Genomic DNA, 132,609 nt, shown 5'->3' on the forward strand with positions numbered 1-132,609 from the left:
ATTAATGGGCACTCGGGCAAGGTGTGGGATGGAGCCAAGTGTGCTGCACAGAAAGCTGCAAGGGCTTTCATGGCTGCACTGACAGGCTCAGCCAAAAGCTGCACTTGCCATTAATTCCAGCTCATAAACCCCAGGGCTGCTGCAGACTGTGCTGGAGATGCAGCCATGGAACAAAGCTGCTCTGGGGGCTTCAAGGAAAGCAGAAAACAGTTGTAAGTGCCAGGAAATGATAAAGCATCAACATCGAGATGCATCACACACAAAGCCAGTTGCTCAATAACTTCTTTGGCAGATGCAGTGAGTGGTTAAATAGCTGGAGAGGTGCCACCCCAGTGCTGTCCCTGTCAGAATTCCCTGTTCCCGGGTTCCAGCAGCTCGGGGAGCATCGCTCTGCTCATGGGCACACCCGGGCCACGGCAGCTCTTGGGTGCTGTGCTTTTGGGCTGGGGACAGGCTGGGACACCCTGGGGCCGTGGTTGGGAATTGGGATTGGGGGTTGGGATTGGGGCAGGTGCCTGGGCTGTGGGGAGCACCCAGTGGCCGAGTCTGAGCCCATTCGGGTTGTGCAGTATCCCTTGGGTCTGTGCCTGCACACAGCCCGGGGACATTTCCCCCTGCCTGTCACACAGCTCACCTGTGCTGGTCCCCCTGCTGCAGGGGCAGTACCTGTGGGATTGCCCCGGTGCCTGAAGGGTGTGGGGACACCTCCATGACCTGGCTCTTGGATTCCAGACCTGGAGGTGGGAGCTCTGCACTTCGGGGGTGATGCTGACAGAATTCTGCAGTACAGGAGCTTGAGCTTCCAAACAGAACTGTGCCATAATGGACAGCGAGGGCTACCCCAAAATGTCAATTCCTTCTTCCTGCCTCTGAGGGTGAGGTCTCTGGGAGTTGGCTTTAGCAGACACCCCTTTGTGTGGCTGTGGCAGAATATTGTCACCATCACCCCTTTGTGTGGCTGTGGCAGAATATTGTCACCCTCACCGAGGGCAGGGAGCAGCATCCTTTCCTGCTGCCCTTCAGCACCTCAGTGCAAGGTTTTTGTTGTTAACAAAAGGAGGAAACGTTTCCTTCTGGAAGCTCAGGGAAAGAATCCCTGGGATTTGGGTGGGGGCAAGCAAAGCAAATATTTCCTTCATGGCAGATGTTCATATAACTGCTCTGAAATGTGCTTATTTTCATCTTATGGGATTTCTAGTTTCAGAATTAATTCCCCAGTGTGCAGTCTCGGTTGTCAAAAGATGAGGTAGAATAAAAACACAAGTAGGATTTCTGATGGGGGAAAAAAACCCTACTGACTACTGAAAATCTGCCTGCCAGTCCTGCCAGTGCTGTCCAGTCTGCTCAGAGTTAATATTTTTTCACCTTATTTCCACAGAAATACGACTGTTATTTTTCCCCCTGGTTTCATGAAGCCAATTTGCATCTGAGATGCATTTTCTGGGACCTCGGCAGTGCTGGGGCTGGCATTGCCTCTCTAAACAGAGCACCATATGCTTCCTTCTGTGTGTGTTTGCTGCCTGCAGAACCCTCCCGGATCATCCTGCCTCAGTACATGACAAAGTACCAGAAAGGCGTTAGCACACAACTGCTGACACTCCTACAAAAGGGGAGAAGTGATAAATGCTTTCCTGTGTAGAGAAAAAGATAAGGATGTATTTTTGGGAACCAGGCTGACAGTTGCAATACCTGCGAGTATTTTTAAATTGAGATCAGGAATGTAAGGAAAGGTAGATAGAGGCTATCATTAAATCTGCATTGGTTTATTTGAAAAACAAACACTGTATGTTACTTTCAAAGTGTCTCTTATCAGAGATGCAAAGGAATTGCACTGGGGTTTTCAAATGCACCTGAAGATGAAGGGCCTTATTTCCTTCCACAGCAACTTAGCAAGAGTTACTCCTGGATCAAACCTGGGTCTTTTAGAAACTGCAATTCTTGTTTTTCAGTCAAGCAAATAACAACGCAAATTTCAGAGAGTACACATTATTCAGCCACGCAGGGAAAACACCACATGTGAGGAATGGCTTAGTAAGGAAAGGGTTGTCTTCCAGAAAACCTTCCTGGCTGAGCTGGTCCCGGTCCTTCTGAGGTTTGAGGACTGTGTGTCCTTTGGGGAGTGCTGTGTGGATTTGGGGATGTTTGTCTGGATCTCCTGCCTGCCAACAGCGGCTGCAAACGCGATGTAAGTCAACATTTTGATCAGCTTGGGTTTGAAGGGAGCAGCTGCTGCAGGGACACTCCCTGCACTCAGTCCCTGGCCAGGACAGGACAGCTCCTGGCCCGCAGGCTGGGCACGCTTCTCCCAGAGCCCCGGGACAGTTCAGGGTGGCTAAAAACGAGCAAGGAGCCCTTGGAGGGGGATCTGGAGCCCTGGGAGAGTTTATTGTGGCCATAAACACGAGCAAGGAGCCCTTGGAGGGGGATCCTGCTTTGGCCATCCCCTCCTGGCTGCCCAGGAAGGAGTGGGGGCTGCTGGACAGTGGGAACATTGCTCAAGGCATCAACCCACAGCAGCAAATGATGATAAATGACTGCCTGTGGCCCCACGGGGAAGGGTGCACAGTGATCATTAACCCTCTGCGAGCCTGGTGCTTCCCGTGGAGGGTTAATGATCACACTCCAGCTCCCACATCAATCAGGGCTGGGCTGGCAGCAGCAGCACAGGGGAGAGGTTCCTCACAGGAGGTGGTGTTACTTTGTCAAACCTGCAGAAGGAAGAAGCATCCCCTGGATTTTGGCAGACACCAGAAGGGCTCGGTGTTAATCTCCATGGGCTGCACGGCTGCTCAGTGCTTTGCTAATTATCAAAGCCCAGAGATTGCCCTCCCTCGCTCATTCTGCTCAGCTTCTCCCCATCAGGATCGTTTATCTCTCACAGAGACACTCCCAGAGCCAGGGCTGCAGTTTCCCATTTGTAATCCGTGCCTCTCTCTCCAATTTGCCTCCTGCCGCTGCTCATTACTGGGGCTGTGTTTGTAGGAGCGATCCAAGGTAAAGCTGCCCTCCAGCCCTTCCCTGGATTCCATCCCTGACTCCCTGTCCCTGGATTCTATCCCTGACACCCTGTCCCTGGGGTGTCCATCCCCTCCAGCCCTTCCCTGGATTCCATCCCTGACACCCTGTCCCTGGATTCTATCCCTGACTCCCTGTCCCTGGGGTGTCCATCCCCTCCAGCCCTTCCCTGGATTCCATCCCTGACACCCTGTCCCTGGATTCTATCCCTGACTCCCTGTCCCTGGGGTGTCCATCCCCTCCCCTCCGAGCTGCCCCTGCTCTGAGGGCTGTGGATTTTCTGTGTCCCCAAGTGCCACATCTCCATGTCTATTAAATCCCTCCGGGGATGGGGACCCCATCACTGCCCTCGCAGCCTTTCCATGGAGGAAATTCTGCGGATGTTGGGGTGGGCTCGTCCCTGTGTGGGGGCACTGCTGGGACCACCCTGGTGACCTGAGCAGCTCTGCCCAGCACGGGCAGCTCCAGCTGCCAGGAAGGCAAAGTCTGTGCTGCACTGCGAGCCCTGGTGGGCAGAGGGAACAGCTGCTGTGTGAGAGCTGAAAACAGAGTGGGAACATCATTTCAGAACGCTCCCGTGGCTCCTGTGCCATCCCTGCCTCCTGCACGGCCCAGCCCTGGCTCTTGCACATCCCCTGGCAGCAGTGGGGTTGGTGACTCTGCAGCAGGAACATCCCACTGTGAGGAGAGAGCAGGCAAGGGCAGTCGTGTTCTTAGAAGTAAACAATTACAGGAGATGCTTCTGTTTCCATGACAGGCAGCAGCAGCTTAGCCAGGAGCTGTAAAACTTCCTGAGTTCAGAAGTTGCTTCATTAGTGAACAGCCCCAAAACCTCCCTGAGAAGGAAATAATTTGGACTTCAGACGAAGCATTCGAGTAATTTGAAATAGTTTCATTTTGAAATTAATTTTCTTGTAATTTTGGAAGGGTCAAGATGCACAGAATTACCCAAGTACAATTTTCTTGAAACCAAACACTCTGGAGAGTTTAAACAGAGATTTTGCAAACAGTCACAACAATTCCATTGTCTGTAAGCACCAGGCATACTAATGAGGCAAAAATCCCCTGAAATGATAGCTTCATCTAAATATATGGAGCTCCTCCATGTCTTGCCTGCTTGGAGCCCCACTTAGTGCATTTGTTTTGTTATGATGTTACATCGAGGGTTGGTTTTTTAGGGAAAAACCCCCTTGGTGTGCTCGATTTCACAGTTTTGGTCTCTGGGTGCCTGTGCTGCTGTTGGAAGCACCAGGAGGCTTCTCTGACTGGGGTGTGTTAAATGTGGCCCTGGCACCTGCCCGGGGCTGCAGCCCTCAGCCCTTGAGCATTTACCCAAGGACAGGCACGAGCCACGGCCACTTGCCCTCGGCACAAGGACGTTTAGGAAGATAATAGGTGGGAAAAATAACAGTTGATCCTGAGGCTGAAACTGGAAGCTGTTTCTGAATATAAATTAGAATGTGACCTCAAACTGTCCTGGTTCCTGTCTGCTTGGCAGCATCTCTCCTTGCCCCGAGTCCAGCCTTTGTTTTTCCTTTGTCCCTCTGTCACCTCCATGTTGGAGCCCTCCCATTTGTCCTGTGCCTGGCACAAACCTGTGCCATGGTGTGGAGAAATGTCATGGTGTGGAGTGAGTGTGGAGGGGCTGGGCTGGCCCTGCCATCCTTTGTGCCATGGATGTCACAGAGGGTCAGGGCTGGCTCTGCCATCCCCTGTGCCATGGATGTCACAGAGGGTCAGGGCTGGCTCTGCCATCCTTTGTGCCATGGATGTCACAGAGGGTCAGGGCTGGCTCTGCCATCCCTGTGCCATGGATGTCACAGAGGGTCAGGGCTGGCTCTGCCATCCCTGTGCCATGGATGTCACAGAGGGTCAGGGCTGGCTCTGCCATCCTTTGTGCCATGGATGTCACAGAGGGTCAGGGCTGGCTCTGCCATCCTTTGTGCCAGGGATGTCACAGAGGGTCAGGGCTGGCTCTGCCATCCCCTGTGCCAGGGATGTCACAGAGGGTCAGGGCTGGCTCTGCCATCCTTTGTGCCATGGATGTCACAGAGGGTCAGGGCTGGCTCTGCCATCCTTTGTGCCAGGGATGTCACAGAGGGTCAGGGCTGGCTCTGCCATCCCCTGTGCCATGGATGTCACAGAGGGTCAGGGCTGGCTCTGCCATCCTTTGTGCCATGGATGTCACAGAGGGTCAGGGCTGGCTCTGCCATCCCTTTGTGCCATGGATGTCACAGAGGGTCAGGGCTGGCCCTGCCATTCCTTTGTGCCATGGATGTCACAGAGGGTCAGGGCTGGCTCTGCCATCCCTTTGTGCCAGGGATGTCACAGAGGGTCAGGGCTGGCCCTGCCATGCCTTTGTGCCAGGGATGTCACAGAGGGTCAGGGCTGGCTCTGCCATCCCTCGTGCCCAGCCCAGCTCCCCCCTCTCCTGTCACTGGCATTCCATCAGCAGGGCTTTCTTGAGCTGCTGCTGCTGCTGAGGTACAAGCAGAGTGTCAGTGCAATCCAACAGTCACCAGGGCCCTGCTTAATCAGACTGTACAGTTTATTTTTCTACATAGTAAATTTGCTATGATCTAGGTCAGTGCTTGCGACACCAACTTCCCCTTCCAGAGCTGTTTGTTAAGCTTTAAAACCCCCACAAAATCCCAATTTACAGAGACTTTCAGACTTCCAGGCTGTGGAGTGGCCACTGCTGGGTTTTGGTACTGAGCTCCCCAGGGGAAAAGTTTGGAATTCTTTTTCTGGCTTACACTGACTGTCCTTTGCTTTGCCAAGCTCAGAGTACCAAACCTGCTTTTCCCTCCACAATTTCATCAATCATGAACTAGCTTTTGTTTCAAATAAGAGAGATGTGAGGAGAGCTGTGGTCAATAAGCACAGGCCAAAGGAGTAACTAGGAATATTGATTGGGAATGAAGGCCTGATGTAATAAACTGCTGTCTGCAAGGAAAGCTAAATGCACATGGAGAGCCTGGCTCACTCTTCCCACAGGCTTTCAGAACAGAGTAAGAAATAATTGTTTGGTTTTTATTTTTTTCTTCCCCTTTTTTTTTTTTTTTTTTTTGGAGTGGAATCACTTTGTAGTAATAAATTACCAAATTTTCTGTCATTGCAGTGCTCACCCTCCAAAAGTAGGACTTGGCATTTTTTTCCTCCCTCAGGCTTGGTTCAGAGCACCAGCCTGGTGTGCTCATGTGCTGCCATTTGTCCTCGCCTCCCTTCATCCTAATTTGATGTGTCACCATAAAAAAGGGGTGACTGAACAGCTTCAGTTCTTGGCAACCCGGATTTAATGGAGCTGGTGAGGAAAGCAAGCAGTGCAATTCTTTTCCCTCAGCAGGGCTTGGCGTGGCCCTGGTGTGCCAGGCTGGACCCCTCCGTGCTCTGTGTCACCCTGGGGACACGCAGGGACCCTGGGGCAGGGCTGAGCTGTGCCTGCAGAGCTGCTGTGCCCCAATTCCTGCCTGCTGGGGGCTGGGGGTGCTCCCCTGGGCTCAGCTCCCTGCAGGATCCCCTCTGCTCGGGACCCTCTGGGAGCTGGGCTGGGAGAGTCTGGAGAGGAGCCAGAGGGGATCCATCAGTCCAGCCCAGCATCTCCAGGGGCTGGCACAGCACGGTGCCAGTGCCAGGACAAGGACAATAAACTCCAGAGCTGTCCCTGTGCTGCAGTGACAGGTCCTGCAGCCAGCAGTGCTCCCTGCACACCCACACCCTGTCCTGGAGCAGCTCATGGCCAGTGCCCATGGCACAGTTTATTATTATTATTATTATTATTATTATTATTATTATTATTATTATTATTATTCAATTTTCTGTCTATTTGAGCAGTGTTTCCAAAGAGGTGTTGTGGCACTGAGGTACCATCTTGAATTCCTGTGACTTTTCTATTTTGCTGCAAATCCATACAGCACCTTTTTTGCTAATGAGTGCTATGAATAATTAAAACTAAATTGCAGCTCTCGGCAGAGGCAGGCAGAGCAGAGGGACTGGGCCTGGCTTCCCTGGCATGGCAGTGCCAGAGCTCCTCTGTCCAGCTCTGCAGGGAAGCTTTAAAGGCTCATGAGCAGCCACTGGAGTTGGGCACTGGGTGCCTCCATTACTGTTGTGTTCTCAGGGCTGATCTATTATCACAGCCTCTTGCACTTTGTGCAAACCAATTAAAATGAATAAGTGTACTCTGATCTAATATCCAAGTCACTTTTTGGCACACAATCATTCATCATAAATGCACATAAAACTAGAATTCAATTAATCAGCTCATACAAAGAGCCTGTCTCTTGCTATTTTTTCCTAATACATTTTTTTTTCTTTGAATAAAAATGTAATTGTCAGTGCAAAATATCAAACCAGAGCCACATAACAAATAACTATGGATTTGTAATTAAGCCCAATAAAGCCTAAGATGGAGTATAAAAGGCAGAGAGCTAAAATCCAATTAAAAGTTATTATGAGAAATACAATGCCAGGTTCTTTTGCAGGCAGAGAGCAGCACACTCTGGTCTGTAAGAGAACACTGTTATTGGATTTGATAATGGAACCTGAGGTCTGGTTCTGTGACTGTGGAGCAAACAACAAATGGCAAGAGGAGATGGGATGGAGGAGGCTGGAAGGGCCCCTGGCATTTCCCTGTGCTGAAATCAGAGCAGCTCTGGCCCTGTCCCCTCCCCCAGGGCTGCCCCTCACCCCAAGGAACGAGGGATTTATTCTGGTTGTCCCTGATCTCACTGGTGTTTGTGATCAGGATTTATTCTGATTGTCCCTGATCTCACTGGTGTTGGGGCTCAGGATTTATTCTGATTGTCCCTGATCTCACTGGTGTTGGGGCTCAGGATTTATTCTGGTTGTCCCTGATCTCACTGGTGTTTGTGATCAGGATTTATTCTGGTTGTCCCTGATCTCACTGGTGTTTGTGATCAGGATTTATTCTGGTTGTCCCTGATCTCACTGGTGTTTGTGCCCTGGATTTATTCTGGTTTCCCCTGATCTCACTGGTGTTTGTGATCAGGATTTATTCTGGTTGTCCCTGATCTCACTGGTGTTGGTGCCCAGGTGAGGAGAGAGGCACATTCCCAGCAGTGGGGCCATCAGTGCAGGGACCCAGAGAGGGACACGAGGGCTGGGCTGGCAGGAGACACGGGCAGGGACAGGGACAAGGTGGCAGCTGCAGTGATGCCCCAGGCCTCAGTGCCAGCATCCTTCATCCTCCTGCTGTGCCTGCTCTGGGCTGGGAGGGGATCAGCTCCATCACTGCTGCCTCTGGGAAAGGAGGAAAAGAAAAAACCTCCAACCTTGGCTGTGACTGACTTCACACACTGGCCTGGCTAATCCTTGAAATGGTTACAAATATAAATTGGTTGGCGAGGTCGTTTTTCTTTCATTTTTTTTCCCAGTCAGAAACTTCTTAGACACGGAAAATAAATGTGTGAAGTTAGTCTAGTCTGAAAAAAAAACGGACTTTGTGCTTAAAATGAAGAAAAAATAGATTAGATTTCTCTTCCCAGAATTCTCATTGTTTCAAAATAACTGTAATTATTCCCTTTTCCTTTTTTATTATTGAGTTCTTCCATTGTGTACCACGTAATTCTGTAAACTAGCAGGATATTCCTGGCCTTGCATTTTATTCTGACCCTACCCTTTTTAAAAAATACGATTATAGGTGCAGCTCCCATGTGCCTATTTTATGTCTTTGTAGCATTAATGGTCTGTTGAATAATACCCCAGTGCATTGTTTATCCATTTATTTCTGCTGAGGGCTGTCACTGCCCTGGTTCCTGCCGTGTGGGTGAGCCTGGGCGAGGCTGAGGATGGAGCAGGAGGCAGAGCTGGGAGCCACCACCTTCCCCTGTCCTGCCTCCGGGAGCTCCTCCCTTTCCACGGCTTCTTATTCCAGCTGCCAGGGCCCAGGAGCCTGGAGTGCAGAAGGTGCCACTCGTGTTGGTGTCAGCAGCTGGGAGCTGGGGCTCGGGGAGGGCACAGGGAGGGCACAGGGATGGCACAGGGATGGGACAGGGGATGGGACAGGGATGGACACAGGGATGGGACAGGGGTGGGCACAGGGATGGCACAGGGATGGACACAGGGATGGGACACAGGGATGGGACACAGGGATGGGACAGGGATTGGCACAGGGGTGGCACAGGGATGGACACAGGGATGGGACACAGGGATGGCACAGGGATGGCACAGGGAGGGCACAGGGATGGGACAGGGATGGCACAGGGGTGGGCACAGGGATGGGACACAGGGATGGGACACAGGGATGGACACAGGGATGGGCACAGGGGTGGGCACAGGGGTGGGCACAGGGATGGACACAGGGATGGGACACAGGGATGGGACAGGGGTGGGCACAGGGATGGGCACAGGGATGGCACAGGGCTGGGCACAGGGCTGGGCACAGAACTGGCAGCCCTGACCCTCGGGCTCCAGGGCGCTGCTCCCAGCCGGGGCTCAGGCATGGATTGAACAGGAGCTGCTGCTGCTGCCCTTGGCCTCACCCCCTCTGCTCCCTGTCCTGAGCATCCACCACCCCCAGCTCAGCTCCACTCACACAAACCCTCCATGGGGAAGCCGTGTGAGGCACAAGGCATTCGTGGGTTAAATCCTGAGACCTTCTGCAGCCAGAATTGGAGGCTTTATTTCCAAGCAGCTCTTGTGTGCCTCGGAGTGCCTGAAGTGGCTCTGAGCTCCTGGGGCAGTGCAGCCACTCCTGGTGTGACCCCAGAGCAAACACTGCAGGATGAGCAGTCACGGACACAGGGACTGCTCCAGCTCTGAGCACTCAGAGGAAATCCTTGACTAGAATTCACTTCTAATCTCTCCTTCTTCTCCAGCTTTTATTCACAACACCTGTAGCAAAGCAATAGGGGAATGAGGTGACTCTTCTCACCAGATGGAGAGTGAGAGACAAAAGGTACTTGAAATCAGAGAGGGAACAAGATCCCAGTTTGTGTGGCTGCATTCGAGATGGGAAGAAGACACCCTCTATGAGTAATTTGGTATTTTTTGTATTGAAACAAAATACTGAGCAGTCAGCCTAGGAACTGCCAAACACAGTTATTTAACAGAAGAGGTAAATAACAAGTATTGAAGTTGTCAGGTGGAGACAGCAGCAAGCAGTAACTGAGGCAGAGACCAAATCCCAGCGTTCAGCTCTTTGTGCCTTACAGCCACATCCACCCCAAAACGTTTCCTGCCATCGATAATTCACTGGCCACACGTGTCCTGTCAGTGAATGCTGACCCTCATTTAGCAGCTCTCACCTCAGCCCGTTGTCCTGGCAGTGAAGAACGTCCCTGTGCAGGTGCTGCTGACGTGTGATCCATCCTGGCTCCGTGGGCTCTTCGTTAGCAATTAACAGCATTAACAACCCTCTCCAAATGGTGTCAGCAGCTCGCTCATCACTGAGGGGCTGGAATTGGAGCCGTCTCTTTGAAGGTTTCTGTTCTCTCAGAACAGAAACTGCTGTCTCCTTCTCTTGCTCGAGCAGAGCTCGTGGAGAGGAATTCCTTCCCAATGCCCCATCCAGCCCTGCCCCTGGCAGTGGGAAGCCATTCCTGTGTCCTGTCCCTCCAGGCCCCTGCCCAAAATCCCTCTCCAGCTCTTTTGGAGACCCTTTGCACCCTGGCAGGGGCTCTGAGGTCTCTCTGGAACCTTCTCTTTCCCCTGGAACACCCCCAGCTCTCCAGCCTGGCTCCATGGGACGAGTGCTTGGTGTTTAGGGCTGAATCCTGGTGACTCCTGTGCTGGAAGTGTGGATTGTCCCCAGCCAGGCCCAGGAGGTGACAGGCAGGTACCTGGCTGGGGTTGTTGTGACCACACAGACTCTTCCTTCAGTTGGTGGCACCACTGGGAACAAAAGGCTGGCTTGGATGGAATCCTTTCCTCATCATTGGATGGAATCCTTTTCTCATCATTGGATGGAATCCTTTTCTCATCCTTCCCTGCATGGAATCCTTTTCTCATCCTTCCCTGCATGGAATCCTTTTCTCATCCCTTCATGGAATCCTTTTCTCATCCCTGCATGGAATCCTTTTCTCATCCCTGCATGGAATCCTTTTCTCGGGTCTCTCTGGGGTGGAGGGAAGTGCTCTCCTCCCTCCCCTCAGGTACCAAAGGCTTTCCCAGAGCTGCTCTCGGGGTGCCCTTGGCTGGGGAGTGGCTGCTGGTGGCCTTGGCACCCTGGCCGTGGCCCTGGGGATGCTCTGCCCTCCCCTGGGAGGATCAGTCACTGTGGCTTCAGCCCCAGGCAGCTCCCAGAGCTGCCACAGCATCCCCTGAACCTGCACAATTATGCATGTGAGTGCTTCTGAAATTAGCTGCACATGTTTATATTAACATGCAAATAAAGCAGCTTCAAAGAAACCAAAATATGAAAATGTCTCTTCATTAGGTTGGGGTTTATGGCATAATTGATTTGGGGGGGTGCAAGGCTCTGATTACCTTCCTGACGCTGAAGGGATCCACAACAATCACACTGATAACAAACCATTAACCATATTCTATTAAATTACTGGTAATTCTGAAAAAGCTCAATATTGCACATGGGTTCATTTAATTTTTATGTAAATTTTATCCCTGATTTTGCAAAGTCTTAATAGTTTAACAGCAGATTAGGCTAAATTATTTTAATTGAATTTTATGTGAATTTTTTTCCTTCTGCCTTTAAGGAACCCATTCATAAAGGTTTTTCTTTCAGACGTTGTGCACAGACAGAACTGGGTGATGGTGCCAGCTCTCCCAGCCTCTCTGTGGGCCACCATGCCCACTTGGATTTGAAATCCAGGTAAATCCAAATGTTGCTCATTTCAAGTGGGATGTTCAAGGAAGGAAATACTGAGCTTGGTAAAGAACTAGAGGAGAGCAAAGGAAGCATCAAATTTGGGAACAGTTTTTCCATTTTTTTATCTTCATCAGGTAGATTTTTCCACTGTTGGGGTTTGGATCAGAATTCCTTACCCTTGTTTAGGTGATGTGCTGGATTTGGGCTGTTTCTCACTGGCCACTTGCTTAGAAACAGAATCCAAAGTGTCCCCAGGGGCTGGCACTGCCAGGGTCCTGTCCATGGGCTCCACCCCAGATGTCTCCAGGACAGCCCTGGCAGTGGCCCTGGCTCAGGGGACATCCAGGGCTGCTGCTGTGAGTTACCCTCTGCTTCTCTGAGCTTTGCTTTCTGTTGGCTTTTGTCTCTCTTTTTCTATTAGTGCAACATTGGGAATGTCTTAACCAGAACAATGTCAAAGGATTTCTCCTTGGCCAAGTGTGCCAGCAGTAATCACAGCTATGTCTGGAACAAGTGGAATAAAGGGAGAGCCTTGCTGCTAACGCTCCCTCAATTGTACCAAAGTCATTTCTGCAGTTATTGCAGCCAAAGCTTGGCTCTGATGTTGGGCTCTGGCATCCAAGCACGAATTCCAGCTGTTCTCTGCTGGCCTTGCACATCTGGGAGCGCTGGGCACTGCTGGGGATCATTCCAGGATCCTGGAGCCCCCTGGGCTGGGAATTACACCTGAGGGCACCTGAACCCCTGCTAGGGACCCTCCCTTTATTGCCTTTGTGAGAGGGAATCTGTGCTCAGCTCCTGTTCCAAAGGCAGCTGGGGGGTTTGGAACGGTGATCTGAAATAATCCCTTTTATCAAGCACGGCATCAGACATTTGTGCAGGGCTGCAGCTCTCACAGGCCTTGGGCCACAACTATGACTTAGCTCTATAAGTGCCTCTGAATTATTCAGCGTAAAAAGGCCCCTAATTATCTTAATTGCCGAATGAGTCAGTCCATTGAAGGCACCTGCACTGGGAGTGACCCGGGGAGAGTCGGGCCCTGCCGGGAAGGGGATGGGAGGGGATGGGAAGGGATTGAAGGGATGGAAGGGATGGAAGTGCTGAGAGGATGCAGCGCTCCAGAGCCTTGGCCCGAGGAAAGCTTTCTGGTCCGAGGTTTGTTTCTTTTCAGCATTTCTATTTTCGAGAATTGTTTGGATACCAGAAGACGGTTATTTTTAGGGCCATTTAGAGCGTGTTTTCGTGCGGCTCCTGTTTCCCTGGTCCATTAAGGAGCTTTCCGGGGCAGCCGCTGTGTGCCAGCGCTCCCGGAGGATGCTCTGAGAGCCGGGGAGGAGCGATGGACGAGCCGGGCACCCGTGAGCTCAGGGGGCGTGCTGGTGGTGATGGGGTAACCCCAGTAACCCCCCGGGATAATCCCAGTAACCCTCTGGGATAATCCCAGTAACCCTCTGGGATAATCCCAGTAACCCCCGGGGTAACCCCAGTAACCCCCCGGGGTAACCCTGATGCCTTGAGGAGCTGGAACAGAGGCTGGATGGCTCCAAGATGGAAGGAAAGGAGGGGTTGGTCACAAAATCTCACACTTTTATAGGTTCTGGTTAATTTGCATGAACCCACCCTCCACCTTTCCACGTAGTTTGTGTTTAGGGCCTGAAGTTTGGAGAAACTGTCCTTGAGTTCTGAACTAGAACAGGACTGGTTTGTCTTCATCACCCCAGCACATCAGAAAAGCACATCCAAGGAGAACAGGAAAACTTAAAACGAAATGCATCAACCCCAGTAACCCCTGGGATAATCCCAGTAACCCCCCGGGATAGCCCCAGTAACCCCTGGGATAATCCCAGTAACCCCCCGGGGTAACCCCAGTAACCCCCCGGGGTAATCCCAGTAACCCCGGGGTCCTCCCAGTGCAGAGCCCTCGGCAGCCAGGGCTCAGGGCTTTGTGCAGTCCCAGTCCCAAAGCTCTGCTGCTTCACTGTGCATCTGGGCTTTGCTTGGCTGGTTACAAGGAATTGGCTGAGGAAAAATCGGTTTGGGGCATACAGGGGTAATATTTTGAATGTGATATACGTCCCAACACAATTTTTGTTTTAAAAAGAAAAAAATATGACTTTTGAATGGAGTGACAATAAGGGCCATGTTTGCAAATGTTCAAGCCAAATCCAGCTAGAATTTGGTTGTTTTTCCTCAGGGAAGTAAGTTCAATTTTAGATGAACTCAAAACATAAATTGCATCCTTTTTAATCACAAAGATTCCTGCAGACAGGGGATGAGCCCCACTGGTCCCCTCCAGCTGGGCAGGTAAAGGAATTTCACACCCTCAGAGGGGAAGGGGCAGACTGGGGACACATGAAAATGTGAGCCAACACAGCTGCTTCAGGAGGAAATTTTGACAGACACATTTTTCAAAATATATGTGGAAATATATAAACTAAATTGGCAAAACACAAAAAGCTGTGGAGACTATCAGATGGACAGGAGAAAATCTGACTTTCTCCAAAAAGAATTCAAAAGTGACATGAGAACACCAAAAGAAGCAGGGATTTTAGGGGTGGGGCCAAGCACGAAGTTGTGTAGGGAGGCACGATGTGGCACTCCCGTGTTCCTTTCTGTACTGCAGAGCATTTGGACCTCTGGCCTTTGTGGGTTCATGAACCTCCCCTAACCCCAGCAGAGCCTTTAAACGTGAATGGGGCAGTGCTGGTTCCCAGTAAATTGTTGTTTAGGAAGTCGTGTTATTGCACTCCTCTGCTCCCCTTGGCAATCCTTTTTTTTTTTTTTTTTGCTGCAGAGTCATTGAATCTCTGGGCTTTGTGCTTTTCTCAGCCCTGCATAACCCCAGGTGTACCCCCAACCCCAGCAGGGAATTTCGAGTCTCCTGCCGTGGGTTTTGGGCTGTGTTTTTGCCTTTTCCTGCCCGAGCAGCAGCATGGGAAGCTGTGATTGTGTGGAAGGCTGTGCTGAATGCTAAGTCTGGCTCTCTGGGGGATTGGCAGGGGACATTTGGATGTCCCCACAACGAGGAGGGGTCACAGAAGTGCCAGGAGCGAGCTCAGCTCCTGCCTGGTTGGAGGGTGACATTTTTCTGGCTCTCATTTGCCGGGCTTTTTGTTGCAAGCTTCTTTTGTTGTTTTTTTTTTTTTTTTTTTTTCCTTTGGCTTTTCAGTAATTTTTTAAAGTGCTAATTAGAGAATTAGGAGCACTCACCTCCCACACATCAATTTGTCATGTTCTGCTTTGCCACAGTAATTCCAATAAAGGATTTTGTAATCTCCCAGCGATGCAGAATCAGGTTAACACAGACATACCTAAAGCAGCAACGTGTTATTTCTTTACAAAGACACGACTGGAAACGTGAAAACACAACACAGTCGTGCACAAGAGCTTGTTTACAAATGGAAACACCTTCCCAGAGCTGGGATGAAATGGGGATTTTTCTGGGGAAGGGTTAATCCTGGAGCTGGCAGTGCGTGGGTGGGATGAGCACAGGGGAGGCTGCGCTGCCTCAGTGCCAGAGCTCTGCTGGTTCCCACATCTGCATCCATTCACTGTGGAAGGAATTGCAGCACCTTCCCTGGCAGGGTCTGTGAAATGCCACTCACACACCACGAGCTGACAGGGAGGGGGGACAGAGGCACAAACGTGCCACAGCATTTGCTCAGTCTTCATGTTCTCTGTCAGACTTTTAATATAATTTAATTTTGCCATTAGTTTCTAAAACCTGTCGTGTCTGAAATCCCACATATTAAGAAGGCCTGTTTAATGATGATATATCCAATCTTTTCTCCCGTTGTGGTATTAATTCTTGAGAATGAAAATTAAAAAGAAGCAATGAATGTTATTTCAGTAAATTTACTGGAAGCAATTAAACTACAAACACGTTTTTTATGACTGCAGAGTGTAGCCAGTATTAGGAAACATAATTTTTTTCCCTCTGCTGACTATATTTTCCCCTTCAAGCAGAAGTTGAATCTATCTATAGAAATGATGGTCTTTTTCAGACTTTTTTCCTCATCTAATTGAGTGTTGCTTTTGTACTTGTATCTTGCACAATGTTAAATCCCATCCTCTGAGCCTGAAAATCTTCTGTAGGTGTGAAGGTCATTAATTTTAATTCAATGGAACTTTTTTACTCTGGCTAGAAAATGAGGATAAGTCTCAATGAGTTTCATTAAATAAACAGAGCGAATTAAAATTTGTAATTCGGCCCAGAACAGATGAGAATCGTGTGGTGGGATGGCAGGCACTGGGCAGGCAGGGATGGAGTGAGGGGTGCCGAGCTCCGGGTGACAGAGCAGCACCTTGGGAGCCGGGCTGGGAGAGCTGGGGGTGCTCACCTGGACAGGAGAGGGATCCGGGAGAGCTCAGAGCCCCTTTAGGCAGGGCTGGATATTGGAATAATATCAATTCTGTTGGAATATTGGGCAGGAATTGTTCCCTGGGAGGGAGGGCAGGCCCTGGCACGGGGTGCCCAGAGCAGCTGAAAAGCTGCAGCACAAATTTATTCATCAGGTTTGAAGAGTTTCCCTTCAGAGCAGCACACGCTGTTTTCTTTCCAACGCTGGGCTGTGTTTTATGGATCAGGGAATCCTTCCCTGGGATGCTGGGGGTGAAACTGAGGGGGGGATGCTGGGGTTGGGGTGAAACTGAGGGGGGATGCTGGGGTTGGGGTGAAACTGAGGGGGGATGCTGGGTGTCGGGGATGCTGGGTTTGGGGGATGCTGGGTTTGGGGGATGCTGGGTTTGGGGGATGCTGGGTGTGGGGGATGCTGGGTTTGGGGGGATGCTGGGTTTGGGGGGATGCTGGGTTTGGGGGGATGCTGGGTGTGGGGGGATGCTGGGTTTGGGGGGATGCTGGGTTTGGGGATGCTGGGTGTGGGGGATGCTGGGTTTGGAGGATGCTGCGTTTGGGGCATGCTGGGTTTGGGGGGATGCTGGGTGTGGGGGATGCTGGGTTTGGAGGATGCTGGGTTTGGGGGATGCTGGGTTTGGGGATGCTGGGTTTGGGGATGCTGGGTGTGGGGGATGCTGGGGTGATGCTCAGCTCTCCACTCGGTCCCTCGGCCCAGCTCTGGTAGCTGCTCTTTTTCTCGCTCTTTCTCGCTCTTTCTCGGGATAAACCCCAGGGTCCTGCCCCCCCGCCGCTGTTCTCGCTCCCTCAGCCGCTCCAAGGCTGATTTCTCTGCCTAATGGATCCTCTTACACCTCCTTTGTCCGCTGAGGGCTTTGATGGCCGCGCAAATCAGAGCGGTGAAATATCCGGGATGGGATTAGCACTGCCGGGGCTGCCTTCCAGTAAAGCCTTTCCTAAAGCAGCTCCTTTGCCAGCCATCCTTTTACTCCAGCCTGGCACGGAGCTGCTCCTCTGAGTAGTTCCGCTGCACTTTGGCATCTCTGGTTGGTTTGATTAATAATAAACCGGACTGCGTGCAACTTCCTGCCCGCTGGGAATTCTTTCGTTTCCCGGCAGTGTTTTGGAAGTGGCCACGCGTGGGGACGGGCACAGAACGCTTTGCCAAAATGGAAACGTGAAATCTGGCGCTCGCTTGGCTTCAGCCTCTTTAGGTTTGAAAAATGGGAGTTCAGTGTTTCCGGGTGAAGTTTGATATTCTTTGCAGAAGAAACAAGCTGGTGCGACTGCAACAGCTCAATGTCATCATGGAATTTTTTAGTAATGACGTTGCTATTCCTGGAAAATAAATGGAGCCCTCAGCACCTTTGCTGTGGGTGACATCGGAGCAACATCTGTAATTCTGCCCCTCCCCTGGCGTTTGGGAACTGCTGAAGCAGCTCCCGGCACAAGCAGCCCTGGATCAGCAGCTCGGCATTTATTTATATCTTGGCTGGGAGCGTGTGTTTGCTGGGATCGTTTGTCTCTGCACAACAATAGCTGTTCTACATGGAATTACATTTTCTGCCCTTCTCCTTCTCCCTGGTGTCACCTGAGCTGCCTGTCTTGCTGTCCTCTCCCTTTCGGGGCACTGCCCGTTTCTGCAGTTTTGTTTTCTTGGTTTTCGTTAAGATGGAAGGAAAGAAAAAGCGATAATTGTGTGGTTTCGGTCCTTGCAGCCGGGGCAGTGGGGCAGGAGCAGGGCTGGAAATGTCCCCTCCTGAACCCCACAAAGCCAGCTCTGCCCCTGAGCCTGAGGGGACCCTGAGGGGACACTGAGGGGACACTGAGGGGACCCCTGGCACCACATCACAGCCCCCCTGAGGCTGCCAAAGGCTCCAGGCTCGGGTCCCCCCCTGACCCTGACCCTTGGCTTTTGGCTGCCCTCAAAGAGTCCCAATTCACCTTTCCAGGACAACGACATTTTAAAATAACTAAACTGCAAGTCTAGTGAATCAAAACTGTCAGCTGAAAATGCCAAAGCAAACTGCTTTGAGTTCGTGAAAGATTTTTAATGTTAATTTAGTAAATATTTTGATCAACTTGAATTTGATTGATTTATTGGTTCTGGGGTTCTTTTTGACACAGAAAGGGATAAAAAGTTTTAGCTCAGTTGTTCACTGAGTTCCAGTTAGGCTTTAACAATTCAATGCTAGAGATCTATACAGGTGAATTTTAGGATTTATTCTCATAGTCACAAAGCAGTTGGTTGACTGGAATTATGTTGTGTTGGTTTATCTTTTGTCTGGCTTTAGCTTGACCCAGCAGTTGATTTGCTGTGTGAAGTCTCTGTTTGCCTGACAGAGCAGCATTTGCTCCACAGCAGAACTCAACTGTCAACAATCAGTAATTACAAAGTTTTAGAAATGCAGGTTTGTTTCCCTACAACTGAAATAATTTTAACCAGAGAGGTTTAAAATACATCAGAAAGGAAAATTTAAAAAGGACCAAACTGGGAGAAATCAATTTTTGCAGGGTGGCTCCTGAGTTTTGGCCAAAGTAGATGGGGCTTGGAGCAACCTGGGTGTGGAAAGTGTCCCTGCCCATGGCAGGGGGGCACAAGATGGACTTTAAAGTGTCTTCCAATCTATTCCCCTTAATTTTGAGATAATGGAGTCATTAATTTCCTTTAAGTATTTAGATATGCAGAATGGAATGCAGAAACCTGGGTGCAGCCTTTCCAATATTGTTTGAAGATGAATTACAGGTTTTTGGCCTCTTGAAAAGGCTTCTGCAGATTTGAGCAGATTCATTCTTGGCATGACTCTATTAACTTACAAGTGTTATTATCAAGAGCACCAAAATGCCAGCAAGCTGTGGGTGACAACGAGCCAGGGACGTACAACAGAAGTGATTAAAGAGCTCGAGGAACTTAGAGGGAAAGATTAAAAGAACAAAATGTTTAAATTGGATAAACAGCAACAGTGGCTGTGATAATCAGCTGCTGGTGTGTGAGGGGGGCAAGTGCCAAGAGCATAATTTTAAAAGGGATTTAGCTTGGAGTGGGATAAACTCCGAGATGTGGATGAGACTTTTTTCTTTTAATATTTCGAGCTGTTAGAGAACAGGGTGAGCTGGGAGCACTGCATGGGGGTGGGAGCACGAGTGGGGGGCACCAGTACTTTATTCCTTGTGCACCAGTATTTTATTTTACCCTTTGTGCACCAGTATTTTATTTTACCCTTTGTGCCCCAGTGTTTTACCAGTATTTGTGCAGTGCCTGTGTGACATGCAGGGTGACATGCAGGGTGGGCTCAGGGTTGCCGTGTCCTGGTGGTCCCGAGCCCTGTCCCATGTCTGACATGCAGGGTGGGCTCAGGGTTGCCGTGTCCTGGTGGTCCCGAGCCCATCCCCGTGTTTGAAATTCCAAGTGCAGCGTTCCTGAGCGGGGCTGCCTGCCTGCAGGGCTCAGAACGTGCCGATTAAATCTCAAAAGCGAATTGTAACGGGGATTCGGAGCAGAGATGAGCATGAGCTGCCTGTCTAGAGCCTCTCTGTTTATCTCCCAGTGCCAGCACCGTGAGTTGGGGTGGGGAGGATTCGGCTGCTCGTGGTGCAGAATTAGAGGCAGAGAATGGAATGGAATGGAATGGAATGGAATGGAATGGAATGGAATGGAATGGAATGGAATGGAATGGAATGGAATGGAATGGAATGGAAGGATTGAGTGTGGCTGCAGCTCTGCCTGGGCTGGGGGCAGGACCCTGGAACAGAGAGGGTCAGGCCAGCAGGGAGGAGTCCAGCCCCACACAGAGTCCAGTGTGCCAAACTGGGGACGGGCTGGACACGGGGATGGACACAGGGATGGACACGGGATGGACACGGGATGGACACCGGGACTTCCACACCTGAACTCGGGGCAGGGAAGGCTCCTGGGGCTCAGGACACAAACTCAGATCCACCCTGAGCTCAAAGCTGCCCCTGGAACATCAGCCACAAGCGGCTGCTGGAGCAGGGGTGGTTCTGCTCCCCACTGATTTTCCTGTGGCCTTTTCTGTGCCTTACACTGGCCATGACAGATTTCCACAGCTCCTGGGGGAGGCTCAGGGGGATGCCAGCAGCCTCACAAGCTTCCCAAAATGTGAAGTCACAATTTCACGAGGTCCCTCAGTTACTCTGGGGGAAGTTTTGGTTCAGTGTGTGTGCTCCCCTGGCAGGTGCTCTGTCACGAGTGGGTGTTGGATCTCTGATTTTTAAGCCAGAGCCAGGAGCTGGTGTTGGGTGATGTGCTGCAGCCCCTGGGTGTGCTGGGAGCTGTGACTGTGCCCCCACGGACCCCCCAGCCCCACGGGGACCCGACCCCTCACAGAGCCCCCAGAGCCCGCAGGGACCCGGTCCTGGCTGTGCTCCAGTCCTGCTTCCCCAGAGCTTTGCAGAGCATTTGGTTGCTGTTGTCACTCACACAAACCTCGTTCCTCTGCCTGTGGTTTTCAATCCCCACTCCCAGTGGGCTGCTTTATTTTTAATGCCTCTACAAGGCTGGAACTTTCTCCCAGGCTCTGTGATCCCTGGTACCACCCCAGTGCTGCTATTTTTACCAGGAGCTGAGAAATGCCAGCACAGCACTGAAAATTTTATCATGCCAACTGTGCATCTGCATCTCCTCAGATCTGTGTTGCATCACTGAGCTGCAGCCCCGACCCCTTTGCTGCCTCTGTATTCCATTATTTACAACGCACACTTTTGGGTTTTCTGACCCAAAATCAGCTGCCTCAGATCCCCGAGCTGCCCTGAGCCCCACGGGAGGGACAGGTGACACTCACACGGGAGATGTGTCCCTGTGCTGTGGCTGTGCTGGTGGAGCCTGCAGGGAGGGGACACCTGAGGGTCACACCTGAGGGTCACACCTGAGGGTCACACCTGAGGGCTCTGTCCCCAGCTCTGGCTGTGTTTTGGTGCCTTTCAGCTCCAGTGCTCCCTGTCCCTGTCCTGTCCCTCTCCCTGTCCCTGTCCTGTCCCTCTCCCTGTCCCTCTCCCTGTCCTGTCCCTGTCCCTCTCCCTGTCCCTCTCCCTGTCCCTCTCCCTGTCCTGTCCCTCTCCCTGTCCCTCTCCCTGTCCCTGTCCCTGTCCCTCTCCCTGTCCTGTCCCTGTCCTGTCCCTGTCCCTCTCCCTGTCCTGTCCCTGTCCCTCTCCCTGTCCCTGTCCCTGTCCTGTCCCCTCCATCTGCTCCACATTTCTCTGTTCTCTCCTGTGTTCCCTCTGCTCATGCTGTGCACTGCTGTGATCAGCACTCCCTGGGGACTGCTCCTGCTCCTTCCACCTTCCTCTCACCTTCTGTAGTCACAATATTTCCATCTTGGCAGCAAAAAATAGAAAGATCAAATAGAAAGCAACTTTTTCCTGTAAAATCTCTTCACCAGGCTCTGGCACGAGCTGCAAATGTAGTTTGTGGGAGTTTGTGTGATGCTGAGCTGTGGGATGGGGGCACAGGGGCTGTGCTGGGGCTGGTGAAAGCTGAGGGTCCCACTGCAAATTCACAGAATAACAGAGTCCTTTGGGTTGGAAAGAGCCTCAGGCAGTCCTTGAAGTTTAAATGGAGAGGAAATATTAGGTTTTCCTCCCACAAATGAGTTTGTGAGATGATTATGGTATCAGAAAGACGTTTTAGAAAGCAGCTGCCTTTAAGGTCAGTCTTAACTTGTTCTCCTGCCGTGTTTCCCTGTGCAGTTCATTGGAACATAGGGAGGGGAACTGTGCCCATCTCATTTTATTCCTCCTGTTTTCCATCTCCTGCTCCCCACACGGCGTCCCGAGGCAGAGCTGCTCCCTGGGCAGCCGAGCTGGGCTCAGGTGGGCTCAGGTGGGCTCAGGTGGGCTGGCAGAGCTCTGCAGGGTGGGGTGGCACACGGGGCTGCTGCAATGGGAGTGAGGAAAGAGCCGGGGAGGAATTGAATTCCGAGTGCAGCCTGCAGAACGTTCCTGACACGGGGCTGATTTATTACAGAGCCCTCACCGGGCAGGGGCCAGTGCTGGGCTCTACTGGGATCTGCTGGGCTCTGCTGGGCTCTACTGGGATCTACTGGGCTCCCACAGAAGCAACAACCAGCTCATGGCAGGGCAAACGGCACCACGGCGCTTCGAGGCTTTCTAGACAAAGAAGACTAACAGCACTCTTTGCCAAAATTTAGGGGAGTAAATGAAAAGGTCAGGATTAAAAGCTGTGTTTTGGAAATGTTTACAGCAGGATTTTCTCACCCCGGGGTAAGAGAATCCCAACAAAACCAACGCTGTGGTGCTCTCATCTCCTGCAGTGCGTGGGAGAGCCCTGGTCCCATCCAGCCTGGGGGAAGAGCAGCTCCAGCTCCTGCTGGAAAACCTCTGGGGCTTTCCTTGGAGGCCTGGGGGATTCCAGAGCTGTCCCTGCCCGTGGACAGGGTTTGGATCATCAGCTGCCCCAGCAGGAGCTCTGCCCGTCCCTGAGGGTCCCAGGTGTGTGACCCCTCCTGCTGAGCTGGGCTTTGACCCCGGGCAATTAAACAATCTCCAACATCCTTAGGGCAATTAAACAAACTCCAACATCCTTAGGGCAATTAAACAAACTCCAACATCCCCAGGGCAATTAAACAAATCCAGCACCCCCAGGGCAATTAAACAAACTCCAGCATCCCCAGGGCAATTAAACAAATCCAGCATCCTCAGGGTGTTTATCCCCCAGTTTGGATGACGGGGCTGGGTGTTGCTCGGTGGGGTCTGAGCTCCTCATGACCGGAACATCTGGGATGAAACACATCTGGGGAGAGAATTAATGGCAGCCCTGTGAGGACTCTGGGCTCTCGGGAGCAGTGGCAGCTCCAGGAGCTCCCAGCTCTTTTTTTTTTTTTCCCATGGCAGCACCGTGAGAGGGAACAGGAAAATCCCGAATTCTGATCTCCTCCCCCTTGCCTTCAGGTGTGTGTTTCAGAAATGATTTGTTTCTGTACAAACCCTGCGTTTTATACCTTTCTGTTAAACAAAACCTGCAAATAAGTTTCAGCTGCTCTCCTGCCTCGCCTAATCCCCGTGTTTTGGGACGATAATCCTGTATAATTAGCTGAGAGCCTGATGGGAAGGGAATGGAAGCTCAGCTCCAGAATGTCAGTGTGGGGCTGGGCTCTGGCCCCACAGCCCTGGGTTAGTCTGGGTTTGTGTGGCAGGACAGGGAGGGCTGTGAAATACAATTTGAACAGATTTTTTTGTAGTTATTCATCTTCTGTGTCTTTGTCTTTTAAATCATTTGTGCTTAAACTGATATTTTATCTGTAAACTGAGTATTTAGCACAGACTTTATGGGTTTTCATTGCAAATCACAGCAGTAAGATGTCAATCATTTGCTAATTAATTCAACTGTGAATCATATGAAACATTTACAGGGCTGCCCATCCCATTATCCCATTATCCCATCCCTCCCTGCAGGGACAGGGACAGGGACACTTCCCCAGCCCTGGCTGCTCCATCCAGCCTGGCCTCACCCTTGGGCACCCTGAGCTCCCCCAGCACCTGCAGTTCTGCGTGGGATGGGCACAGACACCCAAATATTTGTTCCTCTTGCTGGGCTCTGCCATGGCTGAGTCCTTCCACCCTTCTCCAGTGCTGGGAGCCTTGACAGAAGAAAGGGAAAGAAGAGAGAAAAGGGCAGAGCTGGTTGAAGCTGCGGGGCTGCCCTGATCCAAGCACACATCAAAGCTTCCAGGCACCAAACCAGCCTGGTCCAGGGGTCATCAGAGCATTTCCACTTCAAACTAAGCTCAATCGTTTGCAAGGAAATTCTGTCTCGTTGAGATACACACACATATAAAGAGAAAAGAGGGAAGAAGGGCTTGAGATTCAAATGTGTCATTTCTTGTTTGTGGAGCAGGAGGGATCGTGTTGGGGTCATCCTTACCCCAAAGTCTCTGTAAGGAGCATTTCCTGCCACCCCACAGCTCCTGGCTGACCCCCCTGAACATCCCTGGATTCTGCATTGGTGCTGTCTGTGAGTACCACGGATTTTTCTTACTCTCTACCCCAGAAGGGTTAAAACATTCTGTACCTTCCTTTCAGCTCTGATTGAGTTGAAAATGAAAAGTTCCCGAAAAAATTAATTTCTTGGTAAGGAAAGGGACTGTGTGAGTGGAGCCTCTGGGCTCAGGTGCTGTTTAATTCCCCTGTGCAGCCACTCTGGGTGTGAGAGCTCAGGCTTCACAAAGGAAAGAGGAAATTCTATTTTAATAAGAACATGGCAGAGCGGCTGATAACGTTATCAGAGAGATGAAACTTTTGCAAATGCTGTTTAGCCCTTGCCTTCCTTTTCCCAAAATTGAAAATGAATCATGAGAGAGGACAAAGCCTGCACCCTCTGGTAGCCTTTCCTTCGGGTTTGATTTGCTTTCTCTGCCAAGATGTCCATGATTTCTGCCTGGCTGAGAGTTCAGGGAATAAACACAACGGTTTAGTGAGTGGAACCCAGGTTATTTCACCTGTGTAGCCACTCCCCTGCTCTGAGCTGCTCCATCCTTTCCTTTGGGGCAGCTCTTTGTCCCTCCACGTTTCTAGAGGTCTGGGCTGGGCACTTTCAGAAGAGAACTTGAAGAAATGATGTAGAAAATTTGTTTTGTTCAGCTGGAGCAGAGGAGCCTGAGGTCAGAGCTCACCTGGGGCTGCAGCTCCAATCTCTGGGACAGGGACAGGGCAGCACCCAGGGAAGGGCTGGAGCTGGGCTGGGATGGATTTTGGGAAAGGTTTTTCCCCCAGAGGGTGCTGGGCACTGCCCAGGCTCCCCAGGGAATGCCAGAGCTCCAGGAGAGCTTGGACATCACTCCAGGGATGCCCAGGGTGGGATTTTGGGGCTGTGCTGGGCTGGATGACCCCGAGGGTCCCTCCAGCTCGGGATATTCAGTGTAAACTGTGCTGAGCATGCTGCAGGTGCTGCTCTAACAGCTGCACTCTCCATGGTCTGGGAGCTCTTTCCCAGCCTTGGTTCTGTGCTGAGGAACGTGGGATTTTCTGTAGTGACTGCAAGCACATGGCTTGTGTGTCCTCAGGCATTTGTGAGGATTTCTGTGGGCTCCAATGAAAATGGAACCATTTTTCCTTTCCCAACGTGTTCCCATCTGATGATTCTGCCACGGTGTTGTCTCAGCAATCCAGGAACAGCAGTGGGGAGGAGGGGATGCTAAATCTTCAAAAGCAAGCTGAACAAAAAGTGAATGCATTCCAGCAATAATTGCTTTCTGTACGCAGAGATAAGCTGCCAAAATAACGAGGCTGTCATTTGAAATGCTGTCTTCCCTCCTACAGCAGCTCTTGGGCTGATCCCCAGCTGGAGTAAGAAATAATGGAATTCCTTGGGAGCAGCAGGGCTGTGGCACTTCCCATCACCCAAACCCGTCGGGACAGGTTTCTGGGATGCCCAGGACCTGTGGGTTCGAAACAAACCCTGAAAGTCTCCCCCATGAAGACACAGTGCTTCGTGCAGCCTCCACAGGAACAGATGTGCAGAACCCCGGTTGTTAGAGACACCAAAATGCCAGTGTAATTGAAATTATTTTAAAAAATGCTTGGTGTAATGCACAGGATGGGAGCGAGGAGGGTTTTTTCCTAACGCACAAATCCTCTGCATAAAAATGAGCTGGAAATACCCAGCGATGCGTGGAGCAGAAATAAAACAGAACTTGTGTTTTGGTGCCCTGCTTTCATCCATCTCCCTCAGTAATTGAATGTATCATTCCCGGGGGAGACACGAGCAGCTCACCTGCTGCAGCCCCTGCATTAATTGGCACAAACATTGAGGGTACCTCGGGAAAAGCCATTTGGGGTGGGGTTGGTTCCGGTCAGAAATAAATGAGTGAAGAATTGCAAGCAGCCAGTGCTGAAGGCTCTGGAAGGCTGAAGGCTGTGGCAGTCACAGGCAATGCCCGTGGGATTTCCCTGATTTCGGGGTGGGGGTGCCTCCTGCTCCCCCTGCCAGGGAGGCCAAAAGGCACAGAGGGGATCGTGGCTGGAACTTCTCCATCCTCTGCTCTTTGCAGCTGTAAAAGGCAGCTGAGCCTCGTGGCTGTGCCTCTCACATCCTTTGAGTGTTCCCACTTCAAGGAAAGCTGGATTTCCCAGCGTTGTCACAGAGCAAAGCTTTCCCTGCTCTGCTCTTTTGACGTGGCTTCTGCTGCTGGGAATCTGCGCCCTTGGTTCGCAGCCAGGGGAGCCCGATGAACCCCGAGCTGCCAGGGAATCTCTGTGGGGTGGCAGCTCCGTGAATTGAGAGCAGAGCTCACGGCTTTATGGAGAGGAAACGGCCCCAGGTGCACCAGGGCAGGCTCGGGGTGGGCACCAGCAGGAATTTCCCCATGGAAAGGTGCTCAGGGATTGGAACTGCCCGGGGACGTTTGGGTCCCCATCCCTGGAGGTGGCACCGAGTGCTCTGGGCTGGGGACAGGGACGGGATCAGGCACAGCCTGGGCTGGGAGGGATTTTCCAGCCTCGGGGATTCTGTGGTTGTGGCTCTTCCCCAGGAAAAGGAACCGCAGCAGGATGGGGTGCGGGAGGCAGGGGAGAGCCCTGGGGACAGCAGGGACAGGGATTGTCTGAGCTGGGCTGTGATGGAACTGGAATTTCACTTTTTATTGGGACAGGGATTGTCTGAGCTGGGCAGTGAGGAACTGGAATTTCACCTTTTATTGGGACAGGGATTGTCTGGGCTGGGCAGTGACTGAACTGGGATTTCACCTTTTATTTGGGGACAGCAGGGACAGGGATTGTCTGAGCTGGGCAGTGACTGAACTGGAATTTCACTTTTTATTGGGACAGGGATTGTCTGGGCTGGGCAGTGAGGAACTGGGATGTCACCCTTTATTTGGAGCAGCCCTGCTGTCCCCAGGTTTGGCACTGCCAGAGCTGCTCTGCTCTGCTCCAGGGCTGCTCCCTGGACCCTGTTAACGCTCCTTATGAGCGTGGTGTTAATATTAATTTGTGCAGAGATTCTAACTCCAGGAGGGCAATGAAAAGGCAATTATGGAACTCGCAGAGCCAGATTCCCCACCCTGGAATCTCATTTCTGTGGTGGATTGCAGCCATGGAGCTGTGATTGTGGAGAGAGAATAGAAAATAAATCTGATCTGGGATGTGCAACTGCAGCTCCTGGAAGAGCTGTGGAGGAATTTCTGTGGATTGCTCTGCAAAATCCTGCGGTGACTTTTGCCAGCTTTTATTTTGCTGCTTGGTGTGAGGCTGGAGCAGGAGGGGCTCAGGAGAGCTTCAGCCACGTGTGCAGGGGTGATTCCAGGAATATTTGTGATCTTTATATCAGTAAAATACTGAATTGAATGTCACTGAAAATCTGGTGTTTTCTTTGTGCAAACATTGTAATCACTTACTCCTGCAAACCAGGCTTGACTCAAAACTGGTCTAACGTGCAGAATTTTGAATGCTGCTTAATTATTAATTGCTAAAATGTTTTTTAGTTTAATTTCATTAATGTTTATAGACTATCTGCATATAACGTGCTGTAACAGAAAGCAGGTTCTTGCACTGCATAAAAATAATTGCAGAACTCAATATTTTGGTTAATTTTATGACTTTTACCAAACCCCCAGAGTGTGACACCTGGCAGCTGGAGGTCTGAACATGATTTTTAACATAGGGATTTATAATCCCTCAATGTTTGGATCTTCCTTGTAGCTGTGCTTCAGCAATTCTTGGTGGTGTAATCGACTGAAGAGATAAACTAAGTGCAGAAAAATGCAGCTTTGATTTTGTGACAGACTTTGTTTTTCCTGTTCCAGCAGAGGAGCTCTGCTGGTGGGTGGAGCAGGACGAGGATTTTGTGGGAATGTTGATTCCCTGGGATGTGCTGGTTACCAGGAATGGGAAGGGGCTGGGAATGTCCTGCAAAATTTGCTTTTTTCTGGCGTTTCAAACTGAGGAGGCCTCGTGAGGCTGCAGGATTGCCCAGGGGAGCTCAGGGACCCCGACCTGCCCTGACTCACCTGGGGGAGGTGAGGGCTCCTGTTTAACCCTCCAAGGGCTTCTTTCACCCAGGAAATGCCAAATGCTGCTGCCAGCAGCCAGCACCACCCTTCTGTCTCTGCTTGGTGGGAGATAAAAGTGATTTTGTACTGAACTGGCACAGAAGTGAATCTCCAAGTATTAAAAAGTTGCTTAAATCAGGGGCTGAGAGGTATTTTATTGGTTTGTTTATAGTCCAAGCCTATAAAGGAGGCTGAAGGCAAATGGAGCAGAATTCAGGCAAGGAGCTGCTCGGCAGCAGCAGCAGCAGCTGGACAAACCCAATTTTGGAGAGTTTTAAATACCAGGGAGTGCAGTTTATTTCCTTTGAGGGTGAGCTCCACCTCAGCCCTGGGCTGGGGACCTGCCTGCAGGGATTTTGGGGCCGGGGGGCTCTGGATTCCTGTCCCCACGGGGCAGGGGCTGTGCCCAGCACCCTCCTCCCACCCCACACAGCCCCTGGGGACACGGGGCAGCCCCAGCCCGCCCCACCTCTCTCTGTGTGACAACTTCTGCCAGTTAGGGGTGGTCACAGGAAGCTGAGGGTGCTGCCACTCGTTTACTGGTTTAAAGATGCATTTTGGAGACCCTGAGAGAAACCGGAGTGCTCTGAGGAGCTGCAGCCCCACGCTCAGGGTTTGAAATCTCCTCGTGAGCACCGAGTGTGCCAGTGGCTCCTTCCTGTGCTCCAGCTTCCTGCATGTGCCATCAGCATGAATTAATGATGGCCAAGAGATTAAACATCCCTTTGATGAAGCTGCAGCTCTGTGAGAAGCATGTGTCGATCTGAGCACACCCTCGTGCTTCCTGCAGTGAATTAGGTGCTATTTTCTGGTTGTCTTTGATTTTAATAATGCTTAGTCAAATATTAAGTAGACTGTTAACTGGGGAATAGCATAAGGAGTTTAATCTTGTCAGATCACTTCTGGAGAGAGCTGAGTATTTGTGGACTTTATGGTTCTTGCATAATTCATTATAACGTTGTATTTTATGTATCTGCTTCTTACAGGGGTTCATCTCCAGTAGAAGCCACTGTAGGAGAGATGGAGGGAGGGAGAGAGGGATGGATGGATGGAGGAGGGATGGATGGATGGATGGATGGATGGAGGAGGAATGGATGGATGGATGGATGGATGGATGGATGGATGGATGGATGGATGGATGGAAGGATAGAGGGATGGAGGATGGATGGATGGATGATGGATGGAAGGATAGAAGGATGGAGGATGGATGGATGGTGATGGCTGGAGGGGTTTCCATGTGGGACTGATGGAAACACTCCTGGGCTGTACCTGTGGGACCTGCCTGGAGAGAGGCTGCAAAAATCGAGCCTGGTTGGACCACGGTGAGCAAATGGCTTCAGCCCTGAGCATGGACTCGTTCTTGGCTAAACCAGAGGGGTGTTGGGGCACAAGCCCTGCCCTCAGGGCTGGGATGGGAGCAGTGCCTGGGGAAAGCATCCACTGAGCTGCTGTGGCTCCCTTTAAAGTGTTCAGGAGCTTTGTGTGTGATATCTGCACCAGTGACAGCGGATTAGAGAAGTACCTGAGCAGGAATTTGTGCTGCTGATGGGTAATTGCTCTCCAGCTGCAGCAGTTCCTTCCTCATCCTTATTTGTGTCACAGCAGCCAAGATATTTCCCCTCTTTCTAGGGAGCGGATCTGCTTAATTATTCCCTCACTGCACGGATAATAAAGGGATGAAGCCAGGCAGGTACCTTGTACTTCTGGAAATCTGTGCACTAATGAGATTTTTTGCATGGGCAGTTTTGGGCAGGTTGTGTTTGTGAGCTCGCTTTCAGAAGGCAATGGCATCAGGCAAAGCCTTCCCTGATATTCCACCCGAGAGCTGCCTGGACGCTGAAAGGTTTTCAAGGAAAATGGAAATGTGCAGCAGCAATACAGAATATACAGAATATACAGAATATACAGAATATACAGAATATACAGCAATATACAGAATATACAGCAATATACAGAATATACAGCAATATACAGAATATACAGAATATACAGAATATACAGCAATATACAGAATATACAGCAATATACAGAATATACAGAATATACAGCAATATACAGAATATACAGAATATACAGCAATATACAGAATATACAGAATATACAGAATATACAGCAATATACAGAATATACAGAATATACAGCAATATACAGAATATACAGAATATACAGAATATACAGCAATATACAGAATATACAGCAATATACAGAATATACAGAATATACAGAATATACAGCAATATACAGAATATACAGAATATACAGCAATATACAGAATATACAGAATATACAGAATATACAGCAATATACAGAATATACAGAATATACAGCAATATACAGAATATACAGAATATACAGAATATACAGCAATATACAGAATATACAGAATATACAGAATATACAGCAATATACAGAATATACAGAATATACAGCAATATACAGAATATACAGAATATACAGAATATACAGCAATATACAGAATATACAGAATATACAGAATATACAGCAATATACAGAATATACAGCAATATACAGAATATACAGAATATACAGCAATATACAGAATATACAGCAATATACAGAATATACAGAATATACAGAATATACAGCAATATACAGAATATACAGAATATACAGCAATATACAGAATATACAGAATATACAGAATATACAGAATATACAGCAATATACAGCAATATACAGAATATACAGCAATATACAGAATATACAGCAATATACAGAATATACAGAATATACAGAATATACAGCAATATACAGCAATATACAGAATATACAGCAATATACAGAATATACAGAATATACAGAATATACAGCAATATACAGCAATATACAGCAATATACAGCAATATACAGCAATATACAGAATATACAGAATATACAGCAATAATCAGAATATACAGCAATATACAGAATATACAGAATATACAGCAATATACAGAATATACAGAATATACAGAATATACAGAATATACAGCAATATACAGAATATACAGCAATATACAGAATATACAGCAATATACAGAATATACAGAATATACAGAATATACAGCAATATACAGCAATATACAGAATATACAGCAATATACAGCAATATACAGAATATACAGAATATACAGAATATACAGAATATACAGAATATACAGCAATATACAGAATATACAGCTCTGCCAAGGGCATCTGCAGGTCCAGAGTGCAGATCCCAGGGATGGAAATCCTGCCCCTCCATCCCTGGTGACTGGGATGATATTTTATCTCTTTAAAGAGAAATCATGAGATGACTTCCAGCAGTGAGCTGCCCTAGGGAGGAAGGGCCTTGGTCCCGTGGATTTGTGTCCCTCTCTCCAGGCTGAGGGAACTGGGGGAGCTGAGAAGAGCTCGGGGCTGGCCAGGACAGGGCAGCAGTGATGGGGGGTCAGTGGCTCCTGCCATGGGGTACGGTCACATCAGGGCCTGTGTGACATTCCCAGTGTGCCATCCCCTGTGTGCCATCCCCTGTGTGCCATTCCCAGTGTGCCATTCCCTTTGTGCCATCCCCTGTGTGCCATCCCCTGTGTGCCATCCCCTGTGTGCCATTCCCTGTGTGCCATTCCCAGTGTGCCATTCCCTGTGTGCCATCCCCTGTGTGCCATCCCCTGTGTGCCATCCCCTGTGTGCCATTCCCAGTGTGCCATTCCCTGTGTGCCATCCCCTGTGTGCCATTCCCTGTGTGCCATCCCCTGTGTGCCATCCCCTGTGTGCCATTCCCCGTGTGCCATTCCCCGTGTGCCATTCCCTGTGTGCCATTCCCTGTGTGCCATTCCCTGTGTGCCATCCCCTGTGTGCCATTCCCCGTGTGCCATCCCCTGTGTGCCATTTCCTGCTGGGACACCTCTCACCCTGGCTCATCCCCTGTCCCCTGTCCCTCCCAGGCTCTCTCAGCCGTGCTGGCTCTGCAGACACAGAGCAATTCCAGCCCCATCCGTTCAGGGACCTCTCTGGTGGCTTTGGAAGCACAAGGAGCTCTTTTGTGTTTTGTTCTTTTCCCTTCCCCCTGCAGGTTTGGATTTGGCTCCCCTGGGCAGTTTTGTCTCTGCCCTCCCTGTGCCCTGTCCCTGCTCTGGCCATCACCAGTGTGATATCCCCAGTCATCATCAGTGTTTGCTCCTTCCTCTTGCACAAGGACTGGGTTCTGTGTTTTGGATGAATGTTGGTGTTTTTCAGCAATTTCTCTTTTTTTTTTTTTTTTTTTTTTTTGTCTTTCTGTAGGATTTTTCGTGTGCTTTCCAATAGCTCTTCATCAAATGTGATTAATCTGGATTTGATTCTTTGGCTTCTCCCCTCACTCATTTCATTGTGGGATTGACACACATTTATTGCAGTATTGGGGTGGGAGGAACTCTTCTTATTGTTTATGGTTTACCTGTTCTTTGGAGAAAACACTTTCATCTCCAGCACCACCAGACTTTTATAAACATTAACTGTGTTAATGAGAGTGAGAAAAGAAATTGCATTTGTGCCAACAGTGGCAAAAAAAAATGTGTAATTTCTCCATTAGTCGATCAGGTTTGCTCATGTAAACAACATGATTAAATTTGTCTGCGTGCATCGTGCTATGTGAATAATAATGATCATTAAAAAGCCATGCAAGGCCCAAAGATAACAAGATTGTGTTGGGGAAGAGCTGGGAGGGGGTGGCAGTGCTGGAGCAAACAGAGCCAGGCTGGATTTGTCAGTGCCAGAGCCAGCCTGGCCATGGGGCTGGTGGGGCCATCAGGGCTGGCAGAATTCCCAAAGCTGAATTTGCCCCAGGCTCTGTGACAAGGAACCAGGGCTGCAGGAAGGGATAAAAACCTGCTCTGCAGGGACACTTCTCGTGTGGAAAACAATTTCACACAAGTGGAAGGCTCTGAAGTTGAAGCCTGGCAAATTTCGTGTTAAACACACCCCAAAATGCCTTTCAGACCTTCCAGTGCTGTATTTGGGAAAGGAAAATGGTCAGAATTAATTGTTTTAACCCTTAAATGAGATTGTGGAGGGGAGCTCATGGTTCTGGCTGCTCTGCAGGAGCCCCCACAGCTCTGGTACCGTGGGCTGGAGCACTGGGAAATTGAGACATTTTCTGTGCTGAAATGGTGGCAACACAGCACTGAAATGCCACAGAAACTGGATATTTGGGTATCATATACAGAAACTGGATATTTGAGTATTATATACAGAAACTGGTGGATATTTTATACAGAAAGTGGTGGATATTTAGATATTATATACAGAAAGTGGTGGGTATTTTATACAGAAAGTGGTGGATATGTGGATATTTTATACAGAAAGTGGTGGATATTTTATACAAAATCTGGTGGATATTTTATACAGAAAGTGGTGGATATGTGGATATTTTATACAGAAATGGTGGGTATTTGCAATGGCAGTGTTTAGTCAGTGGTGTTTGATGTGATAATGTCTGTGTTTCCTGTGTGGAAAAGGAAAACTGAGACATGACTTGAGGCTGCTTTGTCCTTTTTTATCCCCATGAGTCTCCCTAGACTGTGCAGAGCTGAGATTTGGGGGCAGGGGAGGGGAGCCAGCCCACGAGTGAGCCAGCTCAGGGTCCCCTGTCCTGGCAGGGACGGGCACCCCTGGGCACCCCCAGCCCTGCCAGGACCTGCCCATCTTGTCATTCCTGCAGGAAGGAAATGCCCACACGGCTGTTCCCCGGTGGACTCCCTTTCTTTAGGAGGTTTCTGTAAATATTGTTATTTATTTAGAAACCCATGGGTGCCTGAGGGTTTGCTGTGCTGTTCAGAATTGAGGTTTTTATCAGAATTCGTCTCAAACTCTGTAACAAAAGGCAGGGAAATGCCATGTGGGCTCTGGAACGCTGTAGGTTTGGGGTTTTACAGAAAGCCTGGAGAAGGTTTCAGGAGTCCCTCCTTCCTGCCTGGGGCTGCCCAAACCCAAATCTTCCCAAAAAGCCCAAAGCCCGTGGTGAGTGCTATGGGGTCAGTGTTAAACACACAAAGAGCAGAGCAGGACTCAGCCCCTGATTGTGACTGAGGAGATCCTTGGTGTGACACCAACAGGAATTCGTGTCCCCCGTGTCCCCCTGCCCCTCCTGCCTGGGGCTGGGGTGTGAGGGCAGGGCCAGTCTGGCACTCTCAGCTCCCCCTGCCCAGAGGGCTGGGAAAGTTTTCCTGGCGATTTGTGGTGCCCCAAACCCCACACCTCTGTCACCTTGTCCTGTTAGATGGCATCCTCCATCCCATAATGACAGCAGCCAAACAAACCCAGCTGGGGCTGCCCCTGGAGCCCTGCAGTGCCCGGGGCCAGGCTGGAATTTGGGATGAGAGCAGCTGGGATGGTGGGAGGTGTCCATGGGATAATGGGATGGGATAATGGAATCCATGGGATGGGATAATGGGATGGGATTTGGGATGGGATCCATGGGATGGGATTTGGGATGGGATAATGGGATGGGATCCATGGGATGGGATCCATGGGATGGGATTTGGGATGGGATCCATGGGATGGGATTTGGGATTTAAGGTCTCTCCAGCCCAGCTCATGCTGGGATTTTGGGACTGGAGCTGGAAGCTGACCCTGGGCTGGTGCTGAGGGTCCTGCTGAGTTTTGCACCCCCTGGTGCAGCTGAGCAGATCTCCACAGCAGCCCCATGTGCACCATGAAATGGCGAATTGCCTTGTTTGGAGGGGGTTCATTAGGAAGATTAATGAGGTGTTATTTCTCCCTCATTCACTGTCGTGATACAGAGGGGACACAGTAATTTTCCCAGCTGTGCTCAGCAGCGATTGCTCCTCTCCAGGGTTCCGGCAGCGCTGCCTTGTCATCACTTAAACTGCTCAATCTTTGCAAGTGTTATTTGTCAGCTTAATTAGCCCTAAAGGAAGCACTCCTTTTAAAATGAGACAACAGTTTTGTTTTTCCCGGAGAAAGACATAATGTTCCGAGCAGAGGCAGCTTGTTTAAATAAAAGAGCTTTTAAGCTGAGTTTTGTATCAACCCTGAGAATCGTTCCCAGGCTGTTCCTCAGCTTGCCCGAGCCCTGTCCCCACGAGCCACCGGTGCCACGGCAGGGCTGGGAGTGGCCGGGCACTGTCACACAGCAGGGAAAGGTGAAACGTCTCCCATGGGAGCTGTCAGTGCTCAGTCCCACTGAATCCCAGAATCCCAGGGGCTGGAAAAGCCCCCCCAGCCCATGGAGCCCCACCCTGTCCCCAGCCCAGAGCTCCGAGTGTCACCCCCAGGGACAGTGACCCCAGCTGGGACCTTTCTGTCTTTGAGAAGAACTCAGAATTTATTTTGCTGTTCTTCCAGGGTGAAAAGTTGAGGAGGAAGCTTGGAAAAAGGCACAGGGAGTCCTGACGGGGTGAGTCTGATGTTTGCCCCAGACCTGTGTGACCACAGGAATCACTTCAGCTAAAACCAGTGGTGAGTGAGGTTTTAGATAAAAGTAAACCTGTGGAAGCTGTGGAAGGGGATGAGGGGATATTGATCAGGGAATATCGATAAGGGGATATCGATCAGGGGATATCGATAAGGGGATATTGATAAGGGGATCAATAACCAACCTGAACCCCCACTGCCAGCCCAAGGGAAGGAGCTCCAATAGATTTTCATCTTCAGAATGAAATTGCATCATCCTTTAAAACATCCCAACAACCCCCCAAAAAACCATCCTTACAAAACCCAGTTCTACCTGAGCGTTCCCTGTCCATCAAGAAAATGTCCCCTCGGTTTCGGGAGCTGGGCTGCAATTAGGATCAGCTGGAGTTGGGATCCCAGCTCTGCCTCTTTTCCTTATTTATGATCACTCACCCTGGATGTAACGATTGATTCCCATCTCGGCGTTTTTGTGGTGTTCCCGCAGGTTTCCAGCTGAGGTGGCTGCTCTGCTTCTGTCCCCGGCAGTTCTGTGCCGGGTCACAGCTGGTGGAAGGGATGGCACCTGTGTCCCCTGTGTCCCCTGTGTCCCCTCTGTCCCCGTGTCCCCTCTGCACAGCCAGCTCCTCACACTCAGGATGTGCCACAGGGAATTCAGAGGAACCGTGGGCTCAGGGAGGGAGACTTGAGGAAGATTTTTATCCCAATTCCTGTGACTTTTCTTTCAGGAGTTTTCACTCCCCCCCTTCAGGGAAATACTTGGTGAAAATCCCACTCACAGGTGCTCCAGTCATTCCACTGGATCCCCTTTTCCCCATTCCCATCCCACTGCCCGAGCTCCAGGGGATCCTTTAGGGGTGCAGCCCCTGCCAGGATCAGCTCCCACCCCCAGTCCCCAAAGCTCAGCCACCTTAATGACGATTCTTTATTAATTACCTGCCCCACCAAGGTGCAGAGCTTTTCATTTCCATGGTGCTCCCTGTGCATTAACCAATAAATCCCCACAGAATCCCAGGGAGAGTGGGAAGTGCTGTTATTCTTCTTCTATGGATGGCAAAATGAGATGCAGAGAGGTTAATAGCAAGTCTAATTGGACAATAATTACCCACTTACCACACTGAAAATTAAGAAATAATCCTCCCATTGTCATTACATCAGCAGAACAAGGAGAGAGCAGTGCTCACGTCCTCCCCATCCCACCATTTAGCCAAACAGCTGACATGCAAATGAAAGCAAAGGGAGCACAAGAGCAGATAAATAAATTGTTCTTTCCTTGTTTAACATCTATTTTGCACCACTGAGTCACTCAGGATAGAAGAAAATTATTAAATTTCCTCTGGAATCTATTAGGACATGACAAAACAAAAGCAAGCTCCATTTGTAGAACACATCTGTTGGAAAAGAAATGGAAGAAATAGGATTTAATTACTGCTATGGACTGGTTTCACTTCATTTTTCTGGGGAGGAAAAAAAAAAAAAAGTAGGATAAAAATTTCTGCCTTAAAAAAGACCAGTGCTCTGATAATTCTGTTTCTCCTTATGTTTTGTCTTTCCTCTAATAAGGCCATTATACCAAAGGCACCCTCAGTATTGATTGAATACTCTGGATGTTGGGTCTTCACTCAGTTTACAAAGGGAGTTTTCATCCAAGCCAGCCCTTAGAAGCTGCTTTGATACTCTCTGAGACTCCAATTTCAGTGCTGGCAATGAAACCATCCCAGGGTGCCCCAAACCCAGCCTGGCCTTGGGCACTGCCAGGGATCCCCTCTGGGAATTCCAGCCCAGCCCTGCCAGGGAGGAATTCCTGCCCAATCTCCCACCCCTCCCTGCCCCTGGCAGTGGGAGCCGTTCCCTGGGTGCTGCATGTGAGGGTTTATTATCAGTGACTGTGAAATTTCAGGCACTCCAAGCACTGTAGAGTTTTTAAATTTTATCTGTGAATTAATTGGGACTGTGGGTCAAGCCCCAAGCCCTGCTGTGAAAGGCTGGGTGCTCTGAGGAGCCTTTCCCTGCAGGAATGGCCCAGGCAGCTCCAGAGCATCCCTGGAACAGCCCTGGCAGCACCACGGAGTTCACCTGGGAATGGAACTTGGGAAACTCAAAACAAACAGAAAAGCATTTTGCAGGTTTTTTTCCAAACCATCCCGACCGAAATCACCGTCTCTATCTGGTTGTGAATTGTGCAGCACAGACCCGAGTTCAGATTAAATCCCTGAAGGGGATCGATAAATCTGCAGAAATCCAGTATTTGCAATTAAATTCTCCAGAGCTGCTCTCTAAGTACTCAAATGGGGGGCTCAGAAAGGACCTCTGCCTCTTGATGCATCATTTTTTGCTGTGAATGCTCCTCCAATGAAAAATGATGGCAAACAAAAATAGATTTTCTGTCATGGGGGTAATTGTTCTTTTTCTTAGTGCACTCCAAATATTTCTGTAAAGCATCATCTGCTCTTTAAACACATTTTGTAGGACATCAATGGAAGTCAATACCTTTTGTCAATGAGTAAAATATTAAAAGTAATGAGCTGACCTGTTCCTTATTTAGCTATTGATCCTAACTCTGCCCTGCTTTGTCTCCCTGCCAGTGCAAGGTTTGGGATTTGCTTCCAGAGCCAGGCACAGGAGCCCGAGCTGGGAGGGACTGGGCCTGCTCCCAGGGGTTTGTTCATGGTCATTCCCTGATGGGGAATGACAGTATTAATTATTATTAATTGATTATGAATTATTATTAATTGATTTATTATTATTATTATTATTATTATTATTATTATTATTATTATTATTATTATTATTATTATAGTGTCTTGAGTAAAACAACCAACGAGGTGCTGAAAGGCAGGGCCTTCTGCTGATTTTATTTGCACTGATGTTGCTTTCAGTGGGGAAAGGGGAGTTTGGGTGTATAGATTTTAATTAAGGCTGCAAACAACCTCTAGGAGATACAGCTAAGATTGGAGAGGAAAAATTAATTTTTGTGAGTCTGAACTGCCTGTTTCTGTAATGGTGAGGATTAAAAAAGGAACTGGGGATTGGAGATAGCAGATTAAATAAACAGCAGAGTGTTTTCAGTTGCATTCAGTGCTGCTGCAAGTGGAGTGAGCACAGGGGTGGAAGGAGGGAAGCAATTGCTGCACCTTTGGTCCCAGTCCTGTGCATTCACCACCCGGGGGGTTCGTCTGCTGAGCTCCTGGGAATGTTCCTGGAGCTGCTGTGGGAGCCCCCGTTCCTGGGGAGATGGAATTGCTCCCCCAGGGCTGGGGGGCACTGGGGGTGCAGCCCCTCTCTCATCAATAGGGAAAGAATTCCCAGAATCTGGGGGCTGGCTCTGGTTCAAGGCTGCCTCTCATCGAGTGATTGATTTCTTTATTTCTCTTCTCTGCTGCCAGCCCCCGGGAACGTGATGGAGTTAAAATCTCAGAACCTGAGAAGTGCAGTGAATTATCAGGGGAGTCCTGCAGGACAAAATTCTCCTGAAGGTGTCATTTCTTGTCTTGGCCAGCCTGGAGCTGCTCCAGAAGTGTGGAAACCAATTGAGGCAGACTTTGCTGCCAGGCAGTCCAGAAATATCCCCTGGACAGAAGGGATAAGGACGAGGTTACTATTTGGGGGCTTTGGACTCGCTCCCATCTGCTGTCAAGGTAAAGTCTCTCCTAATGTTGCAGAAATTTCCAATCCCCAGCAGAAGCTGAGCGTGAGGAGGGGGAGTTATTGACAGTTTAGCAGTGATGGAGCAGGAGAGAGAGTAAATGTTAAATGCACTTTACTACACAACAAATTTTCACTTTATGGCATCCCAATACATCAAGAAATGTTGCTCGCTTCTGGCCAGGAAAATGTCATTCATTTTGCTATTCATATTGCTTGGAAAAAATAAGTGTAGTGCTCATGGTTATTTACAGCCTCCCAGCCCCTGGGAAAAGCTTCCCAGCCTTCCCTCAGTGCAGAATTGCTGCTCCCTGCTGTGCTGGGGGCTCAGCCCCTGCTGCCAGGCCAGCAGCTCCAGCAGGCAGCTCGACCCTGAGTGGGGAGAGCCAAACAAACCTCCTCACCTTCCCCAGGACTCCAAAAATTAATTCCAGCAGGTGCCTGAAGGAAATGGGCCAGGACAGCTCTGTCAGCCCTGCAGGAGCTCCTGGTGTCCCTCACCTGGGGCAGGTGAGTGCAGAGCTCTCCCCTCACAGGGATATTTGATTTATACCCTCAGGGATATTTGATTTATAGAGCCCTTTGTGCCTGCTTTGCTCAGCACTCTCAGCAGGGCTGGGCTGGCGTTTGGCTGCTCCTGATCTGGGGGCTCTGGGCGTTTTCAGCCTTGGTCTGAAGTTTCTTGCCCAAGACTGTTCCAGATCAGAAGCCAAATTAATGAAGTGGCTTTGGTGTGCCCTGTGTGCCAGTCCCCTGTTCCAGAGAGGGTGAATCCAGAGAAAATGACAAATTCTCCTGAGTGTTTGCCTCTTGGAGCAGATCATGGCTGAGGGCTGTAAAAGCCATAATAAATAAAGCTCAGTCCCCTCTCTGGAACCCTTGGCAGCCACGTGCCCTGTGCTGAGCGCTGGGGTGGGGACACCTGGGAGTGTCCCTGGCTGGCACAGGATGCTCAGCCCCCGGGTGGGGTCCCTGAGCTGTGCAGGGAACTGCCCGACACGGTTCACTCATGGATTCACTGCTCTGAGTGCTGCTGGCAATTACTGGAGTGAGATAAAAGTGTTCCAGCAAGAGAGGAGCAGGAGGGAGAAAACAACCCCTGCAAGTGTGCAGAGGAGTATCTTGGTTTTACAGCTGCACACAGCATCCATCAAAATGCCACCTGCACACCCTGGCTGCTACCTGGAGTTACACAGATCCCCTGAGCTTACTGCATGCATAAAATGCACGTTTAATGAAGCAGGCTCTGTCTGTGCTTCCAGGAGCCTTTAAAAGTGAAGTACAGAATCTATCTGTCCATATGTGTGACCAATGCCTGCCCAGAGCAGAGGGAAAGGGATTTATTCCATCATAGCCACCAGCTTTCATTGCTACAGTTGAGTGGGTGGCGTTCTAAGGTGTTCAAGGTAAGTCCAGGTGCTCTCAGGAGCGTTTTGGGGACCTGCAGGTCCGTGTCAGGTGTTCAGTAGCGCCGGGCAGGCTGGGCAAAGGCGGATGTTGGAGAATTTCAGCGGTGTCTGCACAGAGCCCACCCCGGACTGCTTCGGGCTGGAAGGGACCCGAAAGCTCCTCCTGTTCCCCCCCTGCCACGGCAGGGACGGCTCCCAGCAGAGCAGCCTGGTGTCCGTCTGTCCTGCCCATCCCGGTGTCCGTCTGTCCTGTCCAGGCTGGTGTCCGTCTGTCCCTGTCCATCCCGGTGTCCGTCTGTCCTGTCCATCCCGGTGTCCGTCTGTCCCTGTCCATCCCGGTGTCCGTCTGTCCTGTCCATCCCGGTGTCCGTCTGTCCCTGTCCATCCCGGTGTCCGTCTGTCCTGTCCATCCCGGTGTCCGTCTGTCCTCTCCATCCCGGTGTCCGTCTGTCCTGTCCATCCCGGTGTCCGTCTGTCCTGTCCATCCCAGTGTCCGTCTGCCCATCCCGGTGTCCGTCTGTCCTGTCCAGCCTGGTGTCCGTCTGTCCTGCCCATCCCGGTGTCCGTCTGTCCTGTCCAGGCTGGTGTCCGTCTGTCCCTGTCCATCCCGGTGTCCGTCTGCCCATCCCGGTGTCCGTCTGTCCTGTCCATCCCGGTGTCCGTCTGTCCCTGTCCATCCCGGTGTCCGTCTGTCCTGTCCATCCCGGTGTCCCTCTGTCCTGTCCATCCTGGTGGCCAGTGTCCCTGTGCAGTGGCCAGCCCCAGCCTCAGTGTGTGCAGCTCTGTCTGTCTGTCTGTCTGTCTGCTCCTCACACCCCCAGGGCTGAGGTGGGGGAAGATGGCAGGAAAGAATAGGCTGGTTTTTATTTCTGTGTGCATCAAATCCTGGTTTTATAACTTATTAATGATAAATGGATCTCAGGAGATATTAACTCTGTATTTACAGGGTGTTTAGACATGCTGGGGGCTGTTTTAAATGTACCAGCTGCTCGGTGCTGATTTAAGTACACAGATGTTCTTATTAGCATAACATTCAAATCCAGTGCCCTCCTCCTCTGCATCCTGCCAAAACACAAAAACAGCTCCCAGAGCCCTGCAACAGCCTCTCCTCCCCTGGGGCCTCCTCAGCTCCCAGCCCATGGATCCCATGGATCCCAGCCCATGGATCCCATCCCACTGATCCCATGGATCCCATGGATCCCAGCCCATGGATCCCATCCCATGGATCACAGTCCATCCCATTCATCCCATGGATCCCATCCCATCCCATCCCATCCCATCCCATCCCATCCCATCCCATCCCATCCCATCCCAGGGATTCTTGGGGTGCTTTGCTGGGGTCACACGGGCTCAGGGTGGCCCTTGGGTCCCTGTGAGCTGAGGGTGGGGGTGACACCGAGCTCGGAGGGATTTGCAGATGTTTGGAGGTGTTTGTTGCAGGTGTTTGCAGCTGTTTGTTGTAGATGTTTGTTTCCAGGTGTTTGTTTCCAGGTGTTTGTTTCCAGGTGTTTCCAGGTGTGCATTTGCAGGTGTTTGCAGATGTTTCCAGGTGTTTGCAGGTGGGTGTTTCACTGCTCTCGTGTGGCTGCCCAGGACAGCAGGAGGTGACAGGCTGTGACAGGCTGCTGGAGCAGAGCTGACAGGAGGGGACAGAGCTGGTGGCAGGGGGTGAATCTCCCTTTTCCAAAGCCACTCTCCTCTCCAGGGGCACGGCCCTCCAAGGCCCTTCCACTTCTCATTCTCACTTTTCCTTTCCAATTCCCACATGGTGTCACAGCGAAACAACCAACCAACCACACCCCTTCATTATTTCACCCTACCCACAAACAGGAGTTGTGTGAAATTTCTCCAGGAAATCTCCATTCATTTCAGCTCAGCCTTCCAGAATGTGGGAACAAACACCTGGACTGACGAATATTTTAGGCCAGTATCCAATTTTAATTTAATTCATTTAAAAACTTTTTTTAAATTTTTTTTTTTAAATTTGCCTTCCAGCTTGCTTTATGACTGTTAAACCCCTTTGGTCCCTAGTTCTTCTCTCACTGGGATGTTTTATATTTATTTAGATAGATGTAGATAGGTAGATAGATGTATATATATATTTATTTATTTAGATGTATATATAGATTTATATAGATGTGTGTATGCCTTTATATTATTTATATATATTATTTATATATATTATCATTTATATTATTTATATATGTATATGCATATATATTTATATTTATATACATACATACACATAGATACGTATGTATGTATATGTATATGTATATATGTATATATGTATATGTATATATGTACATGTATATATGTATATGTATATATGTGTGCATATTCCCACATTTATTTCTTTTTGTTCTGACTCTTTTCTTGCAGAGCTCTGAGCTGCCCCTGGCTCCTGTGGCTGCCCTGCCTCTCCAGGCACGGAACACAAAGGGAACCTTTTGGTGGCCCCTGGCCCCCACGCCAAACACAAAGTGGTGACCACGCCAGGGATGGAAAGGGCTCCAAAGCCAGGCTGGAGTCTTGAAAAAGATGAGGGGAGATTGGGGCAGGAAATCTCCGAGGCTGCAGGAGGAGCTGCCAGAGCTTTGTTCGTGCCCCCCGCCGAGGCAATCAGGACTAATGGGGACATCAGAGCAGCCAGGACCACAAATCAGAGAGTCCCCGGGGCAAATAACCCCCAGGAGCTGGAGCATCCTCAAAGCACCCCCCTCCGCCTCAGCAATGAGTAAAAGGCTCGTAAACAGCAGAGAGAAAATTTTTGCCTGGTGACTGCAAATAAGCACCCAGCAGAGCTGTTAAAAGTTGCTTGCTGAAGAGAAAAATATGATTCTTCCAGTTTTATGGGCCATGTTCAGATAGCTCTTACTCCTGCGCCATAAATCCAATTTTCACATGGATTAAATGGAAAGGCAGCAGAGGCTCTGCTGAATAATGCAGGGGCTGTGGTGAGGGGCAGGGATGGATCCTGCTCCGTGCTCAGAGACTGGGGCTGCTCCCAGGCACCCCCCACACCCTCACACCTTCCCCAGGCTGTGTCCACACCTGTCCAGGTACACGGAATTCATGGAATTCATGGAATGCACGGAATTCATGGAATTCAAACCTCAGAAGTGGCCCTGGAGCTGAAGCTGGGAAGCTGGTTCATTTGGGTTCATTTGGGTTCTTTTGGGATCATTTCAGTTATTTTGGGTTCTTTTGGGTTCTTTTGGGTTCATTTGGGTTCACAGTCCCTGGGCCCCACTGGAATCACCCCGATGGAATCACCAAAGCCAGGCAGTGAGTGAGTGAGTGAGTGAGTGAGTGAGTGAGTGAGTGAGTGAGTGAGTGAGTGAGTGAGTGAGTGCTGCAGCCTTTGGTTTCTGAGAAAGCAGCGCTTTGCCATGGAGAATAATGAAGGTTTGTAGTTCCCTGGAAGAGCTTTCATCTCTTTCCCACTAAATACCCCACAAATGGGAAGCTGATGTTTTTTTTTTTCCCTTTGAGTGGAAGGCTCTGCCTGTCCCCTGGCTCTGACCCAGCCCCTGGCCCAGCTGGGGCTGTGGCTCTGTCCCCTGTGCTCAGTTTGCTGTCAAATGTTTGTTTGTTTGTGTCTGTGCCAGCCCTCCTTCCCCTCCCCATGTGGGACTGACCCTGCTGAGCCCCCAGCCCTCCCTCCCTCTGCCTTTGGCTGCTCTGCTGAAGGGGTTAATTTGTTTAAACACAAATTTGTTCTCTTGAGTTAGGGCTGGCTCCTGCCAGCAGAGTGGAAAAGTGATTTGATTTTCCAGTTTCAGCGTGGCAGATGTGTGTGTGGGAGGGCTGTGAGGGAAAGGGGGGCTGTTGTTGTTTGTAGGGTGACCAAAATCTGCTCCACCAGATTGACTCCAACCCAGTTCAGCCCACTGGGGTGGTGACACTGACACGGCACTGCTGTCACGGGGGGCCAGAACATGGGGGGTCCCAGGGCCATGGCGAGGGGCTGGGGGCACAGGAGCAGGGATGGGGTGGGGGCAGATCCTGGAACTGGGATGGTTTGGGAACTGGGATGGGGTGGGAGCTGCTCCCATCCCTGCCCATCCCTGTTCCTACACCAGCCCTCAAATGTCATCTCCTGTGCTGGCTCAACATGTCTGCTTTGTGATTAATCTGTCTCATGCCTGAGCTCTGAACCCATTTAAACAGCCTCAGCAGCCTGGGACTTCCTACAAGGTTTTCCATTTGCTTTTGCTATTTACTGTAGAAAATTGCTGATGGAAGAAAAAAAAGAAGTTCCCCTTTGGCCCAGTGCCCACAGCTTGAAGGGATGAGGAGCTGAGGTCCATCTGCTGAGATGGGAAGGCAGGAACAAAAAGGGAAAGATGAGAGTGAGAACATCTGGATTTTGGTCCCAAGGTGTCCCTGTAACAGATTGAAGCCCTGAAACACCAAACCCACCACATTAAGTCGTCCTGGTCCTTGTGACCCCTGCTGGAAAAGAGGGATGGAGAGAGGGGAAGGAGGATAAGCAGGGAGTCCATGGAATGTTAACCAGTGCCAGGCTGCACTCAGCAACTGGGCCCAGCAGGTTTGGGTTTTCTCTGGAGTCAGGGAAGGTTCCCACCCTGTCCCGGTGACCCTGGCAGGGCTCTCCCTCTGACCCTGCTCCTGCCATGAGCTCAGTAAGGCTGGAGAAGACCCCTGGGATCCTGGACTCCAACCTTCCCACAGGAGCCCCGGGAGGTGCAGCAGCTCCACAGCCCCGTGCAGTGACCTTGGCAAAAAGTTTTGTGCACTCAAATACTTGGAGGTGACTTAGGAAACAAAGCATGAGGTTTTTATGGCTGGAAGTGTTTATCACCGTGTCTCAGCAGTATCTCATGGCACGAGTCACAGTTATAAAAGCACTTGGAGCTTATTTGACAGTAAATGTTTTGTGGCCATTCTCTATTTCTTCCCCTTGTATTTTTTGAAGCTGCTGAGCTGTGCCAGCAGTGTTTGTGAGCACCCGAGCCCAGCGTGCAGGGCTGTGCTGGGGGAGATGGAGCCTGGCCAGCAGTGGGGTCTGGGGGCTCTGCAGAGGGCAGGGGCTGCTCTGGCCATCCCAAATGATTCCCTGCTCCACGGCAGAGCCCTGCCAGCCTCCCGCGGGGGGGGAAGGAGCAGAGCGGCAGCTCCGTGTCCAGGAGTGCATTTAGGGCAGGGTGCATTGCCTGGGAGAGCAGCAGAACCAAAACTGGGACATCTGTGACCCACAGAGCAGCGTCTGGGGAGGGCTCTGAGCCCGGGCACGCCTGAGCCCACCCCGAGCCGAGCCTGGGAGAGAGAAACACAACCCGAGCACATCCCTGGGAGAGAGAAACACAACCCGAGCACAAGCCTGGGACACCTGCCAGGGTGGGGACCCCGGGCTGCTGGCACATCTGTATGTAACATGGCACATCTGTATTTAACAGGTATTTAACATATTAACATCTGAATTGAATGTTGGCACATCTGTATTTAATGTAGCACATCTGTATTGGCTGTTGGCACATCTGTATTGACTGTGGCACAGGGATGGCCGTGCTGAAACAGCTGGAATGATGAACTATAGAACTGCTGGCCCAGAGCAGCAATAATCCCGAGGTGAGTGGTGGAAGAGCATCAGTGCCCAGCCCTGGAGGTGACACTGAGTGCTCTGGGCTGGGGACAGGGTGGGGATGGGGCACAGCTGGGACTCCATGGTGTTGGGAGTCTTTTCCAACCTCAGGGATTCTGGGATTCTGGGGGAGTCCCGTGTGCATCACACTGCTCCTTGTCAGAGCAGCAATTCAGCCATGGAGTCATTCAATCACCAAGGAAAAGCACGTGGAGAGAGGGAAGAAAGTCTGAGAACAGGGAGTATAATTTTTTCCCTTGTCTTTTTGAGTAAACGTTGTGGAAATCAAGGGCAGGCTTAGATGGCAGGCACTTAACCACTAAAGATTTTTGCAAGAGTCATTTCCACAAATGTCTTACAGCCTTTCTATAGATCTGGAGCCTGTGCTTTTAATGGACTGACAAATGTACACTAACCCCAGCTGACTGTTGCTCCACTGCTTGGCTATCCAGATAAGAGGAATGCTTTCCTTTGATTGAGATCTTAAATCAATTGTTTCTTTACCCAGTGGCTGGTGGTTATTATCCAAGGAGAAGATAAAGTTCAGATGGTAAATTGTTAATATTGTAAGAAAAATGTCTGTTGTGTCCTGCTTAAAGTTTCCTGTCTGGATGAAATACACTCTGCTCTAATATTTCCAATTGTGTGCAATCCATCAGAGCCCTCGTGCAGCAGTGGCAGCACTGCCATGGCCCTGCACTGCCAGGGCAGCTCTGGGGCTGTCCTGGCACAGGGGTGAGCCTCTGGGAATGGGGCAGGATGGGCAAGGGGGCAGCTGGGCACAGCACGGCAGGGCTGGGTGAACCCCATGGCATCGTCACCTCCCTCCTGCCCTGCCCCTGCCCCTGCAGGAGGGGCCCAGGGGGGCACTGGGACAGGTCCTGAGCCCCCCAGGGCCGTGTGAGTGCTGGGCAGCAGCTCCAGGGGGGAGCACAGCCCTGGCAGCTGGGCACTGCCATCCCTCCCTGCAGCTCCTGCCAGCCTGGGGCTGTCCCCATGTCCTGCTGTCCCTGGGCTGTCCCCATGTCCTGCTGTCCCCATGTCTTGCTGTCCCCGGGCTCTGCTGGGCCAGCCCTGGCCCCTGAGCCACCAGCACTGCGAGTGTGGAGTCCTTAAACGCTTCCTGGGATTACTCATTCATTATTCATTGCCTTTTTTGAGTTCCGTGACTACAGTAAGGAATGAAAACTATTTGGAGGCTCTTCCTTTATAGCTGTGTTACCAAAGATACCAAATCTTCTCTCAGGCACTCACAACACATCGTCTCACATTTGCTTCCCAAATGAGCACTGACTGCAATCCCTCATCTACTCATCCCTGATTTAGTTGGGGTCCTAATATTTCATACCCCCTTGCTATTGAATTTTCACCTCTTGTCATTGAGAGAAATAGCTCTGTTATTTTGTAATGGTGACTCATGTTGTACCTTATGAACTTTAACTACTCTCAGGGTCATTCTCCTGACAAATTGCTCCAGGCTGTTGCAGTAATTATTTGTCCTTGGGAAGATGCATATCCTGTATTGAAGGTACCCTAAGAATAAAACCATCTTCAGTATTAAAATGCCTGGTCTAGCACTGGAGGATTAAATGCTCGTCCTTTTGACCAGTTCATGGCAGTCCTTGAGCAGCAGAGATCCAGCAGAAAGCACCAAAATCGACTCCATGAAAGGCTGTAAGAGAAGGGGTGTAATTAACATGAATGTATATAATTAGTTCTGATACATTCCTATTTCCATTTCAGTTTTGTGTTTCAGATCTGACAGTGATCACCAAGGAAACTGAAACCTGCTGGAGACTGCTCACATCTCCAGCAAAGGAGAGCCAGGAGCTCTGGCTGGGGACAGCTCCTCACCTGGGGCAAGGACAGGCAGCTCAGGGGCTGCGAGCTCTGGGCTCTGCTTTGTCTCCGGGCTCTGGATCCCCTCGAGCCCCCTGTGTGATCTCTGCTCTCACTTCCAGCACCTCCACCCTGCTCTGGAGGAGGCAGGGCAGGAATTCCAGCGTCCTTTCCTGGCCAGGTGACCTGCACAGGTCCTGAGAAATGGTCCAGCAATGGGAGCCAGCTCTGCCCACCCTGCCTCTGCCTTGGGGGCTGCCACAGCAGAGGAAAGGAAACCCCACTGCCACCAAAAGAGATGGGAAACAAACCCCACTGCCACCAAAAGAGATGGGAAACAAACCCCACTGCCACCAAAAACAACGGGAAAGCAAACCCCACTGCCACCAAAAACAACGGGAAAGCAAACCCCACAGCCATCAAAAGGTATGGCACAAACTGGGATTGGGCACAAACTGGGATTGGCACAAACTGGGATTGGGCACAAACTGGGATTGGGCACAAACTGGGATTGGCACAAACTGGGATTGGCACAAACTGGGATTGGCACAAGCTGGGATTGGCACAAGCTGGGTAAGGGAGCAGCAGAGAGTGAAGGAGCTCTGGCAGATCCCAGTTCCTGCACAGTTCCAGCCCCAAGGACCCTTCCCCTCCCTCTGGCCCCCTAAAATCCAGCCCAGCTCCCACCCTGGCCCCTCAGCCCCCTTTTCTTTCCCGTCTCTTTAACCCAGATTTGTGGCTCTGCTGCTGCTGTGACAGATGCTGAGGGAGGCTGACAATATTTCTGCAGGACTGCTTTGCTGACAAGCTGTTAAAGGAAAGATTTACTGCCACGAGGCTGGCTCCCCTCTGGGTCATTTCTGAGAGGGAATAACTTTGGCTTCAGGCTGGGGACGTTCAGGGGATGTCCCCTGCCCTGGGCACCGAGGGACAGGGGCAGTGTGGCAGCCAGGGCCACTCCTGGGGGCCGTGGGTCCTGCTCCACAGCCCCATCCCTGCAGGCTGCGGGGTTTTGGGGTGCTCACCCTGCAGGGTTTGTGCTGTGGGAATAAGGGGATGGCAGTTGTCAATCCAGGCCAGCTCCCCGGCGTGGCATGAGAGGATTTTTGTTCTTCAGAGGCGCTTTGGGGACTGAATGATCCTTTTGACAGAATTTACAGAGCTCTGCAGCTCCAGTTGCAAATATTCCCCCCCAGTGTGGCTCCCTCCTGGAGCACATTCCTGATGTTTTCCATTGACAAAGATCAATAGGAGCCCGCATGAGGAGACAGATAAAGAAATGTATATCTGGATAACGAGGGGTAAACAGCTCTTCAGAGCAAGCTGGCCTCATAAATTTCTACTTGTCTCTGCATTTTTTTCATGTTTTGGCTGAATATCCAGCTCTGCCCGTCCTCCCCCCACCCTGGCTGGATCTGGGCTCTCCAAGCTCTCCTCCCTGTGCTTTTCTGCAGCGTCAGATGTTGCTCACAGCTGTAAGAGCAATTACCTTTTATCCTCCTCTAAAGGCGAGGAATTGAGAGCGTTTCCATGAGCAGAGAGAGGCGCTGGTGGAGGGGCCCAGCCCGGGGGAGCCTGGCTCAGGCTCTGCCTCTGCTGGGGGAGAGAATGAGCCCCCTCCCCGCAGCCTTCACTTTGCTCTGGGGCCTTCGTTATTCACACCAATCTGTCTTTCAGATCATCTTCCATAGACACTCCAGATTAAATTCTCGTCATTATCATGATAGAACTGGATGAATAAGTGGCACATCTGTTCATGAAGTGCTTTATTATCTGTTCTGATGAGGTTTTGGATGAATAGTGGGATGAGTGAAATACGGAGCAGAGCAACTCACACAGGTTTATGCACAATCTGAAATTCATGGCCAGTGCTGCCAACTCAAGGCATCTGATTTTATACAGAAGAGGTAATTATTAATTAGAGATTTGGGCCAATCTATCATGAGGGCCAACTTAATGAAGTGACAAGAGGAGACAGAGCAAACCTGACTGTGGAACAGCACTAATGAAGCCCCACGCATTGTTAAACTGGTTCTTGTTCCATCACTGCAAAGGAAAACTCCATAAATATTTTATAAACACTCCATTCTGGCCATGTAAAACCAAATTGCACCAATAAATCTATTTATCCAGAAGTTATTTCCTAATCTCTTCCAGCTGCATCCCTTACAAAGGAGGACTCTGATCATTTGTCTGTCAAAGACACAAAAGGGCTGAGTTTTCCACACCCGCTGATGGGAAGAGTTCCATGGACCTTCCTGAGCTTCAAAGCTTCCCTCAGGACCTTGTTCTGCTCCAGGGATGGCAGGCAGTGCCCCCAGCAGCCAGGGCTCCCTTCTGGAGGGGTGAGTTTTCTTTTCCACACCATAAATTTTGTTGAAAGTCCCGAGGAAACGCCCCAATCCCAGCAAAGGAATCCTGCTGCACTGAGCACAGAGTGGTGCCAAAATAAATCCCAGAATGGTTTGGGTTTGAAGGAGCTCAAATCCCATCCTAAATCCCATCCCATGGACCCCTCCCACTGTCCCAGGGTGCCCAAACCCCAATGTCCAGCCTGGCCCTGGGCACTGCCAGGGATCCAGGGGCAGACACAGCTGTGCCAGCCCTGCCCACCCTGCCAGGGAACAATTCCTGCCCCAAATCCCACCCAGCCCTGCCCATTCCCCGTGTCCTGTCCCTCCATCCCTTGTCCCCAGCCCCTCTCCAGCTCTCTTGTAAGTCCCCATAAAATGATTTGATGAGACACTTCATGGGCCCCTGCAGCTGAGGCCAAGCAAAGCCTCAGACCCCTGTGTGATCTTTAACTCTTCATTTTGGGGATGTAAAATGTGAGCCCGTGTGAGAGGGAGGAGCCCCATCCCCACCCCAGTGCCAGCCCCGGGGGCACAGGCACAGGCAGGGCTGCAGGGACCACCAGAAGGCTGCATTGTGCCCAGCAATGGAAATGCAGAGCCACCAGAAGTGCTGCGAGGGCTGCAGGGTGACAGGGGCCAGCCTGGGCATGTGACAGCAGCGCTCAGTCACGGTGCTCTGACAGCTTCTGTTTGCAGCAATAAAAATCTCCAATGTCTCCTGGTGTTGTTTGGATAACAGGAGGACAATTAAAGGTTTTGTCAGCTTTTATGGAACAGCAAATCTGTGACCCTGGGCAGTGCCACCAGGAATGTGACAAACACCAGGAGGAGGCTCCTTATTTCCTGTTCCTTATTTTTTATTCCTTATTCCTTGTTCCTTTTTCCTTATTTCTTATTCCTTATTAATTTCCTTGATCTGTGGCCTCTTCCAGGCCAAGTGCCCAGCAGGGAAGGGATCCTGCTGGATTTCCCTGGGAATTTCACAGGAGAGAAGAGAAGAGGAGAAGAGAAGAGAAGAGAAGAGAAGAGAAGAGAAGAGAAGAGAAGAGAAGAGAAGAGAAGAGAAGAGAAGAGAAGAGAAGAGAAGAGAAGAGAAGAGAAGAGAAGAGGAGAGGAGAGGAGAGGAGAGGAGAGGAGAGGAGAGGAGAGAAGAGAAGAGAAGAGAAGAGAAGAGAAGAGAAGAGAAGAGAAGAGAAGAGAAGAGAAGAGAAGAGAAGAGAAGAGAAGAGAAGAGAAGAGAAGAGAAGAGAAGAGAAGAGAAGAGAAGAGAAGAGAAGAGAAGAGAAGAGAAGGGAGTGGGTGTGGGGTGGGCTCTGCTGCAGCTGCCACACAGTGCTGGATTTCTCATTTAATAAAGAAAAAAATCTCATCTAATCCCTTTTGATGGTCTTTTGCAGTCTAGAACTGTGTGAAAATATTTAACTTCCGTCTGAAAATACGTAAGGAAAGTTAATTTAATATATCACTTAAAGAACAGGTCATTGTACACTCAACTCTGCCTTATTAAGGCATTAAGAGCTTAATTTTGGGCTTGAGCTGGGATCTGGGAGAGCAGAGCCATTCCCAGCCTCCAGGCTCAGACCTGCAGAATCTCTCCATTACAACATGTTCATATTTTATTAAAAATACCGATTGAATACTGGCAAAAACAGTGCAGAAAATGCAGTTTGCCCATGACTGTACTGGGGCTGTGATGTTGCCTACAGATTTTGAGATGCTTTTCTTTTCTTTTCTTATTATTTTCCCAGATTTAGAAAGGATCTTTACTATGGCTTTCCGAAGGAGGTGGATTCCAAACCCAACTGCTGCTGCAGGAATTTCCAATATTTCAGGAGTGTTCTGTACTGCTCAGTTCAGCCCATTGTTTTTGAGATCTGCCACAGTGGCAGATCCTGCACAGAACATTTTTGTCTCCTTCTGAAGATAGTATCAATCATGTCTGCTCCTGACAAGCCCTGAGGAGAGGAACATTTATCAGTATCTATTAGAAACAGTCTAAAAAAATTCTAGAAATGACATTTCACAGCATAGAGGGGATGATCTGGTTGGAAAATAGCAGGAGTTTGATGCTTTCCCTCAAGAATTCTGTGCTGCCTCCTTTTATAGCTGCTGTCATCACACCCTGCTCACACCTCACTCCTCCTCCTTCCAGAAATCCTTTTTAGACATCCCCACGTCAGTGCAGGGGAAGTTTCCAAATGTGGGGTGAGCAGAGACAGAACCCCCCAAGCCCCAGAGCCCGTGGGTTCTGCTCTGGCCCCAGGTCCTGAGCAGGGATTTGGGGGATTTGGGGGATTTGGGGGATTTTGGGGGGTTCTGGCTGGCTGGGAGGATGGGCAGGGCTGGCACAGGGTGCCCAGAGCAGCTGTGGCTGCCCCTGGATCCCTGGCAGTGCCCAAGGCCAGGCTGGACATTGGGGTTGGGACACCCTGGGACAGTGGGAGGGGTCCCTGCCATGGCTGGGGTGGCACTGGGGGGGGTTTAGGGTCCCTTGTCCCCAGAGCAGCCGGGGTTTGATGGTTTTGGGGCACGGAGAGGGCACAGAGAGGGCACAGCTGTCCCTGTTCCCCTCCTGCTGCCCCAGGACATTTTTCTGTCCCCCAGCCAGGGGACATTGCCCAGCCCTGGGCACTGCTCTGCAGCATCCCCAGACCCCCCAGAACCCCCCAGAACCCCCCAGAACCCCCCAGAACCCCCCAGGCCCTCCGGAGCTCCACTGTGACACCACGTACATTTATCTGTAACAGCAAAATCAGCGGGCCCATTAAAGCAGATTATGCACTAATAATTATGCAAATATTCCTTCAGTGAAACTATAAAAAATCTCATGAAGATTTAGCACATGGCCATTACGGGAGAGGAATCTGTGGCAAATGAAAATGAAGATTGTCATTAACTTTAAGGAGTTCAGGGAATTTTTTTGCTGCCGTTTAAATCCGTGATTTGGGACATCTTTGGGTTTAACCTGGAGGAGATGATTGCTCATAATAGTGCTAAAATCCAGCTGCAGGATGGAAATCTGCTCTTCCTGGAAAAGACAGCTCACCTGCTTTGTCCTTCCAGAAAGGACTTGGATACTGTGTTAGGACATTTCTAAAAAGCAGAATAACATTTGTGTTCCCATCAGGCAGCCCTGAAGGGAATGTCCCTGCTCCTGTCCCAGGGCACAGCTCAGGGATGGCAGGAATTCCCAGATTTGGTTTCTCCATTGCTCTGGGCTGGCAGGAATTCTCAGATTTGGTTTCTCCATGCTCAGGGCTGGCAGGAATTCACAGATTTGGTTTTTCCATTGCTCAGGGCTGGGAGGAATTCTCAGATTTGGTTTCTCCATTGCCCTGGGCTGGCAGGAATTCTCAGATTTGGTTTCTCCATTGCTCAGGGCTGGGAGGAATTCTCAGATTTGGTTTCTCCATTGCCCTGGGCTGGCAGGAATTCTCAGATTTGGTTTTTCCATTGCTCAGGGCTGGCAGGAATTCTCAGATTTGGTTTCTCCATGCTCTGGGCTGGCAGGAATTCTCAGATTTGGTTTTTCCATTGCTCTGGGCTGGGAAGAATTCTCAGATTTGGTTTCTCCATTGCTCAGGGCTGGCAGGAATTCTCAGATTTGGTTTTTCCATTGCTCTGGGCTGGCAGGAATTCTCAGATTTGTTTTTTCCATTGCTCTGGGCTGGGAGGAATTCTCAGATTTGGTTTCTCCATGCTCAGGGATGGCAGGAATTCTCAGATTTGTTTTTTCCATTGCCCTGGGCTGGGAGGAATTCTCAGATTTGGTTTCTCCATGCTCAGGGCTGGCAGGAATTCTCAGATTTGGTTTTTCCATTGCTCTGGGCTGGCAGGCATTCTCAGATTTGGTTTTTCCATTGCTCTGGGCTGGCAGGCATTCTCAGATTTGGTTTCTCCATTGCTCAGGGCTGGCAGGAATTCTCAGATTTGGTTTTTCCATTGCTCTGGGCTGGGAGGAATTCTCAGATTTGGTTTTTCCATTGCCCTGGGCTGGGCTGGGCTGTGGGTGGGGCAGGGACCCCGAGCATTCCTCTGGGGATGGAGGGGTAAAACACTGGGAGAAGGGACCAGCCAAGGGAGAAGATCCTGGCTCATTTATTGAAGCTGGGTTCAACACCCAGACATAATGCTTTGTCCTTTACTCACTTTAAAGCTCCAGGGGCTCTGCAGGTGCAGGTACCACAGGGACAGGAGGGTGTCAGAGCTGATCTATCCCAACAGAAATTGCCAAAAGCAATTTTTCCATTATGCTTGGTGATGTCAGAACCCCAAGGAGGATCTGGCTCTGGAGTGTGCCCAGCCTGGCCTGGACCATTCATGGTGCAGAAGGTGGGGACACAGCTGGTGGCAACAGGAAAAATGGTGTTTGTGTGCCAGCAGGCCCTGCAGCCCGGGCTGAATAATTAGCCATAATTAATATCATTACATTTCATGTTCTTATATTTCGTATTAATAATGAGATATATAGATGATATAGATAGAGATATAGATATATATTATAGATAGAATTATAGATTGTAGATAGAATTATAGATATATAGATATATAGATATATAGATATAGAGATATAGAGATATATAGATATATAATATAGATATAGATATAGATATGGATATAGATTATAGATAATAGATTATAGATATAGATTTTAGATATATAGATGATATAGGTATAGAGATAGAGATATAGAAATATAGATATAGAGATATATAGATTATATAGATGAGATATAGAGAATAGATTATAGATAGAATTATAGATACAGAGAATAGATTATAGATATAGATTTTAGATATATAGATGATATAGGTATAGAGATAGAGATATAGGTATAGATATATAGATTATATAGATGAGATATAGATATAGAGAATAGATTATAGATAGAATTATATAGAGAATAGATTATAGATATAGATTTTAGATATAGATTATAGATATGGATATAAATTATATATATATAGAGAGATTATATAGATGAGATATAGATATAGATATAGATAGATATAGATAGATGATAGATAGATCTATTCAGACTTGTTCTCCTGGCCTAATGATGACAATAAAAGCTCACAGCCCCATGACTACAGCCATTGATTTTAGCACTGGTAATAGCACTAAACTACTATTCCCAACACATTATGTTAAAATTGCACATATTAGATGTCTTTATTGGATTTTAAAAATAATTAGGGTGGCTTAATAACAGCTTCAATAGCAGAGGCAAGAGCACAGAGAAAGCAGAACTCACATTTTGTCTCCCAGGTGTCCAGCTGGGCCAGAGCAGGATGGGGCTCAGGGTGAATGTGTGGCAGTGAATGAAAAGGGGGGAAATTGTGCAGTCTGTCTAAATTAAAGAATTTTAATTTAATTTAATAGCTGCTCTCCAGCTCTATTTCCTGAGACCACTCACAGGGTCACAGACATCTCTTCCATCAGCACCGAGTCCCAAAATCAGGAATGTTTTCCTGTGGTAAAAACCAAATAAAATCGAGTTTTTTATTTGGGTTTAGATGTGGCACGGGCACACCTGCCCAGGAATTTGTGAGAGGAGATTTTGGTACCTCCTGGCTGCTGCTTGCTGGCACCCCAGGGACAAAATAACCCAAAGAGCTGTGCCTCGTTTTCTCCTTCCATAAATTGGACATAATAATAACAATACATCTGGAAAGATGCAAAAATTTATGCCACGGAGAGGATGTTTATAGTATTAATAGTTTTAGTGGTTTTTTTGACGAGTCTCTGATGAACCCATTTTTCTCGAGCTTTTCTTTGGGAGGCAGCTCATTAAGATGCAGTTTAATTGCTGCAAGTTTTGCTTTTCTTGCTGTGCTTTAGAAATCCTGAGCGTTTGGGGGTTATTTCGGAGCCATCAGTGTCATTTGTGCCATCCCGGCCCTGCTGGGGGCTCAGGGTCACACCCAGAGCTGGGGCTGCTCTTTCCCCGGAGCTCGGGGATGTTTTCTCCTCTGCTCCATCCCTGCTCTCTGTCGGGGAGGATTCCAGGGCCGGTGCCTCTAAATGCCCACGAGCCACGGGGTCCCACTCACACAGACGACACCAAACACTCTTTTTGTCTTTGGTTGGTTTTTATTTATCAATAAAACAATACTACAAAACATGGGAAACATCTGCATTAAATACAGACTCGCTGATACTGTGCCAGTTTTTAACCTGCTGTATTTACAGAGTTCTCCCCCCGGAGCCCCGGCCACGGGAGCAGCCCCAGCAGCATCGGGGGAGACCCGTGGGGTTCAGGGAGTGTCGTGGTGAGTGTCCCCCCCCGTGTCCTCCCCCGTGTCCCCCCCCAGGGATGCTGCAGGATGCTGAGCTCTGCACCCCAGCCCTGCCCTGGGCAGCCCGGAGGGAGAGGCCGGGGTTTGGGGCATGGCCAGAGCTGAGTCCCGTCCTGGCCAGCTCACCACGACCTGCAGGGTCACCCCTCACCTGCCAGGACTGGCCACAGCCTCCCCAGCCACACCTCAGCTGCTGGGACAGCTCAGCATCCTGGGCTGGGGGCTGGCCCTGCGAGGGGGGGCCTCTCCTCCGGAAAGGATTTGGGCGAGTTCGAGTTTGTCTCTCTGTCCCAGGCACTCGCCCTCGAGGCAGCAGCGGGCACAGGGCAAGGCCAGCCCGGCCCTGGTGCTGCCCACCCTGCCCCCAGCCCAGAATACACGTGGGGACACGGATAGACAGATAGATATTTCTATATATAACCTCTCTTAATTATATAGTTGTAAGGCAGATTAAAATCATTTTCTGGTATCACCTGGTATCAAAGGGAATCTCTCCTCCTCTCCATGCACATCACCCAGTGCTGTGTGGGGGAGGTAATTACATCCTCACTAATTATCCTGCAGGTGCTCTACCCCAACACCCACCGCTCTCCACATCTGCCCTGACATGGAAAGCAGACAAGACAGTGCTCAGAAGTGCTGGGAATAACCAAATTCAGCTCAGAAATGCTGGGGATAACCAAGTTCAGCCCCTGCTCTGGGATGTGAGTGGGCAGGCACGGAGTGAGCCCTGCCAGGACTGAGGGGTGTCCTGGCTGGGACAGGAGCTGTGACCAGCAGGGACCAGAGCAGCCCCCTGTGCTCCCCTCCCTCCCCTGGGCCTGTCTGGGGGCAGAGATGGAGCCTGAGACCCAGCCTAGGCAGGGCAGCACACCCCAGCCCAAAGCCCAAAGCCCAAAGCCCAAAGCCCAGCCCAAAGCCCAAAGCCCAGCCTTGCCCAGCCTTGCCCAGCAGCAGCAGCAGCAGGGTGCCCTCACTCCCCAGTGCTGTTCCCTGGGCTCCAGACAGGGATGGTTTATGGGGACAATCTCGTCCCAGGGCTGGGAGGGCTGTGCCAGCACAGGAATCCTGGCATCTCCTGGCTCGTGGCACTGCCAGCACCAGGTTGGTGCCACAGGGCAGCTCAGGGCTCATCCCCTCAGCTCTGAGGGACTCAGCTCCCAAATCTCAGCCCCAACACCCAAACCCCACCTGTGGGGAGGCACCACATGGGGCAAAGGCTGCAGAGATGGATCTGTCACCTTCCCCCAGGCTGGGAAAGACTTCTTCCCAACCACAGCCAGTACTGCAGAATAAAATAATAAAAAAAAACAGAAATAAACTGGGAAGGACCCCAGTGGTTCCATGAGCCAGCACTAAATCCCTGTGAGCAAGAAAGCCTGGAGGTATCCATGGGTGTGAGTGTGTGACAGCTGGGGGCCACCAACTGCTCTGTCCCAGTGTGTGCCCTCCCAGTTTGCACTCACTGCTGTACTGGGATGGAAACACCAACTCCCAGTTTGTACTCACTGCTGTACTGGGACAACAAACACCAACTCCCAGTTTGCACTCACTGCTGTACTGGGATGGCAAACACCAACTCCCAGTTTGTACTCACTGCTGTACTGGGATAGCAAACACCAACTGACTGCAGCTGTGAGCCCCAGCACCCCAGTACAGGATGCAATACACCCAGTGCAAGATGCAACACACCAATGCAGGATGCAATACACCAGTACAGGATGCAATACACCCAGTGCAGGATGCAATACACCAATGCAGGATGCAATACATCAATGCAGGATGCAATACACCCAATGCAGGATGCAATACACCAATGCAGGATGCACAGCCCCTGCCTGTCGCCCATCTGGGTCTGTCCCCACCAGTGCAGGATGCCCATGCAGCTGTGCATGGCTCTGTGCATGGCACTCTGTGGCCAGAGCAGGGCTGAGTTCCCCCCGTGCAGGTCCCCAGCCCGGGGCCAGCCCTGCTCCAGCAGCGATGCCAGAGGTGCCAGCAGCTCTGGGCAGCAGCAGCAGCGCCTTCCCTTCCACTGCCAGCTCTGCAAACGCATTTTTAGCACTCGCAGCACAGCCACCCCACGGGGGCTGTGCATGAACCACCCTGCTCAGGGCACAGCTCTGGCTTCATCCTCCCAGCTCTCTCTCCTTCCTGGTGCTCCTTGCACCAGGGAAATACAGCAGGCTAAAAGCTACAGGGTTTTTTTCACACACCACAGTAGAAACAGTTACCGAGTTATATTTGTCAGATCACAGTAGTTGATGCATATTTGTATTCACAGACTGCAGAAAATTGCCAATAACCTCACTGGTGGGACTGACAACACGGATGCATGCATTCAGGTGAGACCATTAGCAAGGATGTCTATACTGTATTAAGCACATTCATTTTTTTAAACACCTTCCAGTAAAATCGATTCCTTGAAATTTGTAGTTAAAACTTTTTTTTTTTTTTTTTTCTCCACGATTACGCACAAAAGAACCTGTAAACAGTTTGACATTACACCTATGTACAAGTGAACCACGTTGGAAAGTCGAGAGGTAATTCAGTGGGTGCCACTTCATCTCCACCAATGTGCAACAGACTGACTGAGCCTCAGCAAAGTCATTTAGTGCTGAATGAGGTCCGGAAATGGAACAAGGCCCCGAGAGAGCCCAACGGCACCAGAGCCCTGTGCACCCCTGTGGGCTGGGAAATATTGCACGGGCAGCACCTCAGTACAGCCCCACGGCCTGGGGACAGCCCTGCCACCCTCTGGGGACAGCCAGAGGGGACCAACAGGGACATCATCGTCATCATCATCATTGTCACACGGGGACATCATCATCATCATCATCATCATCATACAGGGACATCATCATCGTCATCATCATCACACGGGGACATCATCACCATCATCACACGGGGACATCATCATCATCATCACACGGGGACATCATCGTCATCATCATCATCATCATCATCATCACACAGGGACGTCATCATCATCACACGGGGACATCATCGTCATCATCACACGGGGACATCACCTCCCTCAGCCCCTGGAGCCAGCTGGGCCCTGCCACCCTCCTGCTTCACCTCGCTCATTTGCTCTGTGGAACTCTGAATTCGTGTTTGCTTGAGCATTGCTATAGTTTAAAATCTGCAATATCCTATTTATAAACGGATTTTTTAGCTAAGTGACATCAATGCCAAGAAAAATAAAGAATGTCTTTTTATAATATAAATAATTTAAAAGTGCTTTTCTTTTTTTTATTTTTTCTTTTTTTTTTTTTTTTTACTATTAATCTACAAAACCCCGTTGGGGCATAAGCTATCCATAAGACTGGACAATTATTTTGTACCATGATACACATGGGGCCTTGTGCATAAAGTACTCTGAAAGTCAAGTCTGTACTCATGTTGGTGAGGGGCCTGGGAGGGTCCCTCCAGCCTTCCCAGGGCTGCCATAGAACCCAGCCTTGTCTTCTCCTTCAGCCCACAACTCACAAATAAAATTAATAAATTTTATTTATTCACCCAACTTAAGCCCAAATTGTTCTCCAGACCCTCTGTGCTGTGTGTGCAGATGGTTCAGGGACAAAACTGAGCCCTTGGGTCCCCACAGCTCAGTGGAAATGACATTGTCTGTGTCCCCCAGTGCTCTGAGTCCTGCTCAGGTGGCTCAGGGGTTTGGGATGGCAAAACTCCTGGGGCTGGGAATTCTGCTGAGTCTCAGCCCCACTGCAGTCAAGGCAAGTTTTCAAATTGGTTGCAGCAGAACCTGGTCTTTGTTACTGCTGGAAAGTGGCTCAAAGTCCACTTTTCTCCCCGGGTATCTTAGAAAGGATAAAGTGGAGTGGAGTTTAATTTTGGCTTGCTACAAAAGCTGTCCTAGGGAGACACACGGGTTCTCTCACTGAAACCAAGTCCAATTTGAGTGGAATGTGTTTCACAGCCCAAGCCCAGGTGTGTCTCAGGCAATCTCCACTGCACTTTCCTTTCTGTGCTGCCTCTGCTGAGCACTGCCCACCTTCCCCTGCTTGTGTTTTTATTTCTGTGGCACTGGAGAGTAATAACCATTTCATCTCAGACTGCACTCACGAAGGCCACATAAATCAAGCCCACTTGGGCACATTTCATTTGGTCTAATGTTTGCCCAGTTATTAATCATGGAGCAATCCTGGCACTGCTGTGTCCCTGGGAACACTCACACACACTCACACTCACACACATCCCCAGTGCCTGCTCCTCCTCTGCACACACAGCTTACAGCCCAGGGCGTTCAAAACAGACAGGGCAAGCCCTGGGCTGAAAGCAGGGGGGCTTCAGCTGCATTCTGCTGCCAGGGAACAAAGGTGCCCTGTCCTGAGCCCCGTGCCCTGCTGGAAATCCAGAGCCCTGTCTGCTCCCCTGCTCTCTGCCTGGTGCCACAGCAAGGGGCAGGAATCCCAGGGGAACGAGATGCAGGAAATGTTGAGAAGGGAGAGAAAAACGCAATAAACTAACCATGAAATAACTAAGCAGGGCCAATCTGTGGAGCTTGTACAAAACCTTGATTTCCGTGGCCTTTTGAGTCTGGGGGCAGAAGGTGGCACAAGGGCCAGGCCTGAATTTCAGGGAGAGGGAACGTCCTGAGCCCTGAACTGGCTCTAAAGCACCATCCCAGAAATGCTGAGTGTGTTCACTGAGCTTTCCCCAGGCAGAGCCTCTGCTGTGGCACCGACAGAGGGGACAGCTCCATCGGGGACAGCTCCATCGGGGACAGCTCCATCGGGGACAGCTCCATCGGGGACAGCTCCTCCTCCTCCCGCAGCACCCCAGAGCTGACCCCAGAGCTGACCCCAAAGGTGACCCCAGAGCTGACCCCAGTGCACACCCCAGCCCTATTGCTGGAAGGTTCCCCTCCCCACATCCAGCTCCTGTTATGGATCCCCTGCACAAGTATTGCTTCCTTTTTCACCTGGGAAAAGGTGAAACCGAGCCCAGGCACAGCTGAGAGCTCCTGGAGACCTCAGGGCTCCGTGCCAGCCCAGCCCAGCCCAGCAGGACCGACCCTGCAGGCACAGAGGCTCCTCCTGGCTGGAAGTCACCAGGATCCCAGGACCTGTGCAGGCAGGGCAGCATCTCCAGAGGAGGGGGAAGCCCTGGAAGGTGCAGGACATTCACTGAGTCCGAATCGGAGTGTTCTGTTACCAGCACCGGCACTGCCCACAGCTTTCTATTCATGTACAAACAAATCTTCTTCCTGTGCCTTTAGAAAACAAAGAATTGATCCCAAATCCCGCAGCTGGTTTGTTCCCAGCTGTGCCCCCACAGCTGGAGCACTGGGGAGTTCTGTCCCTCTCCATGGCTGCCCGGCCCAGCTCTGGCTGTGCCCACAAACCCTGTGCCAAACCCTGGCCCCTCTCTGGCCAGTCCGTGCCCCCCTGCCCTGGCCCGACCCCACAGCCCCCCCCTGCCCTTCCCATGGGACACAGGGCACGGTTTGTGCACGGCCCTGGCACCCCTGGCACCGCAGGGAGCTCCTCCGGGCTGTGTTTGCTCCTGGCACAGCCCTGCTCCCTCCTGCAGTGCCAGCTGCCCCTGGCAGAGCCCGCTGGGCGGGCTGGGGGTGATTTCTGGGCACAGGGGGCACAGTGCCCGCTGTCCCTGCCAGCTGGGACAGCCACTCCTGGCACACACACCTGGCACCTGCAGGAACCGGCTCCTCCCAGCTCCCCACACGGCCCAGAACCATCCCTGCAGCTTTGGGATGCAGCTTTGCATCCCTTCAACCCGCGGGCAGACACAGGAGCTGTGGGGGGACACGGAGGGGCAGGAGAGTCCCAAACAAACAGAATTTTGCTGATGGTGACACAAACCCACAGACGACACCCTGGTCTCCTCTGGGACACGTCTGTGTGCCCCAGGGAGGGGAAGGGCTGGCAGGGGGAGCAGGAGAGAGAGGGAGATGGATTTCTACTGCTCAGCCCTCAAAGGCCTGGAGAAGAAACAGGACATCCACAGACTAAAAAAAAAAAAAAAAAATGCTCTTTTCTGAGAAAGTGCAGTTATAAGGAGAGAGCCAGAAAATGTTTAAGCAATATATATTGATATATATATACATATATATATACACAGAGATATATATACACACATATATATATGCACATATATAAATACACATGCTTAAATGGGGCAGAGCTGGGGCTTTGTGCTGTGCTCCTCCCTCCGAGCAGGGTGCAGGGGGCACAGAGCCCTCCCCATCCCACCCTGCCTGCTCCAGGGCCACACAAATGTCCCTTGGGGTGGGCCTGGCCGTGCCCTTAAGGTTTTCAGCTTGTGTAAGACTCCAAGTTTACAAACAAAAGCGTTTGTCATTGTGCTTCCAGGACTGCAAAAAGATCCTTCCCCTACGACTAGAAATGTTAAGGTGAAAGAGGCAAATTAGGCAGTACTAGAGATGGGTTTTGGTTTTGGTGACCTAACAAGAAGTTGGTATTGGGAATTACTGTTGTGTCACTCCGGGTCTGGCTCTGTTTTAACCAGCTGTGCTCTCCCCATCCAAATCCTAAAGGTGATACTTCCTCAGCAGTTCCGATTGCCAGGGGTGCTTCCTCTCGGGAAACCTGTCTGGGATTTTGATTTTGAGGAAATCCTGGATACATTTTTCCAGCTCTTCCTCAATGGAGAGCTTCTCCTTGACGGCTTTCTTCTTGCTGGAGTTGGACTCTCGGGAGCCGGAGGTGAGAGTCCGGAGCAGGTCGCTCTTCCTGCGGATCTCGGATTGCTGCAGCAGCTGCACGGGGCCCTTCTTGGCGGGCCTGTCCAGAGTCTGGATGTTGGGCTGGCGGGTGACAGGCCCGCAGATGACAGTCTCCTGGGGCGAGCTGGCCTCGGACTGGCTGTCACAGCTCGACGTGGACAGCTCGTTGCAGGACGTGCCGCTCTCGCCCTCCTTGTCGCCCTTGCCGTTCTTGCAGCAGCAGTCGCAGTGGGACGAGGACCAGCGGGAGGGTTCACCTGCAGGGGACACAGAGCCCGGGGTTAGGGCAGCTCCAGACCCCCCCCACACCCCAGGACACGCTGCTGAGCCCCCCTGAGCTGGCAGGGCCTCGGCAACCTGCGTGGGCACCTTCCCTGGCCATGGCCACACACGGCCAGCAAAGCTCCTGGACCCAAGAGCAGCTGATCCCCACAGCCCTGGAGCCCCTCCAGGTGTGCTGCACACCCAGCCTGGGCTGAAAGCTCTCCTGGCATCCTCAGGGAGAGACTGCCAGCACTGCCAGCATTGCCAGCACTGCCAGCATTGTTCATCATTGCCAGCACTGCCAGCATTGCCATCATTGATCAGCATTACCAGCATTGCCTGCACTGCCAGCACTGACAGCATTGCCACCATTGATCAGCATTACCACCATTGCCAGCACTGCCAGCACTGCCTCTGTCCTGGCAGACATCACCCCCAGCATCCCCTTCCCTCCCCAAAGCCCAGCCCTGCCTCCCCCCACACGAGGCCTGGCACAGCCAGCCCAGAGGATTTGGGCACACAGGCTCCTTCATTTGCCTGAGCCCAGGGCAGAGACAATTCCTGATCCTGCAGTGCAGGGCTGCAGGTTTTGTTCTCCAGCTGGAGCCCTGCCCAGCCGCAGCAATGCGTGACCAAGGGCAGAGCTGGCACCAGCAGCTGCAGCTCCGTGCCCACGCCAGCTCAGCAGGGAACATCCATCCTCCCCTGGCACGGCCACTGCCAGCTCGGGCACAGCCCTGGCACCCTCCTCACACCGTGGACTCGGGTGACTTTTTGCTGCTCTGCCCCCGCTCCAGACCTCCATGGAAAAATGGGGAAAAAGAAAGAAAAAGAGAAATAGACCCTGGTGCCAACTGAGAGCCTGGGGAAGGGGCTGTGAGCGCTGGCAGAGCCCCTGCCTGGCACTGCCCTGGGTCCCCATCCCTCCCCAGCCGGGAACACAGTGCACACCATTTACAGGAACAGGCAGAAAAGCAGGAGTCAGGAAACCTCCTCATCTCCTCCTTCCTCTTCCTCGTCAATGATGGAGGAGTCTCTGAGTCTGGGACTGCAGGGCTACTCTCACTTACAGACACTTCAAAGCTGCCCTGTGTCTGGTCTGAAAACAGTCAATAATGGCTAAATTGAATTTTTTTATCAATTTCCAGGCTTGTACAAAGGCGTTTTGCTCTCCTGCAATCCCCTGCCATGGGCAGGGACAGCTCCCAGCACAGCAGGCTGGCTCTGAGCTCTGCCAGGGATGGGGCAGGGGTGGCAGCTGGGCCAGAGGGACCCGGCACAGCTACAGCACAGATTCCATCACCACAAAACAAGGCTTTTATAAGCCAATTAAGACCTATTAGATGCTAATTTCACTTAATGAATATTCACCAACAATGGGCACAGCAGGAGACAGGAGGGACTTTGCCCTGAATGAAGAGTTTTGTTGGAGCCCAGGGCCAGTGGCAGTGTCAGCAGGGAGCCCCTGTGCCCAGGGGAGCAGGGGGTGCCAGGGCTGGGCTTGGCACAGCTGGACACCTCACACCTGGACACCTCACACCTGGACACCTCACACCTGCCCAGGGGAACAGGGCTGGGCTTGGCACAGCTGGACACCTCACACCTGGACACCTCACAGCTGGACACCTCACACCTGCCCAGGGGAACAGGGCTGGGCTTGGCACACCTGGACACCTCACACCTGGACACCTCACACCTGCCCAGGCTGGGTGTGCTCAGGGTGCCAGGGTGGCACACAAGGACCAAAGTGGTTCTGGGGACGCTCCTGCAGCAGCCCCGGGGCTGGGCCCGAGCCCGGCGCTGACTTAACACAGCACTCATTAATTAATGTCTAAATGCTTTGAGATTCTTAGATAAAAGTGGCTAATTAATTCTGGCCTGGCTTTCCTGCTTTCCTCCCTGATCTCAGCACATTTCTCTCCCAGTGCCCTAATTATAATAATTATTATTAGAAGCTTCTGAAGCAGCAGCAGAGCCTCTGATGTATAATTGACACACAAACCAGCAGCCACCCAGTTTTCCCCTTCTCCTCTCCCTCTTTCCCAGCAGCCAAGGCTGCAGGGAGGGAATGGGAAATCCCTGTGCAGGAGGACAGATGCTGTGAGAAACAGGGGAGGAGCGAGGAGCTGGGATGGAAACCAAGACTGACAAAAGCCAGAGAAGAATTTTCATGGTGAGAGATGGCACAGGGACCCTCCCCCAGCTCAGACACCACTGAGCAGTGTTTGGAGTGGGAAACGCTGAGCCTGGGATGAAGAGCCCAGCACAGACAGTCCTGGGGGCACGGGGCAGGGCCCCTGTCCCCATCATCCCATCCCATTATCCCATTATCCCACCCCAGCCCTCTGCCCCCCGTCTGGCAGTGCCACCCCAGTGCCAGGGGGCTGCACAAACACTCTGAGGGGTCTCCAAGTGCCCCAAGGCCCGTGCCCAGAAACACAAGGTTGTCATATTTCAGAACTAATATTAGAGATTGCCATTCCCTGGGAAATCTCAGCGTTTTCATTTTCACTGCTCTGGGATTTCTGGAGGGCACCCACTGGGTGGGCACTGAGCCCTCCCACAGCTCTGCCCTCCCGGGCTCCCTCTCAGAGCAAAGCTCCCTCCGTTCAGTTTGTGCAGCTGGAGCTGGCACAGCCCTTCCTCCCGAGCTTTGTGGGGATGGTGTCACGGCTGGGAAGGGACAGTGTCCCCAGACAACAGCTCAGACACATCTGGTGCCCTTTCTGGAGGCACACAGGGACATTTTCTGTATCCAGACACTCATTTACCTCCACGTGAGTGCCTGTAACAACCTCCCAGCCTGGGATCATCACTTGAGCCATTTTCCTCCTGCTCTCAATCCACTCCACTCCATTTATGTCGTCCTCTCACCTTTTATTCCCTTCCCTGCTCCTTCTGCTTTAGGGCTTTGTTGTTGATTTGATTTATTTCTGTTCCAGGCTCCTTTTCTCCTTCCTGTCCCATGACTTTCACCTCTCCTCTGGGTTTTTCTTCTTCCTCCTCCTCCTCCTCCCTTTCTGTCCCGTGCCGGAGCTCCTGGCAGCAGCTGGGCCCTGTTTGGGCTCTGATTAAACACTAATTAACTAATTAGCATCGAATTAACTGTGCCCAGGTGGGCAGGGCTGGCAGGGGGACAAGGGGGGACACAGGGACTCCCCAGCTCTGGGACACCCCTGCTCAGCTCCCTGTCTCAGTAAAGTTACCCAGGCAGAGCTGAGGAACTGTGACAAATTCCAGGCACTGAGGGGTTTATTTGCTTTTGGGATCAAGAATCTGCAGGAAAATTTCAGTGAGAGACAAACCTGGGAAGAGTTGGCAGCAACATCATTGGTTTGAGCCCTGCCATGTGTTCAAAGGCAGAGGGGTCTGGGGAGAGGAGAGAAATGGGGACAAAGGGGAAGAGGCAGAGCCTGTGGCTGCTCCAGCCCCTTTAGGAAGCTCACACCATTTTTTACCCTTCTGAGGGCAGCTGGGGACACCTGGGTGCTGCCATCTGATTTGAATTCAATTGAAATTTAAATTAAAATTTAAAGTTTCTAGTTCAAACTGTTTGCAATTTAAATATTCTGAACCTGCCAACCCAATACAGACCCCAGAACTGTTCCCTGGTCTGCCTTGTCTGTGCAGTGTGATTTTCAGCCAGGCCCCAGCAGCACACACACTCCCAGCAGGAGTCTCCCAGCACATTGTCATTTCACCAGCACTCCTGCAATCTTCCCTAAAACACTTGGTTCTGGAAGTGAACTTCTGTAAGAGCATCACATTTGTTTGAGAATAAAAATAAGTTCCCCAAATGGTGGAGAAAAAGAGACCTGGTGTTAAAATACCAGAAGGCATATTAAATGAGCCAAAATATTTATATAGGGATCTTCTCAAAGTAACATGTGGTGGAGTTGGGATTTGGAGAGGAGGGAGCAGCCTGCAGTGTGAGCAGCAGGATGGTGAGAGCCGGGCGGGCTGGGGGAGCCCAGGAGCCACAGAATCACCTCACACCGAGCCAGGATGGGACAGGAGCCTCCTCCTGTGCCCAGCTCGCCCTGCTGGGCTTCTCCTCCCTGCCCCAGCAACAGCCTGGGCTGTGCTGGAGCCCCTGTGCTGGCCACAGCTGCACAGACAGAGCCCTGAGAGCCCCCTGTGCCAGGCTGAGCCCTCAGCCCCAAATGTGAGCCCCCGGTGCCAGGCTGAGCCCCTAGCCCCAAATGTGAGCCCCCGGTGCCAGGATAAACCCCCAGCCCCACTGAGAGCCCCCTGTGCCAGGCTGTGAGCCCCCAGCCCCAAATGTGAGCCCCCGGTGCCAGGATAAACCCCCAGCCCCAAATGTGAGCCCCCAGCCCCAAATGTGAGCCCCCTGTGCCAGGCTGAGCCCCCAGCCCCAAATGTGAGCCCCCTGTGCCAGGCTGGGCTGCAGGGATGGACACAAAACCCTCTGGGCAGCCACAGTCCGGGGACGTGATGCAGGATCGTGGATTGAACCTCTCATTAAGAAAAATACTCCAGGCATGCATTAATTAAACACAGGTACAGCCACGTCAGTCTGAATGATCAGAAAAAACACATCCCCCACCCCCGGCCCAGTTCTGGGAGTGCTCACAGGAGCTCTGCAGAGCTGAGAGGGCAGAGCCTGCCCTGCCCAGCCTGGCAACACCTGGATATTCCACACCTGGGTATTTCCACACCTGGGTATTCCACACCTGGATATTTCACACCTGGACACTCCACACCTGGACACTCCACACCTGGATATTCCACACCTCGATATTTCCACACCTCGATATTTCCACACCTGGGTATTTCCATACCTGGATATTCCCACACCTGGATGGGACTCCCCAGCTCACATTAGATGAGCCCCGTTTTGGACACCTGCTTTAATTAGCAAAGCCAAAGTGTTTATTGCTCCTGCTTCTCCAAGGCCTGGGTGAGAAACTGCTGGCAGATGGTTGTGGTAATGTGGGAGCCAGAATTCTTGAATTTTTGGAAATTAGAGCTCATGAACTCAAAAATGCTCTGGAGATCCGAAGCTATCGTGTCAGCCCATGTTGTTCCAATTAATTGCAATCAATCGCTAATTGAGAGCTATTTTAAGACTTGTCATTACTCTGAAGATAATGGAGAATAAATTGCACGTTCCCCTTTACCCCCACCACAAACGACATCGGTGCAAAGAGAGCTCAGGAGGCAGAGGAGGAGCAGGAGCAGCTCCCGGGCAGAGCAGTCCCCAGGAGATGGGGAGGCAGCAGGGAGGAGGCGAGCGCTGAGCCAGGGGAGGGCAGGGGGAGCTGAGCAGCTCGGGGACAGCCAGCCTGTCACTCACTGTCACTCTGTGATGGGCACCAGCCTGACAGGCAATTCCAGCATGCACACAGGGAAATCCCCGGGCTGGGACACAACCTGCTCTTAAATGGGGACGTCTGCTAACAGCCAGCCAGTGAGGGACGTTTTAATCCAGCTGCAGCTCTGCTGTCTTCGCTGACATTTTATTTTGGATGCGGTTGGAACAAACCCAGCTCTCCTTTTAAAAGGCCCAAGTTTCACTTTTTTTTCCTCCCGATGATTTAATCCCATTCATTTCCCACCTGCTCCTCACCTACACTATTTATAAATCTGTGTCTCCTTGGCTCCTGGCAGTGGCCTCTTGTGCCACCATCACACGGAGAAATTCACCCCTTTCACACAGAGAAATTCACCCCTTTCACCTCTCGTTTGTTCTGTTCCTGCAGTCGCTCCAGTTTCTCCTCTCTCATCTTTTACTCTCAGTATCAAGTGATTTGCTATTCTTGGAGTATCCTCCCCTTGTCCCTTTGTCCGTGCTCCAGCGCTGTTCCCAAAAGTCGCCCTTCCCAGGAGCTGTTCCCAGGGGCTCCTTGCCAGCCCTCCTGGGCTCTGCAGCCCCGTTCTCCTTCTCCTCAGGGTTATCAACTTTCCTTTCCTTTCCTTTCCTTTCCTTTCCTTTCCTTTCCTTTCCTTTCCTTTCCTTTCCTTTCCTTTCCTTTCCTTTCCTTTCCTTTCCTTTCCTTTCCTTTCCTTTCCTTTCCTTTCCTTTCCTTTCCTTTCCCTCATGCCCAGCAGGGGCTCACGATGCTATCAATCAATAATTAAGCTGTATAACAGGACAATCAATCAATAATTAAGCATTATGGCTGGTACAGCACACAGCTGAGGTGGCTCAGGTGAAGAAGGGTGGTGGTGGGAGGAGAGGTTTTGAATTTGAAGCAAATATTGCTGAAGGTGAGGGAAGGCAGGGAGGAGGGGGTGTGCTGGCAGACCCTGCTGGACAGGGGGTCCCCAGGCTGCCCCACCCAGCTGGCCACCAGGTGAGGGGTGCCAGGTGAGCCCAGCAGCTGTGCCAGCTGTGCCAGTGGTAGCCAGGCCCTGGCAGGGAGCCTGTGCCTTTGGGAGCAGCCACAGACGCTTGTGAATCAGCACTGCCACACCTGACAGGTGACAGGGGAGCAGCCTGGGCTCAGCAGCCCACGGTGAGTTCGTGATTTCCTCCCTGCCCCGCCCAGGCCCCGGGATGGCACTGCCCCAGGATGGCACTGCTCTGGGCCGGCTGGCACTGTCCCGGGCTGGCTGGCACTGTCCCGGGCTGGCTGGCACTGTCCTGGGCCGGCTGGCACTGCCCTGGGCTGGCTGGCACTGCTCTGGGCTGGCTGGCACTGTCCTGAGCTGGCTGGCACTGTCCTGGGCCGGCTGGCACTGCCCTGGGCTGGCTGGCACTGCCCTGGGCTGGCTGGCACTGCCCTGGGCTGGCTGGCACTGCTCTGGGCTGGCTGGCACTGCCCTGGGCTGGCTGGCACTGCTCTGGGCTGGCTGGCACTGTCCCGGGCTGGCTGGCACTGCTCTGGGCTGGCACTGTCCTGGGCTGGCTGGCACTGCTCTGGGCTGGCTGGCACTGCCCTGGGCTGGCTAGCACTGCCCTGGGCCGCCTGGCAGGGGCTGAGCCCGCAGGAGCAGCTGCTGCAGGCTGGGCACAGTGACATGATGGATGTCCCCATTAGAGAGGGACACGGAGCGTGGCTGCTGCACCTGGGCTGGGCACAGGGCCGGGCAGGGCAGCCAGAAACGGCTCTGCTGAGACATCCGGCTCAGAGAGACGCTTGTGAGAACAATTACTTTGGAAATGACTTCCCCCTCTCCTGCTCAAAGCCATTTCTGGTCTCTAATTAGAGGCGGTTGCAGGGGAGCATCAGCCTCTGCCCAGGCAGGGAGGGATGGATGAGGGGAAATGGCTCAGGGCGCCCAGGGGAGGTTCGGGTTCCATTGCCAGGGAGAAATTCTTTACTGAAAGGCTGGTTAAGCATTGGGACAGGCTGTCCGGGGACATGTCCCCACCCCTGGCAGTGTCCCAGGCCAGGCTGGACCCTGGGGCTTGGAGCAGCCTGGGATGCTGGGAGGTGTCCCTGCCGTGGCACGGGTGGGAACGAGCCGGTATTTAAGGACCCTTCCAACCCAAACCTGCAGGGATTCGCTGGTTCTACAGGAGCTGCCACAGGGCATTCATCCCCTTTGTTTATTTATTTATCCCCGGCGATGACAGAGGCACTTCCCCCGGCCAGCCTGGGGCAGGAGGGACATGGGGACAGCTTCTCCTTCTCCTTCTCCTCCCACTCTTCCTCCTCCTCCTCCTGCTCCCCGTGCCAGGGAGGGGCACGGGAGCCCAGCTGGCTCTGGTTCCCGGGGCAGTGGTGACCAGAGCTGCGGGGAGGGATGGGGGATGCTCTGACCCTGGGCAGGAGCCGAGCTCTGCCTCGGGGCTGGCATTTCCTGGGACCAGCGGATATCCCTTTCCACTGGGGCAGATGCTCGGGTTTTATGAGCTATTTAAGACACCCTCTCTGGAAGTTTTCTTATTTTTTCCCCGTCTGAACCTCATAAACTGGGCTTCTGCTCCTCAGAGATAAATTTGATTTATGTGAGAAACATTCCCAGGCACAGTGGGCTTTGCCTTAAACCCGGTATCTCGCTGTTCAGTGCTGCTGTGGCTTAGCTTGGTTTATTTTCTATCCTCTAAGTGGTGAATTGAACTTTCAGAAATGAATGGCTTGCTTTATCTGATTTAGCATCTTGAGCAAAGCACTTTTGCATCAAATAAACGCTGGCAGTGGGAGACCCTCCAGACACTGCTTTACTCCAAACATTTCCAGCACTGGTTTCAAGGCCAATTAAGTTACCCATGCCTGGGCAATCCTAAAAGCTCTGGGATCCGAAGTTTTCCTTTCTGTGCAGGGCTTGAGAGGATGGGGAGGGCGCTGAGCTGGGGCAGGGGCAGCCCCACGGTGCTGGGCAGGGACCAGAGGGTCCCCAGCCCCCTGAGCTCCCCTCTCGTGCAGCATCACCCAAAACCACCCAGCTCCTTCTGCTTCTGCAAGGCCTGAAAAGAACAAAAAAAAAAAAAAACAAAAAACCCAGAAGCCAGCCCAAGGCTCAGGTTTTTGACTTTTTGAATTTTGTTTCTGAATTCACGGAGGGATGTGGGGAGGGGACGTTCAGAACCTGGAACAGGACATGGGAGCAGCTCCAAGGGAAATGGGGGATGTTGGCACTTCCAGCTGGGCACAGTGCCCGTGCCCTGGGACACACCTGGGCAGGTAAATCCCTCTCTGGGAAGGGAGGGGAGGCAGCACCCAGAGGCTGTCAGGGATGGGATCCAAGCCTGCAGCAGAGCCAGCCCTCAGCACCAAACACATCCCCTGGGAAAGGTTTTCTACAGGTCCTGAAGGACTTTTCCCTAATGAGTCCAAGGATCATTTGATTTTTTTGTGACATGGGCACACTGGATTGGATAGGTTTGGGGAAAATAAACTAAACTGGTTTGGGTTAGCTAATCTGCAGCTCTGCCCTGCAGTTCCAGAAGAAAATATTCTTTTTTCCTGCCAAATCGAACAGATCATTTGATATTTTCTTTATTATTTTTTAAACGAGGATGCAAGGAGTCCGGGGAGATATTAGAGGTTTCTATCAAACTTCTCCATAGGAACACAGAAAATCTGAACGATTGTGAGTCCAGTCCCTCTGAATTCCCAGGAAAGCTTCCAGCATCACAAACGCACTCAGAGTCAGAGCAGTGGAAGGAGTTTTCCACTGTCATGTGGAAATGCACCAAACATGGCAAAACTGGACCAAGTGTCCTCTGACCCAGAAGAAAAGCTGAAAATGTAAGTGAGCTCTCAGCTGTGCACAGCCTGATCCTGATGCCTCTGGAAACGATGGGAGCGTTTCTGCTCCCTGGGGAAGAGCCCAGGAGCTGCAGGCTCTGTGCTCCCACCTCACTCTCTCCTTTTTCCATCAGACCAGCACAGAAACCCAGGGGTTTGCTCAGGGGAGGAGGCGGCTCCGTGGAACCAGAACCCCCAGAACCCAGGCAGGTTCCAGCCGTGCCCTGACAGACAGACTGACCCGGCAGGACAAAGGGACTCTCTTGGAGGGGAGGTAACCCCAGCACCCCATGGGTTAAAACCCCTCAGCCCCCTCAGGAAATGTCCTGAGCTCGTTTTTGGGAGTCACTTCTGGATCTGACACCGGGAGCAGCTGCTCGGGTCTCGCTCCTGCTTCATTTCAGCTTTACCCGGTGCAAACCAAACCCTGGAACCCCGTTCCTCTGCTGAGGAAAGAGAAATCACCCTGGAAATGCATGTGTGACCCGCTGGTCAAGAGCTCATTGTGGTGTTTTATGGTCATTATTTATTGAGCAGCGGGGACAATGAATATTGGAGCTCTCAGAACCGGGCTGGAGCTTCGGGGGGGACACACGGAGCCATGGGGGACCCTGGGGGTGCAGGGGCACAGAGGGGGCCAGGGGGCACAGAGGGGTCCCAGGGGGACACAGAGGGGTCCCGGGGGGACACAGAGGGGGCCAGGGGGCACAGAGGGGTCCCAGGGGGCACAGAGGGGTCCCAGGGTGGGGACCAGGACTGGCCCATGGGGTGCTCTGGGTGCAGCTGTGCCCTTGGCAGAAGAAGGGAGCAGCCCTGTGCCAGCCCTGTGCCAGCCCTGTGCCAGCTCTGTTCCAGCCCTGTGCCAGCCCTGTGCCAGCTCTGTTCCAGCCCTGTGCCAGCTCTGTGCCAGCCCTGTGCCTTTTCCACCCGTGCTCTGGGTGCTCGTGGAGGGTGCTGGGCTGGGCTGGGCAGGAGTTTCCCCTCGCTGGGGTCTGATGTTGCATTTCACTCCCAAACTCGACCTATTGCCTTGAAGAACTAGAACAAACTCTTACTCAATGTGGGAGATTAATCTGTAACACAAAATATTTAATTAATAGAGTGAAATTTCATTTCATGGCTACTTGCATTTGTGCTGTGATAAGCAGTAGCTGAAGATCAGGGATTCTCCCTGACAAAGGAATCGTTCTTCTGCGTGCCACTCAAGCATAACAAATATGCAAGGAGCGTTTTGGCATGGTCTGGAGTGTTTGCTGGATTAGTCCTGGCCATGAATAATTTACAGCCCCGGCTCTGTCTCGGTGCCATCCCCGCAGCAGAAGCCGTTTGCTCCAGTTATGATATCACAGTGACAGCTCGGCCCCCCTGCCCGCCGAGGGATTCACCGGCTTTAGGAGATTTCTCTTACAAATTAAACAACAATAAAGTTAAAGCAGCATTAATTAGCAGCGTGTGGGGCAGGGCTCTGCTTGCCTGGGGCTCAGTCACGCTCTGGGAGCCGAGCTCAGCTGAGCTCACGCCGCGTCCCTGCTCCCAGCACAGCCGCTGGCACCGGGCTCGCCAGGGTGGCCAGGGGTGCCAGGGGGTGCTGGGGGTGGCCAGGGGTGCCAGGGGGTCCCAGAAGTTGCCAGGGGATGCCCGGGTGTGCTGGAGGTGGCAGGAGATGCCAGGGGATGCCGAGAGATGCCAGGGGGTCCCAGGAGGTCCCAGGAAGTGCTGGAGGTACCAGGGGGTCCCAGGGGATGCCAGGGGGTCCCAGGAGGTCCCAGGAAGTGCTGGAGGTACCAGGGGGTGCCAGGAGGTGCCAGGGGAGCCCCAGGACCCTGCCAGCCCGTGGGAGCTGCTCCACCTCGGCTGTGCAGCCTCCAGCCACGCTGCCCCTTGCCAGGGGAGTTGGGTGTGGGGAAAGCATCACAAACCCCAAAGCAGCCCAGCCAGGGCCTCATTTACACATGAAGCCTTTTTATGTCTCTCTCGCTGCATGCAAGGGCCATAAACCAGGCAGAAAAGTGATTTACTTGTGTTTCAAGGCCCCTTTACAGAGACAAAATGATTTATGGGGCCCCCGTGCACATGACCAAGAGCCCTTAATATTTAAGAGCTGTAAAAACCCAGCACAACGCTGTGCATTACCCAGGCCTCCAAACAGATTAAGGTAACTCTGCATACACCGTGCCTGGTCAAATATTAATCATTGAATAATTTATCCCGCGAATTTATTTTGTTTTAAATCACTCCGCAGATAAATTTGCCAGCTCCAGTGCAAATACATATTTATGATATGGTTATTGGTCTAATGGATGTTTTCTGGTATCCTCCTTTCAGGATATCCATAATAAAAGTCAAATCCATCCCTAGGAAAGGAAGCAGAAGTTTCCTATGCAGGGCTGGAGCTGCTGCCCGCACCAGGGAGCTCTGGAAATGAGCACTTGCAGCTCCTTTAAATATTGATGGATATAATCAATATAAATATTGATGGCTGGAACGGTTATGAAAGCACTGGGAGAGCACTGGGACAGCACTGGGAGAGATGGAAAAGCCCCAAAAAGTGTAGAGGAGTGAGCAGGAATCCCAGCAGGGCTGGCTGGGATGTGCTGCCACTGGCAACCCCCAAACGAGCCCCTGTGCCCTGAGCGAGCCCCAGAGGAGCCCCCACAGCCCAGAGGAGCCCCCACAGCCCAGAGGAGCCCCCACAGCCCAGAGGAGCCCTGCCAGCAGCCGGGGCTGCTTTGGGATTTCAATCTGCTGGGATTTCTCAGACACCTCCTGGCGCTTGCACCGGTGCCAGCTCAGCTCGAGGGGCACCCTGCCCACCCCTGCCCACCCCAGCCCAGGCTGCAGGGGCTGCAATTCCTGCTGGAAAGGAAAGGTTGAACATCCCGGTGAACTGTGAGAGCTCCTCCATCACAGCAACAGGCCTGACATTCTTTTAGGAGAATAAAAACTTAATTTCAAAGCATCTGGGAAACTCCATTAAGTGATTTATCCTGGAAGTGATGAAACTTCCATTTATTTCAAGGCCCAACCCAGCGTTAGAGGCAGTCTCGTGAGCTCGGCAGTGAAATGTCTGACACAGAATTCTGCAGCAGCCAAAAGTGTCCGTGTGCAATCAGGGCAACGTGGGGACCCCGCGGTGGGATCGGGGGTGGCCACGCTCAGGTCACACAAACTCCTCCAAACAAGGGGGGAATGGCTGGAGCAGCTCCAGGGCAGCCCCCAGCCCTGCACAGCCTTGTCCCTGCTGGGGCTGCATCCCCTGCAGCCTCTGCATCCCCTGCAGCACCACGGGGGCCAGGAGGAGCTGCCAGGGACAGGGACAGAACCCCTGTGCCCAGAGCTACCAGGGTCGGGGACAGAGATAGGGACAGGGATAGAGACAAGGGGACAGGGACAGTCTGTCCTCAGAGCTGCCAGGGACAGAGACAGAACCCCTGTGCCCAGAGCTGGGAGGGACAGGGACAAGGGGACAGGGACAGAATCTCTGTGCCCAGACCTACCAGCCCAGGGACACAACCCCTGTGAGCTCGTCCACCAGCGAGCAAAGCCCAGCTGGGCTGGGCTGGGCTGAGCTTGGCTGAGCTTGGCTGGGCTGGGCTTGGCTGAGCTGGGCTGAGCTGAGCTGGGCTGGGCTGGGCTGAGCTGAGCTGGGCTTGCAGGTGCCCAGGTGGAAGCTCAGCCCTGCCAGCACTCCCTGCAATCAGAGCAGATAAATCAGCACCACCTCACCCCTCCCTCCGTGCCCACCCCCGAGGGTCCGGGGGTTCCTGTTCCAGGCACAAAAGGCCGTGGTGGTGTGAAAGTCCCGCGGATAATCAATGGCAGTTGGGTCCTTCCCAATCATTATCATCACTTTCGTGATTAATGTATTGTTTCCTCTTGATTAACAGGAGCCACAGAGAAACACTCACACATGCTATCATTACTGGCTCGGGAGCTCTGCAATTACGGATTTTAATTAATATCCTGGTTCATTTCAGAGAACTCTGGCTTTATAACTACTTTTTTGGGGACCCAATAGCAGCCGTGGCATAGATGGAGAGATGGAGAGATTTCCTCCTGCAGCCTGGGGAAAGGGCAAATGAGAAAGAACATTGCTCAGGAAAGCTTTGTTCTTTTCTTCTGAAAACTTCTTTTCCAAATAAAACCTCCGGGTTTAACCCAAGCCAGGTGATTTATTCCCAAAGGCTCCTTTTCTGCAGTGCCACAGGCTGTGTGCAGGGTTTGGGGAGGTCACTGTGACACCTCTGCAAAGTCATCCCTCCAGGACATCTCGAGCAGATGCCAGCCCTGCCACCACCACACACCGAGGGCGTTCTCAGGTGTTTTATGGGGCACAGAATCCCAGCATCCCTGAGGTGGGAAGAGCCCTCCCAGCCCAGCCAGTCCAGGCTGTGCCTGATGTCACACGTGGCATTTACCTGGCCACAGGTGAGTGTCTCTGAGCTTTGAGCCTGGCCTGGCTGATGCTGCAGCTCCCACTCCTGGAAGTGACACCATCTTTTCCCCACTTGCATCATTCCCTTTTTCCTCCCATCCCTTCTCTTCCCATCCCTCTCCAGAGCTGATTTTCTCTTGGGGCTGCTCCTTTCCCAAAGGGAAGCAGGAGCTGGGAACTTTCCCTGCAATCAGAAACAAACCTGGGACTTGCAGGCAGAGGGAAGGCAAGAAGGGAACTATTGTGTTTTTAAAATAGGGGAACATTTCTGTGGGGAAATATAAATTGCTTTCAGTCTTGAAATCTCTTTTTTTTTTTTTTTTTTTTTTTTCCTGGCCAAGCCTGCTGTGCTAAAAATGATGGATAGACTTATCTGTGCACAATCTCCTGGCTGTGCTGGGGAAAATGACCCAGTGGCACTGCCAGGCTCCAGACTGAGGGCTGCCACTCCTTTGGATCCAATTTGTCCTGCTGCAAAGTGGGAGTCGGGGGAGCTGCATTTCAGCCATTCCTGAGCTCGGGAGAGAGATTTTTATCGGGAATGAGAACAAGCCGAGCAGCCAGTGAGGCTGTGAGAGGCTCGACGTGAGCATCCTCCTCCCCAGCAGCCTGCAGGCATCTCCCTGTGCCTGTCCCTGGCGAGCAGGGCTGGGGGCAGGACCCCACAGCTCCAATGGCCTCAGCGTGCCCGGCTGGCCAGGACAGGGGTGCCCATTGCCCACAGAGCCCTCCCTGCAGGGCCAGCCCGTACCAGCAGTGCTGAGCCACCCAGAGCACAGGGAAACAGCCAGGAGCAGCTCTTTAATGGCTTTGATCTGTGCTCTGGTGAGAGCCAGGGAGCGTAATTATATTCTTGCTTTAAAAAGAGGGAAGAAGGAAAAAAAGGCTTTATTTTGATGTTTTAGTGTTTGCTTCCCAGCAATACGTGCTTAAAGGGAACTATGGTAATTTATCTTTCCAATTCCTGCTTTATACAGCTGAAAAAAACAGGAATAGCTCCTGTACATTTGCATTTCATTTTTAGCTCAAGCTCCTCGCCGAGGATTCAGCCAAACAAGTCAGCTCTGTTTGCAAGAGCAGCTCAAGGAAATCAAACCTCCAGGGATGCTGACAAAAACAGGCATTAAAATCAGGATCTGCTCCCCCACGGGGAAAGGAAGCCAGCACTCAGAGCAGGATTCAAAGTTTGCTGACCTCCTCCCATCAGCCCTGCAGGTTCTGGATGGTCCCAAAGGTGCAGGAATGGACCAGAGCCCCTCTCAGAACCTGCCAGGGCCAAATTCACCCTGAGACCTGGGCCCACCCTCTCCATGGCACAGGAGGGGAACAAAAGCACCTGGATGGTCCCAGGGCATCCCTGCTCCATCCCCTGTTCCATCCCCCTGCTCCATCCCCCTGTTCCATCTCCCTTCTCCATCCTCCTGCCCAGCTCCCCCCACAGCTCCAGCCTCTCATTTCCATTTTCCAGAGCTCCCAGCAGTTTCTGAGCTCCTGGCAGCAAAGGCTGAGCATTTTCAGGGCGTGCCCATCACCAGGGCATCCCCCAGAGGATGGAGCAGGGGAGCTCCCCCCGGGGCTGGGCTGGCGGGGGGACACGGGGAGGTGGCACAGCAGGATGTCCCTCCACAGCCCTGCAGGTCACAGAGCCACAGAATCCCGCTGGTGACAGCTGGAAGGGATTTTAAAGCTCATCCAAGGGCAGGGTGGGCACCTTCCACTGTGCCAGGCTGCTCCAAGCCCCGGCCAAGCCGGCCCTGAACAAAACTGAATTTAAACTTTCCTTGCTCTCCCTGCAAACTCTCACACTCAGAAGAGCTCTTCAGTTTTACTCCGTTGTGCAACATCGCACCCAGAGCACATTCCAGAGGTGCCTGGGAAGGCTGATGGCATTTCCAGGCAGTGCAGGAGCTGCGTGTCAGCATCACCCCCAAATCACCCTCCTGCAGGTGGAATTCTGCCATTCCCTGCACAGAAAGGTAAAACAACCCGAGCATCTCATCTCACTAAAAAAAGCTTCAGAGAAAAAAAAAAAAATAAATCTGCCTTCCTCGGAAGCAGGGTGGTTGTTTCTCTGGAGCAACGTGAGGTAAGTGACACAAATAGCTGTGAATGATTCTTTTCTGAGAGCACCTGTGTGGCCATTTTTATCTGAGACAGGAGCAGCAGCAGCCCCACACACGGAGTATTTTTGGCGAAATATCTCAGGAGCACTCGGAGCTAGAAATGACTGCAGCAGCTCCCCTGCAGCAACAGATTGCTTTCTAATTCACAGAATGCAAATGCAGATGCTGTTCCTGGCGCTCAACCAAATGAGTGCACAACACATTTGTTTCTAGAGGAGCAGCGTTTAATACAGCAGGAATAAAAGGGGAAACAATACCTGACATCACCTGTGTCTGCCTGGCTTTGTCATTTCTGCGTGTGGCGCCTCAAAGACCCCAAAGTGGCAGCAAACACCAGCCCTGGAGGCGCCTCGGTGTCACCTGGCAAGGATGGACAGGGAGGAACTGTGTCCCACCAGGGACATTTTCCATCCCGGGGGGCACCTGGCAGGGTGGGCTCAGGCCCTGCCCAGCTCCTGGGGCTCAGCTCGAGACAAAATGAAGTTAAAAATCTTATCAGAGCCAGGGGTTCAAAGTTTCCCACATCCCTGACATTTCCAGCCATTGCAGTGGGTCTGGTTTTAAATGCAAGGCTCAGCTGTGACATTTCCCCTTGCTGGGGGCTGATTTCTCCCCCCAGGTTTCATCCCAGCCCTGCTCCCTGGAAAATACCCTTGGAAAACCAGGGATTGCCTCACACAAATTGCTCCTTACCAAAGTAAGTCCATAATGCAATTACCCAAAGAACAATTTTAACATTAGATTAAATAATATTTATATAATATTGAATATTGAATATATTATATGTAATAGATGATATAAACAGGTGTGTACAGGACATGCAGAGGTTCTGCAGTGCTGAAGGCTCTTGGCTGCTTGAGTTCACCAAATCCACCAGACTTTTCTGGGGCTTTGAGGGGCATCCCACAACCCTGGGAACTGGATCCACCTCCTTGCAGGTGACAATGACACAGCTCCCTGGCCTGAGGACGTGCTGGCAGCTCAGTCCCATCACAGCTTTACCTTCCCCACATTGCTGTTGGTTAATTATAAACAATATCCAGATTTTGATCTGTTTATTGCATTTCTATACACGCAGTAACCTTATTGACCCAGGCAGGATGGAGGGGGCACCAGTAAGGAAATACTTGATGGGTGTTAGCTGAACTTTCAATGTTATTCCTGGTAAAAATGCCAGCTTGAAAATCAGTTAAGTCCCATGGAAGCAGATTTGCAGTGGAGAAGAATTGGTTCATTTCTGGGGAAGTCAATGAAGTTAAATCCATGTCCAGAGCTGGACACCCCACCCTGACTGCTGGACATCAACAAATGGTCAGTGAAAGCTCCCCTGGCTCTAGAGAAACACATTCCTTGTTCAAACAGACACAGCCAGAACAGCTCCTGAGCTTCTGGCCTGACACACACCCAGCCCTCCTTCTGTGCTTTAACCCAAAAAAATCTCTGCTTTTAACCAGCAAAATCATCTCTGCTTTAACCAACAAAACCATCTCTGCTTTAACCCAAAAAATCTCTGCTCTAACCAACAAAACCATCTCTGCTTTAACCCAAGCAGGGGCTGCTCTGCCTTGTCACAGAGTGCTCCTGGCTGGACAAGGCCTCTGTGATAATCAATAACTCATCACTGACCCCCAGTTCTGTACAAACCTCACAATGAAGGAATTCTCCTCACACCCAATCCAGACCTCCCCGGGGCAATGTGAGCACATTTCCCCTTCCCTTTGTCAGGATTCTCCTTTTTTAAACAAACTGTGGAGTCTGAGCTCCAGGAGTCCCAAGGCTCGTGGGGGGTTTTCCAGGCAGGGTTCTGTGAGGAAAGAGTCTGACAAAACCACTTTTTGTCACTAATTAATTCGAACTAAAGCTCCCAGTTTTTATGGCCCCCGAGGTCTCCCACACAAGTAATTCCTGCCAGTTTTATGAGCCCAAATTACAAACCCTGACAAGTGATTTAGGAGGACGTGGTGAGTCTTCCTGCTCCTGATGAGCCCTGCACAGCCTGAGAGGAGGCACCAGTGGACAGAAAATCCTCTGCTGCTCCTGGCCAAGCCCTTCCCAGGCTGAGCTGAGCTGTGGGATGGAGCAGAAGCAGAGGATGACAAACACCAGCCCAGCACAAACCCAGCCCAGCTCCCCTCTGCTGTCAATGGATGTGCTGTACCATAAATATTTAATTACAGGCAGCTAATGAAAACACTGGAGTTAATCAAAACCTCAAGGTAACGTGCACAAACCCAGCAAGGGACCTTTTTACATAGAAATGAAAAAACGAGACAGCAAATACTCTGGGCAAAACTTTTAACGCTGCTTAACTGAATTCATTCAGGTTAATTAAATCCTTTCCAAATCATTATTTGTTTCCTGTTTGTCACAAAGCAGTTCCATGGCCCTGTCTCCTGTGCCAGAGCTGAGGTTTCCCAAGCTCCTGCACAGCTCAGGACAGAGCTGAAGTGTCACCCCCACGGCCCTGGGACACCCATCCCAGCTTAAAGAAAAAGAGCCAAAGTCAAAAGGAAAAGGTACAGAAGCACAAAAACAAAGTCTGAGGCAGTTTTCCCGGGAATCTCCCTTCCCGTGGGCTGGCAGGGCCAGGAGTGGCACTAATGACATTTTACCACCCCTGCCTTTGGGAACCTGCATAAGCAAGGGCTGTAAAAGAAGAATATAAAGGAGAAGGGGCAGTCAAAGCCAGCAGGGGCTCTGGGGACCTGGCAGTGACCCCAAGGAGCAGAGAGCTCAGGGGCTGATCACCCAGCACAGCTCCACGAGCCGGGGGCGTTTTCCCTGCCCTGGGTAACTCCACATCCACACCTCTGGGGATTCCAGCACAGCCCTCTGCAGCGAGTGACTGCAGAGCACACAGGCAGCACCGGCTCTCGCTGCCTTTCCTTGCCTGTGGGGCCACTTGTGCTCCTTCCCCCACCTTCCCCCAGCCCACACAACGCTCTCAGCAGCCCCGGGCTCTGCTCCTCATTCCCTGCCACTGCAGCCCCGCTCACACGTTCTTTTTCTGTGGTGAAAAGGGAAATAAAGAGGAGTCAGTGAACGCAGACAATCCTCCATCCTCTCTGCTTTCCCTATAAAGAGATTTTTCCCCCCCTCTGAGCAGGAAGGCACCGGTGCCCATAAAACTGCAACACGAAAAGGCTGAGATGAGGGGAAATGCAATTGCAGATGTGCTGGGAATGTCTGCAGGGGCAGAACTGCAGCATCCAGAGCTCCAGGGCCAGGGAATCCCAGCTGGGATGTGAGCTCAGGAGGGGACAGGGACAGAGACAGACACAGGGACAGGGACAGGCAGGGCCCGCGGTGGGCACAGCTCCAATGTCCAACACCTCCAAGAGAAATTCTTCCTGATGGCCAAAGTGTCCAAGAGCTCCCAGAGCCCAGACAGAACCCTCCAGCTCCAGCGTCACCCCGAGGGGTGCTCACTGCCCCCAGCCCGAGTCTGGAACTCTGCTCCATCCTGGAGATTCCTTCAGCCCCACACGGACCTGGGCACGCCCTGTCCCAGCAGAGCAGGCACAGAGGGGAATTGGGAGCTGGTCCCTGATGCTGCAGGTCCTGCTCCAGGCACGGAGCTGAGGCAAAGGGAACTCATGAATTCTGTAATTGGAAGGTGCCTGGGAGTTGTCAGTGCTATCAACAGAAAGGCAATTACTGTTTGAAAATTAATCTTTTTTTTTTTTTGTTATCCTATTGTTATTCCCTTTTCAATGTCAGAATAAGCAGAAGAAGAGATTACCTGGTGTGTTCTCCCTCGAGGGCAAATGCAGTTAAAATGGAGATGAGCAGCAGGCTGGCAGCACCTGCCCCTGCCCAGGGATCCCAAAGCAGCTCCATGGCCAGGCTGAGCCCTGCATTCCCCCTCTGCCATTCCCAGCACAGCTCCATGGCCACCACGAGGTCACTGCCAAGGGACAACGTCCCTGTCACCCCACACTGTCCCCAAGGTCACTAAAGCTGGCAGAGGGTGTCCCAGCTGTGGGATGTCCTTTGTTCCCTCCCACCCCCAGTCCTGGCCCCTCTGGCAATCCTCAACACAGGGGCTCGGACAGCTCCCCTCTGCAAACTGCACACCGACATCCCTGCTGCAATCCATCATCCCTCAGCTCCCTTAGCTTCCTGTGCACTTCTCAAACTGGTTTGTCTTTGCTTCTCATTCGTTTCTGCGTAATTTCATCCCTCAACACATCTTTAATTAACAGCTCTGTGCTGATGACTCACAGATGCATCTTCCAGCTCCACACACCTCTCCTTCAGTTCCAGCCCCAAATCCAGGCACCCTCCAGCCCTGGGGGGCTCTGTCCTGCCCCCCTCTCTCTCTCTCCAGCTTCCCACACATTTCTCTCCATGGCTGGGGTGAACATCCTGAGCACACAAATAACTCAGTGCCAGGGTTTGGCACCACCCCCGGCTGGCATGGCCTGGCAGCACCCACACCGTGCCAGTTCCTTGGCCCAAGGACTGAAAACGCCCTCTCTGCTATTTCCTGCTAAACGAAATCCCACCTCCATAATTATTGAATTCTTCTCTTTGGCTGTTCCCCCTTGCTGCCACTCACACCTGGCGTGATCCAGGAAAGGTCACAGCCCCAGGTGTCACCTCGGTGCCTTTCTCTGCCTCCTCTTCCTCACAGCCATAACTTCACCTCCTTCCTCTCTCCTGAAGTGGGGTTAGCACAGAATCCCAGCATGGTTTGGGTCAGAAGGGACCCCAACCCTCACCCCATTCCAGCCCCACCATGGGCAGGGACCCCTCCCTCTGTCCCAGGCTGCTCCAGGGACCTTCAGGGCTGCAGCATCCACGGTGTGACCCCTGTGGGGAGCGTGGCCTGGGGAGGAGCCTCATCCTGCAGCCAAAGCAGTGACCAGTGGGCAAGGAGCTCCAGGCTCTCCATCCCACGAGCACCAGCCCTGCCAGCCCCCAGAGATGGCTCTGGGACCATCAGCCAAGTTAGCCCACAGTTCTGGCTGTCACCATTATAGACAGCAATGGAGAGAACTCACAGGCTCCAAGGCAACTCATGACTCAAAAAAATCCTGTGGGGGCGGTGGGGGTGGTTTGAATTCACACTGATGCCATGCAAGTAAAAGAAAAACTAAACTTTGGCTCCTTTAGCAAATCATACAGTTGGGGACCAGCATCCAAAACCAAATAGAATAAAAAATTATGTTCTTGGTGCAGCAGAGGAGGCTGACACAGAATGAGGAGATGCCAGAAAACACAGGAGGAGATGAAAAGCTGCTCTGGCTGGCTGAGGAGACTGGGAAGGAGAAGCAAGGAAAACTGAGAACGGCAAAAGGGAATCATGAATGATGCCTGTTTCTTGTAAAAACAAATTAAAAAAAAAAAAAAAAAAAAAAAAAAGCATCGCTTCCAACCCGTAGAGATTTTGGAGCAGCGCTGTAAACAGGCTCAGATGCCTTTTCCTGCACGGCCCCCCCAGCAGGAACCTGCAGCCCCCCGGGACCAGCACTGCCAGCAGCAAATGATGGCAGAACAGATTGCCTGGTGCCAGCCTTCACCTTTCTCCGCGATGGGAACAATCAGGGACATTTGATTGTTGGAGTGAGAAAGCCGTTAACGACGTGTTGATGAACACAAAGTTAATTTTCCGATACATTTCCTACAAACTGTTTCTTTAGGAATTCTCCTCGGGGCCCAGAAAGCAGCTTGAAAGAGCTACTGTTAAATATTGACTGCTGCTCCGGGATCATTAAGGAAAATGTGTTTGGGTTGTTTTTCCAGGGCAGTTTCTGTCGGGAGGATCGGGGCCGGGCTCCGTGCGCTCCTTGCTGCGCTTTTCCTCCCCCAGAAATCTCCGACACTGCCCGAAGGTGGCAGCTCCTAAGCTGGGCCAAGCAGAGAGCGGAAATTCAATAGGAAAATGGAAATATCTTTCAGTGCACCGCAGGGGAAAGCGAGAGCAGGGCAAGGGGAGGGGGAGCGGGCACGTGGAGAGGGGACTTTGGGACAAAGAGGGCACAGGGAGAGGGGAGGAAGGGAAATGAACCCAGCAGGGAATGAGGCAGAGCCCGGAGAGCAATGCTGGGCTCTGAGCCTGCACGGGACGGGAACGCCCGGGACAGAACCGGGAGAGGCTCGGGGATTAATGCGGGATAAACCGGGAGATGTTCAGGGTATCCCTGTGGGATAACCCGGGAAATGCTGGGGGCAGAACCGGGAGATGCTCGTGACAGAACCGGGAGAGGCTCGGGCCAGAACCGGGAGATGCTCGGGGCATCCCTGCGGGCACTCCCGCCCGGCAAATGCTCCAAGAGCGGTCACAGAGCAGCACAAGGGGCTGCCCGTGAAGAAGGACACGAGAAATGCGCCCCAGGAGGGGGAGGAGCTGCGTTCGGAGCCCCCCGGGCCGGAGCCGTGTGCTGGGGGCGGCTGAGCTCTGGCAGTGCCAGCCCCCCAAAAAGGGAGCTCTGCCCGGGATCTGCTGCACATCCCCGGCATCCGAAACCAACCCCGGTGCTGACACAGAATTTGGGGACTGAGCAGGGAGCAGAGCAGAGCCAAGGCAAGCGCTCGCGGTGGGAAGCAGATGTTCTCCACACGCTTCCAAGCACCCACGGAACTCGGGAATTTGCATTTGTGTCTCCTCCTGAATGAGAAAGCACCAAGTTAGCAGCAAAGCCCGTGGACAAACAGCGCAGGAATAACGCGCTTTTCCAGCCTGATCCGCACCGTAGGCTGCAGGGACGCGCATTGTGCTCAGGGATTGTCGCGGCACTGATTTTTCCAGGCTTCTTAAGCCCATAATAAAGAGCACATGTCAGGGATTTCAGTGCCCGCAGGCAGCGGCGGAGGCGATTCCTGCTCGCTGCTGAAGCTGTGAAAGGAGAGCCCTGCCCTGTGCGGTGCCGGTCCCCAATGCAGGTCCCTGCGGGGAGGGGACAGGAGCAGCTCGGTGCCCTCGGGCCACCAGGGCAGGGCAGGAGAGACCGTCCCCATCACCCCAAACCTCTCACCAGGACAGGAGGGACCGTCCCCATCACCCCCAAACCTCCCACCAGGACAGGAGGGACCGTCCCCATCACCCCCAAACCTCCCCCCAGCACCGCCCGGGGACAAGGGACAGGAATTCTGCCCGGCTGCTTCCCATCGGAGCAAAATCTCAAAATCCCCGAGTGGGGATGGATCCAGGCCGGCCCCAGCAGCACCCACAGCTCCTCCCTGGACCTTCCTCCCCCAGCCCTTCCTCACCGTCGTGTTCCTCCTCCTCCTCCCCCCAGCCCGAGCAGGTGGCTGTGCTTCCACACGGGAACAATTCTGCATTTCTCTGCTCACTCTGGGCCCTCTCACGGGCACTGCAGGGGCTGCCCAGGGGGTTTGGATCCCCACCCCTGGAATTCCTGGGGGTGGCACTCAGGGCTCTGGGATGGGCACAGGGTGGGGATGGGGCACAGCTGGGACTGGGTGGGCTGGGAGGGCTTTTCCAACCTCAGGGATTCTTCTGCTCACATATAAAATCAATTTTCATTTACAGTTGGTGACCTGAAATATTTGCAATCAAGGGTGGGGCAGAGACAAGGAGCCCATGAACATCTCAGCTGAAACACTTCCCATCCTTTCCATGTCTGAAATACTGATGCAGCCCAGCTACAGGACACCCTGTCCTTGTGCATCACTCACATCTACTTGGCTATGACATTTATTTTCATGTAATAAATGGCGTGTGGAGGAGAGGGAACAACCAGATCCATTTTGTACTTTGGATTCCATTTTACTTAGAAGATTAACTAAAACCACTATGAGTCCTTTTTAAAACAGTCATACATTTAAAAATGGAAAATTTCTCACTTTTTCCTTTAAAATTAAAATTCACTGATGATACACACTCAGCAGTGAAACAGCTTAATTTTGCTCATCATCATCAAGAAGCTTTTGAGTGACAGAGTCAAGTTAAAAAGCCCTGATTAGCACATGAAATGACATAAAAGATCCAAACAAAAGCAGAGCTTCAGATCCCTCAAACACCCCAAATAAATAAAATGTTGGTGTTGGCAAAGCTTGTTTGTGGGATCTCCAATTCATGAGAGAAAAGAATCCCCTCAGATGTGGCTGCACAGCAGGCAGCAATAAAACCCGACATGGCCAAGGGAGAGGAGGGAGCCTGCAGTGCCCTCAGCCTGTTCGAGGCCAGCAGGGAAATAAATCCCAGCAGTGAACAGCCCTGAGAGGCAGCGGGGGCTGTCCCCAAACACATCCTGGAGCACTCGACACCTGCCCTGCCCTCCCAAAACCTGCCCGAGAAACACCACGCGACATTTCCCGACAAAACAGCCACACTGCCAAAGGGAGAGGAGCAGGAGAGACCCGAGGCACAGAAATGCTCCCGTGGGGGGTTCAGAGAGGGGACAGAGCTGGCTCTGCCCTGTCCCCTGGCTGCTCTCCTGCAGGAGCTCCCAGCTCTGCCCAGGGACCTCGTGCTCTTTAAAGGCGGTTCCTGATGGATCGGCAGCCTTTGCAATGAAGCAGCTCGGATGTGCTCAGCTGAGCTGCCTCCCCTGGCACCCCCGGCTTTCAGAACTGGCCTCTAAAACCCCACTAAAATAATCAAATAATTACCAGCACTTCGGCTGGGGCACGGCTTTAACCTCACACTGCATCATCTCAGAAAAAAAATTCCAAATCCAGCTCTGGCTCCTTACTCCTGAAGGGGATTTGAGCGGTCTGTGCCTCACACACTCCCATTTATGCCCTGGGTGTTGATGCTGCACCAGGGGCTCCTGGGGGGATTCGCCCTTTGGTGACATCCAAACCGTGCCCAGAGGGGACCCGGCTCCCAAGGGAGGTGTGATGAGGAATGCCAGCGGGGCACTGGCACGGCACCAGTGCAGACCCACTGTGACAAGGACAGCTCGGAGCCTGTGACATCCCCGAGGGGGACAGGAGAGCTCAGTGACCCCACAGAGCCACGGCAGCCCCACACGGAGCTGCTGGAAAGGTCGCCGCTTTTCTGGAGACATACATTGTGGTCCCACTTTAATTTCAGCATGTGGATCAAGTAATTGTTTGGATTTTAATATTGAGTCTACGTTTCACTGATTTGCATTTAAATGTGTTGTCAGAGAACTTGCAGAACTCTTTAATAAGAAGGCCGATTTGCATTTTAATGTGCACTTAAAGAATTTGAAGAAGTCTTTTCATGTGAGCTGTGTTATCTGAGGAACGTTCACACTGAGGGGGAATGAGAGATGCAAGTACCAGTCTAACAAACCTGCTGCTGTGAGCCCAGCCTTGGTAGGCTCAGGTCTAACATCTGTGTCCCTGCAGCTGTGGTTTACAGAGCTCTGGGATGGCTGAGGAGCAGCTCAGGGGGCTGAGCCCCCCCTGCCCGGGGCTCTGAGGGTCCCTGGAGCTGTCCCACCCCAGCTGGTGACAGTGGCCCTGCTCTGTCAGGTGAGGGACACTCAGCTCCTTTGCCTGGGGCTTTCTCAGGGAGTGCCTGCAGACTTGGTTAGCAGAAAATTGGATTTCTGCTCTGCTCTTTGCGCTCTCATCTGAGCATCAGATGGCTTCGATCTGCAGATTAACTCAGCTGATCATAGAGTAAAATCACAAAGAAATAAAACTTAAAGTTACAGAATATCCTGAGCTGGAAGGGAGCCACAAGGATCAGCAAAGTCCATCAAAGTCCAGCTCCTGGCCCTGCACAGGACAACCACAGGAATGTATCGTGTGTGTTCCCAGATTATGAAAACAGGCTCAGCACCTACTCTCTACAGAAAAAACCTCTCGAGTTCAGTTTATCTCCAAAGTAAACCAGGTCAAAAATCCAGGCATAAGCACCCAAAGCAGCTGAGAAATGCCCATTCCACTGGGAACAGAATTCCAATCCTACCTTTGCTCCAAGGCTTGGCGTCCTGTGCCCGCTGGGCTGGGCTGGGATGGGATGGGCTGGGATGAGCTAGGCTGGGTTGGGTGGAGTTGGGAAGAGCTAGGCTGGTTTGGGATGAGCTAGGCTGGTTTGGGATGAGCTAGGCTGGGTTGGGATGAGCTAGGCTGGGTTGGGATGAGCTAGGCTGGCACAGCAGGGGCTCTGCCCGTCACAGATGCAGGCTCAGCTCAGCTGAGCTCAGCTCAGCAGCGAGTGGAGGCACCTGAAGGCTCCGGGGTTGGGCTCAGCTCCCGGGGCTGAGCGTCCATCAATGACCTGGGGAACAAAGGCTCGGATTTTCAGAACGTGAATCCTGGCTAAAACAGAGCCCAGAGCTGCCCTGGGCTCCCCTGGAAGTTACATCAGAGAACCAATAATGCTGGAAAGATCATCCTTTGATAAATGAAAGCTTTGATAAATGACAATGACAGAATGACAGAATGACAGAATGACAGAATGCTCTGTCACTCACAAGGGTCATGGGGTCCAGCCATGAGTGGGAGCCCCACACAGGGAAAGAACCCCCAGCCTTGGCACCGTGCTCAGCCCAGCTGGGCCAATGCCAGGGCTCAATGGAGATATAGAAAATACACAGAAATATTCTGAAATATAAACTCACATGTCCAGCTGCTGCCAGGCACGGCTCTGAGCAGCCCCCAGCCCCCAGTGCAATGCAAAGTTTAAAAACTGCAATTAACCGAGGGGAGACATATGCAGGGAGGCAGCACAGTAATTAGAGCAAAGCAAAGTGGGCACTTCAGAGTTTCCATTCCATAACACATAATTGGTCCATAAGTGAGAGTGTTTGTTTGTTTACTCAGAGCAGGGTCACCTACTGCTGGCACTGAACAAAGCTGTCACGGGGTTTAGATGGAATAGGCTTCTGCTGCTTAAGCCAATTATTTTCTCACCAGAGATCAGAGCATCAATAAAAACTGACAAATAAACCAGTTCTGATCAGCTGAAATATTGGTTATGTGGGGGTTTTGTCATATTTTTACTGCAATAAACAAACCCAGTGTCACATCCCCATGGCACTGCCAGCTCCTGGGCTGTTCCTGAGCCTGGCCTGAGCTGAGCTTTGGCCCCATCCAGCTGCCCAAAGCCGAGGGCATGGAGGAGAAAGCAGAGTGACAGGACAGCTTTGTGTCACCCTGCATTTACCCTGCAGCAGAAGGCAAGGAGATGTTCCCTGGCTGTGGGAAGCAGTTTCTGTCCTGTGGGATGGGCACAGTGACACGGGTGTGACTTGGCACATGGCTGTCAAAGTTCAGCTCTGCAGGATGAAAACCTCATAAAGGTCACACCAGAATGATTTGAGCCCTGCTCAAATGGGCTCAGCAATCCTGGTCCTGCTCAGGTTCATTCGTTTTTCCTCAGGGCCTCGTGGCTGGAGCACATCAGCTCCAAGGGCTCCTCACGTGGATCCAGCTCCTCTGGGACAGAGGGGACACGTCCCTGTCCTGCAGCAGGAGCCTGTTCTGTGTGGGCTTCTGTGCAGGTGGACATGATCAGCAGAGATGGGACTCGTGCACATCCAAACAGCTTTTGGCAAACGGTGTCGCTCTGGATTTGTCAGGTGGATGAGTCTGGAGTGGCTGTGTCCCAGTGCTGGCTGGCACAGAGCAGGACAGAGCTGGCAGTGCCAGCCCAGACAGGCACTGAGAGCAGGGCACACACAGAGAGAGCAGGGCACTGAGCCCAGCCCAGACAGGCACTGAGAGCAGGGCACACACACAGAGCAGGGCACTGAGCCCAGCCCAGCCCAGAGCAGGGCACTGATCAAACATTGGACATGGGGGCACACCCCTGCATCACAGGGACAGCACAGGGACAGCACAGGGACAGCACAGGGACATTGGGGCACACCTCTCCAGCCCAGCCCCAGGGACAGGGCACGGCCTGAGCCCCCTTTTCTGAAAGGCTCTTGGAGCATCCCTTGGACCTGGATCCCCTCTCTGCACTGGGGCTCAGGGTGGCTCTCAGGGATTGCCGGGTGCTGGCCCTGCCCACTGCTCACAGCAGCTCTGACAAATACGAGCCAAGGCCTTCCACAGAGCCTGTTCAAAGGAAATACAATTTTCCCTCACAAAACATTCTTTAAGGTTTATCTTAATCTCTTCTTTTCAGTCACTGCATCCCTTGGGAATAAGCACATTAAACCACTGATGATCTGTACAAGCAAGGAAAGGCATTACAGTGCCATTATCAATACAAACCAATTTAAAATCCTTCCAATATTTGGAGAAGAGCTACAGCACAGTTGCAAACAAAATCTCTGATCACTTTTTCAAACAATATTTAATCTGTCCTATAGACATTGTCTGTAAAAGCTGCATCTGCAAACAAAAAATAGTATGGGACTGAGGCTGTCACTCCAGCTGAGCAAACACTTCCCAGTGCCTCTGATATTGCACTCATTATTCCATTTACCCGACTCACCAAAACACACTGATGATTGCTCCTGCAGTGGAGAAACCTGGCAGGCTCAGGTGCAGCAAATTTGGGCACAGGAAATTCTCCCTGGCCCCAAGGTGATGGCCCATGACACCAAGCAGCACAGAGGAGAGCTGCAATTCAGTTCTGGTTTCTTTGGCAGGTGTAAGGACACTGATTTCAGGCCTGGCTGCATTCCAAGGCATGGAGATGATGGAGATGATGGAGATGATGGAGATGATGAGGATGATGGAGGTGCCTCCCCTGCCCTGCCCTGGCAGGACTCACAGCCCAGCCCGGGGTGTGTGGCAGGGGGAGCTGCAGGATGGGATGGGAGTCAGCGCCTCTCGTTCACAGCCTTGCAATGTTTTTCATGGAATATTCATCACCCAGCCAGCCCCTGCCCTGCCCAAATTAGCTCAAACACCTCTGGCTATGGCACGGCCTTCTCGGTCAATGTCATCTTGTCCGGGACAATTATGGAAAATGCTCATTAGCAGAAATAGGTGGGAGGGTGATTTGTGTGCTCCAGGGGATCCCAAAAGCCCAGCCCACCAGAGTGGCTGTCCCAGCGAGGGGGGACGTGCCAGCCCTGCGGGGACAAGGCACCTCACAGCTCTGGAGATGAGCTCCAGCATCCCTGCAGCTCTCAGGCAGCCCCTGCACCCCCAAAACCCTTCCCACAGACACCAGGTCCTGGGAAGCAGAAAAGAGGCACCAAGGGTCCTGAGCAGGGAGGGGGATCAGGGGTCCCCGGGTGCCTCCATCCCCCCCAGTGCTGCATTCCCAGACGTGCTGGCTGGAAGGGTGGGAGCGGAGCCAGCAGAGCCCCGTGGGCTTCAGCGGGAGATCCGTGACTGCACATTGGTGTGCGGGAGAGCGATGGGGAACGGCAGCAGGAACGAGGGAGGAGTAACTGAGCCTCATCCCCCACACCTGCGCTGCTGCCTTTGCCCTGGCCCAGATGTTTGTGGGGTTTTGGAGACCCTTCCCTGCAGCCATTGCCCTTATCCAGATGTTTGTGGGGTTTTGGGGACCCTTCCCTGCAGCCGTGCTCCAGGATGGCCACGGGAAATGCACCAAGGACAGGGAACAGATGAAGATTTATTTTTGCTGGCCCAGGCACTCGATCACAGTCAGACCTCAGCGATTCCTTGTCAGGAGTGAGCTGGGCAGACACTTCCTCAGTGCTTTAACCCCTGGGAAATGTTGTTCTCCCCAATCTACAGATCTCAAACACCTCCAGCTTGTTCCAACCACGGGGAGCTCTGGGACTCTCCTGCTCTCTGCATTAAACACCAGCTCCAGCTGGCACCAGCTCCCCGTGCCCAGCTGCACACACAGAGCTCCTGCAGAGGCAGCTCCTGTGCCACGGCACACCCAGCCCTCCCAGGAGCTGCCACCGACCTCAGCCCCAGCAGAGACACAGACACAGACACAGCCCAGGCTGGCACAGGGGGGATCAGCAGAGACAGAGCCCCAGCACAGCCCAGACTGGCACAGGGGATCAGCAGAGACAGAGCCCAAAGCACAGCCCAGGCTGGCACAGGGGATCAGCAGAGACAGAGCCCAAAGCACAGCCCAGGCTGGCACAGGGGACCAGCAGAGACAGAGCCCAAAGCACAGCCCAGGCTGGCACAGGGGGGATCAGCAGAGACAGAGCCCAAAGCACAGCCCAGGCTGGCACAGGGGATGTGGCTGAAATGAAGCTCCTGAGTCCCTCCCTGGGCCAGGGGACCAGGTTGGGAAATGAACACAGGTGCTTTGTGCCAAACATGAAAATTAGTGCTGTGTGCTGGGTGTAAAATATTCAGGTGGACATTAATAATTTGTAGCAGTACATGTATTTTCTTCCTATAAAAAATTAAACAAGCTTATAAATTATGACAGAAATACAACCCCGTGTTTCATGGCAGGGTTAGATAATCACATCCTGACTGGTGTAGAAGTGGGGTTTATTCCAGTGCAACCAGGAGCAGAAACCTGCCCTGGCATGCTCAGTCCCCCCAGGTGTGCAGAGCCAGGGCAGGGCTGGGAGCCTCTGCTGCCCCCCAAGAGCCTGCAGGACCCCCCTGCCCTGGGCACAGGGACACTTTTAACCCAGGAGGTTGGGCTGAGCACATGGGAACAGTAGATAAAATATAGAGAGAGGAGTTTTAGGCAGAAATCGGGCTATTTCAGTCTGCCATTCCATGGAGAAGAGATTCCAAGGCTTGTACATGTGCACAACACAAACACACTCAGGGAAAGATGACAAGCAGAGCAGGAACAACAATAGTCAGAGAGTAATTTGTTCTTAACCTGTTCAAAATAAAAATAACTGGTGAGCAAGTTCACTCCTCGGACCATCTGCATCTCATAAGCATAAGTTAAAATCCTGACACCATCTGTTCCGTTGGAATTTTAATGCCTCTCCGATATGCCAGCTCCCAGTCGTGCAGCAAGGCCAGCAGCGCTGCTGGGGCAGCTTTACTGGGAGGGGCAGGACCCGGAGCCAGCTCAGGGCAAAGCAAAGCAGGGCTGGGGCAAGCAGCCCCGGGCCACCAGCAGCACCCTGGGAGCCCTCACAGCCCTGAACAGCAAAATAGGAACAGAAAAAAATCCTCTGGGCTCTCATGGAATGGATTTTGTTCTCCACAGCAGCATCCATTTGCCATCCTGCAGAGTCAGCAGCATGTGCAACACTTCCAAAGGGGAATCAGCCCCTCCAGAGGGGGATCAGCCCCTCCAGAGAGGGATCAGCTCCTCCAGAGGGGGATCAGCTGGAATTGTGAAATCAGGCATAAGTTTGGATTCAATGGCAAAAAAAGGTCCTGTGAAGTGTCTAAAAAAAACTACTTTGCTAAATTAGCCTAGCAAGATTTATCCCATCTTTTAATTAATCATTACTAGAGAGGTTGTTGAAAGTCTTTGCATATTTTTTATTGGTCCTAGTGGGAAGAAATCCATTTTAAAATGGAAATTAATATAATATCTGCATGGCCTTCTTCGGTGATTTTCTTTTGCTTAGCAATATTGTAGAGTTACAAACCATACATCATGTCCTGTGCTGCTCAGAATCAATTTCTTCACGGAGGAAAACCAGAAATGTGCTCCCTCACCACTGCAGGATATAAAGTGAATGAAGCTGAGGGAGGGAAGAAAGGCAAAGCACAACCAAGCAAGTAAATCTTACAGACATGGCCCATATCCATTTTTTCCTGATCAATGGAACTATGTAGGCATGTTCACAAAATTTAATTAAGTTCTGTTCCCTAAGAAATCTATGTGCAATGTTTCCCTGCAATTATTTATTTACTATCTGCCATGTAGCTTTTAGCTTTCCTCGGGAGGATGTTGGATTTCCACTGCATTTCCATCAGCACAGGCTGCCCCAAAGGCTTTGGGGGAGGGTTTGCTCTTCTCTCTCTGGCTGGGGGTTGGTTGTCTTCTTGCAAGGAAAACCTGGGAATGTTTTCAGACACATTTCAGTGTCATGGAGTCACAGAGCCTGGGTGCTTTGGGCTGGAAGGGACCTTAAAGCCCAGCCAGTGCCACCCCTGCCATGGAAGGGCACAATTGGGGCAGCCCGAAGCTTCTGTGCCCCAGGCTGGGATTATGATGGTGTTTGTACCAAAACCACGAGCAAAAACAGGAAAAGCAAAGCTCAGCTGAAGGCCAGGCTGCTGTGCTGCCAGCCAGGGATGCTCTGGGAGCCAGGGATGTTGGGGAATCAGGGATGCTGTGGAATCGGGGATGCTGTGGAGTCAGGGATGCTGTGGAATCAGGGATGCTGTGGAATCGGGGATGCTGTGGGACCAGGGATGCTGTGGAATCAGGGATGCTGTGGAATCGGGGATGCTGTGGAATCGGGGATGTTGGGGAATCAGGGATGTTGGGGAATCAGGGATGCTGTGGAATCGGGGATGTTGTGGAATCAGGGATGCTGTGGAGTCAGGGATGCTGTGGAGTCAGGGATGCTGTGGGACCAGGGATGTGGAGTCAGGGATGCTGTGGAATCGGGGATGCTGTGGAATCGGGGATGCTGTGGAGTCAGGGATGCTGTGGAGTCAGGGATGCTGTGGAATCAGGGATGCTGTGGAATCGGGGATGCTGTGGAATCGGGGATGCTGTGGAATCGGGGATGTTGGGGAATCAGGGATGTTGGGGAATCAGGGATGCTGTGGAATCGGGGATGTTGTGGAATCAGGGATGCTGTGGAGTCAGGGATGTTGTGGAGTCAGGGATGTTGTGGAGTCAGGGATGCTGTGGAGTCAGGGATGTTGTGGAGTCAGGGATGCTGTGGAGTCAGGGATGCTGTGGGACCAGGGATGTGGAGTCAGGGATGCTGTGGAATCAGGGATGCTGTGGAATCAGGGATGCTGTGGGACCAGGGATGTGGAGTCAGGGATGCTGTGGAATCGGGGATGCTGTGGAGTCAGGGATGCTGTGGAGTCAGGGATGCTGTGGGACCAGGGATGTTGTGGAATCAGGGATGCTGTGGAGTCAGGGATGCTGTGGGGGCCAGGCTTGGTTTGATCCCGAGCCTGTTGCTGCTGGATCCCCAGCCTGAAGGCCCTGTGCCCCGCAGTGATTTGTCAGGGCAGGCAGCAGGCATTGCCAGCGATGGGAACCATCCCATGAGAGGAGCAGCCAGCCCTGGATCCCCTTCTTTATCTGCTGGAGGTGCCCAGGCAGGGGTGGGCAGATCTGTCCTCCTCCCCCAGCAGCAGATCCTGGGTGCAGCCTGCCAGGGACTCGTGGGCTGCTGCTGAGGGGAGGGATGTGATTATTGACACTTTCAAATGGAGCAGCTCCAGCACAGCAAAGATTATTTGGGCTTCCTAAACCCTGAAAACTTGTATAAAGTGAACACTGCTGCTTCCTAGGTAAAAGATGTAGAAATGGAAATAAGATAGAGCAGGGTTTGATCCTCCCCACCACCGACCTCCACTAGATCTGGGGCCTGGGCTCTCCCCAGCACTGGAGATGTCATTGAGTTGTGAAAACTCTTCCCAAACTTAAAATGAGCTTTTCAATCCCTCTGCACAAAATGGCACCTCTTGACTTCTGCCTTCACCCAAGGACTCTAAAGCAGCAGATTCTTTAATCAAGTCTTTAGCAGTGAAAGCATTTTTATCAGCATCCTTATTTAAATATTCTTTGTCTATGCAAGGGAAGGCATAGAAGGTTTCTGTCTGCAGACCCTGCTCTGAGGGAAGGGAATGATTTAATCCTCACCTAATACAAGTGCATTGACTTGAGAGAATAGAGGGTTTGTTCTCCTGAATGCTCACAAATTAATGAAATCAAGAATACCTGGAAACTGCTCTTCTCCCAGCTAGAAGGGAGAGGTTTTGCATCCTGGTAATTGTGGCTCTGCCAGGGAGAGTGAAGCCACCCCTGGGCTGGGTTAAACAGAGCCCCAGGAACTGCTCAAGGCCCTGGCACAAAACCTCTCTAAGGTCTCTGTGGCTCCAGAGGTGGTGGCAGGATTGAGACAAAATCATCGTGTGCAGGGCTGGCAGGGGCTCAGAGAGCTCTGGGGTTACAGCTGGAGCAGGGCAGTGCCCATCCCTGTGCTGGCACTGCTGGGACACCTCCAGAGCTGTGTCCAGAGAGGGGAATGGAGCTGGGAAGGGGCTGCAGAATTCCTGAGGGAGCTGGGAAGGGGCTGAGCCTGGAGAAAAGGAGGCTCAGGGGGGCCCTTGTGGCTCTGCACAACTCCCTGACAGGAGGGGACAGCCGGGGGGGATTTGGGATCTGCTCCAGGGAACAGGGACAGGAGGAGAGGGAACGGCCTCAGGCTGGGCCAGGGGAGCTCAGGGGGGACAGCAGCAGGAATTTCTCCATGGAAAGGGTGGGCAGGGATTGGAACTGCCCAGGGGGGTTTGGGTCCCCATCCCCGGAGTGTCCAAGGAATTCCTGGAGGTGACACTGAGTGCTCTGGGTGGGGACAGGGTGGGGATGGGCACAGCCTGGGCTGGCTGGGCTGGGAGGGCTTTTCCAGCCCAAATGATCCCGGGATTCTGTCACAGCCAAACTCCTGAGACAGAAGGAACTCAACTCCCAAGAAGTTTTCAGCAGCGTTTTTCCAACAGTGACCTCTCAAGGAAGCCCAGCTGCACTTAACCAAAGCACATTAAATCCATTCCCTGAGTCCCAAGCTGAGATTTGCCATGGCAGCAGCAGTGCCAGGGCACAGCACGAGTGCTGGGCTCAGCTCTGCTGGGCTCAGCTCTGCTGGGCTCAGCTCAGCTCCTGCATTAACCCCAGCTCCTCAGAGCTGCTCTTCTGCCTGCAAATATAACATCAACAAGAAAGGGCATCAATAATATAATAAATGGCATTATTTATGCATAAAGATTATGTTACCACTGACCACCACTGGACCATTAATTCAGAAACAGAATTCCCTCTGCAATTCCACAGGAGGACAATGGCCATTTATTTTCCCCACAATTAATGCTGCAACATCAAACCAAAGGAAAAAGCACCAGGCAGCCTCTTGAGGCCCAGTTCCCTGCACTGACTGATGGTCAGGAGAGAAAACCAAAGAAAACCAGAGCCAGCACACTTTTAGAACAAGCAGTAACTACTCCAATTCCTCCCTATTGATTTTGGCACGTTAGAACAAGGGGAGACCTGCAGGGAGGCACCTCTGACAGCACACTGGGGCAATGGCACTGCGAGACCAAATCCCCTTCCAGGTGTCTGTGAAAGCCCCCCCGTGGCTCCTGCTGGTAGATTTAGTGTCAGTGGTGGTCAAAAAATCCCATTTTTCTAGGACCATCAAAGGGCAGATTTGCAATAAGCCATTTTCACCTCCCTGCCTCGGGCTCATCTCTGAGACCCTTCCTGAGCAGGGCTGGACCTGCCCCACCACTGAAAGCTCTGAGCTGGGAGAAACCCAGTGACATTCCCTTTGGAGGAGCACAAACACCTTCCCAAGCTCTCTGGTGGTGTGGTCTTTCCTCACTCAAGCTCTGCTTGGAGTTTTTGGCTTTGAAAATATTTAAAGTGCAAAATTCAGTCAAAATCAGCATGTTCCACTGGGTTCTATTTCAGCCTGATTTAATTCTGCTGTAAAAATACACTCTGATTCAGTTTGATGGAAATTCAATCTGAAGTCCTGAAATGAGTCTCCTCCAAAATATGCAGAGAGTTCTTTTTTTTCTCTCTAAACTTGACTTTGAGGCCCTGGCCAAAGGCAGGGGGGCAGTGCTGGGTCTGTTCCCAGCTGCAGCCCCTGCTCACATCCAGGGTGGGGGCATCCCTCACTCCCCAAAGCTCAGCATCATTCTCCTCCTTGGAACTCAGGGCTCGGGGATGTGCCACTCCCTTCCCAGCTGCAGGATTCCCAGGATGGCCACAGCTCTCCTCACTTTGTTTCTGGCAGAGGGATTTTTTTAGCTGCTCTAACAGCTAATCAATGAGCTCCTGGAAATCGTTAATCACTCGTTAGGAGATCCAGGGGCAGTGCAGGGAAATCTGTGACACAAGTGATGTATGAAGAGCCCCTGGATGGGAAGGAGCTGAGTGAGAGTCGATGGAGAGGGGTCACCAGGGTCACCCTCCAATTGCCCAATTTACATTTATGGGCCTTTCAACACAGCTTGCAGCAGCTACTGGGATGCAGAACAATTCGAACAGCTCCAGACTCGTCCCCCTCCTTCAAACACTGTCACACAGCTGCCTTAGCCAGCTGCTGTGGGAAAACCCCGGAGAAGAGCCCAGCCAGGACTCTGCTGGGATTTCTCGATTTCATTTACCCAGCCCTGCAGCCGAGATAAAGCCAGGGGACAATCCCTGCAAGGAACATTTGCTCCAGAAGTGATTGGACCATAGAACCACGGCATGGCTGGGGGTGGGTTGGAAGCCACTCCATGCCCTGGTAAAAATTCCAAAGTCCAGAGGGGCTGGGAAAGCTCAGCCAGGTCCATGAGCCTGGGACAATGGCAGGAGTGCACTGAGCCAGGAGGGGACACAGGGGACACAGGGGACACCTCAGCACTGAGCTCTTGTGTCACACCCGAGCCCTCAGAGCAGCCCTGGATGAACCCAGGGCCATTCCAGATGTTCTGAGATTCCCAAATGATCCCAACAGCACCTCCCGTCCCCCAGCACATCTGCAGCCCCAGCTCCCCTGTTCCCAAAGCACTGGGAGCAGCACTGGGAGGCCTGAAAATGGCACCAATGTCTGAGTGAATTCCAGAATTAACCTGGGAACATCTGGGAGCAGCTGGGGAATCACTGCCACACCATTCCTGGGTCCAGCCAGCTCAGGCAGCATTACACCTCAGTGACAATTGAAGTGATTTCACCAAGCCTAAAGCACTTTAATCTATTTTCCTTCACAAAAAATACAATTTTGAGCAAGAAAGCTCGAAGAAAAAAGGGTTCTTCTTTCTGTGTGCAAAGATGTAATTTAGATTTTGCTTTGTGTCTCCATATTTATTGTACGTTAGCCTTGAACTTGAAAAGCCGAAAAAAAAAATAAGGAGAAACTGAGAAAATATTGTGGTTACAAAATTAAACAAATCCAGGATGGCTGGGCAGAAAAAACCCAACCTGCTGCAAGGAAGTGTTTGTCTGTGTGCACAATATGTTGCTGGTATTTATTGAACAGCAAATCTTGGGTTGTGTTCTCTTATTTACACTCCTTCACTCTTTCTGATTCTGTTTTCCTGAGGCTCGCAGCCACTCCTCAGCAAACCCCAGCAACTCCCCGGGCTGAAGGAGCTGCAGAAAGGGAGCCCAGGGCCAGCCCAGCCAGGAGATTCGGGATTTGTATTGTTACTTGTATTGGTTTTATTTCTATTCTTAGTTATATTGTAAATGCAAATTCGTGTGTGTGTGCCGTGATAGCCACGTGCTGCTGAATGACATAAATGAAGTTTTGCTCTGGTGACCAGGTGGAAGGAGCAGGGCTGGCCAAGACCCTCCTGAAATCATCAAGGGCAAGACTGGACTGGCTTCTGTGTTGGCCACCAAGATTTTATCCAATACAAATTCAAATCCAGCACAGCCAACCCTGAGCTCCCAAACTGGGGCTGTGGGACCTCGTGTGCTGCTCCTGCCAAACACCCAGATCAAGGCTGCACTTCCAAACACTTTGGGTTTTTCCCCCCCCCCCCCCCCAAATGCCAGCTGTCCTCGGTTAATGCTTCAGTCATTCTGGTCTTTTTCTGGATCACAGAGCAGCAGCAGCACTGCTGTGCCTGCAGTCCCTCCCTGCTGGCCCTGTGGCAGCTCTGGGGGCTGGGGACAGTGACCTGTGCCCACGGCCAGCCCTGGCCCCGGCAGTGCTGGCACTGCCCCTGGCACACCGTGCCCTCCTGGCAGCCTGGGCACAGAGGGAACAAAAAACTGCAGGACACAAACCCAGAGCAACCTCTGCAGGCTGGGCTGATTGATCTCCTCACACACAAAACTCCTTCCTACACCAGGGTCACAGAGGGACAGGGGACAGGGGACAGAGGGACAGGGGACAGGGGGACAGGGGGACAGAGAGGGGGACAGGGACAGGGGGACAGGGGGACAGAGGGACAGGGAGATAGAGGGATAGAGACACAGGGGGACAGGGGGACACAGAGGAATAGAGACACAGAGGGACAGGGGACACAGGGACAGAGGGACAAGGCTCGTCCTTGGCTGGAGCCTGCCCGGCTGCTGTGCAGCTGCTGGGACACAGGGGGGGCTCCCACCCCTGCCTGGAGCAGGGCACAGCTCTGCTCCCTCTCACAGCCATGAAGGGCACAGCCAGGGGCTCAGGGGTGACCACTGCCAGGGGCTGCAGGACAGGGACAGCCCAGAGCCAAAGCCACCCTTGCTGCTTCCTCAGCATCACTTTCCATAGGTTGTCAGAACTAACTCTGAGCCCTAAATCCAACCAACTCTTCTGTCAAGCTTTGTTTTCCTTGCTCACTGAGCAGCAGATCCTTGGCCTAATCTGACAATCAGATTTGACACAACTGGTTTCCAATAAACAACAGCATTTCTCATCTATGGAGGAACTCTCATCAACAACTCTGCCGCTTTTTCAGCCGGCCCTGACAAATTGGGAGAGCAAAAAAGCTCGGAGCAAGGTCCTTCAGGCATGACCAGACTGACAGACCTGGCTGGCTGCAGCCCCAGCACCTGCAGATGATCATCCTGCTGAGAGTTTGCTTTGGCAACAGGGGCCAGAGGCATCGATGATGACAATAATTACCTGGGAACAGAAACATCTCCTGTCAGCGGGGAAGAATCTTGCATTATTCATTGGATTAGACTTCATTTTGCTCGCTTTGGGGTCATTTTGATCTTCACTGATTTAAAACCAGACAGAAGCAGCTCCTGGATCATGTGGCAGTGTTGGTTTAAAGAGAACTGGGTGATGTTCCTCTCCCACATCTTGCCCGTTTGACAGCACAGCTGTGGGTGTCACTGTGCAAAGGCTGCTCCGTTTTGTGAGTCCAATTTCTGCCACACAATGAATTGATGAGTCAGTGGTGGGCACATCGGAATGGGATCCTCGAGCTCAGTCACACATGCACAGTGACAGGCCCCAGCTGGCTGCAGCAATCCCAAATGGATTCTCCCAGGGAATGGTGTCAGGCACCAGGGAATATCACTGACATTTCTCCTTCCTGCTGCACATCCCCACCCCGGAGCACTCATCTCTGTATCCCAGCATACTCTGCAGCCTCCACCACAAACACCTCTGCACATCAGCCCCCTGCCAGCTGCAAGGCACATCTGGCCAGCTCCTGCACAGGGCAAGGTGAGGCTGCAGCATCCACAGGGCTCTGTGTGTGTCCCTGCTGTCCCCAGGCCCTGCTGTGCCCTTTGGGGTTGGCTCTGTGTGTCCCTGCTGTCCCCAGGCCCTGCTGTGCCCTTTGGGGCTGGCTCTGTGTGTGTCCCTGCTGTCCCCAAGCCCTGCTGTGCCCTTTGGGGCTGGCTCTGTGTGTGTCCCTGCTGTCCCCAAGCCCTGCTGTGCCCTTTGGGGCTGGCTCTGTGTGTGTCCCTGCTGTCCCCAAGCCCTGCTGTGCCCTTTGGGGTTGGCTCTGTGTGTGTCCCTGCTGTCCCCAAGCCCTGCTGTGCCCTTTGGGGTTGGCTCTGTGTGTCCCTGCTGTCCCCAAGCCCTGCTGGGCTCTCCCCAGCAAACAGCCCCGGGTGGCTGTGCCAGGCTCACCCTGCAGGGCTCTTTTTGGGAGAGGCTCCCCCAAGGGGGCACTCACTCATCCCCACACCCCTGACAGCCCCAAATTCCCGTGGGGAGGACGGGCCATGGGATATCGATGGGGCAGAGCTTGGCCAGCACTTGCTGCACCCTGTGAGAGCTGCTCAGCTCACACTCTCCCCCCGCTCCATCTCAGCCACTTCCAGATGGATTTGCACATGAAAAATGTTCTTTATCCCTGTGCCAGCCACAGGCATTTACCTTCCCAGTGGAAAATGCAATGCATTTGGTGTATTGAGCACCATTCCTCCAGGTACTCCTCCTCCTTTTCCAGCTAGGGAGATTTCCTCCAACAGCAGTTCCTGAGCCCTGCAAGGACCTCCCCAGCTGTGTTAGACACCTCCCAGCTTCAGGCCCATTAACCTGCCCACAGCAGCTTGATGGATTAATGCTTACACAGACACAGTTGGCAGCATCTAAATAAATAATTATGGCAAAGCAGCTGCAGAGGAGATGCCACGTTCCACTGCAAAGCCAGATGTCCATTTGATTTGTCCTCAAGGTTTCAGATGAAACGGCTTTGGGACAATTGGAATGAAATTATTTCAGGAAATTTGGAGAGGGAATTCCTTGGTTCCAGGTGAATTCTGGAGCTGCTGTCAGGTGCATCAGCTGCACCAGCCCTGAGTGTGGGGCTGGGCAAGATCTGCAGCCAGAGCTCCATGGCAGGAGCAGCACCAGGCAGAACTGAACCACTCAGTGGGACAAGAAAAGCTCATCTGGCACTACAGCCATGGCTTTGGCTTCCACCTGGAGAGGGACCCTCTGAAAATCCACCTCTGGAACTGTGTCAGTGTCAAACCCCACAAAACTGATCAGAACCAAATGCAAAGCCTGCTGAGCTGGACAGGAATCTTTCCAGGAACTTCAATTGGATTTAACTGACAAGAGAAGATTTTGTGGCACCTGCCATGGACTTTCATTCTCCAAAGTTTCCTCTCCTCTTGGTCCCTACCCTGGCTGTAGTGATGTGGGAAAAGTGAGCAATCCTTGAAGGTAAAAATATGAGAAATATGAAAACCAGGAGTCTGTTAATTGAGGGAAAACCTAGGTTCATCCTCTCTTCAATTAGCAGAGACCACTGTGCCTATAAAGAACTTATATTTCTTCCTTATTTTAAATATAAATGCCAACACAGTTTGTTCTAATCCATTCCTTTCCCTACATTAATTCTCCTCCTAGAACTTGTACAAGGCACTGTAATTTCATGCAGAAGCTTCTTAATAACACAAATCATCTATCCCTGTTGGAATATAAGCGGATCCATGACCTTAGAACTGTTTTGCTAAGAAATCCAGCTAGAAAACTAATTTTAAGTAAATCTACAGATGTCAAAAACCCAGATGGCATTTCAGGATGCTAACTTAAGCTTCATTGCATAAGCAGATTAGGGCTGCCTGTTGAGCCCCACACAAGAGTAGATGGCGCTGAATGCACGGAATTACACCAAACTCTTCACTTCCTGATGCATCTTCCACGGAAAACTTTGGTCAGCTCCCCACGCCAGGAGCCTGCTCGCTGTGAGCACCACACCCAGGGCAGCAGCTCTGCATTATCCCTCTGTCCCTCTGTCCTTCTAACTCTCTATCCTTCTGTCCCTCTGTCCCTCTGTCCCTCTGTCCCTCTGTCCCTCTGTCCCTCTGTCCCAAGGCTGGCTACACTGATGGACGGGGCAATTGCTGCACTCTTCATCCTCCTCAAATGAAAATGGAGGCAAAGAGCCTCACGAATCTCCCGAATATTTCGGCACAGCAGTTGTGGAATGATTTCCTGACCCAGAGTCCCAGGGCCCAGGTTATCCCGGTGTTACCATCGGTAACCAGGCTGTACCTGGCTGTCAGTGCCAGGTGAATGAGCCCCGGAGCGCTGGCGGCTCGGGGCAGCGCGGATGGGAGGCGGTGTCACTGCGGGGAGCAGGGACACTTCTCCCGGAGAGGACACTGCTTTTCCACGGCCGTGTTGTGTAACAGGGCCCAGCCCAGCCCCTCTCTGCCCGGAGCCCTCATTCCAGGGCACAGCAGCTGCCTCCGAGCGGGCCCCGCTGAAATGCGGCCAGAGGGATGGAATTGTGTTCTCCCTCCCTGCGTGGAAGCGAGTCAGGGCTGTGACAGATGGCTTGGCCGCCTGCGCCTGCTGATTATCGAGCCGCTATTACCTTTGCAAAGTGAATCCCGGGAAGGTTTTCTGTAATGAATTTCGCAGTGTTTGCACCCTCGGCTTGTGTCCCGCACATCCCGGGACGCGTGCGAGGCACTCGGGCCCTGATTTACAGCGCCAGAGGCAGCGAGCGCATCCTGCGGGCTCGGAGCTTTCGGCAGTCTGTGCTGCCACCTAGCCCGGCCCAGCCGAGCTCAGCCCGGCTCCACCTGCACAGCTCTGACAGAAATGGGAGCTCAGAACCCAGCCCGGCTCCACCTGCACAGCTCTGGACAGAAATGGGAGCTCAGAACCAGCCCGGCTCCACCTGCACAGCTCTGAGAGAAATGGAAGCTCAGAACCCAGCCCGGCTCCACCTGCACAGCTCTGACAGAAATGAGAGCTCAGAACCCAGCCCGGCTCCACCTGCACAGCTCTGACAGAAATGGGAGCTCAGAACCCAGCCCGGCTCCACCTGCACAGCTCTGACAGAAATGGGAGCTCAGAACCCAGCCCGGCTCCACCTGCACAGCTCTGACAGAAATGGGAGCTCAGAACCCTGCGGCGGGCACGGGATCAGGATCGGGAGCGCTCAGTCCCGGTCCCGGTCCCGGTCCTGGTCACAGTCCCGGTCCCAGTCACGGTCCCAGACACAGTCCCGGTCACAGTCCCGGTCCCGGTCACGATCCCAGTCCCGGTCCCGGTCCCGGTCCCGGTCCCGGCAGGAGCAGCTGCAGCTCGTACTTACGGTAGAAGACATATTCGGTGTAGCTGGACCAGACCTTGTCGTCTGTGTACTGGTTGACAAAGGAAGCCGTCACCGAGGAGTTACAGGCCACCATGTGGAATCCACACTCGGACAACATGTCAAAAGCCCTCTCCAGGTGCTTGAACTTGAGATAAAACCTGGAGGTGTACCTTTCTGGAGCCCTGTCCGGGTCTCTGCTTTCATTCAAACTTTCTCCAAAAACCTCTTTGACCAAAGAAATCCTTCCACAAACCAAAATCCTTGGGACCCTCCTGAACTTGGCATCTGCTTGGCTCTCCCTGCCGATAGTGCAGGAGCCGCGGTAGCCGATGGTGATGAATCCCCACTTGCGGTCGGGCGGCAGGAGCGAGGGCGGGCATATTCTGGTGTCACTGCCCTGGGACACCTCTTCGTAGTCACTGTGGCAATAATCGTCGGGGCTTTGCTTGTTGTCGTCGGGAGTCAGGAGCTTGACCAAGTCCGGGAGCTGGAAGTACTCAGCCTCCCTCTTGAGCCTTCCCTTCTCGGGGAAGTGGTCGGGCAGAACCACTTGCTTGTCCCTGAGATAGTCCAGAATGTAGCGGAAAAGGAAACCATCTCTGTCGATGAAGAATCTTCCCTTGGAGTCCTTGGCCAGATCGTTGGCCGTGTCTCTCTTTGGGGTGAACATTTTCCAGAGCAGGGAGTGAGGGGTGCCGACCAAGGTGGAGTGGCGAGTGAAGTAAACCTGGCCGCCCACGTTGAGCTCCACCACCTCGGGGAAGGAGTGCAGCCCCGTGCCCTGCTCCCGAGCAGGAAGGTAAGTCCTGCAGTTGCCACTTAGAGCCATTGTAGTTTAAACTGGAAATTGGCAGCACGGAGAAGCAGGACTATCAATCACATCAGAGGGAAGAATAAGGCTCCCAACATTAAGGAGAAACAAGAGGGAAAGGAGAAGTGAGAAAATAAAAAGAGCCGAAAAGGTTGTTGGATTGTTTAAAGGAAAAATCGGAATTGTCCATGAGTGACAGTGCGGCAGAAGTGGTTTATACACCGAGCCACGGAGGCTGCGGGCTGGAGAGCAATCACCTCATGACATGCAATCACATCATCAGATCTTCCAACAAAGCCATCAAAATCAAGGTCAAGCCAAGCCTATGGTCATTCACAGGTCTGTGAAAAGGGAAAACAAAACAAGGAACGAATTACTCTTCTAAGCATCACAGCTGCTGCAACAGAGAAAAGCAGAGCAGTTTGTAGAGCCAAGATAATCTGCTAAATAGGTCTCCTTTTTTTGGCAAGTTCTACGCTTCTATTTCACAACTATTCATCAATGAAAGGGATACATATGACTTCACTGCTTAAAAGAAACTGCATGCTTCATCTTTAAAGAAACATCTAAATTAGACATGCACATGAGGGAACAAGAACGGGGAGTCTTACCTTGGTTACAATTAATGCACAGCTCTTGTAAAGAAAACCAAAATGTCAAGACACTCAGAACACACATACAGGCACACAGAGTCCGGGTAGCGTGAATCCGATCCCAGCAAGGGACAGCAAAGGCAAGAGAAGTGCTCTTAGCAGCATCCACGGAGGTCTCGAGTGTTAAACCGAGTCACAGGGAAGTTAACCGTGGCGGGTGACGAGGAAAGCGGTACATACAGCACGGTGGAGGAAAATAAATAAATAAATAAATAGATAGATAAATAAATAAAATAATTCCCGAGTGGATGCGCGGGGCTGGGGGAGCGGGAGGGCAGCGCCGATGACTTGCAGAAAGCCCGCAGCCTGCGCTAGGCAGTGCCGGGCTCCGGCGGCTCCCCCATGGCCCGCAGGGACCGCGGGCACCGCCGGGGCCGCCCCGCGCTCCGCCCGCTGCGCTCCGGGCTCCGGCTCCGCTCAGCGCCGCGGGGTCGGCAGCGCGGACGGCGACGCGGATTGCATCATCTTAAAGGAGTCGGGCCGGCACGGCAGCCCGTGTCCCGCGTCTGGCACCGGCTGAGAGCGGGCACGGCCCGGCATGGCCGGACAGCACCGGACACCGGCACGGCCGGACACGGGGACAGCGCCGGGCACAGCCGGGCACAGGGACAGCCGGGCACAGGGACAGCCGGGCACAGCCGGACACGGGCACCGGAGCACACGGACAGCGCCGGGCAGCGCGGCAGCACCGAGGACAGCGCCGGTGACCGCCCCGCAGGCTCCGGGGCCCGGGCAGCGAGCGCTGCCTCCCGCTGCTCCCCGCTCTCTGCTCCCCGCTCTCTGCTCCCCTCTCTCTCTGCTCCCCGCTCTCTGCTCCCCTCTCTCTGCTCCCTTCTCTCTCTGCTCCCCCCTCTTTCTCTGCTCCCCTCTCTCTCTGCTCTCCTTCCTCTGCTCCCCTCTCTCTGTGCTCCCCTCTCTCTGTGCTCCCCTTTCTCTGTGCTCCCCTCTTTCTGCTCCCCTCTTTCTGCTCCTCTCTCTCTGCTCCCCTCTCTCTCTGCTCCCCTCTCTCTCTGCTTCCCTCTCTCTGTGCTCCCCTCTCTCTGTGCTCCCCTCTCTCTCTGCTCTCCTTCCTCTGCTCCCCTCTCTCTGCTCCCCTCCCGGCCGATGTGCGGGGCGCTCCCTCCCTCCCTCCCGCCCCGGCCCCTGCCCTTCCCAACGTGCCTGTCCCGGCTCCGCGGGCTCCTGGCGGGGCTCCCGGTGCTCGCGGCCGGGCAGGACCGGCCCTCGCTGCCGCCGCCGCCGCTCCTCATCTCCCCGGAGCCCGCAGGGAGGAGGAGGAGGAGGGCCCGGGGGCGGCTCCGGAGCTGCGGAGGACCCGCTCTGCCTGCGGGTCTCTAACGGGGGGAGCCGCGGGCGCGCCGGCACCGCCACCTCGTGTCCGTCCCCGCTGCTCGGCACCGAGAGCGGAGCCCGGATCCCGCCCGCACCCGAAAGCCAGCGGAGGAGATGCTGGAGCGGGTCCTGGAGCACCCCAGGGACACCCGCGGGAACGGGGCAGCACTGCCCTGTGCCAGCTCACACCTCTGCTGGGAAAAGTACTTACTCTGAATGGTAAACGCACGAGAAAAGAAAGCCTTTTACTCAAATGTTGACCAAAAGCTTTAGAGTGAAGTCTCTGTGTGATGGAGTCACCGTGCAGGGTAGATTTTGCTGACTGCACTTAAGCTCACAGATTCACAGAATATTTTGAGTTGGAAAGGTCAAGGATCGTGGAGTCCAGCACAGCCCACACGGAGATTAACACACCAAGGTTGTGGATTCAGTACCGTGCTCTGCCGCTGAGGCTGCAGGTACTTCAGTGAGATTCTTCTGAGAACATGGCCATAATGTAAAACAAAATAGCCAAAAAGAATAATTTTCAAGGCTAAGACAGAAAATCATTGTGTGCCTACAGATTTTTCAAATTAAATCTGAGAGCTGAACAGTTATTCAAAGCTTTTATTTTTACCTTAATTCATTAATTCTGAAGCAACTGCTGCACTCCTGAACAGAATCTGTCTCTCACTTCAGGATCCTTCTTTTCAAACCAGCAGAATCTGGGCTGGTTGTGCCTCAGAGAAAAGCCCAAGTCCTGTGTCCTGCTCTTGTGGCTCTGCAGAGCAGCTGAAGCAGTGCAGGTCAAGTGCTCCATAACCCCTGCACAGAGGATTTAAAGGTGGGATGTGAGATCATGTTCACTTAAATGTCTTCATTACTTTTTTAAGAGCCTGGTGCAGTCGGTGCAGACAGGATTGAACATCTGCAAGACAGCCAGAGGGAACAGCAGCTGCCTCTGGGAGCGACAGCGCTGTCCCTGTTCAGAGCAGGGAGAATTGCATCAGCTTTTGCAAATATTCCAGTTGTCCGTGCTAGTTCACATGCTGCAATCTAATTAAAATCCATCTCCATAAAGGCAGGGGTGCCATTATTGGCAGGGCTTGAAGAATCAGTTCCCTCTCCCCAGTAAGAGCTGGCAGCGCTCAAACCAGCACGGGAGGGTTTGTGATGTCCCTGTGACAGCAACCAAAGGGGAGGCTGGGGGTGGAGCTCAGCTCAGCTCCGGGGCCGGGACACCAGCAGTGGGATGTGCAGGTGCTCGGTGAGCGAGGACAGGAGCCATCCATCCACACCTGGGACTCCTGACAAGCTCTGCCGAGCAGCAGCCACGGATTCCGTGTGATTAGCACAGACAGCTCTAAGCTCGAAGTCTTTTTGAAACATTATCATCAGAATTGCCCTTTGAAAAGAACAAAAACCTTGGAATTTTAATCACAACAGCTTTAGAAACGCATCTGCACTTTTCAAATAATAATGAAAGCAATTCAGCACCTGCTTTTATTTCTTTACATGGGACATTCCAATCATTTCACTGTAACACAATTTCCTTTGATGAAATGACTTCAGTAGTAAAAGCATCACGTAATGCTCCCCAGCTAAATACAAGCCATGGGCCAAATCCATCAAAATGCAGCCTGAGACAGTGAAACTTTAAAATCTGGGCCAAATACTTAAACGGTGACCTAAATGGAAAATATGTGTCAGGACCACACCAAGGAGCAACTACAGTTCTGATGGAAGAGAAAAGCAGCATCCATCAAAGGGAGGAGAATGAAGCACTTCTCACTTCTGACAGGTGCTTCATAACCTTCAGCACAGGCAAGGGAAAATTTAGCCTGAGCTTAAAGTGTATGTTCCAAAAGTCCCAGCACAGTTGTGCTGAAAGCCAGTCCATGAATGCTGTGACATCATTCACAGGTCTGAGGTCGTTCCTTATGACAAAGTGCTAAATTGGCATTTCAGGAACTCATGGAACAACTGACTTCATGGAATTTGGTGGGTGTTAGAAATAGGAGTCTGAAAAGCAGCAGCAATGAATGCTAGAAGGGAAGGGCAGTGTTACCTGTGCTGGAGTAGCAGTGTGTGTGATTTTGGTTGTGTGTGTGTGTGTGTGTGTGTGTGTGTGTGTGTGTGTGTGTGTACATCACCTCCCATCTCCAGAGGAAACACACAGGCTGCAAATTCCACTCAAGTCACCCACACAGAGTGAGAAACGTGGAAGTTGTTTATCAGCAACAACACAAGAGCTTTCAGGTGCTTGCAGAAGGAGCAATTGAAAGTAGCAGAAACCAAAGTAATAATTCTGAGGAAAAAATCTATCCAAGTTGGAGTTTGGACAGGAGATTCCACTGAAAAAGCCACATGAGAACTTTCATCCCTCTGTGTGATCTTTACACACAATAGTTAAAATAAGAAAGGAAGAAAGAAGAACAGCACTTCCAGTTCCAGGCCTGCACTTTGATTCAGGAACAACTTCAAGGTGCCACCTAAGGATCCTTCAGTCCCCTGTAACATCCTGTGCTTCTCAGCAGCCTCGGGCCCAGGGCAGAACCCCGAGGCAGCGAGAACCGGGCAGAGGAATAAGGAATAAGGAATAAGGAATAAGGAATAAGGAATAAGGAATAAGGAAATGTCTGGACTGGGCCTATCATGAGGGCCAGTGGTTTCCCAAAGGGGCACAAACCGTGTCCTGCACTGGTGCTCACAGACAGGACTGCCAATCCAGCCTCAAACCAGGGCAAAGAACAGAGCCTGGGACGAGCCAACCCCAGAGTCCTGTGAGTCCCAGCCCTCTAACCCAGACACCTCACAGCAGGGCTGTGTCCTTCCCATCACCCAGCTCCAGAGACCGAGCTCCCTGCAAGAACAAGCGATACCGAGCTAAATCAGAGATTATCCCCTGATCCAGCAGTGTGAATTACACACAGTGAAATTCTCATCTGCTCAAATCCAGCAGTACGTGTGAATGGGAAGCCCTAAGAAATCTTTCACTTTGAAGAAAAAGCGTAAAGCAACACTAAATGGCTGAGTGTCCCTGAGAAAGGATCTTCCAGCAAAGAGCATGAGTGCCATGAAGGCGAGTTTATTCACACAGTAAAGCATTACACAGATTTACCCTTGATCTTTTATTCATAACTCCAGTGCATAATGTATTTTCATCCCAAACAAGCAAAGCTTTCCCAGCTGCTCAGGATGCTCAAGGCTCACATGGAGACACAGCATGGCTTTTTGCCATCGTGTACCACACAGAGAGGGGTCACAGCTCCTGCACAGGAACCCTTTGCTCCTTCTGGTGAACCCCAAACCCACAGCACAGAGTCTGAGCCTTCCAGAAGCTGACAGTGCGAGGGAATGGTGTTCCAGTGATCTCTGTATCAACAACTGCACATCAGAGAACATTCTGGAGAATAATTGCTACATGTGTGCTGACAACTCCTCTGGAATTCCATGGCCACTGTTCCACAAAGCAATCTGCTACACGAACAGCCCTGACCCTGCCAGAGAGCCAGCACGTGCAGGCAGGCAGAGCCCTCACGGACACATTGATAACCAAGGATTAAAAACCAAACCAAAATCACTGGTTTCAGTCTCCCCTCTGCAAGGTGCTTCCTTCCTCCCTTTCGAGTTCTGCCACCACAAGGCCCATTCCAGCAGACATCTTCCTCCTCTGCCTTTCCTCATCCTCCCATTCCTCCAAAGTTATTTGAATAATGCTTTTATTCTCAGCCTGATTCAAACGATCCTGTTATTAACACTGGTGTAATCATAGTGTGTTTTTTAACATTACAGTTAAAACAAAGCTTTGGTAGCATTATCATGGCACCAGCCCTGGGTAACCCATGCACTGTGTGAGCACTTCTACTCTTCCCAGGCTGGAGCCATTTCAAGGTCTCTTGCAAACACAAATTCCCTGTCCAGGTGGTGTTCAAGGCCAGGTGCAGCCTGGAGCAATCTGGGCTATGGATGGGTTGGGCTTTAAGGTCCTTTCCACCCCAAAGCAGTGTGGGATTCTGGCATTGTGTGGTAGCCCCCAGTGCAGCTGGAGCTGGTGTTTGGTGCCTCCTGGGCTGTAGCTCCGGGCACCCTCGGGCTGCCCTTCCCAAACCATCAGGAAGGAGCAGCTGTGCCTGCCCTGCCCTTGAACCCACGGGCAGTGCCAGAGCAGCCCCTGCCCCAGAGGGGTGGGAATCCATCCTACACATGGTTCCCTACAGCAGTGCTGAGATGCCTGCTGCAGGGAGAGCTCATCAATGAAAGCTCGGCCTAAGCCGTCAGGAAATTCGAATAATCCAAGCAAACCCAAACAGATTTCTCGGCAAGGAGCGTTTCCCCAGCAGATCCCAATTACTCAGCCCAGTGGCGGGGGTTTGGGTCTCATTTCCCTGCCCAGTGAGCTGCAGCGAGTCACACAGCTCAGCCAGGGGCCACTGAGCCACAGCCATCACATGCAGCCCACACACTGTGCGGGTCCTGCATGAACGCTGGCATCTTCTCAGCCTTCAAACACTAATTCCCCTGAAGTGTAAATCTGCATGAAGCAGCTTACGGCACAGGGACTGATCTCTGTTATCCCGGGCTGTAATTCTCCATTCAGCTCTGCCAAGTGACACATTACTGTTCTCAGCAGTACCTGATCTGCACATCAGATCTGCTTTGCAGGTGAGGCTTGGAACAGGGCTGGGATTGAAATACAGTCATTTCACCAGCAGAATATTACATACACAAGTTTGCAACAAAATGACTGCAACTGTGTCTTTTATTTTATTAAAAGAAAGAAAGGAAAACCACACACATACATAAACCAGGAGCATGGCTGCAGAACCTCATGTGCCCCCACGGCAGGTGCTGGGCTCCAGGAGGCTGCCAGGGCTCCGAGTACATCATGCACGGGATGGAGATGGGTTCTGGAGTGGTTCTGAACCTCATCACCCCTCCAGCGAGGTGTAAAACAGGATAAAGCAGCAGTCCTGACTCGGTCACTCGGGACTTTCAGCTACGCTTCCTCAAAGCCCACCCAAGCCAGCAAAGCATGGTCGCTCCTCCCTGTGCTCAGCTCTGGAACATGAGAGAGTTAATCAAATTAAATCCTAACTAACAGGCTTCTAAAGGCCGCTTAAATCCTTTAACCCAGCCCTGGGGTAAACAGTGAGTGACACTAAAATGAGTTTCTTCACATGGGAGTGTCTTCACATTGAGTTCACGTTGAGACACATTGAATGTCATCACATTGTTTCTTCACATGAGAGTGCCAGTCATGTTTTCCTCAATTCCCCCGTATTCCCAGGTAATTCTGCAGCTAATTTTGGAGGGTTGGGCCAACAGCCAGGCTGTAAGACAGACCAGAAGATTCACAGCTCTAGCAAAGCTTTCGTGTGACCACAGGAAAATATTTCTTGTGGCATGTGAAAGGGAGCGAAGGGGCTGCACTGGAGCCACACCGACACCGTGTGGCTGAGGCTGGCCTCGAGAGAGGGACGGGGAGGGAAGGAACTGAGGGAGGGACGGGACTGAGGGAGGGATTGAGGAGGGATTGAGCCAGGGCTAAGGAGGGACTGAGGGAGGGCCCGGGGCCGGGTCTGAGCTGAGGGAGGGACGGGCTGAGGCGGGGCCGAGGAGGGGCCGGGGCCGTCCCGTCCCTTCCCGCGCATGCGCGCAGCGGCGCGCGCTGTCCCGGAAGTGGAGGCGCGGCCGTGACACGTCGCAGGGGCCGCGGCGGCGGGAGCGGGGCCGGGCCGGGGCCGCAGGTGGGGCCGGGCCCCGGACAGGGAGCGGGGCCGGGCCGGGGCCGCAGGTGGGGCCGGGCCCCGGGCAGGGAGCGGGGCCGGGCCCCGGGCAGGGAGCGGGGCCCGGGCAGGGAACGGCCGGGAGCGAGGGGCAGACACGGCCCGGGGAACGGGGCGGAGCGGCAGCCGGGCCGGGCCGGGCCGGGTCCCCGGCGCTGCGCGACGTGGCGGGGCCGAGCGGCCGCGGGGACAGGGGGCAGAGTCGCTGCGGGAACGGTCCGGACCCGCCTCGCTGTTCTCTTGCAGAGGGGGCGATGTCCGGGTTCGACGGCTTCAACACCGACTTCTTCCAGACCAGTTACAGCATCGAGGACCAGGCGCAGCCCTACGACTACAGCGGGCGGCCGTACAGCAAGTAACTCGTGTGGTGTGCCCGGGGCACGGCCTGGGGGACACCCCAGACCTCAGCCCGGCCCACCCCTGCCATGGCAGGGACACCTCCCGCTGTCCCAGGATGCCCCAAACCCCAGTGTCCAGCCTGGCCTTGGGCACTGCCAGGGATCCAGGGGCAGCCACAGCTGCTCTGGGCACCCTGTGCCAGCCCTGCCCACCCTCACAGGGATCAGTTCCTGCCCAAAATCCCATCCAGCCTTGCCCTCTGGCAGTGGGAGCCATTCTCCTTGTCCTAGCACTCCAGGCCCTTGTTCAGAGTCCCTCTCCAGCTCTCCTTTGGGCTTCCTTAGGATCCTTCTGGGACAGTCTGTGTCTCCAGGAAAGGTTTGGCACTTCAGCCAGCTGCTGGTTTCTGGAAATGAGTCCCGGTTGCTCTGTTTGATGGAGAACTGAACTCACTGTCTGTAAATGGGAGATCTGAACGAATTTTGTGTTGAAATTTCTGCCTGGTAGATTTCAGAGCAAAAGGAGACTGAAGGACAAGTTATATGAATAATCTCAATTATATGAGTGATCTGCATGTCCTTGGGAGAAGAAATACTGTTCTTCTGCAGCTCCATCTCCAGTCACTCACTTGGGAGCTAGAAATTAGTGTCACCTAAGTGAGCCTGCAATGTCCTGGTGACTCCTAGGCTGCAGCAGGGAGGTGTGGTGGGTGTTCCTGGGCCAGGGGGATCCTGGCAGCTCTGTGTGAACATCCAGCCTCGGGCTGAGGGCTTTGGTCCCTCTGTGTGATCCCTGGGATGGATGGAGCAGGTCAGTGCCATCTGTGACCTGAACAGGATCACGGGGCTGTGCTGGGGCTGGACTCTGCTAACACAAGGAGTTCTGCATTTTCCTCCTTTCTGTTCCCAGAGTTAAAGATTTTGGAAATGTTTACGGAAATCTCTGTGGTTAGACTTGGGATAGATTAGTGGCAGGAATCCCTGAAGAGTTTGTTTAGGGCAGAGGGTGGCTTTGATTGGGGTTTTTTGTGGAGGATCTGTGGGGCCATGTGGTGGGATGTTTTCAGACAGAAGGAAGGCTTTGCTGTGGTGTCCTGACTGGAACCAGCTTTGCCCTGCAGGAGCTGTTTCAGCAGCAGCTCTGGGTGTGCCCTGACGTGGGGTTGTGCTTTGCAGGCACTATGGAGGCTACGAGTACCCCCAGCAGCCTGGCTTTGTGCCCCCTGACATGATGCAGCAGCAGCAGCCCTACACAGGACAGATCTACCAGCCCACACAGAGCTACACTCCAGCCTCAGCACAGTCTTTTTATGGAAGCAACTTCGAGGATGAGCCTCCGCTATTAGAAGGTAAAACTTTGCCGTGGCCTAAGTCCAGAGCTCCTCCTAGTTTGGGGATAAGTTGGTAGCAGTGTGGGTTCCCTGCTGCTGGGAGTGCTCAGTGTGTTTGAAATTCTCATTGATTTTTTTTTTTTTAACCTGTATTTTGGCATGTGAAATCCTTGTTCTTCAGTTGGAAATTTGTGCTTTCTTGCTTCACACCAGCTGCTCTGTGGCAGATTAAATCAGTTCACTGGGAGTCCTGACTTTGTGACAAAACACTTAATATTCCTCTTGCTGCAAGTAATAATTGTTACTGCCTGCTTTGTAAAATAAGAGGCTGCAGGTCCTTTGAGTTGATTCTTGGTTAGAACAGGAATGTTTCATTGCTAACAAGGAATGCTAAGCACTGCAGAAATGCCTTTGTGGAGTGCGGTCTGTGCAGAGTGCCAGGCTGGATATTCAGTTAAGTCTGGCTTGCTGGGATCAGTTTCCAGCTTATTTCTGTTATTTTTCAGTTCCAAACAAGTGAATAAACCCTCACTGTTACTGGGTGGAGAGACAGGCATCTGTCACCTGTCCCCAGGCATGATAACTTTCCACCCCCTGGGCTTTTTAGTTATTACTTTATTTACATCAATAAAACAGGATGAGGGAATGGGCTGAAGGGACCTCTGTGAACCCTGAACTCTGTGCTTGGGCTCTTCCTGGTCCTTCAGAAACCACCTGGGCACTTCGCAGCACCTGGAATGTGGAGGAGCAGGAGGAAAGAGGGGAGGGCTCAGTTCCCTGGTGCCCATCACAGATCTGGGAGAGATGGGAAGTGGAGAAGGGAAGACAAAGAGTGGAGCAAGTGGGGCAGCCAGGAAGGGAAGAAATGAAATCCATGTTCTGTTCACTTGCAGAATTGGGGATCAATTTCGACCACATCTGGCAGAAAACACTAACGGTGCTGCACCCCCTGAAGGTGGCTGATGGCAACATCATGAACGAGACAGACCTGGCTGGGCCCATGGTGTTCTGCCTGGCCTTTGGGGCCACCCTGCTGCTGGTGAGGCACTGCCACGGGGAGCTGGGCACGCTGGGCTGGGCTGGGACACACTGCAGGAGGGGCTGCACCACCTGCAGGGCCACTGGAGCCCTGGGCATGGAGGCCAGGACAGCTCATCTCATAGGTCACTGTGGAACAAACCTCAGGTGGGATTTCAGTGCTAGGTCACTGTGGAACAAACCTCAGGTGGGATTTCAGTGCTAGGTCACTGTGGAACCAAGCTCCTTTCACACTGTTTGCATTGCTCAGTGGGCCTGGCACTGCTGCAGCCTGGTCAGTTTTTCTAACTGAGCTTAGTTGGAATAAGACAGTGCTTTAATGACTCATGAGTGTCAGTGATGAGATGACAGCCAACAGTGTTCCTTGGTATTGAAAGCTTCAGGGGTTTTAATCTGTTTCAGCTTTAAATGCTTCAGGCACTGCTTTTCATTTCTGCCTAAAATTTCACGTTGCTGTGACAGTTAAAACACACTTTGGTACCAAGGGGACTTCAAGCCTACTTTAGTAAGTAACTTTTATTTATGGAAAGTAGGCCAGTCAAATTAATGAACATCTTTATAATAGATACATTTGAATTTTGTTTTCCTAAAAATTTATTTCTCCTGTGTGCTTTTTAAAAAACCCCATGGAATGTGGTGAGAGGAAGTGGGCTGAGCCTGGCACAGAGGTCGCAGTGTGATTGTTTCCTGTGCTGCTGGGGAATGAGGAGAGCTGGGTCTAAGCACATCCAGTTTGGAAGTTATTGTAGGGGGACAACAGCTCAGCCTCGGCTGTTCCTGGGATTTTTAAAACAATCCTCCTTGTGCCATAACTTTGTGTATTCGACCATAAATTAAAGGACTTCAGCTCTGGGTTTGTCAAGAAGTTCCTGAATTAGAGTTTTGTTCTGTAAAGATCATTATTGCAAGTAACCAATCACCATGAGAAGTCCTTGATTAAACCCTAAACAGTTCCTGGGCTGAGATCAGAGAACAATGAGATCAGAACCTGTTCATTAAGATCCACAGAGTCAGGAGGAATCCCAGGCTCCTGGAGCATGAAGTGTCCTGGGACTCTGGGGGTGAAACACTCCCTGTGGGGTGGGAGTGAGGGAGTTGGGGCTGGGGGACAGTGCCTGTGCCCACCCTGCTGTGTGCCAGGGTGGGTGAATCTGTTCCCTGTGCTGGTCCCCTTCTGACTCCCATCCTGTCCTGACCCCATCCCTGTTCTGGTTCCATCCTGACCCATCCCATGCTGGTTCCATCTCAACCCCATCCTGACCCCATCCCCGTTCTGCTCCCCCTCTGTCCCCCTGTCCCCGTGTCCCTGCAGGCTGGCAAGATCCAGTTTGGCTACGTGTACGGGATCAGCGCCATCGGCTGCCTGGGCATGTTCTGCCTGCTGAACCTGATGAGCATGACCGGGGTGTCGTTTGGCTGCGTGGCCAGCGTGCTGGGCTACTGCCTGCTGCCCATGATCCTGCTCTCCTCCTTCGCCGTGCTCTTCTCACTGCAGTAAGTGCTGCCTCTGCCCCTGGCTGGGAGCCCTCCTCACTTGGGGAGGGGAATCGCTGAGAGGAGTTCCCGTGTTCAGTGCTGGAGATGTGTGTCCTTTGGATGTGACAGGAATCTTTAGTGAGGGCAAGAATTCATGTATTTACTGGGGAAAGGGGGGTGAGTCCTGGCTTTATCTCAGTTACCAGCTTTTGAATACATAGACTCCACAGACTCCTCCAAATCTCAGGTTTGTTTTCAGCCAGCTCTGAATCTGACAGGTCTCAGCACCTGTAAAGTCTAAAAGTAATTATTATTGAAGATGCAAATTAGGATTTTACAAGTACAAGAAAATGAGAATGATTCCTCTTGGCTCTGAATTTAGGAACTGAAAAGAAACAGCTTGGCACAGTTCTTTTTCTCACTGCTTTGAAATTTCATACGCACAGAGTTAATTTTGAGGGGGTTTTCTACCATCCTAATTGATTGATGTTGTCTAAAATATTAGAATCCCAGAATGGTTTGGGTTGGAAAAGCTCACCCAGTGCCACCCCTGCCATGGGCAGGGACACCTTCCACTGTCCCAGGCTGCTCCAAGCCCCAGTGTCCAGCCTGGCCTTGGGCACTGCCAGGGATGCAGGGGCAGCCCCAGCTGCTCTGGGCACCCTGTGCTTTCCCAGTGCTTTTGGTGTTTATATCTCATTTAATGCCACATGCTGAGATCCACCCCAGAACAGCACAAGCTGTTGGGTGATCCAGGTGTGACCCCCACGGGTGATGTACACAGGGCTCACAGGAATTCTCTCCTCTCTGCCTTTGCAGGGGGGTGATGGGGATTGTTCTCACAGCTGGAATCATTGGCTGGTGCAGCTTTTCTGCTTCCAAGATCTTCATCTCTGCCTTAGCCATGGAGGGCCAGCAGCTGCTCGTGGCCTACCCCTGCGCGTTGTTGTACGGAGTCTTCGCCCTCATCTCCGTCTTCTGAACAGACTCTGGGGCCTCCGGGGGGCCAGAAGGAAAATCCCAGCTTGGAACATGGACTTGGACCAGAAACAGCTGCAAACAACTGTCTCGTGTTGCTATCATGAAACCTAGACCTGTTTGAATCACCTGGAACAATGGGAAATGTCTCGTGTTCACTTTTTTAGGACTTTGAATACTGTTTTCAATGACCTGGGCAGTCCAGAGCTTTAATATGTGTTCATGCTTATCAAGTCCCTGTGATTTCTTTCCCATTCCTGGATCTTTAGGAAAAGTAACTTTCGGTTGTTTATTTGAGGGTTGTGATTTTTGTTTGTTTTGTTTTGTAGGGGAGGGCGAAGGGTTGCAGTTATCAATTGGTAGATTTTTATCCAAAACAGTTAAAGGAGCTGCCGTGGATTTGGGGGACTCTGGATAAATCTGCAGGAAAGAGGAACCTGTTTCCTGACCCCTCTCACCAAAAATACACAAATGAACAGAAGTAATTAGAGTATTTCCTGTATTTTAACCAATATCCTCCTAAACTCTCCAGTCTCAATGTTTTGTTCATTTGCTGTGAGAGTATTTCAGGATTTAAGATACTTAAATTATGAAGTAGAAAACAGATGCTTAAAAGTGAAAGGGATGTGTAATTCTGTCACACTTGAAACATGACCACATTGGGGTGTCTGTAGCTTTATGTTAACTGGGCTTTGTGAAGGACGTGGGCAGAGGTTCCTTCCCTCATGGTGCACATTCTGCTGGATGAACAGGAATCTCTCTCACAGTACTTCCAAGGAAAACACCATTTGGAAAACGTTATGCTTGTCAGTATTGTAGTTATTGTAAAGTAATTTAAGGCATATTGATTAAATTTTCCTTCAATTTTGAAAAAGGTGTGTGATTTTCCTAATCTTTATTTTTGATGTTCACTTACTAAAATAGAAACTTTGATGTTGAAGCAGAATCACGTTTAAAATGGAATTAATTGGGTGGATTTGGTGTTTGCTTCAGGGGGTGAAGAGCAGGAGGGAGCCCCAGTCCTGTGTCTGTGCAGATCCATGGCACTGATTGCCAATGAGCCTAATTAAACAGTTCTAGGACATAGAAGAGCTCCCTCAGCTGCTTGAGCAAGTCAGGTCCTAACACTCCAATATTTGGAAACAGTTAATTCAGCTTCTCCTGCACATTCCAGAGGGGAACTTCTTAAAGCTTTGCAGTGATTCCATAGGTACCTTCCAGGGTGGTTACCTGGGTAATAAAACACTATAAATAATGTTTTCTTTGACCACAGCATGAGCAAACTTCAGTGCACAGGAAAAAACAACTCAGTGTTGCCCTGGCAATAGAGCTGCTGAGTTAGGAGAAACCGTAGGAAAAGGGATTTATTTACATTTAAATACTCACAAAGTCAGCAGTGGAGGACACTGCACGTTCTACTCCAGCAGTGAGGGTTGACCCAGGAGTTTCCAGGAGCATTTTGTGTTCTCTGCACAGCATTTAGCAGCTTGAAACTGAATTTCTGAGTGGTCTCTGGGGAGCAGAGAGAAGCAGATGAGAGGAGGAGGTCAAACACTTGACTTCTTGGAGGACTTGATAAAAACCAGTGTTATGTCTAGAGTGGTTGTCTTAAAGATCCCAAACTTCTGGGGCAGTAATTAATGGGATTGCATTGACTCTTTATTGCCTTTCTAAAACCAATCCCATTAATTTTCCTTAATGAAGTTTTGTCCTGGTTCTTGCTTCAATTTTAATTCCATTTCAGAGGATTCAATCTCCCCATCCCGTAGCATGTCAGGATTGGAGGCTGTGGTTCTGTATTTTCACATTTGCCTTTCACAGTGAGCAGGACTTTTCTTTCCTGAACTCCCCCCCCTTTTCTCACCTGACTTTCAGGTGCAGTGCCAGCACCACTTCATCCTGCTTTGCCTCTTTCTGTGCTGCTCAGCTTAAAGCACTCAAACAAATGCTGGAGTTGCTTTTCCAAACCCACTTTTGTTATTCCCCCCAGTCTTGCAATCATGTCCTGCCCTGCAGGAGTTGTGGGTTCCTTTCCCAGTTTGTCACTTTTGACAGTGGCTCTGTTCCTTGGGTCCCTTGTGCTGTGGGGCAGCTGCTGCTTCTGTTCCTGTGCCAGCCCCGTGTTTTTAATGTTCTGCTGTGCCTGTCACCCCTTTCCTTTCAGGGTCTGGAGTACCCAGGCTCCGGGGTCAGCACTGGGCATTGCACTGGGGCTGTGCCCTGCGGGTGAGGCTGGGCTGGCACCGCCCCTGGCCCTGCCCTCAGGGGTCACCTGCAGCTCCTGTGGTGTCCCAGCCCCTGCAGCAGCGCCCCTCAAGCTCTGATATTGCTTTTAGGGACTGGGGGAGTTAAAGGACTGCCCGAGCTTTGGTACCACAGCCCCGGTGCTGCCCAGACACGGGGGCAGAGCCAGAGCAGCTCTGCTGTCCCCTGTGCCCACCCCTGCTCTGGGGTGTCCTGGTGCCCTCCTGGTGCCCTCCTGGTGCTGTCCCGGTTCTCTCCCGGTTCTCTCCCGGTGCTGCTGCAGCCGGGCTCTGCTGTTTGCAGTTTCTCCACTGGGTGGGCCTGCAGGATTCCCGATGTGCTCCCGGGAGCCTGGGCACAGAATCCCGGGATCTCCGATGTTGGAAAAGCCCTCCCAGCCCATCCAGTCCCAGCTCCGATCCCCACCTTGTCCCCAAGTGTCAACTCCAGGAATTCTCTGGACACCTGCAGGGATGGGGATCCAAACCCCCCCGGGCAGCCCCTGCCGGTGTTTAATCACCTTTTCCACGCAGAAATTCCTGCTGGATCCGTGTCAGTGCCATGATGTGCCACAAACCCCCGAGTGCCGGGGTCTCACTGCTGCACCCAAAGTTCCAGAGGATTTCAGCATCCTCAGGCAGAATGCACTGATGTTTTCACGTGTCTGCATTGACAAGATGACAATTCTGACACCATGGGGTAGTTTATTTCTGTTCATTTATTTAATTATCTGCTTTAAATATCAACGTCTGTGTGGGGGTTTTGTTGGGTTTTAATTGCATGGGCCTCTCATTTCTCTCCTTCATCCCTGGTTATTTCCCTGTCATTGCTGGATACACCATCAGAATTAAATTTCCAGAGTGCATATTGACAAAGGAGAAGATAATAATTACAAATGATTGATCAGTGCAAGCTCACATCATTGGATTAGTTTTTCCCTCCTTCCCACCACTGTTAATTCAGAATAAATTTGCAGCAATCAAGAGATCTTCACTCGTGTGCTGATGATCTTCATGTTCTGCCTGAGCTTTAATTGAGCTTAAAAGGCCTAATTCTGCCTCAAATCTATTCTTAGTGCTGTTTCAGACCTGAATGTAGAGCTTGAATTTGAAAATTATCCTCCTGCCTACATCTTAACTGGGATTAATTTCCCCACCCAGTCAGTGCTTCCACTGATGGGGATGGGATGGGATAGAATACAGGGATGGGATAGAATACAGGGATGGGACCCCCCCCTGCTCCTCAGCTCCACTGCCATGCACAGGGGATTTTCTAGAGGGTGCCAGGAGGAAATAAAGCCCCAGGGCTGGCACAGGGAGCTGTGGGGGACACCCACAACACAGAGCCAGGGTTCTGTTGGGAAAGAACAGGGTTTGCCTTCAGCTCTCTCCCTGCTCCTGCCTCTGCACATTCCCTGTTCGCTCCCTGGACTGCTGAGCAGGTGATGGAATAATCACAGAGGCCCCTTCTTGGGCCTTCCTTATTTTCAAAACAAATTCTGGACCCTGGAGGAAAGACAGCGAAGCTGAATTTTGGACCTGTAAAGTGCTGGCAGCAGCAAGATAACACCCATTAAAACCACCAGGCTGGAGCTCTGAACCCTCTGCAGTTTACCCAGTAATTTGTCTGGAAGGCTGTTCTAAGGGAGCTTTTTCCATGGAAACCTGCAGTGTGATCCCCCACACAGCTCTGCCAGGCCGGGCTCGTGTTTAGATCCCAGCCAGCCCTGCTGGCCACGGCCCCGTTTTCTCTCCAGACCCCGATGGACGGAGCCCGCAGGGAGCTGGGGCTGGGCTGTGCCTGATCCGTGGGGACTGAGCTGGGCAGGGGTGAGCAGAGGCACAGACACAGGCAGGGACACCAGGGCTGGGGACAGAGCGGGGACACAGCTCTGAGTGCCACTAGATGGCAACAGGAGCATTGTGATGGGGGCACCCCGGCAGGAGGGATGGATGGAGGATGGATGGATGATGGATGGAGGATGGATGGATGGATGGAGGATGGATGATGGATGATGGATGATGGATGATGGATGATGGATGATGGATGATGGATGATGGATGATGGATGATGGATGGATGATGGATGGATGGATGATGGATGATGGATGATGGATGGATGATGGATGGATGATGGATGATGGATGGATGGATGATGGATGGATGATGGATGGATGATGGATGGATGATGGATGGATGGATGATGGATGGATGGATGATGGATGGATGATGGATGGATGATGGATGATGGATGTATGATGGATGGATGATGGATGATGGATGATGGATGGATGGATGATGGATGGATGGATGATGGATGATGGATGATGGATGGATGATGGATGGATGATGGATGATGGATGGATGATGGATGGATGATGGATGATGGATGGATGATGGATGATGGATGGATGATGGATGGATGGATGATGGATGATGGATGATGGATGATGGATGATGGATGGATGATGGATGATGGATGGATGATGGATGGATGGAGGATGGATGGATGGAGGATGGATGGATGATGGATGGATGATGGATGGATGGATGATGGATGGATGGATGATGGGTGGATGATGGATGATGGATGGATGATGGATGATGGATGGATGATGGATGATGGATGGATGGATGATGGATGGATGATGGATGATGGATGGATTCTGAAGGATCCAGTCCTGGCTCAGCTGCCTGGCCCTGACACTGCCCATGGTGCCAGCGGGCCCAGGGCTGGGCAGGAGCTGGGCTTTGCCCTCACTGGTCCATTCTCAGCAGAATCCGTTCCCTGCTGCCAGACTCGCAGGAGGGGACACGGAGGGGCAGGGGGGGACACGGCTGGGAGGGCTCTGGGGCAGAGCCCCCGCTCAGCAGGGCTGGGGCACAGCCCCCCAAACACAGCCAGAGCTGGGGCTGCTTTTGGACACTCACTGGTGACGTGTTTGAGACATTTAATGTGTCACAGCACAAGGAGATCAACCCTGCCTTTGATCTGTGAATTATCCAAGTTTCCCCCGATGAAGGGATTGAATTTTTAAAGAAAATGCAGGAATGGTCGGTATTTTCTGTCGGCAGGCTCTGTGCCTGCTGACCCAGCTCAGAGATGAGTGCAGGTCCTGCAGGAGCCCAGAGGATCGCTGGGCTGTGACCCCAGAGCCTGCAGCAGCTCTGTGCCACCCCGGGGTGCTGCCCTGGGCCACAGGGCACGTGTGCCCCCAGCTCCTCCTCCAAGCTCCAAATCCTGTGCAGCCATGCTAAAAAAAACCAGAGAGGGGTGGAGAGGATAATGGGTTCTGGCCAGCTGCCACTTCCCTTAGCAGGGAAAAGTTACTGCTGTTCTAGTGACCTCCACAGTCATTTAACCAGCTACACTTAATTGTGCTGAGTAATAGAAAAAATTCCTTATATTCTGCAAGCAAATTCCTCCTTGGTCGATGGAAAACAGAAATCCAGCGGAGCAGGAAAAGGCCTGTGCCTGACAGCACTGCCTTATAATCTATTTTTAACTGAATTTCTCCATCTCCTTTGTAAAGAAATAACACTTCTTCATTGCCTCTGGCCATAATTAATGTGCTGTAACTCAAGTCCAAGAGACATATAAAACCAGACTTTAAACAGAGCATTAGCTTTCAAGCAGAGCAAATAATTTTGGAGAAAACAGTGTTTTCTATACTTAAAACTCTTCCCTCTGGTTTTCATTAAGGCACTTCAGCTGCTCAAACACGGAACGTGCCTCCCCCAGCCCCGTGCTGGTCTGAGCACGTCCTTCCCCAGGGCTGTGGGCACAACTTTTCCACTGGGAAAAAAAACTGCAGGAGCAGCCAGGGGGACTCACCTGGTTTGGTTTGAACAGAACACTGCCATTTTCCTTGCAAAAAGGGGGATACAGAGGAGAAGAAAGACTTGGAAATGTTTAAATGCTCAGTAATCACTGTGCTGAGCTGGGCCCAGAACTCCCTGCTCTCAGTGACCTGGGGAGCTGAGTCCTGCTGGAGCTGGAGAAAAGCTTTTCAGATTTCAAAAAGCATTTCAAGCACACTTGGGAGCAGCGAGCAGCTCCTGCACAGAACTAACCCCAAGGAGGCTCCCAGGGGTGCTGGAGCCCCAGCAAACCCCACCCCTGCAGCCACCCCTGGGGCTTCGAGGAGCCACAGCAGCACCACTGTCACAGCCAGGCTTGGCATCCTAAAGGTGCCAGGGAAAGGGGCTGAGGCCCTGGAGCCAGGGCAGGATGGCACAGACACCCCTCCCTGTCCCCCCTGCCCAGCTGGCACCCCTGAGCCTGTCCCAGCTCTGCCCTGGGGCAGCACGGAGCATCCTGCCCCTGCCAGCCTGCTGGGCTGGGCACAGAGGGGCCAGGGAGGCTGCAGGTGAACCTGTGCACATGGGGGAAGGGAATGGAATGGAATGGAATGGAATGGAATATTTGAGCTGGAAGGGATCTACACCAATCATTTGGTTGATCTGATGACCCACGTGTGCCCCATGCCCACAGGTGTTCCCAATGTTCCTGATGTCCCCACAGGTGTTCCCAATGTACACCCGTGCCCATCCCCACAGGTGTGCCCAGTGTGCCCCTGTGCTCATCCCCACAGGTGTTCCCAATGTTCCCAATGTGCCCACAGGTGTTCCCAATGTTCCCATTGTCCCCACAGGTGTTCCCAGTGTGCCCCTGCCCTGGCTGTGCCCACCCACCCTTTCCCCTGTGGCAGTGCAGAGGGGCTGTGCTGTTGGCCTGAGGGTGGCTCTGCTGGCAGGAGGGCACTGGCTGCAGGTAAGAGCTTCTCTGGGCTGTCAGGGGGGTCCTGGGCTGTGCCCAGGGACTGGAGCAGGAGGGAGCTGCTGGAGCCGTTTCTCTGGCTCTGTCCCCTGTGTCTGGGGTTGCTCTGGGTGAGCCCAGTGCTGGTGCTGGGGGTGCCCTGGCATGGGGGAGCTCCCTCCCCTCGGGCTCTGTGGGTGCTCAGGGCTCTGCTGCACCCCACCAGGGAGCCCAGGCTCATTTCAGGATGTGCTATATGGTAAAATATGTTGTTATGGCAACTCAAACTCTAAAAATAGGCCAAGGAGAAAGAGATGATGTATATAAAAATGACCACGTTTTATTTTAATTATGAGGGGTTTTGAGTGTGTTCTGTGTGAAGAATTCTGAAGCTCATGTGTGAGTTTTGCTGTTACTCTGAGCCTGGAAGGGTCAGGCACTGCAGGGATGTTTCCAGAACCCCTGGGCAGCCTCTGGTGAGGCTGGGGCTGAGCACCCAGGAGAGAGCAGAGAGAAGCTCAGTGTGGGGAGGAATCCTGCTCAGACACTGAGTGTCCCATTCCTGAAACTCCACCCGAGGGAAAAACTTCATCTTTGGGTTAAATTAAAAATCTTCCTGAGCAAACCTTGCCCTTGGAACCTGGGACCAACCAGGGTTTGGTTTCTGCTGCCCAGAGCAGCTGTGGCTGCTCCTGGGTCCCTGGAATTGTCCAAGAACAGGTTGGACACTGGGGCTGGGAGCAGCCTGGGATGCTGGAAGGTGTCCCTGCCGTGGCAGGGGTGACACTGGATGGGCTTTAAGGTCCCTTCCAACCCAAGCCAGTCTGGGATTCTCTGAACTGCAAGTGCTGGGGCAGGACTTGGCTGTGGGCTGGTGGTTGTGTAGCAAAGGGTGCCAATTAATCCGATTTTGGCATTATAAGCAGAGAGTCTCCATCAGCTGCTCTGATGTGCAGACCTGGCTGCCCTCCCTGCCCCTCCTCACCCACGTCAGGAGCTTTGACTCCTTTGCTTTTCCCTCTCCTGCTGTGTTGTGAAAGGCAATTCTTGAGTTCTTGAAGCTGAGTCTTTTCTCTTGATAACAACAACAAGAGCAGCCAGTCGTGCTCTGGTGGTCACTCAGTCCAGCTGCTGTCATTGCAAAACCCCCGGGCTGTGCTGGGGCTACCCAGGGCCAGCCTTTGGCTCGCAGGGAATGTGAACTTCAGCCACTCTTGGGGCTGCTGGAGACAGGAGAGGTTTGTGGCAAGCCCCAAGCTGCAGCTGCAATCCACTAATTACATTAATTTCATTTATTCCAACTGAACTGCCCCGGGGTGGGTCTGGCATTGCCCGGGGCAGGGCGAGCTCCCATCCCCACCCCAGGGCAGTGCTGGGGTCGGGGCCAGCCCTGCAGTGCCCAGCCCTGCCCTGGGCAGGGTCACCCCTCGGTCTGCACATCTGGGGCACCCCGAGTCCCCTGAACACAAACATCTGCACGAGGGGCAGCAGGGAGGAAACTGCCCCGGGTACAGAGGGGGTGTCAGCTGCACGGGATGTGTGTATGAAAAGCAGCGTTTAATTAAATAAAGATAATGTAAATAGAAATCTGCATGGGCTCGCTGTGTGCCAAGGAGCAGGAGTTCCCTGCCTGGCTCCTGCTGCCAGCAGGAACAAATCCCTGCCCGGCCTGAGCCTTTCTCCCTGTCTGTACAGACACATAAATAGGTGTATGTGTGTTTACCCTGTGCTCTAATTCCTTAGGTGCTATAAATTTCGTGCCTCTTCCAAATATTTGAGCACTCCTGTGACCTTCTAACCAAAACAGGCAGAGTAAACTGTGTGCAATCTATACGTGCAGGGGCTGTCAGTGAGAGCTAACATTTACCCAGAGTCAGGGCTGTTTATACTGCAGCAGCAGCATGAAAAATGGCAAATGCAGAGCAGAGGGGCTGCTCCTGCTGGGAGGCCCTGGGGAAGGGATGGGCTGGGGCTGTGCCCCAGTTCTGAGGTTGCCCTGGTGTGTCCTGTGCTCTGTCAGTGGCCACCAAACCCCCCAGTGCTGCTTACTGGGCCAGCGTGAGCACCAGGGAAATTTCCTGGCTCGTGGTGTTAAATTAAAAGGAAAAATGTGAGACTGGAATTTTACATTCCAGATGTTGCCTGTGAGGCATTTTGATTTTGGGTGCAGGGGTGGCTGCGTGGGAGCCCCACTGGAGCTCTGGGAATCCAAACTGTGTTGGATGAGGCTCTGCCCCTGTGCAGTGAGAGAGGTGATGCCTGATGGGGAGCTCTTTATAGGCATTAAATGAGAGGTTGGACGTGTCAGAAAGGACAGATGTGTGTACTGACAGCTGTGGGAGGAAAAGGGATCCCTTCTCCTGCCAAGGGGGAGCAGATTCCAGTCAGCCCAGCATTATCCAGGGCTTGGAAAACTGCAGCCATTCCTGCCCATCCCGTGCTCTCCTTGGCCATTTTGTTGGCTGAATCCCTACCAACCACTGGATAAAATCCTGACTTCTGCATTAATGGAAGTTTGAATGTGCTCAGGTGTTGAGTTTTCCCTTTTCTGTTCAAAGTTTGTTTCCTTAACCATTTTTCTGGACTGTTACACTTCTCTGGGCTGGTATTCCTAATCCTGGATCTCTGTGCAAGGAATTGGTAAAGAAATGAGTGGGAGCTTTGTAGCAATCCCCTCCCAATCCTGAATGCACCTTCCTCCCAAAGCAGGGAGCCCCAGCTGGCCCTGGACAGGTTCTGGGCTGGCAGGTGACACCAGGCACCAGAACAGTTTTAATTCTGCTGCTGCCACCTTTCCAAGGGGTGCCTGGGGACGTGTCCTTGCAGGAGCAGGGAGCAGAGCTGGGCTGCTGAGATGTTCTCCAGGGCAGGCTCTGCACAGGGGGTGAGGATTTCCTGGGGGCATCAGAGCCTGGGACAGAGCACGAGCTGAGCAGAGGCACGGATTGCACTCCCCAGGACCAGGAGATGTGGCAGGAATATCTGTAATAAAAACACCAACTCTGTAAGGAAAACCAGGCCATCCAACCCCTCCTCTCCTGGGCTCCAAGCCCCACTTTTGGGAGGTTTCTCTGTGAGATCCAGGTTCAGGTGGGGCTGTGTGGAGCTGGTACCTCCAGTGCCCTGTGGATGCCAGGGGAAGCCAACCTGCCTGAGTGCAGCTCTGTGCCAGCACGGGGCTGGAATTAAGGACAAATAGGCAGGAGTACATTTTGTGCATGTAGTGCCTGCTGTTGACTCAATATTTCAGCTAAACATATTTACCTGAATATTCATAGTCACTTAGAGGTGGCTGCATCTCCTGAGCTCAGCTAATCATTGAAATTCTGGCAATGGCACTGCTTGGTTCCTGCCCCCAGCATTGTTCACTGGGTACCCTCAGCCCCCCAAAAACCCCAAAACGACACCACCAGCACACCTGGCACACAGCCAGCAGCCTGCCTGAGGTTCCCCTTTCCCAGAGGAGGTCCCAGAGCCCATTTGAAGTCTGGGGGTCAGGTCAGGACCCCCCAGCAGAGGAGCTGGGAGTGAAGCACCAAGGGCAGAGCTGGGAGTGAGTTCTGGGAGGGTTTTTCAGGGACCTGATGGTGCTGAGGGGCTGCTGGCACCTCACTAATCCTCAGCAGAGTTTTGGGCTTTGTCTGGTGGCAAAAAAAACAAAGATAAAAGTAACCCTAAGCCCCAGCTGGGCTTCTCCATTTGCTGTGTTAAGGAACTTGAGGAGGAGTTTGTGGTCAGGGGGGTCTTGGCTGCTTCTCCCAGGGAACAGGGACAGGAGGAGAGGGAACGGCCTCAGGCTGGGCCAGGGGAGCTCAGGGTGGACAGCAGCAGGAATTTCTCCATGGAAAGGGGGGTCAGGGATTGGAACTGCCCAGGGGGGTTTGGGTCCCCATCCCTGGAGGTGCCCAGGGGGGTTTGGGTCCCCATCCCTGGAGGTGGCACTGAGTGCTCTGGGTTTGATGTCCTGGAGCTTTTTCCAGCCTCAGTGACCCTGGGATCCTGCTCTGTGCCCCCAGGGCGCTGCCTGGAGGGAATTCTTGCCCCTGGGTGACTGCAGGGGTGGCACCCGCAGCCCCTGCTCACAGTTTGTATTGCACAGCTGGGGATAATCCATAAAAAATCCCCAGGAAAGCTGGGCTGGGGCTTTCTCTTGCAGAGTGGGGTAGAATTGGAGGTGCAGGATGTGGGGAGGGAGCATTGCTGAGTCTCCAGGACTTTTATGTGCACGAATCACTCGTGTACCAGGCCCTGGGCTCCTCCTGCCCAGGCTGTCCTACAAAGGCAGATTTCCTTGGCTCAGGAACAGGAACTTCCAGGTGTGTGCCCAGGCTTTCCTAGAATTTCAAAACCAAGGCTGATGAGCTGTCAAATAAACAATAATGCTGCTGTTTTAAACCTCTGTTCAGTGCTTGAATAGGGGCTGATTTCCACTGGTGCTGCTGCCTCCAATCATCCCAGCTGGACCTCAGGCCCTCCCAAACCTCAAAATTAGAGAGAAAATTTTCATTCTTCCATCTGTAGTTAAAAGCTCGGAAAATCTCTGTGATTTCTGTCCCTAATGACACTTGAACTATTTGATTTTTCACGTTTTTATAGCTGGGGAGTTTATTTTTTTCAATCCTTGCTGTTTCAATAGCTTCATTGCAGTAATTGCTGAGGAAAATCGTGCTGTAGTCGATACCAAAGTGCTCGAGAGCAGTGCAGAGAGGGAACAGAGTGTCTGTGCCCAGGGCAGTGCAGAGCCCACCACCCTTCTGGGCACGTTCCTGCTGCTGGGGGAGGCAAAACCCTCTTGGATCCCGAATGCACCCAAATGCAGGGTGGTGTGCTCAGCTCCGTGCCGGGGCTGCTGTTAAACACGGGAGCCCTGCAGGGTGTGGGGAATGTGGGCACCCCGGGCAGTGCCAGGGGAGGGGGAGGCTTCACCCAGCACCACTGCAAAATGATCATATTAAAAAAAAAAAAAAAAAAAAAAAGCTTGGTGGACCTGCACGTGTGAATTTATTGGTGATAATTCGCATTTTCCCGCATTATGGGCTGCTTATTCTGATGCTAAAGAATAAACTTTGCCATGGAGCATCTCAAGGCTCGGCAGTCCTTAATTAAAGATGGTGATTGTCTGCAGCAGGCGGCTGTTGGTGCAGGGCACAGGAGCTCAGGCTGGGGCTCAGGAGCAAAGCTTGGCTGAAATGAAACATTTTGGGCTCTGGCCATAATCAGGGGGCCTTGGCTTCACCTTTCTTGTGCCAGCTTGTCACTGGAAAAAGGAATGGATGTGTGCTGGGCAGCCTGCAGGGGCAGGGGGTGTCTGTCTGTCTGTCTGTCTGTCTGTCCATCCATCCCCGGGCTCTGACAGCACACTCGGGCTGCTGCCGGTGCCATCCCCTCCTCTCCCGGACCCAGAGCAGCCCCAGCACGGTGGGAGCTGCTCCCTCCTCCCCTGCATCCCCCCAGAGCCTGCCGGGGTCAGCGCCGGAGCTGTGGATAATCAGCCAGGCCAATTAATTAAAGCTCTGCCCTGCACGGGGGGACACGGGCACCGATCCCTGGCTGCTGGCAGGGAGGGGAGCCCGGGGACACCCCTGGGCTTTATTGATGGTTGAAGAGCTCGGGGAGCATCCCTGTTCATGTCTTGAGGGTGGGGGAGTTCTGGGAGCACCCCTGGTCATTTATTGGTGGTGGAGAAGCTCAGGGAGCATCCCTGATAATTTTTTTAAGTTGCAGGAGCTCAGGGTTCATCCCCGTTCATTTTTCAGTGGTGCAGGAGCTCAGGGTCCATCCCTGATCATTTATTGAAGTTGCAGGAGCTCAGGGTCCCTCCCTGCTCATTTTTGGGTGCTGCAGGAGCTCAGGGCTCATCCCTGTTCATTTTTGGGTGCTGCAGGAGCTCAGGGCTCATCCCTGATCATTTATTGAAGTTGCAGGAGCTCAGGGTCCATCCCTGCTGGTTCCCCAGCGCTGCAGGAGCTGCAGGAGCCGTTACCCCACAGATGCTATCTGCTGCTGCTGCTGCTGCTGCTGCTGCTGGGAT

General features: G+C 52.1%; 2 protein-coding genes and 2 long non-coding RNA genes across 7 annotated transcripts; 3 read left to right on the plus strand and 1 right to left on the minus strand.

Annotated features, from left to right (window-relative positions):
• Window positions 1–12,879: 12,879 nt before the first annotated feature.
• On the plus strand, window positions 12,880–51,845 carry LOC148221942 (uncharacterized). Its single transcript, XR_015807095.1, has 11 exons — window positions 12,880–12,958; window positions 23,028–23,084; window positions 24,031–24,147; window positions 35,504–35,617; window positions 38,956–39,207; window positions 40,477–40,620; window positions 43,006–46,046; window positions 46,102–46,218; window positions 47,975–48,496; window positions 50,228–50,415; window positions 51,357–51,845. It is a non-coding gene; the product is annotated as an uncharacterized LOC148221942 (long non-coding RNA).
• LOC148221943 (uncharacterized) lies at window positions 16,323–17,244 on the plus strand. The gene is made up of 2 exons (XR_015807048.1): window positions 16,323–16,415; window positions 16,933–17,244. It is a non-coding gene; the product is annotated as an uncharacterized LOC148221943 (long non-coding RNA).
• Window positions 51,846–56,497: 4,652 nt separating the features above from the next.
• KCTD16 (potassium channel tetramerization domain containing 16) lies at window positions 56,498–108,548 on the minus strand. Of its 3 annotated transcripts, none has more exons than XM_088174082.1 (3): window positions 108,477–108,548; window positions 105,852–107,003; window positions 56,498–63,710 (listed from the first exon to the last, which is right to left on the minus strand). In XM_088174082.1, exons 2-3 carry the CDS (start codon window positions 106,678–106,680, stop codon window positions 63,259–63,261), a joined length of 1,281 nt encoding a protein of 426 aa, XP_088030208.1. In that variant the 5' UTR covers window positions 106,681–107,003; window positions 108,477–108,548; the 3' UTR covers window positions 56,498–63,258. The 3 variants fall into 3 exon arrangements, with proteins under 3 accessions (XP_088030208.1, XP_088030207.1, XP_014743811.1); XM_088174081.1 differs by lacking the exon at window positions 108,477–108,548 and adding an exon at window positions 107,343–107,618; XM_014888325.2 differs by lacking the exon at window positions 108,477–108,548 and adding an exon at window positions 107,274–107,618.
• A 5,738-nt stretch (window positions 108,549–114,286) lies between these two features.
• Window positions 114,287–120,450, plus strand: YIPF5 (Yip1 domain family member 5). Of its 2 annotated transcripts, none has more exons than XM_088174080.1 (6): window positions 114,287–114,423; window positions 114,662–114,770; window positions 115,930–116,102; window positions 116,978–117,123; window positions 118,435–118,616; window positions 119,418–120,450. In XM_088174080.1, exons 2-6 carry the CDS (start codon window positions 114,670–114,672, stop codon window positions 119,578–119,580), a joined length of 765 nt encoding a protein of 254 aa, XP_088030206.1. In that variant the 5' UTR covers window positions 114,287–114,423; window positions 114,662–114,669; the 3' UTR covers window positions 119,581–120,450. The 2 variants fall into 2 exon arrangements, with proteins under 2 accessions (XP_088030206.1, XP_014743807.1); XM_014888321.2 differs by having other exon boundaries at window positions 114,292–114,376.
• Window positions 120,451–132,609: the final 12,159 nt, after the last annotated feature.

This window comes from Sturnus vulgaris, chromosome 15 (assembly GCF_052056855.1).
Source record: "Sturnus vulgaris isolate bStuVul1 chromosome 15, bStuVul1.hap1, whole genome shotgun sequence".
Lineage (NCBI taxonomy): Eukaryota > Metazoa > Chordata > Aves > Passeriformes > Sturnidae > Sturnus > Sturnus vulgaris.

Excerpts from the sequence above, each read along its gene's own strand:
- KCTD16 (XM_088174082.1), bottom strand. The coding sequence starts at position 106,680 with ATGGCTCTAAGTGGCAACTGCAGGACTTACCTTCCTGCTCGGGAGCAG. Across the intron at positions 63,711-105,851 it reads CACCGAATATGTCTTCTACC|GTGAACCCTCCCGCTGGTCC; the intron begins GTAAGTACGAGC and ends TGTCCCCTGCAG.
- YIPF5 (XM_088174080.1), top strand. The coding sequence starts at position 114,670 with ATGTCCGGGTTCGACGGCTTCAACACCGACTTCTTCCAGACCAGTTAC. Across the intron at positions 114,771-115,929 it reads AGCGGGCGGCCGTACAGCAA|GCACTATGGAGGCTACGAGT; the intron begins GTAACTCGTGTG and ends TGTGCTTTGCAG. Across the intron at positions 117,124-118,434 it reads TTGGGGCCACCCTGCTGCTG|GCTGGCAAGATCCAGTTTGG; the intron begins GTGAGGCACTGC and ends GTGTCCCTGCAG.